The sequence below is a fragment of the Thamnophis elegans genome, chromosome 4, assembly GCF_009769535.1.
Source record: "Thamnophis elegans isolate rThaEle1 chromosome 4, rThaEle1.pri, whole genome shotgun sequence".
In the NCBI taxonomy this organism is placed as follows: Eukaryota; Metazoa; Chordata; class Lepidosauria; order Squamata; family Colubridae; genus Thamnophis; species Thamnophis elegans.
Window position 1 is genome coordinate 34,476,451 of NC_045544.1, and position 134,859 is coordinate 34,611,309.

A 134,859-nucleotide genomic window follows, 5' to 3' on the forward strand; every position below is an offset into this window, starting at 1 on the left:
AAGATCTGGTTTAATTCTCCAGTGAAAGAAATCAGGAGGGTGGGATATCTTACTGTCGAGGGGAAATGAAAACTCTGCTTGCTCTTAGAAACAGATAAAACAGGACTAAATAACTTTTGGTTGCCTTTTCTTAGGCAGCTTTCTCCATCACTATCAAGCAGCAAGGAATACACAGAATTGTATTTAATTCTTCCCTTGGATTTAGGTGTAATATCAAGAGGTTACACAGATTTAATTTCTCTTCAGTTACACATAACACCATCAACACTTGGAAATCCAGAAGAGCATATTTTCTGTTGTGGTGTATACCATTTTGAAATGCCCTTTATTTCAGAAATAAAGCCTGTGCCAATTTGGTTTTCCATTTCAGTGCATGGAGGAAAGTTTGTTTTTTTTAAAAAAACTGTTGAAGAAGTGCTTGGTTTATGATAATGCTCTTGTACCTGTCATTTATATTTATATCATCCCGTTTTATTGTTACTCACCACCTGGATGGCTAGTACATGATAGGTAGAGAACTATTTCTAAATAAATAAATAAATGCATGATTTGCAACTCCTAACTCCATTTAATTTAGCCTTCCCTTATCCTAGCATCCTCCAGATATGTGGACCATTGGCTGGCAAAGGCCAGTAAAGTCACTTCCATGTGAAGGATGATTCTCAGTGACTTTATCAAATACAGCTCATCTGCCTGGAATCCACACTGTATATCGGATATTAATATGATTGAGCAAGTCCAAAGAGAAGAGTACTTCATTCCTCTGCTCACAATAGAATTTCCTATGCCATCAGGCTCAAAATTTTGGCCTTGGACAATCTGGAACTGCAGCACCTGTGGTATGGTCTAAGTACAGTACACAAAATTGTCTGTTACAATGTCTTACCTGTCAAGGACTACTTCAGCTTCAACCTCAATTAAACATAAGCAAACAATAGATAAAAACTCAAAGTAAACTGTTCCAAATGCAATTGCAGAAAATACAACAGAGTGGTCAACACCTGGAATGCTCTACCTGACCTGTAGGACCTCTAATCCTCACAGCTTCAACCTTAAACTGCCTACCATGGACCTCACCTGATTCCTAAGAGGTCTGTAAGGGGGCGTGCTTAAGTGCACCAGTGTACCTACCCTCCCTGTCCTACTACCCTCATTTATTTGTATTCATTTCTTTCATTCATGTCTATGTTTATATTTATACCTGCTCTCTTGTACATGTTTGACAAACTAATAAATACAAATACTTTGTAACTGCATCCATCCAGATGTCTTCCACCAATGTGGAAGGCGAAGGCCTTCTTTTAGGTTAGCTTCTGAATTTTCCATCCTGCTCTACATCCAAGAATCTCCTCATAATCTCCCATTCAAGCATTCCCCAAGGTCCATCCTGACTAATTTCCAAGCCCAGAGAAAGTATTCTTACATGTAATTTTCAAACACCTGTAGGATACGAATTAGGTCAGATTTCTCAGCACAGAGCTTTTGTGAAGAGTAGTCCAAACTTCTCTGGAAAATACCAGTTTGGGAACGCTCAACTATATCCTTCCTAATTAAACTAAATTAAACTAAATTAAACTAAAACCAAACATTCTCCATTATTAAAATAATTCACATGTGCAGCAACGATCATAGTCAAAAATTAAAGCTATATTATAATTGGAGAAAAAAGATTGCACTAATATTGAACTTATGTGGAGTCAGACATCAAACTTTTATTTCCCTCTGCTGTAATTGTTGGTTTTAATCAGCTGGATCCAGGAACATGTGGACCCGAATATCAATTTATATCATTCCAGTAATTTGTTATTCTAATCTTGGCTTAAAGAGTTCTGGTCGGTATGTCATGGTGTCGTGTGGTATGTTTGGATTGCAGATATACTATACTCTGAGCTCTCCCGATGCCTGCAAAGGGAACATTTGTAGGAATGATGGACCACAGTATAAGTCAACAGAGGAAATCGAAAGGTTCAGTTTACAATAGCTCTCTGCAGCTCCCTGACTGAAGGCCTTCTTTTTTTTTATTCAGGTCAGGCCTTACTGCAGTCTCAACACACATGGGAGAACAGAAGCTGTACCGAGTGGATATCAAGCATGAGAATTCTGCACAGATAATCGATTGCAGCTAAGCACAAGGGGATGGAGGGGAGAAACACGGCAATATGAATTGGAGGCTAAATTGTTTAAGCATTTTACTAACAAAGCAAGCAGACTTTCCAAATTAATGCATGAGGTAGCACGCCCATATTATTATTTTCACACGTTTCTGAACACAGTTGTCCGATTATACGAATTATGCAAAAATGTGTAGATCTGCCGAAACTATATACATGCCTGCATACACTATGCCATATAAACCGTGTGTGTTTTAGTTAAACTTTCCTATAAAACACATTTAAATATTGAGGATAATCACTTTGTTTCCCACAAAACTTGATAAACCCTAAATGAAAAGGCCCAGGATCATTAACTGAACTATGAGCACTTACCAAACTTTGCTTTGCTACAAGTGTAAATTCCCTAAAGAGAGGGACAAGCTTTCTGCAACCTCTATTTTTTCTCTCATGTTACTCAACTCAGGGTCTTCTCCAAGTGCTTTGCTCTGCTTCTCTGGGTAATAGAAAGAGAAAGATACTCAATCCATGGAGGAGAGCCGTAATGGTGAAACTATGGCAGACAAGCCACAGGTGGCACACAGAGCCCTCTCTATGGGCACGTGAGCCATCGGCCCAGCTAAGCTCCACCACACATGTGTGCGCTCCTCCTGCTGCACAGTTGGTTCTTGGGTCTCTGCCGCACATGTGCAGGGGTGGTCCCTTGTTAACGCACAAGTTAATAATTGGATAAACAAGAGGCTGAGAGGGATAGCCCATGTCTAGACAACACTGCCCTTTAAGAATATTACAGATAGTGTTCGACTTAATCACAATTGGGACTGCATCTTCAATCCCTAAGCAATGTGGTCATTAAGTGAGTCATGTTTGGTTTGATTACATTTTGGCTGCAGTTGTTAACCAAATTACTATGGTCGTTAAGTGAATCCAGCTTCCCCCATTGACTTTTGCTTGTTGGAAGACCCATGGAAAGGTTATAAATTGTGATCACATAATCTCTCGATGCCGCAACTATTGTAAATACATGCTGGATACCTAAATTTTGAGCATATGACCTTGGGGGTACTATGACAGTCTAAGTGGAGGACCAGTCATAAGTCACTTTTTCAGCACTGTCATAATTTTGAATGACTGTTAGATGAATGGTTGTAAATCAAGGATTACAAATATATCTAATGCTAAGCATCACTACTTTGTGATCTTAGATTTATTGGAACATTCCACTCCCTCACCAAGCATTCAGGTGACAATGGTGTTCTTTTTCCCTTAAATGGTAGTCAAAAATAAATTTGGCTATCATTTCACTGGTTTGAAAGAGCTATTCAGAGTTTTTCCGTGTTTTATGGCTCCAGTGGATAAGCCAAGTTAGAGACTTAACTAGCCTTTGGAAACCCATGTTGTGTGTTTGCGCATGTAGCTATTCCATGATTCACCTGGCTCTGCCCTAAAATGAGCAAAATTAATTTCCTAACTTAAAATGAGAATGCCCATAGATTAAATTGTTTCAATAAATTATTGTTTAATAATTGTTATTAATAACAATTAACATTACTGAAAGAATAAACCGGCTTTGGGATTTTAATCTCTTAAGAGGTCACAATCCATTTCTACCATCAAGAGGTAAAGGGAGAGGCAAAGAGAAAAGGAGATGATGATGTGTAATAATATATAAATAAACTTTATAGTGAAGCAAATTGTGCACTAAAGGAAGATGATACTTCAGTTCCAAAGTACTTAAAATATTGCACTCAAATATCTGAAATCCACTTCAAATGCTTATTGGTGTGTATATTTGTGGGAGGGGGGTAGATGTTGTTCAGCTCTCTTTCTCCTCCCCAGAGAATCATTTTAGTACAAAACATCTGTTTTGCATTTAGCTTTCTCTCCCCATCCTACCTTCAGTGGCCTCCACCATCTCTGAAGATGAAGGTTAATATTAAACATGGTCTTAATGGTTGTCCAATCAATCATGATTTTTTCTCTGAGTTAACGCCAGGCAGAGCAACACACTTTATAAGAAATCAGAGACAGGAGTGGATGAGATAATGTAAAATCACTTATGTCGGCACTCTAGAGACAGTGCCCGTTAAATATTTAATAAAGTCATTAACCTGATAGAGAGAGGAGGAGGGTAATGGATGGCCTTTGCTTATAGGGCAAGGCTCAAAAAGTGCACCATTTTCCCCAGGGCAAGTACTGCAATGCCCCAATTCTATAAAGACAGTCACAGATAAAAAGACTTAAAACAGTCTTAAAATCCTTAGTTTGGCTCATTGCAAAACTGCAGAATTGTTTGGGATGACACAGTAAAGATGCTGTGTAGCATACACAAACCTTCCCAAAGCAACCCAAAGGCTTACTCAGGGTCTTTCTCCATCCACACTTCACTGTGGCGTAACACATATTTTTTGCCCGGTCTCCATGAAATTGTCTTTATTTTATTCTCACCCATAATGGGATTGGCTTAAGTCACCCTTGTAGCTGCATTAGTGTTAAATAGCATTTGCCCCTTTAAGCCAATGGCATCTAAGGTCAGCCGCAAAGTGTGTCAAAGCTGTGAGGTTTTCTCACCCGTTTCCTTAGAGTCAGGACTTGAAGGAGATGAGAGACAAGAAAAGAATCAGGAGCGGGACAGGAAGTTTCATGCTCCTATATGGTTTTCTGCCTATTGAAAGATGGATGAAGAGAACCAGCTCAGCAGTTCTGAAAGATCTTTAATGTAATAAGGCAACAGCACGTGTGTACATAATGAAACGCTGAACATATTTGGAGAAACAATCCCAAATAAACATTCCCCAAAATAAATGTGAATCCTGCCTCTCACCCCTTCCATATCTTCAAGGATTTGTTGGTTTTCAGTTTGGCAAGGAAAACGCATGTTTAATTGTTACTGTATTGTTTCTGCTTTCTTTACACATAGCAGACTCCAGCAAAATAGACCACTGATACAATCTAACACAACAAAACAATGATGTCTTACAATCCAAGAAGTAGTAAATAGAATAGAATAACAGAGTTGGCAGGGACCTTGGAGGTCTTCTAGTCCAACACCCCTGCTTAGGCAGGAAACCCTACACCACTTCGAACAAATGGTTATCCAACATCTTCTTTAAAACTTCCAGTGTTGGAACATTCACAACTTCTGGAGGCAAGTTGTTCCACTGATAATTGTTCTAACTGTCAGGAAATTTCTCCTTAGTTCTAATTTGCTTCTTTCCTTGATTAGTTTCCACCCATTGCTTCTTGTTCTACCCTCAGGTGTCTTGGAGAATAGTTTGGCTCCCTCTTCTTTGTGGCAACTCCTGAGATATTGGAACACTGCTATCATGTCTCCCCTAGTCCTTTTTTTTCATTAAACTAGACATACCCAGTTCCTGCAACCGTTCTTCATATGTTTTAGTCTCCAGTCCCCTAATCATCTTTGTTGCTCTTCTCTGCAGTCTTTCTAGAGTCTCCACATCTTTTTCACATCATGACAACAAAAACTGAATGCAGTATTCCAAGTGTGGCTTTACCAAGGAATTATAAAGTGGTATTAACACTTCACGTGATCTTGATTCTATCCCTCTGTTTATGTAGCCTAGAACTGTGTTGGCTTTTTTGGCAGCTGCTGCACACTGCTGGCTCACATTTAGATAGTTGTCCACTAGGATGCCAAGATCCCTCTCACAGTTACTACTATTGAGCAAGGTACCAAATATACTTTACCTGTACATTTTGGTTTTCTTGCCTAAATGACACACACAGGATTCTTTCTCCCTTCCCTTTACCATGTCACAAATACACATTAAAATTTTCCTTTTAAAGTCACATTCTGAGGCAGTTTAAAGTTATCTGTAAGCAATCCAGTTTCAAAGTAGTATTTTCCCTTTCCCTCTCTTATCCTAGCACAAATTTTGGGACAGATATGATCTAGCACACTTCACAACAGGAGCTGTGTAAGAAGATAATTCAGATGAGTGCAAATGCACTTCAGCAGCAACCCAGAACACCAGAAAAAAGAAACAGATCATCTATACAATGCTTTCTTACAAAATGGATAACTACACAACTTTATCAAAATGTGCCTGACCACTTAACCCACTATAGTACAACCCACACAAGCTATGACAAAGATGACACTACCATACATCTAAAATATATTAGAAACAACCAACAGACTATTATAATCACATGACACCCTGCCCCACCCGCTTTGCTGGTCGGGCAAAGAGGGTATGTTACAAACCCCATCTGTTAAAGAATTCCAGCTGGCAAGGTCTAGGAAGAAAGCCATTGCCATTGCCCCTGCCCTATGAAACTTCTTGTTCTCCGCTGGCAAGGTTGGCACAAGTGGTGGGATTCAATTTTTTTTACTACCAGTACTATGGGCATGGCTTGGTGGGCATGGCTTGGTAGATATGGCTGCAGGGAAAGGTTACTGCAAAATCCCCATTCCCTCCTGATCAGCTGGGACTCAGGAGACATAGAATAGATGGGGCGGGGCCAGTCAGAGGTGATATTTACCAGTTCTCCAAACTACACAAAATTTCCGCTACCGGTTCTCCAGAACTGGTCAGAACCTGCTGAATACAGCCTCTAGTTGGCACCCACTTTTCCAGCCTTCCAGCAGAACAATTGGCATGGGGTTGAAGAGAACGTCCAATCTTGATGGTAGTTGGTGATCTGAGAATACTTGCTCCACCTTTTCACTTATCTTTTAGCCTTGTTTTTTACTGGTTTGTCATTTGGTTTTAATTCTATTTTAACTGTATCTTTTATTTGATTTTATTTTTTTTTTTAAATCTCCAAACCACCCAGACTCAGATAGAGATGGGCAGTGCCTAATTTGGTGCCTAAATCAGCAAATATTTAATGTCGTTAAAGACTGACAGCACTCGAGAGATTCTTCCAGGCAAGTTTAGCATTTCTCGCCCAATCTTATGGTTAGCATTGGAGACATTAAAATGAAATACTAAACTCTCTAAAGAGGTTAGAAAGGGAGCAAGGGCAAAACAATATTTGTAAGCACAGCAAATCCTGTGGTTTGTTTTATATGCTTTTCAAGTTATACTTGAAATTGATAGCAACTTCAGTGCTGATAAAGCAGCATTGCTTTTTAGCTTGCTATGCTTTTCCTGTCTTTCAGAAATTATGGCTTGCTAAAGTCTAAATGATGCTATGAGCCATTTATAAAATGCAATTCAGTGACAAGAAGTTTTATTATTGTTGCTTGTTTGTTTTGGAGATAACGGCATAAATACTCAGAAAGAAATTCAAAGTACTTCATTTTTAACTTCAGTTCCCCCCAAGAATAACATCTCAAAATGTCTTTGGGAGTTATCATGCAGTGCATCTTCCAAATGCAGTGGGGGGGGGGGGAATTGCCCTGTTAATTTCCTTATAAACAGATTGCATTAAATCTCAGCCAATGGCAGGGCTGCCAAAGAGCTTGGCTATTATAGATTTCAGACATGATTTCAAATAACGGTTGACTGTTATTTGTGTATCTTCAAAACAAATTATTTCCTGGGAAGCAGCTTTATCTTTGGGGTATTATTGCTCTAATCTGTCCAGACAAGTTGAGAAATTATTTTTAAGAACGTGTGAGAATTTTATTTTTCATAAGAACTTCCTAAAGTTGCCAAGAACTTGGAAAGAACTTGGAAAGGTTTTTTAAAAAAACAAACCCATTTTTCATTATTTTTCTGTCAGATTTCCCAGCTTTGCCCTCTTTCCTGTTCCATTATTAGTGATGCTTCTTCTAATGTATCTAAGCATAAGGCAGATAGTGGTCAATCGTTGGTGTACAATTAAGATATATCAGAGCTGAAAATGGCATCAGGAGGAAATGCAAGCAGGTGTTGATAGCCTGCTGAGTTAAAATGGTACAAAATTACATCAACATAAAAGAAACAACATAAAACAACAGGACAGCAAGAACTAAAAATGGCATAGAATATAACAACACAGGGTCAAACCAATTCTGAATATCCATGAAGCTTTTCAATTGTGCCAACAAGCGAGGGATCTAAATAGATCCCAATTAGATTCTCTGTTATTCCATGAAATCCTGTGTACAGCACCAATGGATTATGAGTTGTTGATTTATCCAATCTGAAGGTCCTCCAATTTATAAATTATTAGCATTGTGTCATTCTTTTTAACACTTCATATTCTTTCAATCTTCAAAGTACATTCACAGCATACTTAAAATAGATCTAATTACAGATCGTCCTTAACTTGTAATCACAACTGGAACCAGAAATTCTATTGGGAGTCAATGTGGTTGTAAGCTGAGTCAGGCCCAATTCTATAACAATTTTTACAGCAGTCATTAAGCAAATCACATGGTCATGGCAAATCCAGCTTCTCCAATGGGCATTTTTTGAGTGTCCATTGGGGAAAAAGGGTTGCAAATCACAATTACGTAATTCAAGTCTGCTGCAACTGATTGCAAATGTAAGCCAGTTGCCAAGCACCCAGCTCAGAGATGGGTTCCTACCGGTTCGGACCAGTTCAGCCAAACCAGTAATGGTTTGATGGCCTGGGTCGCTGGAACTGGCAGCAACCCAGGCCTGCCATGCCCCTAAACCAATTCTCCTATGGGTCTGCCATCTTGATTTTTGGTTCTGTGCATGTGCAGAACAATTGTAATTGCATATTTTTTCTTTTTTTAACGTTTTGTGCATGTGCAGACCTATTTTTGCGCATGCACGCACGAACCGGCAGTAATGCTGTGACCAACCCACCCGACCCAGATCCTTAGCATGTGAACACGAGGGGCTGCCTGCAACAGTCGTAAGTTGATACTTACAAGTCATAGGCTGTTGGAACCATTGCTAAATGGAAGATAGTATGTCAGTGTGCAATCAAGTTAGTGGTGATTTTTAGTGATAATATAAATTTTCTCCAGAGTGATGAGCCTCCAAAATGGTCTTTCAGATTTTCCAACTATGTAACTGTTCACCACTGCTATTGAGTCTTATGATTTCTTCTTCTCTTTCTTTCTACCTTACCCAGTATTATAGACTTCTTCAGAGAGTATCAGAGAGAAGTATTTTCATAATGTCTCCAAAGTGTGGCAATTTGACCCTGATCATTTGTGCTTCAAGTCAGATCCCTCTGTTTGTTTTCTTGGTTATCAATGGCATTCTAAGGAGTGTTCTCCAACACTGAAGTTGAAAAAGTATCGTATTCAAAAGCATCAGTACTGTTTCTATCCTGCTTCTTCAAACATTCCCAAAGAGCAGTGATTGCTAACCTTTTTATTGTTGGATGCCAAAAAAATGTGAGGGTACATGTGTGATAGCGCATCTGTGTGCCAGCACCCATAATGCAAAGCACGCCCCCACATGTGCATGCACGCACAATCCCCCCCCCACACTCCATTCCCTCGTGCACCGCACTGCTCACCTCCAAGCTGAGCTTGGTATTTCCCCTTGGCGGACCGGGGGAGGCTGTTTTTGCCCTCTCCAGGCTCCGGTTCATTTGCCGGCAGATATAGCTCCACATGCCACTTGTGCCATAGATTCAGATATGGCTCCGCATGCCATATGTCTGCCATCACGACCATAGAGGGTTGAAGAGAAAACCTTCCCCCAAATGTATTAGTTTTATCATACAATAATGAAGGATGACTGTACCTTTGAATGTATGCTAACTATACCACTGAATGAATAGTTGCAGCAAATATTCTGTGCAAAGGTGTTAAGGTAAGTACCTTAACAACTGGCTCGCACGTGCGCACTGGCTTCCCTCATATGTGCCACTTCGGGGCTGAAACGGAGCATCAAACATGCAGCTAATCAAGTCAGCCAGCTCTGGGGAGTACAGCAGACGTGGTGTGGAACTCAGCTGGGCAGTTTGGGTGGGGGGAATGACCCAGAAAGTTAGTTATAAATGGAAAGGATAGCGCAGGGGTGGGTGGGCATTCCCATTCAGTGATCACAACAACTGGTTTCCCTGAACCAGTCCAACCAGGCACCAGCCCACCACTGATTCTGTGTCATAGATGACAAAGACCAGTTTTTAAGGTGAATCTTTAGGCCAGGCTGCATATGTTGCTATGTGATTCGGCCCAACAGGATAGATAAACTTCCACTAACTCTTATGACACTTTCTCTGGCAGACCCTGCTTCATTTAACCCAATGTCACATCACATCACTTTCAGGGCATAAGAATTTTAACTAACTCCAGTATGTTTGGAGAGCCTAAGCAGAAAATGCCCTTTCATTTCCTAGTATTTAAAGCAGCATCTTATCTCTTACCGACATATTTCAAAGGGGTTGTTTTAATTTTTTTCCAGCCTTTTTATGGTTTAAATTGGTTAGTTACATTCTCAAATCTGAAATCATTCCTTGTTGCACTGGATTCCTATTCTCTTTCTAAAGACCATCCCATGTTAATAGCATTGACACAGGAAATAGGTTCATCCTGTTGCTATTACATTTTTTGCAAAGTACTCACAGCTCAGTGATTTAAAAATAGAGAGGGATTTGAATTTTTAATTTTCACCCATACTTGAAGGGCCCAAGCAAGGGAGGAGCACATGATACCAAGTACCAAAAAATTAATGAATCACCTTGACATTTTCTCCTAATGATATTCAGAGCAACTCTTCAGACCTTTAGATAAAACTTTTGAAAGAGAGTTTCAGTGCAATTTCAGAAGGAAGGAAGGAAGGGAAGGAGGAAGGAAGGAAGGAAGGAAGGAAGGAAGGAAGGAAGGTAGGTAGGAAGGAAAGTAGGTAGGTAAGAAGGAGGGAGGGAGGCAGAGAGAGGGGGAGGGAGGGAAGTTAGCTCTATATATTCCAAGCCACAAAGTTTAATTTTAAAGATAAGTGTAGTTAAAAACAAGTTAAAAACTGACAAAATAGGAAAACAAAAGCATTTATGCTTCCAACAATAATCTTAAACCTTGACTTATATACTCTTCAAACATTTGCTTTGTAGCTGAAAAAGAAACATAATCCCAAATCAATGGTATACACTGCTTTGACTGCTCTGCAACACATTCAAATTTGCTGTTTGTTTTTAATTACATTAAAAAAGACTTACAAATTTCCATTTCATCTAGTATCATCTTTTGTTCTAGAAGTTAATAAAAGCAGAGAAAAATAAAGTGGTAGTCCAAAGAAATAATTACTCTTAATCCTTTGAAATAATATAATTAGTATGTTATAATAAAGATAATATCCTATGGAAGCAGTTCAATTTTTGTGCATTAAATAACTCTTTATGCAGAAAACATGAAATGATGTTTACCATTTTTTGAAAAAATGCATACCATACTCAGTAGAGCAGACAAAAAAATGAATAATATGCATTCCCAATCCATGAAATATATTCATACATGAATAAATGGATGGATGGAGGAATGAATACATCTTAGGAACAAAATATTATGGTAAAGTGTTTGAATAATTTAAGGTGTTTATTTATTTAGATTTTTTATTTCAATGAATAGCCCACTTCAAGTTCAGTTAAAATAATAATGGCTACAAAAATTCAGCCAATGCTGATGTAACCCCATTCTACAAAACTGTTCCAATTGAAAAATATAACTTACAATTGACATCATTTTGAGTAGCACAGTAATTCTGTTAGTTGAATAAATAGGACACGGGGAATGCTTTTCTGTAATGTTTTCATGACAAGATTATTTAGCAACATTTTCATTTCATTTTTTTTCCTTTTAATCAAATAGCAAATCAATCACTACGAATCTTTGGTTATTTTTTTTAAACTCACATTCCTCTCCAGCAAGCATGAGAAGCATTGGATTGACGTACATATTTCCAAGAGAAAATGAAAGCTAAAGAAACCAAATGCAGCCCACATCTTGAAATGGACTATAAGTGATCCTCGACTTACAACAGTTCACTTAGTGACCATTTAAAGTTATGACACTGAAAAAAGTGACGTACAGCCATTTTTCACATGTATGACTGTTGCAGCATCCCCATGATCATGTGATCAAAATTCAAATGCTTGGCAACTGACTCATATTTATGACCATTGCAGTGCTCCAGGATCCTATGATCCCCTTTTGTGACCTTTTTATAAGCAAAGTCAATAGGGCAGTGTTTCTCAACCTTGGTAATTTGAAGATGTCCGGACTTCAACTCCCAGAATTCCCCAGCCAGCGAATCCTGGCTGGGGAATTCTGGGAGTTGAAGTCCGGACATCTTCAAGTTGCCAAGGTTGAGAAACACTGCAATAGGGAAACCAGATACACAACTGGGTTATTAACTTAACAACTGCAGGGATTCACTTAACAACTGTGGGAAGAAAAGTCGTAAAATGGGGCAAATTCACTTAACCAATGTTTCACTTAACAACAAAAATGTTGGGCTCAATTATGGTCATAAGACAAGGACTACCTGTATTTGCTCCGCTGTTTCCAGCTCTCCTCTCTTTTCCCTATTGAAATTTAAGAAGGTAAGAATGCATTCACCTGAAATGCATTGGGGATTCTGGCATTGTGGAGAAATAAGCTTCCACATAGCATTCTCTCAGACAATGTACCAAGAGAATTCAGGCATAGCTGGAGGCTCCTGGAGGAAAGTATGGTTGATGACATACTTGGGCAGAAACAGGCAGTCAGACAAAAAAATCTATCCCACAGGGGTGGGCTTCCAAAATTTCAGCAACAGGTTCTCTGCCTGGTTGCTGGCTGACCCTGTCCTTCACCATGACAGGGGGCCCATTTTCGCCTTCCCCAGGATGTGGAGTCTTTCCTCGAGCCTCTGAGAGCACAAACTGCCTCCCCTGGCTCCAGAGGCCCCCCAGAGGATGGAAAGGGGCCCATTTCTAGCATTCCAGAACTTCTAGGAGGAGTATTTTCCCCCTCTCCAAGCCTCCACATGGGCCCTGCACTTACCTCACATGCATAATGGGTCACGCGGAGATTCCTGGGAGGGGAGGGAGGGAGTGGGGGGAGTGGGGCAGGGCAGGGCAGGGTGAGAGGAGCCAGCCAGAGGTGGGATTTTGAGCTTCTCTGAAGAAGCCTTAATGTTGGCTATAGGTTCTTCCAAACCCATGCAAACCCATGGCAGACTATCCCTGCTATCCCGAGAACGTCTTATCCAGGATATATGCTGTAGATGGAGAAGTTGAGACAATCTTAGCAAGCAGGATAATGTAAAACAGAAAGAGGAGACTGCAATACTTACGGAAGTTCATTTAGTGATTGCTCAAAGTTACAACACTGGAAAAAAGTGACAGGACCATTTTTCACACTTACAATACAATACAATAGCAGAGCTGGAAGGTATCTTGGAGGTCTTCTAGTCCAATCCCCTGCCTAGGTGAAACAATCCCAAATAAACATTCTCCAAAATAAATGTGAATTCTGCCTCTCACCCCTTCCATATCTTGTTGGTTTTCAGTTTGGCAAGGAAAACCCATGTTTAATTGTTACTGTATTGTTTCTTCTAGCAGACCCCAGCAAAATAGACCACTGATACAATCTAACACAACAAAATAAAGCATTACAATGATGTCTTACAATCCAAGAAGTAGTAAATAGAATAGAATAACAGAGTTGGCAGGGACCTTGGAGGTCTTCTAGTCCAACCCCCCGCTTAGGCAGGAAACCCTACACCACTTCGGACAAATGGTTATCCAACATCTTCTTAAAAACTTCCAGTGTTGGAGCATTCACAACTTCTGGAGGCAAGTTATTCCAATGATTAATTGTTCTAACTGTCAGGAAATTTCTCTTCAGTTCTAAGTTGCTTCTCTCCTTGATTAGTTTCCATCCATTGCTTGGAGAATAGTTTGACTCCCTCTTCTTTGTGGCAACCCCTGAGATATTGGAACACTGCTATCATGTCTCTCCTAGTCCTTCTTTTTCATTAAACTAGACATACCCAGTTCCTGCAATGTTTATGACAATTGCAACAACCCCACGGCCACATGATCAACATTCAGGTATTTGGCAACTTATTCCTATTTATGATGGTTGCAGTATTATCCCAGACTCATGTGATCACCTTTTGTGCCCTTCTGATAAGCAGAGCCAATGGAGAAATTCACTTAACAACCCTGTTACTAACTTAACAACTGCAGTGATTCACTTAACAACAGTGACAAAGAAGGTTGTGAAATGGGGCAAAAATCACTAAACAAATCTCTCTCTTAGCAACATAAATTTTGGGCTTATTATGGTCATAAGTTGAGGACTACCTGTACTTGCCTCCAAGACCCCCATAATCGGACTCAATAGGGCTAGGGAGAAAAAAAATTAGAAGCAAGCTTCATCTTCCTCTCTGGTCCTTTAAGAAGGAATTGCTGAAATCTCCATCTACAAACTAATTTTCTTCTAATTTGATTCTCATGCCACTCATGGAAAATATCGAAAATGCTTTTAAAGTGCCTTGAAAACAGCTTTGTTCTTCTACCTATTATGAAAATTTAAGCTGTCTAGATGAGAGTTACCTCATTTCAAGGCACACATTTCCATCTTTTAAAATAGTCTGTCAGCTGTTCCTCCTTTGGGCCATAGCACTGCTAGCAGGAATGAAATCTCTTTTCTCTTAACACTAAACCTGGCAGGAGATTACAGATGGAGTGATAATTTCACCTTTTCAATTTGCAAAGTCGGGGCCACCCTCAAGGTGTCGAACGTTGGTGTAAAGTTTCAGAGACAGATAGAAAGCAGCTTCATGGGTTTTAGGCGTTGCAATACACAATAACCACATATGTTCACTTCTTGATAAGAACAGCATGGACTACTGTACGTGATTCATGATAGTCCCAATTTAATCATCCTTATTATCCTACATAATGGTGTTTGATATATGGCTAGTCCTTTGTTTGACCTTATTTTTATTTCTTCTTGACTGATGACTTTGAAAATTGGAATGGGGCTTTGGGCTTGAAATACAGGCATTCTGAAAAAAATATCAAAATTCCATTTCTATATTGAACAGTGTGTTTTCTACGGGTCCAATGGTGTTAAAATATAAACATCATCATAATCATTATAATCATGTACATATAGACATATATGCAATATCAATCGTTATTGAAAACTATATTATCTTCCATCAATTATATAACCATCAAAATGTTTACTAATCATTTGTTTCTTTCTCATGTAGTCCATATCTCGCATAAATCCACTCATCTAATCCCTGTATCTGTCAGCTAACCATTTGTAGAAAAGTTCCCATGTCACAAAATATTCCAAATCTTCTTTTTCTTTGATTTTTAAATTTAAGCCATCTTTCTTTCTTTCTTTCTTTCTTTCTTTCTTTCTTTCTTTCTTTCTTTCTTTCGTTCCTTGCTTTCTTTCTTTCTTTCTTTCTTTCTTAATTTTTTCATATACATTTAAAGAATGCCATGTAGGCTAAAAATATAAGACTTAGGCTACAAATGCATAGACCAGGCCAATCTATAAAACAGATCCTAATCAACCTGTAACTCTGCTATTGCCTGTGGCTATTTTCTTCTGTGTCTTCACCTGTGTCTGAGTTGGAGTGTTTTTCTTAACTGGCTGGTGTCAGCCCAAAAGGAGGAATTTTCTTCCCCTGTGATGGAAAACAAAACAATAAAGTTAAAATGGATGTGACCCCCTTTCCCCTTTTAAAAACTCACTAGAGGGGGGTGGGGTGGAAATCTTCCCAATCTAAGATGACAAGTTACAGTTTTTTTGTTTTTTTGTTTTTTGAATAGACACAAACAAACAAGTCACAACAAACACCATAAAAACATATTTCATTACAAATTATAAAAAGTGTGTCAATTGGTTACAAAGAACTTTCATGCATCCCTTCCACAGTCATCACCTATAATCCACATCAAATTATATATTTTACATCAAATAGATAGATAGATAGATAGATAGATAGATAGATAGATAGATAGATAGATAGACAGACAGACAGACAGACAGACAGACAGACAGACAGACAGACAGACAGACAGATATATTACTGTTCTGTCCCCCCTTCTCCGTTCGTTAAACAGATGACAGGCAAACAAACTTAAAAGGAACTCTCTGAGTTCTCGGCTCAGACTGGCTGTGAGCCCAAAAATAACATAATTACAGTCTCTGCCTGAAGATTACGGAATGAAAAACAAATCTTTCTTATAGCAACACAAGTTGAACAAAACGAAAGCAAAGCACTTCTTCCAAAGTCTCTACGAATCAGGGTTACAGAAAAACAAAGCACTTATCCAAGTGTATCTTACATAAACCACGACCGATGATCAAACCATGTTGAACGAACCAAGGAACACTGACTCCTGCAACTAGGGCGTGGCACCATCTGTCCTTTTATCCCCAGAATATGCCCCTAACGAGCCCCAGCTGCATAATTAATCTTGCATCCTGAAAAGACTCACAGAAGACTGCTGCTGAGTCACAACATATTACTATCATCATACCTCATCCTTCATATGACTATAGTTGTTTTAACATCCCTTTATAACAAATATTCCAAAATTTAAAGCAAAACCACATAATGGCATTCCATTGTCTATTTTCTATATCATCCAACAACATTCTATCTTTGTGAAACGTTCTAAATAAAAATTAATTATGTTTGCTAACAAAGTTTCTAAATCTCCTTTCTTAATCACTGTTTACAATTTATATCCAATTTCAACATTATAGGCTTTCATACATAACTAAGTTTCGAAACTTCCTTTCATGGTCTCCATTTAAAATTTATACCAAATTTCCTCTTGTTGAACCAATAGATATGTATACATTATATCATTATCAATTATCTATCTAGCTATATCCATTATCACTTCATTTTTAACATAATGTTCTAATTTTAACTATTTAGCTAGTATTTTGCTAATAGGTTTCATGTCTCAACCTGTGTCTTTCCAGTAGTAGTACAGTCTTATTTCTTTTGCCTTATGTGTTGACTTCTCTTTGCACCTTGTTGCTTGTTGCATGTCTTATAAATTCTCGAAACCCTCCATCAGCTTTTTTAATCAGCTTATCTTTGGTTATCAGTAGTGCTTTTGCCAAAGTTCCTCTCCTTAAATCCATCAATTCTTCTCTTTTTTCTCCTTCTATACCTTCAAATCTGGGGTAGAGATCCTTTCCATCTCTCTTCCTTTCCATGTTCCATTCTTTCCATTTCCAACCATGCACAGATCATTGTCAATATCCACACTTATCTTGCCTCTTTGTTCATTTTTCCCTTGGGTTTTTGAGACTCTAACCTCCACTTTTTCCATTAGCTGGCTATCTTCAATTTCATCAAATTTTGCTATATTACCGTCTATATTTTCCAATTTCTTCTCAATTCTCTCCAATGTTTCTAATAATTTTTGAATTTCAAACATAATCTGTTGTAATGTTATAGTTTCTTCTTGGTATTATGTCATTGTCCAATTTATAAACACTGCCACTCTAGTTGGAAAACAAAGCTGGGTTTTTCACTTCTCTCTCGCTACCAAAAAGACATCCAAAGGGCGCCTGCATAAACAACCCATCTTATCTCTTTGCAAGCTAAAACCTTTGAAGTTCTAGGTCAAAATGATCAAAGAAAAGAGAGAGAAAAATATTTCCAGAACTCAGCCTCCAACCTCCAAGTGGCAGTGTAACTTCTTTTCCCTCTGATGTTACTGCTCTCTTTATATTCCTTTTTTATCCTCTTTATATTCCAAGCTTAAAAGAAACAAGACTCTTAAATAAAACAAAATAAAAAGAAAAAAACCCATCCAATGCAGTATTGTGGAAAAAAAGATTTAATCCATAGGTAAAAAAGAAAAAGTAGTAGAAGAAAAGCCAATACTTTCACTTTAAAAAGTAGGAAGTGTTTGCAAAACTTCCATCCATAGAAGACATTTATTTAAAAAAAAAGGATAACACACTGTCCAAAATAGCTTAAATTAACTGCTTATTTTCTTTTCTTTACAAGTTTGATTTGGTTTTAATCTTTTTTGGGCAGTCTCTTTTGTAAAAATAAAATTTCCTCACCAGATGGACACACTTTCTCTTTCTGCTTTCCTCCGGTTGTGGAGCTTTCCCCGACTTCAGCAACTTGGGGCTGCGCTTCTATCACTGGCTATAAGAGATTCTCTTGGATCAATCAGGGACTTTGCGGTGTCCCTGAGATCAGCAAGACGTACTCTTCCCTGTCACCATCTCTTCAGAACAGTTTAGGTCCAGATGGATCACCCAGTGGTAAAAGTATTGGCTGTGATCTCGGAGCTCCGAGATTGCACATCCGTATCGTTGCAATGTCAGCTCCTTTCTGACAAGTTACAGTTTGAGTTTGTCTGACTATGGTCACCTCTACCCACTCTCTAGATTGGCAGGTCTAACTTAAGTTTCCTTTATCTCTTTATTATTAGTATTATAATTATTATAGTTACAGTATAGTATAATTATTATATAGTTACAGTATATTATACTATACTACACTTTATTTGTATAGTATACTTAGTATTAATAATTAGTATTAATGGAGATTGGAATTTCACCCCTTTGCTACATAGCATAGACTATGTAAACAACTCTTGAAAAGAAAATTAATTATAGTAGAATGGATATGTCCATAATTCTTCCTTCCCATTGTTTTGAGTGAAATCAGTTCTTTTCTTCAATATTTTGTAAAGCTGAAAAACAGTAACAGGGAACATTCTCAAATTATTTTTTAAATTTTTTAAAAACTTTAAAAAATACTTCAGCTTCTCTTGCTACTTTTTATTCTCCAAACTTCTTGTAGGGCAGGGAGGAAAGAAGAAATGGTAGGGATTAAACAGGACTTCTACTGAATAGGAGCTATTTGTTTATTTATTTCTCTTTTTTAAAAGTTGGCTATATTGGATCAAATATTAATGCCCAGCCTGTTTGTGATTGTTCCCATATCTATCATTTTCTGAATGTTCATTTGGAGACACAGACACAAACACAAACACACACAAGCATACACACTACTAGCACGTTCCTAAATAAATAGCTGGACTATTGAGAGTTTCCCCCTTAAGCATGATAAGCCTGTGTGAAAAAGATTCTCATGTGGGGCTTATCACAATAGCCATCAATGAGGCTGACAGAACACAAGCTCATTACCATCAACACAAGAGGCTATTCTTTGGAGATGTCATCTTGTTATGCTTTTGAGACCCTGACATCTGTTGTGCAAAACTAAACAAATGTTTGGGAACTAGCTGGCTCCATCAAGTGATTGTTGATGAACATTGCAAAGCAAAGACATTTTAAGGGTTTACTTTCCAAAAACCAACTTTAGACACAAGGTGGGTTTGTTTAACGAGGGTGTTTATTTTTAAAAGGGTTTTACATGGGTATGTTAATGATGAAACCCAATGTGAATTGATATACTTGCAAAGGAGACAACATGGACACTCTCCTCTTTTAATTATTTAGAAAAAAAGTGGGAGAAATTTGGATATGTATGTATATATGTATGTATGTATATGTATATGTATATGTATATGTATATGTATATGTATATGTATATGTATATGTATATGTATATGTATATGTATATGTATATGCATATGCATATGCATATGTATATGTATAATATGTATGTGTGTGTGTGTGTGTGTGTGTGTGTGTGTGTGTGTGTGTGTGTATGTATGTATGTATGTATGTATGTATGTATGTATGTATGTATGTATTTCCTATAAATTTATCTTAAGGGAGTTTCCACCCAGCTCTTCAACTGCCAAGATAGTAGTGCTAAGTGGGAGAAAGCAGAGATACAAGATCAGAATCAGGAATAAAATCCTGCCATCAAAGGCCATTTTCATGGACAATCAGATCACATTATTTATCTAGCAAGAATTCAAAAGAGGACTGGCAGCACAAATGGATCGGCTACAAAGAAAATAATTTCCAGGAGCTAGATTTATTTAAAAGCTTATATGAAAAATCTCATATTAATGCAATTAGAATCTCTAAATAAAGTTTTTTTTTTAAAAAAAATCATTTCTGATGAGAAGGGAATAAACGTTTTAAATGAGGAATCAGTAAACTAGGCAACATTACAACATATGCCATCTTTAATGAATCTTCCAGAAAAGTCACAATCATAATGTATGCGCCTACAACAGATGTGAGTGGCATTTCACTTTCTGACAGAACCCAGCTGAAAAGTTGACACCATCCATATATTACTCAAACTCTTCTGCCTACAAACTTTAACTGAGCAAAACAGTGCACCATAGGCAACAATTTTTAAACTCAGTTGGGCTAATCCAAAATCTAGGACCTATGACTATCATGGGATTAAAATTTGCAAATTTTGGATCATTTCACTGCTGTCTCCTGGAGGTTTGGTCCTGCCCTACGCCTCCAGAAGCCAGATAGACTGTCCCCTCCTTTGGCTGCTAGGAGACAGTCAATTGTGGTCAAGCTAGTAGAAAGTCAGAAGTTGCTCCCACTGCTTTTTTGTCCTTGGTCATTCCATTTCTCAATTTAGTTAAGAAATTGTCTCTGAAACAGTGACACAATGGTCACAGGTTGTCTAGTTTCTCTATTAAATTTTAGTGTGAAATTGATAATTCAGAATAGATTCCATATGCAAGAATTATATCTGGTTTGTAAGTTAAGATAATGCTAACATTAGGGGATGGAGGCTAAAACATATAAAGAACGGTTGTTGGAATTGGATATGTCTCGTTCAGTGAAAAAGAAGGACTTGGGGTGACATGATAGCAGTGTTCCAATATCTCAGGGGCTGATACAAAGAAGAGGAAGTAAAGTTATTCTCCAAAGTACTTGAAGGCTGGACAAGAAGTAATGGAAGGAAACGTATCAAGAAGAGAAGCAACCTAGAACTAAGGAGAACAGAACAATTGATTAGTGAAACAACTTGCATCTAGAAGTTGTGAATGCTCCAAGACTGGAAGTTTTTAAGAAGAGATTGGACAACCATTTGACTGAAATGGTATAGGGCTGTGATGGCAAATTTAGGGCACTCTGTGGGCACATGTGCCATTGCCAGCTGCTCTTCTGGTTTCTGGTGCATGCATGCGCACTGGTCAGCTGGTCTTCACGCATGCTGGAGCACTGGAAACCTGAAGACCAATTGAACAGTGCGCGTGCACTTGCCAGCCATCTGATCTTCAGGTTTCCGGCATTCCGGGGCACGCGAAGACTAGCTGGCCAATGCACATTCTGGTTTAGGCACTTGATGCAGAAAAGGTTCACCATCATTGGTATAGGGTTTCCTGTCTAAACGGGAAGCTGGACTAGAAGACCTCCAAGGTCAATTCCAACTCTGTTATTCGATTCAATAATTCTAAACAGGAAGTGTCCATTTTTAGGATTTGTTTATAAAGTATTGAAATCTGTGTCCTACATATTTAAAATCAAACTATGACAGGTAGTCCTTGACTTACAACAGTACATTTAGTGACTGTTCAAAGTTACAACAGCACTGAAAAAAGTGACTTATAGCCATTTTTCACATTACGACCTTCATGGTACACATGATCAAAATTCAGATGCTTGGCAACTGGTTCATATTCATGATGGTTCTGTGTCCCAAAGCCATGTGATCACCTTTTGCGACCTTCTCACAAGTAAAATTAATAGGAAAGCCAGATTCACTTACTAATTTATCAACTGCAGTGATTCACTTAAAATTGTGACAAGAACAGTTGTAAAATGGGGCAAAAATTCAATTAACAAATGTCTCACTTAACAACAGAAATTTTGGAGTCAATTGTGATCATAAGCTGAGGTCTACCCATATTTTATTCCTACAAGATTTTCTTCTATAGGTAGCCCTCCTTATTCTTACTTACACTTACAGAAGAGACCAGAAGATAATCTATAATTGCTATGTCAATGTAACATTGTTTTATACTTTTTCAACAAACTTCTTAAATATTCATCTCTCAAAATATAAACACTATGTACTATGCATGAAAAAAATGCCATTGGTTTTAAGCCTTAGTTCTTATGGGGATCCTGTGATCCAGCCCCGTAAATCAAATCCATGCACTTTAGAGTGTGCAGTAATTGGAGCACTAAGTGATTGGAATGATAGTAATTGGCATGTCATGCTTAACGTGAGTTGAAAGGAAAATAGGAACAATCTGGTATTATGCTATATAAATTTTGCATATGTAAGGCAACGTGGCTTCAGTTACCTTTACTATAATTCTGCCTGCCCCAGTTATTTAAGTTTCCCATTACTGGTGCTCCAATTTCAAGTTTTAACTCCAGATAACCTTTCGTGTGTGGAAATGTTCTGAGCTCTTAGCATTAGCAGGGCTTCATCTTTCTCACAGTGATCGAAGGGTAGAAGTCAATTGAGGTTTCAGGTTTTGTGGGTACATGAAAAGGTAGGATAGAAAGGAGTGAAGATCTGAAAAAGCCTAAATCCTGATAACCCCTGTGGTTATTTCTTGGACCCATGGGAAACCAACTAGTCCAAATAATTTCTCTTTCGGAACATGCTTTTAAAGAAGAGCCCTGGAAAAGATCAAGGAGATGCAATTGTTACTCTGAAGTTGATTTCAGCTTTAAAGAGCACCGTAAGGTCAGGCAAAGAGACTATCATGTTGGTTAGCCTATGTATTCCTCAAGCTTACCTGAATAAGCCTGTGATAAGTCAAGCATGTTTGCCTAATTTAATAGGGGGAAGATCCTTATATAAAAATATTAATATAAATTTAATAATAATAAGCATAATAAGAATAAGAATAAGAATACTAACTACAACTACAATAACAACAATAATAATAATAATAAGTGATTCCCATTGTCATCGGGGCACTTGGTACCATGTCCGAAAGTTTTACAAAACATATAAAGAAATTTCAGCTTCCTGCAATAACACCAGCGGAATTGCAAAAAACTGCGCTACTAGGAACATCATATATTTTAAGAAGATACCTGGCTGATACCTACGACTCTGGCAGCACCCTCTATTGACGATTAGCACCAGTCAATGGTATTTGTGACACATCTTTAAATGTTTGGTTGACTGAGTTTCATGTTTAAGGAATAAAAGAAATAATAATACTAATACACACACACACACACACACACACACAGACGGACACCACACACACACAGAGACACACAGAGACACACACAGAGACACAGACACACACACAGACACACACACACACAAAGACAAAGACACACACACACACACACACACACACACACACACACACACACACACACACACACACACACACATATATATATATATATATATATATATATATATATATATATATATATATATATATATATATATAAAGAGTGAAGAAGATCTTAAAGTCCAAACTCAGTGGAGGAAATGCCATCAAGGCAATTAACACCTGGACAATCCCAGTCTTTAGATACATAGCTGGAGTAGCGTACAGGGCTCAAGCTGAATGAAAAGTTCTGGATAGGAAGACCAGAAAAATCATGACAGTGAATCATGCCCTTCATCCTCATAGGGATGTTGACAGAGTCTACCTATCAAGGAAAATGACTAGGCATGGAATGTCTCAAAGTACATCAGATTGTTGAAGAAGAAAAAATAATATTTAAAAAATATCTGAAGGACAGCGAATAATATGCACTGAAGCTAGTATATCAGTACTGACCACTGGAGAGACCCAACTGGCTTCTACAAGGAAGACCAACTGAAGAATAGAAAAGAATAGAAAAGAGACATGGGAAGACTAAGTATTATATGGCCAGTACATTAAAAAAAAAATAGCGGGCAAAGCAGATAATAATAAAACCTGGGAAGTTAAGAGCAGGAAAGTTGAAGAAAGAGACAGGGGGCCAATTCTTGGTCTGCACAAGACAAAGCCTTAAGAAAATATGCATACAAAACCAGAATTAAGAAGACAGCAACAGATAGGCAAGTCCTGCCTCTGCAAAAAAAAAAGTCAAAGAAATAGTGGATCATCTGGTTAGCTGTTGCAAGATAGTACAGACTAACTACAATCACATGACAAAGTACAACAATGGTACACTGGAAGATCTGCAAGAAATACCATTTGCCTGCGAGCAAGAGCTGGTAGAACCATAAAATAATGAAAGAAGTAGAAGATGAAGAAGCTAAAGTGCTCTGGGACTTTAGAATTCAAACTGCCAGGCATCTATCACATAATAACAATCCAGATTTAACAACTGTTGATACGGAAAACAAAAAAAAGTATGGGATAGTGGATGTGGCAATATTTGGAGACAGCAGAAGAGAAGAGAAAGAACTGGAGAAGATAACAAAAGACTCACAAACTTAAATAGAATGATTATGGCAAAAGAAAGGAACGATAGTGTCAATAGTAAAAGGTGCCTTGGGTGCAATCCCAAAACAACTGGACATTTGAATACTATTGACATTGACAAATTCAGCACCAGTCAATTGCAAAGGGAAGCTTTACGTAAAGTGAGGCACAGAATATCAATATCGAACATAATTTAAGTATATAGTTTGGCAGATATCTGATAGCAGACATCTGGTAGAACGGAATAAGCAGAGGAATAAAAGATCTGTTCAATCTAAGTAGGTCCACATCTTCCCATAGTTGTTCCATTCATTCAGTGAGAAAATCAAGCATATGCTCAAATATTTCGCATTTAAATCAATGTTTTTTTTTTGAGAGACTAAACTTAAGGTCCCCCATGTTAGGGAACTTAAATGTGAATAAAACAGAACGAACAAATTAGGGTACCTGCATAGTGGATTGAAGCTAACAAGAAATGTGTCAGGTTCCAAATAATCCATCCATCACAAATTTGCATTGTGCAGATCATATAGAACATTATTTATAGCTGTGTACACTTAGAGAAGAGATCAAAAGTAAATTATGGCTATAATTACTAGTGGCCTGCATCTTTTTTATTACTGAACAGGCCTAAGTACTGGCCTACATCTTCCTCAGTAGGCCACCTAATGAGAAGGAAGGAGTCACTGGAGAAGAGCCTAATGCTGGGAAACATTGAGGGCAAAAGAAGAATAGGACGACAGAGAATGAGGTGGCTGGATGGAGTCACCAAAGCAGTAGGTGTGAGCTTAAATGGGTTCCAGAGATGATAGAGGATGGGAAGGCCTGGAGGAACGTTGTCCATGGGGTCGCAATGGGTCAGACATGACTTCGCAACTAACATCAACAACACATCTTCCTAGAAACACATGGTATACTCTCTATCCCTTGCTTCTTCCACTCTCAACTTATTTAATACTCTCTTCCTGCAAAATTGCTGGCAACATTGGACCAGCAACCAGATCACTGTAAAGACCAGTTTAGCAACGCCTCTTTAAATCTGTGGGAACCTCCATTCCTTTGCTCAATCTTTTTCTAAACACAGAAATGTCTAGAATGGGATGGAAGGAACAAATCCAGGATGGTGGCCTGTGACAATGTCTCAATCATTTTGCATGTGTCAATGTTGCATGACCATAACAAAAGGGGAGGGACTAAGATCATGGTACCATTGTGCCATCCATCTTCCTCCTTAAATATGCCCATGCTTGAATTCTATATTGCAAGCTTCCCAACTGAAGTTCAGTTCCTACAATTCCTGCCAGTTTGGAATTCCAAAAGTTGGAGTCCCAATATATCTCAATGGTACCTAGTTAGAAACTTTTGCTATAGTAGCATCATGACGATTATGAGCAAGGCAAACTCTTCCTCCAAACCATATACAAGCAATTTCTGGCAATCTGTAAATTGCTGACCTACAGCTCTGAGATTTCCCATGAAAAAAATGGCTCCTGGCTTAGGTTCCTAGAGTTTTATGGATCTAGCCATCTGGAAATGGATCTAGCCATCTGGAATGCTGCAGTATGTAGGGCTACCACATCTGGCTATAAACATACAGACGGCCACTAGAAGGCAGCAAAGAGAGGAGCAGGAGCTCCAACTACTGTATATACTCGAGTATAAGCCTAGTTTTTCAGCCCACTTTTTGGGCTGAAAAAAGCCGCCTCGGCTTATACTCGAGTCAGTGAAAAATTTGCCCGAAATGGAGGAGAAAAAGGGGCGGGGCCATGCCGCTGGGTGACACTCGTGAATGGCCCAGTGCCCCTGTGAGTTTCCCCTCCCTCTGTGTCAGTTTGCCGCGCAGCGCGCACCGCACCATCCCCCCTCCTCACGTTCTAATGTAATGCAGGGCTGTCTTACGATTCCCCTTCCTCCCCCTCCTGCCGCTCTGCAACGATGTCCCACCTCCTCCTTGTTATGGCAAGCAGCCACATAGCGATGTCCCACCTCCTCTGGTACAGTGATCCAATGATAGGAATCACTGTGCCGTGTGTCATAGGAGGCGGGACATCGCTCCCGCGGCTGCACGGGACATCATCATCACAGCGGGACATCAGCATCATGAGGTGAGTGAAGTATTTCATTGAATACACCGCTAGTTTACTGTTTTTCTTTGAAATAAATATTCAAAAACATTATTGGTATCTATTTTTATTTTTGAAATTTACCGGTAGCTGCTGCATTTCCCACCCTAGGCTTATACTCGAGTCAATAACTTTTCCAGTTTTTTTGTGGTAAAATTAGGTGCCTCGGCTTATATTCGGGTCAGCCTATACTCGAGTATATACGGTACCTCTAATAGTCTTCCAGATTTTTTTTTTCAGTTCATATCTTGTAGACCTGACATGTTGCTATTCTGGATGCAACAAAACCTGCTTCATCTGATGTGGCATCTGATGTGCAGCCTCAGGAAGTAGTATCCCTTGTTGACAAGTGGGAAGACCAGTTTCCATATCATAGAAAGCCATAGGCTACCTGGTTCAATCTGTTCAAAAAATGGTGCACAACCAGAGCATAGGGAGGAAATGAAACACCAAGTTTTACTATGATTTATGTTGCAAACTTCTCAGCAATTACTCCTAAAAACAGCGTGCAGGAAAGCATCAAGAAGAAGGGGAAGATTTTCCCTCGAGAAAACACTGACCTTGAGAAGGCAAACTAAACTTATTTGGATAAATATATCAAGTTAGAAAACTAATATCTGCATTAGATGAAAAGTTATTTATGTGTTGCAAAGACAAAACATCACTGAAGATTAGAAGAGTCAAGAGACGTCAATCTTTTTCAGTTTTGCTTCTTTATGCAGCCACCTACAATAAAGTGGATTAAAATGCAACTTGGAGCAAAATATTGCAATATTCCAAGCTTCCGTTTCTGCATAGAGTCGCATAATTTTTCCTTACATTGCATTCCACTGCCCTCCATTTTTTTTTCTTCTCCCCTGTGTACCAAACATTTTGACCCTTTCTTCAGATACCTCTGAATATACTGCAATTTATGGTCCTTAGCTGTCAACATTTCATGACCAATGAGCTGAGCCAGAAAAGTCAATAGCAGAAGACAGAAATATGTTGTCCAATGGAGGACTAATTGGAGGCAATCCTAGAGAGCAGTGGAAATCTCAAGAAATAATCACATATTATAGAAGTTCCACTTTTTCATATGAAGTTGCCAGAGATTTTGAGGCTACTTCATCTGATGAAATAGGATCACTTATAAGATCTTGGGTGATTCACAGGACATTCTATAACAAGATCATACAATAATATATTATGCTAGAAAAAAACTGTTCTCCTAACTCTTCTCTTTCATCCATCAGATCTTTTCTGAGACACATTCACAGATTTACGCACAGAAACATTGCTTTTCTTGGGCAGGAGTATAAACTGATTCTACTGGAAATAAAAGAATGGAGAAAAGAGTTGATTCCCTGAACTGTAACTTCCCAGTATTTCTAAGGGTTTTAGTTAATGCTGGTAGAAATCAGTCCAAGAATAATGCAGGTACAAATGTCCCACTTAATTCTTCTAGTTACATATGAATTATAAATTAACAAATTAATGAATGCATATGAGGTTTGGCAATGCAGAAAATTCTATTATCACCACATCAAATAGTTATAAGTATTTAGCTCTGCCAAAACACTGGAGCCAAGTTTTACCGTGTCCTATATTCTATTTTAATAACTCTTCCCGACGTAAATGAATAATTTATTTTTGTTTAAATCCATGGGGAAAAAAAATACTTGTAGTCTTCTAGTTCCCAGACAATAGAAACGTACTTCCTCGCAACAATTCCCAGACTCTTTTGTTTCCAAAAATCCACTTTAAAACTTTTAGTTGCAAGCAACTCATTGGGGACCAAGTCCAAAGAAACATTTGGACCTGGGTTTTACCATATGGAAGAAAAATGTTTGAAAGCAATTTAGAGGCAGCTGTTAGTTTCTCATACGTTTAATTGACATTTATTATAGCAATGGATGGTGCAAATCTAAGGTCAGAACTTAGCCCATTAGAACAAAATGGCTGTGGAAAGGAAGACATGCAATATGGGGAGACATCCTGTAGGTTTTCAAAGGGACAAATGAGCCTTTGTTTATTCTGTCCTTATAGTTTCCAAGAGCTTCATTTTTTTTAACAAGAGATTCCACCATTACGCTAATCGAAACATGTGTCCTTCCAGATACACCCCCCCCCACCCGGACAACTTGCTTCCTCCCACCCCCAGCATCCAAATCGGGCTTGGCAGGCAATTCCTGCCAAATCGGCCTGATTGGTAGCCATCTTCATGAGTCACAACACAGCAACTCCAGATGGAAGGCAAAGAAAACTGTTCCCTCCAGAGTTATTTCCAATTCAGTTCTATCAATCAACCAGCAGCTGGGATTGAAGAACCATTCAGTGCTTTTGCCAGCTCACTCATGCCAACAATTCTGCACATTATGGGCTTCCTAGGCTCATCTCTTCTGGGAAAGGAGAAGAGAAAAAGGTTTTATTTGTTCATGATTTCCCCAGGAGATTGTACAAGTATCAGGCTAATCTCAGGATGATGTCTGTTCGTGTCTGAATGTGAATATGCTCTGGTGAATCTAATCACGGTGGGTTTCATCATGCATTTGTTGTAAGCCTTGATTTATAAGATTTATGGTAAATCAGGAATTGGGATGTCTGTAGATATGTGCTATTTAAAAAAACAACTTGGCTCCTTCCAAAAGAAGAATATGTTTCTTTTAAAATGGAAAGTAATGAAAATGAAAGCATCGGAACATGGAACTATAGACAGCCATTAACGTTATAAACTTATTTTGCATATTATGTAATTGGCATTAATAGAGGAATTGGCTTGCTCTTTGCAAGCTTGGTTGAAACCTTATCTTTGGAGACAGAAGACATGGCAAGAAGTTAGTCCATTCATGAGCCAAGTGAATACATGAAAGAGGCAATCTCAAGGGTGCTTTTTTTCCCAAGAGGCAACTGGACTTTCCTATTTTTCTTTGAAAACATTTCATTTCTCATTCAACGAGCTTCTTCAGCTCTGACTGGCTGGTGGAGAATGGAAGGATTTATACTCCTTGCAGACAGCTGGTCATTTGCATTTTTTTAGCAAGCTGTTAAGGCCATTTGGAGGTTTATTTGTGTCATCAAGGTCACCTGAGTTGTGCAAATGGGTGTGGGGCTTTCTTAGAACTGTTGAAAGGCCTGTGTTGTAAACTTCAGATAGATGATGCCATATCCCACCCCCTGTGTTGAGATAGGGCTGTTCAATTTTGACATAGATGTTTCCTTTGACCCCTCTTTCAAACCAGTGGTTTAAAATGTGGACTTTGTGTCTTCAAAAGAGTGGCCTGTGTATTTTAAATGCAGATGGACTGCTGAATCTAGTCCTGGTGGGTTTGTTCTCCTACGTTGTGTCACGCGTTTATGAAGTGGTTGCTTTGTTTCCCCAATGTACACATCTGCACATGGCTCACTGCATTGTCCTGCTTATTCCACGTTGCTCAGTTTGTGCCTGGGTGTTTTATTCTTGAGGTGGACAAGCTTCTGCCTTAGTGTATTCTTGGGTTTGAAATGTGCACATATATTGTGTTGGCTGAAGATCCTCCTGAGCCTTTCCAATATTCCTGCTAAAAAGCTTCTTGGATGAGAAGCGAAACATCTTCAAAGAAAAACAAGAACGTCTAGTTGCCTCTTTGGGACAACCATGACTCAATGACTGAGAATCTCCATAGACACAAAAAAGGCAAGTTTAAAATCAGGGCTTTGGTGGTTCATAGCTTTATTTTATTTTTTTAGCTGCTAAATTGAAGTAAAATTGAGAAAATTCTATGAAAGACTCTGGAAAGTTTCTATTATTGCAAACATAACTACATTAGCTGAACTGATTGTTCAGATTTATGACAACATCATTTCAGCATACATTTGAAATTTCATCATGCTAAGTGTGTGGGATTGCCTTGAATATCCTGAATGAACAATAGTTTTGGTAGTTGTTTGACATTGACATGACATCTGTTCTAAATCTGTTGCCTGATGTCTTGCTCTTCATTACAATAGAAAATGCCCTCACTAGTTTATTTTAATGAAATCAGTTGGCATTCCTTAGCATTATTACTAATACTTCAGAAGAACCTTAGAAAACTATTTTTTTCCTCCTGCTGGAATAAAACTAGGGATAAACAGGTTAAAGATCAGGAAGTGGTTTATAGGACCATGACTATTCAACTTATGTCTCCTACAGGTAAAGTGTGTTAAGAATGGGTAAGATGCTGATGTCAACAGGCAAAATATGCTAGTGTGTGTTTTAATTATTCTCATCTTATTTTCCAGATCTGGGTCTCATGGAGGATGCTTTTCCATAGAGCAAAAAACATGATGGGAAAAGCATACTTCCTGGATCTGACTAGATACTGTATCATGGAAGGGGCCCAGAGCATGCTCACTCAGCCAGATGTGATGAGTTAGACTGAGGACAGATGGTCCCACAAAATAACCTGGCCCTGTGCCACTTAAGGCTTTGTAAGCGCCATCAATTCATTAATAATATCCTAGTATAGTAATATTTATGCACTGCCTCAGCTCAATAACTTTGGGCTCAGAGTTAGGAGAAATCCCTCATCTTCTATCAAGGTCCATTCATTTTTGGGACCTTTGCTCAACATAAAAAGAGAGGCTGAACTAGAACTTGAAATGGTGTGGGATCAAATACAGGAATAATCATGGCTTACTGCAATGTTTATTAGATAGCACTTGCTGGCAGGAATCCCTCCAAAGAATATTGAGAGAAAAACCCATCCAAAAATGGGGTGCATTCATATTGATATATCTCAGAAAAGCAGAACAGACTAATGTATAAGCTACAGTTGATATAAGCATACATATTCATTGGTAAAGGAATATAAGTATAATGGAGCTTAGGTTACTTCCTGCAGCTGTTTTTTCTTCAGAAACCAAAAGGAAGGAATCAAGCAATAAAACAGAGAGGGAAACTTCTTCCACAAATTAAGAGGAAGGGGCAGTTTAGGAATGCCAGGCACAGAAAGAAAAATATTTCTCCTTGCAAATCCATTGTATCATTGTTCTGTGGCCTTATATCTCTATATATCAACTTGATTTAATTGACTCCATTCATCCAAGAACTGATTTTTCCCAAAATGGAGAAGGGGTAGGTCTTGTGGAGAGAGGCTAGTCCAGTGGTGAAATTCAGTCGGTTCTATCAGGTTTGGGCGAACTGGTAGCTCTGGCAGCAGAAGACTCTGCCCACCCACCCAAATGTCATTACGTCCCATTTTTGACACTCTGCACATGCGCGCATGCACGCATTGACAAACCAGTAGCGAAGGTAAGTTCACCCTGGGCTAATCCCTTGTTTTCACAAGTTACAAGTGAGTCACATTCAGCTCAACGGCATCAGTTGGTAAACCCAGGTTACCTTAGGATATTTGAAGGTAAAAGTCACCCTTTTCCAAACCTCTAGATGGCGTAGTACCCTTGGTTTTACCACCAACTGAAAATGAAATGTAAAAGTATGAAATCTAGTAACAAAGGAATGTGTGGTGATATTTAGAAGACCTATTCAATCTTTAACTCCGCAGATCCCAATGGCAACAGAGTTCTTCGCCATTGCTCTAAGACTTTCTTCATGCTATATCCAATGTAATATTTGAGTTCTAAAAAGCCAGAATGTCATTAAATAGAATGACATTTGACATTGCCTTGAGCTGCCCTTGTGAAAAAAATGTGATTATTAGCCCAGGGAATTGGGCAAACCTGTATAGTCTAGTGAGGTTAAAAACCAGCCGTATCTTCCTTTACATTTCCTCTTTTCAGTGGCACCAGGGAAAATCAGTGATGGACGCAAATGAACCAGGCCTCCATCTTTTCAGTCAAAACTATTAAACACTGTTTAGGATGTTTTAATTCTGAAACAGGAAAGCCATCTCACCTTTCCAAAGGTGAGGAGTGGAAAATAGAAGACTGGCTCTGCCTCGGTTTTTAACAGCAGCGTGAAGCTGGACAAAAGTCACCCTTTAACTGACAAGAAAGGTGACCTGAATATTGTTTATATCCTTATTCCAAAATCAGTAAGGGACTTGTGTGGAAATAAGCACCCAGGGTATGTGTGTATGTTCACAGCCAAACACAATTCTCTGCCCACAGAGCTCAGCTCTCTTCACTCATCAGACATCTCCCAAACCACCTGTCACTACTTTGAATGTCATGTTAATGTTTTATGGTCAAACCACCTTTCTTGCTTCCAGAAATGGCAGCGCCACGTGAATAATTTACAGTGCTGTGTTTCTGCTCTACTTTCCCCCTCCAAGCTGCTTTAGACAGCAACAAACGGTGGGGTTCTAATGGGATGCTGGTGATTTGTTTGCTTGCACACTTTGCCCAGTGTTTTGCTGAAGGAATGAATTTTAAAAAATGTTCCCAAATGAAAAGAAATAGATGAGGGCAAAGAATTGTAGTAGGTCTATGAGTTTAGTTTCCATCAGGTGCAGGAAGGTTTAAATATAGAGAGGCCTCCAGCAGAAAATGCTTTCTCTAAGGCTCTCGCAGCTTCTGCTGCAAATTCCCAATGCCCAGCTGCCTCCGAGATCAGATTTGCCCTTTTGGCCAAACACCAAGCTTAAACAATACCTTTATTCTGCTTACTTTTGCATTCTTACATCATTCCACCATGTTGCAATAAAGGAGGTAGTTGTGCAAGAAGTGATTACACCTCTGTCCATAAAAAATCTTTTGCTAGTGCATCTTCATACTATCCCATTTCGTTTGGCAGCCCCACTGTTGTCCATATAGGCCCATGCAAACTCTTCAAAAATGCTGCTACCCATTATTGCTATCAGAATAATGGAGTTTGAAGGGACCTTGGAAGCCTTATAGTCCAAGCCCCTGCTTAGGCAGGAAGCTCTATACTATTTCAGACAAATGGTTGTCCAATCGCTTCTTAAAAACATCCATTGTTGGAGCATTCACAACTTCTGAAGGAAGGTTGTTCCATCCACACTGAAGTTACTACATCAAGTTATTCAACCCCATTGAAGTTGCTGCTATGTTTCCAGCAGCTGATCCTACATCTCACCATGTCTGGTGGAATGTCTGTCCTTCAAATTCTTTTTTAGTATCCAAAAAAAGCAAAAGATTGTCTCTCCTTACCTCTATTTGAGCCGATCGGGGCATTTGCCCATGCACATGGAGCGTACGGCACCTGCGCAATGCTCCACCGAGCAGCTGGAGTATCACGGGCAGTGAGTACGTGTGTGTGCACTGCGCATGTGCACATGGTGGACGCCTGTCCCCGTTGCAGCATACCGGTTGCAACGGGATCCAGAACCCACCACTGATATACATATGTATGTGTGTGTGTGTATATGTATATGTATATGTATATGTATATGTATATGTATATGTATATGTATATGTATATGTATATATATGTGTGTGTGTGTGTTTGTGTACGTACGTACGTATGTATGTATATACACACACATACATACACACACACATCTATATGCACACATGTATATATATACATGAATACACACACACACACACACACACACACACACACACTTATAGATATAGATATAGATATACATACATCTCAGACCATTTAGAATACAGCGGAAGCAGCTGCAGCCAAGCAAGGCACCTCCATTTTAAGTATTTTGTTATAGGAAGTCCTCGATTTATAACTGTTTGCTTACCCATAGTTCAAAGTTAAGGCAACCACAGAAAAAGTGACATGATCTGCACTCACACTTACAATGATGGCACAGACTCCTATAGGCATGTAATTATTATAAAGGCACTTGGCAACTAGCTCACATATATGACCAGTTGCAGTATCTTGTAATTTTGTGATTACAATTTGTAATCTTTTATGCTGATTTCCAGAATTGGAATGGTGGCCTAGTGGTGAAAATACTCACCTCCTACTTGGAAGGTTAAGAGTTTGATCCTAGTTTCTCTCCTAGAATGCAAAAAAAAAAAAATTGCTGTGAACTCTGTGTGGTGTCAGGAAGGGCATCAGGCCAGTAAATGCTCAGCTCCATCCAGTCGTCCTGGATGTAGGACTTACAGGATTGTAAAAAGGGAATTTGTTATGCCAATTTCCAGAAGACCCATTGGGGAAGCTAGATTCACTTTACAACCAACAATTCACTGAACAGCTGGCTTAAGATTGTTTTAAAATTGGGTCTGATTTGAACTTGCAATCACAACAACCTACTTCAGAAATCCCAGATCCCTTAAGTCAAAGACTACCCTTGATACGACAACCACTTAATCTGATAGATACATTAGCACTGCAACTTTGGCCATTATAGCTGGCCACTGAGGAAACTGCAATGTCAACACATCTATAGCACAGTGAGGCTTACTGCTTAAGGAAATAATGACTGCATGTGACACAAAATACCTCTGGAGAGAGAACCTGAAAACTTTTCTAAATTCAGGAAAGGAAAACATCAATAGCCAGTGGAAGGAAAGGTTTTAATATATATATTTTTTCAGCGGGGAGAAATGCATTTCTAATCACAGGGTATAACTACACACCGCAATTCTGGGGCTGCAGTTTAATTTTACTTATAAAATATAAAAAACAATAAAGTATAGAGGTCAACACTGCTTAGCTTTAGGAAATATTATCATTAGGTTTTAGACCCCAGTCATAAGTTAACTCAAAATCAATATTTGATGCTTGCACTTTATTTAAATTACCACACTGAAAGGTGTATTAAAATTTTAATGTTTTTTTTTTCTTAAAAATCCTTGGCTTCTCATATAAAGCCAAGAAAGGGCCAGGCAATAAACAATTTATATTTCTTTAACACATTTTTTTCCAATTCCATTGTGCCCTGTGGGTTTCTATTTCATAGCCTAGCAGATTACTTAAGATATCTCTCATTTTCCATTCTTTGTAGAATTTATAAGGTTTAGTGGTCTTGAATTAGATCCAAATTGTGTGCTTGCAACTAGTTACCCTCGATGGGAAGCATTTTCCCTACTGCTTTAGAAGCCACATCCAGCCATTCCTATGGGACATTGTCATTCAGACACAACTAAACATCTGGATGTAGGTTACAATTACATATCAGGTTGCAGTTGCCTTTTCTGCTGACTTTTGGACAAAAGGTTCTACCAGGTTTGTGTGTGTGTGTGTGTGTGTGTGTGTGTTTGTGTGTGTGTGTGTGTGAGAGAGAGAGAGAGAGATTTGTAATTTTCCTTTGACATCCATACATATTTTGAAGACAGTGTATTGCCTGGGTCAATATATTTTTTACACAATATTACCAATAATAAGACAATTAGGTACACATAATCCTAGTCTTCTGACCTTAATCTGCACATTGTATTTATCAGATTCAATAAAACTTCTTCATGCAGTATTTTTGTTAAATAACTAGTATTCTAATATTTTAGAAATTACTCAATATTCCATCATAAATCTAATATCCCAACAGCCATAAGACCAATCATTAACCAATTTTAATCAAAGTTAGTTTATATCTCAAAACCCCTAAAATTATCAGTTTCAATATATTTTTACACATTGATGATGATGATGATAATGATAGTAGTAGTAGTAGAAGTAGAAGTAGTAGTAGTAGTAGTAGTAGTAGTAGTAGTAGTAGTAGTAGTTGTAGTTGTAGTTGTAGTTGTAGTAGTATGGGAACTATCAAGAAAGAAACAGAAGGTTTAATACTGGCTGCTCAAGAACAAGTACTACAAAATTCTAAATTTACCTGACTTGAACATTCCTACTTGGAACAACTTATATCCTCCGACGTTACCTTAACAGTTCCTAGGTCCTTGGTTAAGACTCAAGCTGTTGAGCTACCAACCAGCCCCAAAGGCTGTGAATCTCACCAAAGATTAACCACATAATAATAATAATAATAATAATAATAATAATAATAATAATAATAATAATAAAACATGCACTGGCTGATTATTTAAAAGAAAGTCAAGAACATCTATTAATCGAAGTAAAGAACAAAAATCTACTGAAGGCCCAACAGACGAAACAAGAATACAGAAAAGATGTGATAAAATCAAAAATGAAGAGTTGGCAGAACAAAGCACTGCATGGCTAATTTCTGGAAAAAATAAAAGATAAAGTGGACAGTGAACAAACTTGGTTATGGTTAACAACAGGTACATTAAAGAAAGAAACAGAGTCACTAATCCTGGCTGCACAAGAACAAGCTATCCGCACAAATTCCATTAAGGCCAAAATCGAAAAATCCTCTGATGATGCCAAATGCAGACTTTGCAAAGAAGCTGATGAAACTGTTGATCACATACTCAGCTGCTGTAAAAAAAATGCGCAGACTGATTATAAATTGCGGCACAATTCAGTAGCACAAATGATCCATTGGAATTTGTGCAAAAATTATAATATTAAAACAGCAACAAACTGGTGGGAACATCAGCCTGAAAAAGTCACAGAAAATCAGATGGTCAAGATCTTGTGGGATTTCCGTATACAAACCGACAAAATACTGGTGCATAATACACCAGACATCACACTGGTGGAGAAAAATAAGGTCACAATCATAGACATCGCAATACCAGGTGATAGCAGGGTCGCTGAGAAGGAACATGAAAAAATCGCAAAATACCAGGACTTAAAAATTGAAATTCAATGACTATGGCACAAACCAACAGTGGTAATTCCAGTGGTAATTGGCACACTGGGTGCTATTCCAAAAGCACTGGAATTACATTTAAAACAGTTAAAAATTGACAAAATCACCATCAGTCAAATGCAAAAAGCCGCACTGCTTGGATCTGCACGCATATTACGAAAATACGTTACGACGTCCTAGGCCCCTGGGTGGGCCCGATTAGTAACCAATGCCAAATCCGGCGGAACAACTGGCTGCTGTGATACAATTGTATAATGATAATAAGCATAATAATGATAATAATGATAATAAGCATAATAATGATAATAATGATAACAATGATAACAATGATAACAATGATAATAATGATAATAATGATAATAATGATACAGTTAGGCTACCACATCACAGTTTTTCATCTTCTAACCTTAATTTGCTTATGATTATAGTAAATTCTATTATCAATCTATGTATGTTCTACTGTTTTTCCAATTTGTATTTTCTACTTCTTTTAATTTCTAATACATTCACTATATTGAGAGGTGTTTTATCTCTATCCATCATCTCTTACTCTTTTTGAGACTTCATCATTTATTGACTTTTTGATCCCTCTTTTATATTTCTCTCTTGGGATCTTATTTCTCTTTCTACCATTTTTATATCAACTAAATATTCCCTCTGGCTTACGCTTTGTCTCCTTCTGCCGCATCATTTGAGCACCCATCCATTGTCCTTTCATTATTTTCGGGAGACTTCCCTTTCCTTCCATGTTCTATTATAAACTCTTAAAGAATTATCTATTTGATTCATACTTATTATTCTTGTCCCTTCCAATGTCTTCATCTTCTTGCAATTTGTTTTGTCTCCTCCCGCATTCCCTCTGGTTTCTCATCTGTTTTCTGAGTATTAGGTTCATCTCCCCCCACTTTGTTGAGGGTCTTCAACACTCATTCTCTTTCGACAATCCCATTATCTCCTTATGATTCCTTGTCACAGTTTCATATAAACTTTTAAGCATCGATAACATTTCTTCATATACCTCTGTTGTTCCCTGTTGAGTCATTTTGCAATAATTTACTATATTAAAATTTACTCTGTACACTCCTGGGGCTCCAATGTCCCAATATCTGAAAACTCCAAAATTGCTAAAATTTAATCAATTCCAGAATTGTATCTCCAAGTCCCCTAAGTTTATGGTCCTTAAAAGTTATTTGGTGATTTACAATCTTTGTAATTTTCCAATTTGCTTCTTCCCAATTGTCCAAATTTTAAAGTCTTATTTAGTTTATTTAGTTTCTTTGTAAGATTTTTTTTTTAAAAAAAACCCAAACTTTAGCCCAAACAAGCCTTGTCCCTTGCATTTTGGTATTCTTTTTATAAGGATGTTGGATAAGTCGAAGTAGTCTTCAACTTATGACCGCAATCAAACCCAATATTTATGTTGCTAAGTGAGACATTTATTAAGTGAGGTTTTGTCCCAATTTACCACTTTTCTTGCCACCTTTATTAGATGAATCACTGCGGTTGTTAAATTAGTAACATGGTTGTTAAGCTTCCCCTTTTGACTTTGTTTGTGAAAAGTTTTCAAAAGGGGATCACATGACCTTGGATCACTCATAAATATGAGTCATTTGTTGAGCATATGAATCTAAATCACATGATCATAGGGATGCTGCAATGGTCATAAGTGTGAAAAATAGTCACTTTTATCAGTGCCCTTGTAATGTTAAAAGTGAACTGTTGTAAATTGAGGACTACCTGTATTACAGTAGATTTTTTGAGGGGCTGGTCTTGAGCTGAGTTTGAATTGGAATTGGAATTGGAACTGGAACTGGAATGGAATTGAATTTAATTGGGTTGGATTAAATTGAATTTGCCCAGATATGATTACATACACAAGGAATTTGTCTCCACAACAGAAGCACTCAGTGTGTATGCACAGCAACTGAATCATCTGCAGCAGCAGTCGAGATGGCACAGTGGTTAGAGTGCAGTACTGCAGGCTACTTCAGCTGACTGCTAGCTGCAGTTTCAGTCTCACCAGCTCAAGGTCGACTCAGCCTTCCATGGTGGGTAAAATGAGGGCCCAGATTGTTGGGGGCAATATGCCGAGTAAACTGCTTAGGGAGGGCTGAAAAAGCACTATGAAGTGATATATAAGTTTAAGTGCTATGGCTATTGCTATCATCATTTTCATCACCCCAATTAAAAGGTAAGTATAAGTATAATCTTTATCGTCTTTGTACTTAAATACAATGAAATTGGTTGTATTTAAAAGGAAGATAATAAGAAGGATAAATAATAATACTACAACCACAATTAATGAGTAAATATGCGTAGACATTATATCAGGAGTGTCAAACTCAATTTCATTGAGGGCTGTATCAGGATTGTATTTGACCTTGGGGGGCCAGGGGGGCATGGATGGGGAGGGGGCATGACCAGCTTGATGTCATTCATCAAGGTTCCGCTTTCAGCTGTGATGGCCTCCTGACGCTCTCTGCCAGCAAAAACAGAGCCAGGGAGGCTGCATACAGCTCTCCTAAGGTCTGTTTTCCCTGGCAAAGGCACTGCGGGCTGGTCCTTCATTGTTTCCAGGGTGGCCCCATGAGTCAGATCTAAGTAACCCTTAGATTACTTGAGTTTAATACCCGCGCATTAGACAATTGAAGCAGGTTTAGAAACTGTAGTTGGAATGGCGAGTGTCATCTCCAAAATTAGGGCTATGCAATCCTTCACATTCAAGGCAAAACTTTAAGCTTTGGCATATGCAGTGGCTGCATTAACCACACATTCAGGAATTAACAGCAGAGGCCTCACAGTTGTTTTATTGTAGTCTAGAAAACAGTCACAGATACAAAGAATCTCTGCCTACTATGCAGTGACCTCCATGGGGAGGGAGTGTCACAATGTATTGTTGCCCCACTGTGATGAAATCTCTCATCCATTGGAATGTCTCTTGTAATATTGTATGTATGCACGAAAGGAGTGGAGTTTGCACTGGAACAGAAGAACACTGTTTTCGTAGTTTGATAAAATTACCACATCTCACAGATACTATCTGTACAGAATGCAGAAATCAAGGCATTGTGTGTGTGTGTGTGTGTGTGTGTGTGTCTGTCTGTCTGTCTGTCTGTGCTTGAACATGCTTTTTCCAGCTTTAAAATTGGATCACACCCATTCAGTTTTTATATAATAGTTCTCAATGGCCTGAGTAGCACTACTCACCAACTTCAACCTTTGTACAAAATGCTGACAGGTAATTACCGGAGTTGAAGTCTGATATAACTAAAGAACATTGGTTTGGGAAATGCTGGTCCATTGTGCCTCAGTTACATGGGTTGATTATTAGTCTCTGGACTTACCATCAGCCAGTTTGCTTACTGAAGCAAAGAATAATTGTGATTATTTAGTTTTTATTTATTTTAGCTGTAGTGGCACAGTGGTTAGAATGCAGTATTGCAGGCTAATTCTGCCGACTGCCAGCAGTTCAATCGTGCCTGACTCAAGGTTGACCCAGCCTTCCATCCAGAGGTGGGTTCCTACCAGTTTGGACCGGTTCAGCCAAGTAGGTAGTAACTCGGCTAGCCAAGCCACCAAACTGGTTCTATCAGCGGCGCTGTAGGCACTCCATCTTGTTTTTTACTTACCATACATGCGCGAATAGCACGCATCAAGCGTGCACATGCCCAAAGCAAGTCCCTGAGTGCACCAGCAGAAGAAGAAGCCAAACCTTCCAGGTTGGTAAAATGAGGACTCAAATTGTTGGTGGTGATATGCAGACTCTGTAAACTACTTAGAGAGAGTTGTAAAGCACTGTGAAGTGGTATATAAGTCTAATGTTATTGCTATTTTGAACCAATAGATGGGCACCTTTACTTTTTGTTGTCCTTCTTCCCTTCTGAGCCTCACAATAACTACACATCTAGGTTCTTGAAAAGGACTTGCAAAAACTGTTGGGGGCAATATTCTGACATTTGTAAACAGCTTAGAGAGGGCTGTAAAACACTATTAAGCATTATATAAGTCTAAGTGCTATTGCTATTATTTATCTACGTAGCACATTTACACCACCATATTTCATAGGACTCTAACCGGCTTTACAGGTCTGTGAAACCAAAAAAACATCTGTCTTCGACAGCATAACAAATAACAATAATAAAGCTTTTAAAATATATCAAAAATCATATCTCAGATCCCAAATGCCCTTTGAAAGAACTCCATTTTCACCTGCCTCCCGAGGCAGAAAAAGTCAGCCATAGCTTCAGCTCCAGGGGAAGGTTATTCCAGAGGAAAAGCAGCATAACTCAACCTCAGTCTCCTGTATCCCTCAAAAAATAGAGAACCAGCAACTGCTTCTCCCAGAAAAACTGAATGTAACATGGCATAGATTTTATGTCATTTAACACCCGTCTCAAGGAAGAGTAAACAAGAATAACAATACTTAGATACAAAATATTGTCAGAATAAAGAACAGGACTCTTAATTTTCTTTGCACCTCTGCCTCTCACTTCTGCACAAACCTGTCACTTCCCCAATCATTTGCATCTGGCCTGACCTTGCCAAATATCTAATTATACATCAACATGATTGTAATGCATAGGAGTTGTTACATATTTTCCTTTGAAAATTGAATAGCAGGTAAATTTCAACTGGAACCTCATCTACATTACCCATTTTGCTTGTGATTTGATTTTTATATCATATAATTTTGAATTGGAGAGGAAATGCAGGTCACTGAGTCTTACTCCTTGTTCCTTGCAGGAATACAAATTAAATCAAGACAGATTGTTTAGCTTCTTGTTGAGCCCATCTAGTGAACCTATTCAGTGAAGGCTTCTGATAAAGTTTGTTTGTTTGCTTTTGAGGAGGTATGCTTCAAATCAGTTTTGGACTGAACAAGTCCCTGAATGTTCCCTAGAAAATTTTTTGGGAAGTATGTTACCATTGCATGCTTCCTTGGGCTGAATTCAGGGGTGAGCTTCAATTTTTTTTGCAAGGGGTTCTCTGCCCGGTTGTGGGTGGGTGTGGGCATGGCCATGGTGGCCGTGGCCTAGTCAGCCTCCTGTGCAATGGGGGTGGTGGGAGTGTTTTTGCCCTCTCTGGGCTCCGGAGGCTTTCCTCGAGCCTCTGGGAGGGCAAAAACTGCTTCCCCAGGCTCTGGAGGCCAGAAACAGGAACGTTTCCAGCCTTCCTGATCTTCTGGTAGGCCTGTTTTTCACCCTCCCAGAGCCTCCTTAGGCGCCCTGCATTTACCTGTATCCAAAATGGGCTGCGTGGGGACTCCTGGCGGGCTTGGGTGAAGTGGGCAGGGCCAGCCAGGAGTGAGATTTGGGGGTTTTCCTAACTGCACAGAATCTTAGTTAGAGGTTCTCCCAAACCCCTGTGAACCCCAAGCAGCCCACCTCTTGCTGAATTGGTCCATGGTCATTCAGCTGATACCTAAAATGGAATTGGAACTCATAGACGCCTAGGCTTCTAGCTTGGTATCTTAATCATTCCACCAAGCTGGCTCTCTGTACAATCTGAGATACTTGGAATACAACAATTATCAGAATGCATTGTTTCTATGGACCAACTACTATTGGTCTGAAAGATATAACAAGCTATTTCCTGAATTCTTTGTTTTTATCCAAATTAGTCTTTCTTCAGAAAAGTCGTCTGCATTCAACTATTATATTCAAGGTTTATGGAGATTCTCAGTCATCCAGGTTATGGTAGTCCCAAAGGTGAGCCGAGGTGGTGCAGTGGTTAGGGTGCAGTACTGCAGGCCACTTCAGCTGACTGTTATCTGCAGTTCAGCAGTTCTAATCTCACCGGCTCAAGGTTGACTCAGCCTTCCATCCTTCCGAGGTGGGTGAAATGAGGACCCAGACTGTGGGGGCGATATGCTGACTCTGTAAACCACTTAGAGAGGGCTGAAAGCCCTATGAAGCGGTATATAAGTCTAACTGCTATTGCTATTGCTATAAAGGTGCTTTTTCAAGAGGGAACTGGACTTTCTTGAGGTTTTGGTTTTTTTTGAAGACGTTTTGTTTCTCATCCAAGAGGTTTCTTCAGCTCTATTATGTTCAACTGTGACTACTTTGCTTCCACCATTCTTAGTAAGGGACCAACGATTCCTTCATCTCTTTCTCCTCCTAGCCTATGATCTTATGCATGGCAAGATGTGGGGTCCATTTTTCTCAGTCAGCAGGGGATATGTGGTGGCAAGTCTCTCTCTCTCTCTCTCTCTCTCTCTCTCTGCCTCTCTCTCTCTCTCCCTCCCCTCCTCCCTCCCTCTCCCCTCTCTCAGAAAAGTCAGTTCTAACCAAAATAGAACTAATGCTGCAGTGGAACGGTATCTCCGTTGTTATGTGCATTACCATTACCTGTAAATACTTTACAGTATTTAGTAGTTTGGAAGGGATAGCCATTTACAAAAGCATCGTGGGTGAGGTCATCTGAGGTGCATGCACCATGCCTGATCACCCGTTCCATCATCAATACCCTGATAAACTTATAAAGGATACTGCTAATAACGTTTTTTGTCTTCCAGAATCCTCTCCACTGGTAGGGGGGCGCGGCATGTCAGCCCTCAGGCTGCCATCCAGGGGGAACCTATCCATCACCATGCCTGCTCAGCCATGCTTACACGCCACTAACGCTGTCACATTGATGTTGCCTCTCTGATGTTGATTGAGCCTGTAGCTGCATGTAACTGTTCTACTCAGGTGCAACTGCCTACTCTGATGTAACTCTTTTGCTCGGATTCGACTAACAGGAAAGAGGCTATTATGACACTGAGTGGGGATGTGGCTGAGGTTGTGGGTCATGGTGATTGGTGATGGTGGGTGGCTGTCATCTGGGTGGAGTTGTGGGTGAGCTGGGTGGGGTAATGGTATATATATGGGTGCTGGTGTTAACTTGGTTAGAACTGACTTGGATTTGATTACCTTTGTATCATTGTCATTTAGTGCTGGTTATCACATGGTTTCTTAGATAGAGATAAAAGTTTTTCACCAAACAAACTGAATCTCTGTTTGTATGCAACGTGAACGTCGGAATGTGACATCTCCTTTCTCATTATCCTACTCCAAGCAAGGCACTTGAGAGGGACACTTGCTTTCCTAAATCAACTGCCATTTTTTCCAGATTCCTGTTTGCATTATATTTGACTTTTAACTTTCATTCTAAGTCAAGGAATAAAAGATGAGGCTGCCTTTTCAAAGATAACTTATATGGGATTTTTTTTTTAGAAAAGAAAAAAGAAAAAAAAACCACTTCACCTGCTTTTCAGAGAAATGTTTCTGTCTTTTCTCTTCCTCTCCACCATCTTTTAAAGCCCAAACTTTGATTTCTGTGATTGGATGAAACCTTTATACTTCTATGAACTTTCTGAACATGAAGATTCAACTGGAGCTCCTATTGGCTGGCTTTTTGGCCAATAGATTCCTGAGCTTGACAACATAAGGACAGGGCATTTTAGTTCTTGAACCCACAAGTACAAGGACTCAAGATGGCTTTAGCAATGCTAGTGTGAAGAACCCTTCAGAATGCATGCTTATATTTAGCCCCTATCCCCGTTTGTTTTGAGGGTTGCAGTTTTGTTGTTTTCTCTGAACTGATATATTTTCATGTTTTTCAGAGTCCTGTAAGTTGATGGGGATAGAATAGAATAGAATAGAATTCTTTATTGGCCAAGTGTGATTAGACACACAAGGAATTTGTCTTTGGTGCGTATTCTCTCAATGTACATAAAAAGACAATATACATTTGTCAAGAATCATAAGGTATAACACTTAATGATAGTCATAGGATACAAATAAACAATCAAGAAACAATATCAGTCATAGGATACAAATAAACAATCAAGAAACAATATCAGATAAATCGTAAGGATATAGGCAATAAAGTTACAGTCCTGCAGTCATAAGTGGGAGGAGATGGGTGATAGGAACAATGAGAAGACTAATAGCAATAGTAATGCAGCCTTAGTGAAAGGTTTGACAGTGGTGAGGTAATTATTTGTTTAGCAGAGTGATGGTGTTTGGGGAAAATATTTTTTCTTGCAAGGCAAATACATATTTTCACTCAATAATTAATGAATAAATAAACTCCAGCAAAACAACATATCACATCTATCCATCCATCCATCCATCCATCCATTCGTCCATCCATCCATCCATCCATCCATCCTAGATATTTAGTCTCCACATATTGAAATATGTAGTGATTTATACCTTTTATATACATAACCTTTTATATACATAACCTTAGGATGAAACCCAAAAATGGGCAGAGTGAGTCTTTAAAGCTTTCATAAGCAATGTTGAATCTGATGGTAATTGTACTGATTTGCTTAATTGCAAGTCTGGTATCTGTATCTGGATTTGCCTGGGTAGTCTATGAAAAAATGTTTTATCTGCTACATTTTATATACAGTGTCATAACACTAGAAATCTATGTAAGCTCTCTAATGCGACTGCTTTCAGGTTCACCATAAAATCTGCAAGCTATAACAGACCTATCAATAGGGTGCCTACAAAGGGTGTAAGTATATTTCCTTTAGTTATATTTGAAGGTATGTTAAGATGAAAATCTTTACCTCCATCTACTGGGGATTTTTAAAATTGTTTAAGAAATGTCAATGGTACTTCACATTATGCTTTGTATAATTGAATTAAAGGTAATGTTGAGGAATAAAACAACCAACTGCATTGTTATTCTTCTTTCTAGAGCAATTGTTCATATTATTAGGTTTTTGAGTGACACTTTATGTTGTTATGTTGAATCTATTAAAGGTACTTTATTTTAATGGAAAAACAAAATCAATGTCATTTGGTATTTTATGTTATTTTTATTTTATTTATGAGATTTAGAGCCTGCCCAAATTCAGAAGAAATCTAAGTGGCTTACATTAAAAAGATACATTTTAAAAAGCAATAAAAAGAAAAGTCTATGCGTCTAGACAAACCACACTCCCTAAAACATAAAACACAATCAGGCACAGCTCCAAAATTACATAATTCTAAGGTCTGGGGAAATTATTCTTTCCTGCTCTCTCAGTCCAAAAACGTTGCTATTGGGGAAGATAGAATAAAGATGGATACCCAGGTAAACCTTGAATTCTTCAAGAAAAAATATAACTCTAACCAAGCATTGAACCCAGTCTCAGTCAATCAGTTGCTCAGTTGCAAAATTATTTGGAAGATGACCACTTGCTCAAGTGACCTAATGCTATTCTTTCCACCTGCCATAAACATGCCCTTCAAGGTAAAATAGAAAAGTATGTTTCATTTGTTTCCAACAATATGTCAAACACTTGGGGTAAAAACTAATAATTACATTTCAGCTTGTATATGAAATGGCAGGCCAGGGAAGTGGTATTGGCTCTAACATGTATCAGCTCAGATAAGTGTTTCCTCAACTTTGGCAACTTTAAGATGTATGGACTTCAATTCCCAAAATTCCCCAGCAAGTCATATTGTTAGAATTTCTTAAATTGAAATGTTGGCTGTTTGATTAGCCATTAACCAAACAATCCTTCTCAAACTTTTCAAAATCACTTATGATTTTTACATTGTGAATCATTTCCTACTATCTACCAGTTCACTGCTTAAGAGTCAACATCAGTTTTTAATAACTTAAAAAGCAGTGTTTGCAGCATGTCTTCCTGAAGGACTCTATTTTGTTTTCTCCAGTCCTAGTTTTAGCTTTATGTTTTTGAATCCATTAGTAATCCATTAAAGAGCGTGTCCTCTTGTTCCATGACTGATGCATTTACTCAGGAGCTTTTAATGAGGGATTTTGCCAAAGGCTTTTTGAAAACTCCAAGTAGAGAAGATCACATGAGCATCTCCTTTCACACTCCTGCATGATACGCTCAAAGTTGGTTAATAAGACAGGATTTGTCTATGGAAACTCTATGCAGATTTTCCTTTAACAAGACCTGTACTACTATTTTTTTCCTTTTGATTATTGTTTGCAACAATTAATAGGAAACATTTATAAAGCTCATGGATACATTGGCCCTTTTCTTAGTTTGACTATTTACCAGCCTGCCATGGATGAGAGACACAGGTGTTTGCTATTTTTAGAAATTTTCCTACATTTGGAAGCTGCATTTCATGGAAGCTAAGAAAGCCTACCTCTACCCTCAAAAGAGAAGTGATGAATCAGATTTGATGTGAGAAAGTATTCCAGCCTTTTCAGTGCTTCTCCAAGAAATGCTGACAGACTGTTAGAACAAAACATCTTGAAAAGGTTTGAAACTGGCCTCGTGCATGCTTCTGCATGTACTGTTCTACATGCACTGTTCTACAAATTGAACAGATATCTTTGGGGGTCTCCCATAATCCTCCCACAATACTGTATCTTTAGAAGTCCACTACATTAGCATTAGCAGCATTGTGGACAAAACAAAAGAGGGAACACACAAATGTATGCCCTTTTATTCATTTATCCAGCCCTTCCCAAGGTCCTGGGATAGGCAGCTGTTGTTGTTTGGTGGAGATGAAGGTATTTTTACAGGATGGAAGCTGTTCTGAATAAAGCTGCATTGTGCAATTGACTGGTGGAGATTTTGTCAATTGCACCCAAGGTGCCTATCACAATTGGTATCATCTTTGGGATTTTTTGCCAGTTTTTCTACTTCTATTTGCAAATCTCTGTATTTTGTTTCTCCCCCCCCCCCCCCTCCCCAGTTCTTTCTCTTTTATTCCGCTGCCTCCCAGTATTACAAAGTCCACTATCCAGACTATTTTTTTCTTATCAAGAGTTGTTAAGTCTGGCAGGTTGTGTGGCCGGTGCATTGTCACACTAATATTCCAGATGTCAACTTCAAACCTGGCTGCAGCCATCTCCCTATTCTCAGTTACCACACAGGGGGGAAGGGGGGGAAGGAGGTTGGAATGCATTATTAGACACAACAAAGAAGTTTCTCATGAGAACCAAGGTCATCTCCAGTGATAACAGATAAGATTGGGAAAGGAGTGCCAGAAGAGCCTGCCAGCTACCTCAATTGGCCAACATGATCTGTGACATTTGGAGATGGGGTTATTTCCTAGTTTAATTATACTGAACCCACAGGAAAGATTTAGATTTGGTTTTCCACTGAAGCTGTGCCAATATGATGTACTCATTAAAGAAGACCTTTGAGAAGAAGCCAAGTCTCAGGATTCTGATTTGCTGGAGTTCGTTAGTCAGAGCCTTGGCATCAGATTTATTCAGGGGTGGGATTCAGCCAGTTCAGGCAAACCAGTAGCTCCGACGATCAGCTGGAAGTGAACTGGTTCGCTCTGATGATCAAGTGGGCCCACCCACCTGCTACTGCACTTTACTTACCTATATCCTCTCAGCTGATTTGCGTGGCAGAGCAGATTGCCATGCTTCAGCTGTGTTACTCCCCAGAAGTAATGTGGAAGGTAAGTTTTATTAAAACTGTGCATGTGCATAGAGCGCCGTCAGGCACACACAGAGTTCGCGTGTGTGCACGCAAAACATGTGATCACCGAAACAGTTGTTAAACCGTCAGGATCCCACCAATGGATTTATTACTATTACTTTGGATCTCTTACATCTTACCTTACTTCAGTGGTTCCCAAACTTGGCAACTTTAAGCTCTGCTGGCTGGAGAATTCTGGGAGTTGAAGTCCACAAGTCTTAAAGTTGCCAAGTTTGGGAACCACTGCCTTACTTCAACTTTATTTCTTAATGAAATGTTAATGTAGTTTCATTTTACTTTCTTTCAGTTTCAGTTTCAGTTTTGATTTATTTGTATGCCGCCCTTCTCCAGGGGGACTCAGGGCGGCGAACAACTCAAAGGGGAAAGGGAACATAAACAACAGTACACATAATTAAAATACACGAAAATCACACAGCCATACCAGTCGAGAGGGGAGGGGAACTCATCAACCCCAGGGCTGCCGGCACAGCCAGGTTTTGACAGCTTTCCGGAAGGCCTGGAGAGAGGTGAGGGTCCGGATCTCTGCGGGGAGTTCATTCCAAAGGGCCGGAGCTGCTACAGAGAAGGCCCTCCCCCGGGTAGTAGCCAGATGGCATTGGCTGGCAGACGGAACCCGGAGGAGGCCAACCCTGTGTGATCTGACGGGTCTTTGGGAGGTAATTGGCAGCAGGCGGTCTCTCAAGTACCCAGGTCCAATACCAAGAAGGGCTTTATAAGGGCTTTATCTTTATTAAGCTAGCTGAGTGACTAACCTAAATGTTATGGATAACTTAAATACTGGGTATGTTTTAGCTACTCGAGATAATTTGCAACAACAACAAAAAACCATTTATTTATTTATTTATTTATTTATTTATTTTTTATTTATTTATTTATTTATTTATTTATTTATTTATTTGTCTTGTATGCCGCCCACTCCCGAAGGACTCCATACTCAAACATTCTGTGTTGTGAGTTTCATAGGGTATTTGAGAACAGATCATTGTAATGGATATTAGCCATTATTTATTAGGTGTATGCATCAATACTAGAGTATTCTCTTTAATTCATTATGGTATATATTGGATGGGTTGTTTGTGGACTGTGGACTTTGCTTTCACAGCAAAGAAGGGAAGAATTTTCTTTAGAAGCATTAGGAACTGCAGTAAACTGCATGTTTACTTTGTGTTGTAGTAGTTTTGACTTGTGATTGATCCTCTACTTGTGACCAAAATCATTTCCATCATCTCTGGCCAGTTCTATTGCCAATTAAGATTCTGTGTCCCAGGGTGCTGTATCAGACAGGGATTTATATTCTATGTGTGTAAAACAATAATGTTTTTTCTTTATATGGTAATGCTAAAATGTGCTTCAGGAGAACCATGGGAGGTCACAACATAAACCTTTGTTGTTTATGCATCCTATTATTTACTTGTTTATATTAATTAGCCACTGAACTACACTGGACTCATATGCTGAATAAATCCTCAGGAAATGAGCACATTCTTCACAATTTGCACACATGGTAGCAGGAAGGCTCCTGTCTAGACAGTCATATGATCTGTAAATATGAATGTGAAAGAACTGTATAAAATCAAGTTAAAAGTTAATTAAAGCTGAGCCAATGTATTTCAACTGTTTTTTCTATTCTTGCATAAATCAGACAAATGTAATTTGCCATTACAGGTATAAAATAGCAATGTGGAATTTTTGATGAAACCAAATCCATCAACCAATCTAGGAGTAGGGTTGAAATATACATTAACTGAGCACATGATGAAGTGAATTGCTCCTATATGTCCCTCTTTCTTCTCGTGCATCTCAAAGAAAAAGAAGACTACACCCGTAGAACCAAGTACATTAGAGGATTAGCTATATGAGAAACACATGCAGGTGTCCATTCACAACAGCAGTTAAAAGCAGTCATAGTGACATAATTTCTTTTCTTTCTAAGATTTGTTAGGTTTTAGTTTTGTAGATAGCAGCTGCAAGTTGGGTTTGTGGAATGCCCCTGCCCCCTCCTAGAAGAAGGAAATATTTTGAGGAATATTGAAAAGGCAAAATATTATATTTCTCCAAAGGGAGAAAAGGAGAAACATGTTTTTTGGAGGAAGAAAGCAGCTCCCACTTTTTCTTAATAGCCCACAGCATATGTCAGCACTTAAGAGATAAAAAGCTTATTGAAAGAAGGAGCCAACTATCAAGATGGATCTATTCATAAGCAAAGTAAATACTGCAAGCAGAAATCCATTAAAGGCAGGATATTTCAAAACTGCAGCAAAGTTTTACAACTAACAAAAGTAGGGTGATAGGATTAGAAGCAGCTTCTCACCCAAGATCCAACACAGGACAAAAGTCCTTAGCCACAATAGGAATTGCCCAACACCCTTTCAGAACACAGGGCGCTTCATTGCATCTCCAGAGCAGTCCAAACTTCAAGTCACAGAAATCTTGGAACTGGTAAACAATATGCCAGAGGTTGACCAGATTAGCTCAGACAAACACCTAGGATTTGCATTTCCTCTTTTGCCAATAGAGCCAGCTATGACCCCATAGGAATCTGACAACAGCCAATAGAAGACTTGCACAGGAACAGGAAGTTCAAATGCAAAGTCCAAAGAAGTTTTTTTTTTTTTTTTAAAGAAAACCACTCTCAACTCCATTTTACCAGCTGCACCAGAACCATAAACCCTGGTGGCTCTGTTCATCATTAAACCAACTTTCCAATCAGCCTCCATGTTTCCACTGTCTTTCTCCCAGTTTGGAACTGAATCAGATGGATATTTCTTCCAACAGGATCATACGCCTCATTAGGATTAAATCATAATGTGGGTTATTCAGTTATGCTTTAGCATGTTATACAGGGGTGGGTTCTGGCCGGCTTTACTGCCAGTTCGCTTGTGCGTGCTGAATGTGGGTTGCACGCACATGTGCAGTTCAATTAAAATTGTTCTGCGCATGCACAGAACTTAAAAACAAGATGGTGGCACCGACTGCGCTGATGGCGCCGACTGGAAAACCATTTTGGGGGCGTGGCAGGCCTGGGTCGCTGCCGGTTCCAGCGACCCACGCCACCCTACCACTAACGATTCGACTGAACAGGCCAAATCAGTAGGAACCCATTTTCAATCAACCAAGGTTAAAGAAAACCCCATAGCTTAGAATGGTCAAAGAGCCAGGTCATTTTGTTGACAGCCTGGCCATTCAAATTCATTTAATGCTAGAAATTTAGCTTCATTCCAGGACCATTTGTGTAGGAAGTACAAAACTGAGAGAGGATATTTGGAGAAAAATCTGGAAAGCTTTTTTCTCTAACAGGAAATATATAATAAAAGTCTCATTTTGTTATATTTTTTTAGAAACGTCAACTCATCTTTAGATTTTTATTAGAATCCCTCTACCTCTCCTGCATCATTCATTCACCATCCATTACACAATTTTGTTGGTTAATGGTGCTTACATCTTTTCATTTACATATGTTCTAGCCTATCAAGGACAGAAACAAAGTGTTTTGTTTACTCCTGGAATAAAATATAGTACGAGTACATGCAACAATTTATGTCAGTAAGGCTACATTTTTACAAGCAGTTCCTCACTGCCAAATAAATACATCTCTTTGATACAATATTGAGAATGGATGACAATTATTTTTTTCTTAGAATGGAGTAAATCTGAATATGCAGTTGCAGATAGTGGTACCTTTCCTTTGTCCCAGCTTCTGCCAGCCAAGCAGTTCGAAAGCGTATAACAATGCAAGTAGAAAAATGAACCACTTTGGTGGGAAGGTAACAGTGTTCTGCCCGCCTTTGGTGTTTAGTCATGCCGGCCACATGACCACGGAGATGTCTTCGGACAGCGTGGCTCTTTGGCTTAGAAACGGAGAGGAGCACTGCCCCCTAGAGTTGGGAATGACGGGGAACCTTATTGCAAAAATAAATGTAACTAATTTGAGAGGAAGATTTCAGTCTATACTTTATTTTTACTGCAAGTGACTATTCTTTTTAACCATATCAAAGGATGATGCTTTCAAAATGCAAGTCTGATCATTGATAATATCTGCAGAAATTAAACACGATCTCTTTGTGTAGTATGCTATGTGCAGTATAATATGCTTTCTTTTTTGTGTGTGTCAAATAGTAGTTTCATGGTCACACTGGATACCATTTATAGAAGATGATTTACCAAAGATAACTGGCATTGTGGTTCTCAATAAAACAAACTAAAAGAATGCATAATGGAGAAAAAAAATAAGCTAGACGTCTAACCAAATAGTAAATCTATCTGGAGTTTTATTTAACATGCCAATGTTTTACATTAGATTCTTTCCACATTCTTAAAAGTACAATCGAACAACTTCAAGTATGCATTTCATAAAAGAATGAGTGGCCCCAATACAATCAGTACTGTGGTCCATGATCAGACAGATAAAAACAAAAATCCACATCAGAAAATTGCTTGACAGAATTATTTGAAATCTCTGCTTGGAAGCAGCTGATCTCTATTCAGAGCCTGTTAAAAGAAGTAGAGACTGGCACTCTATTGCGGTGCGCAATAGTCTGGTTCTCATATATAACTGTGTATTATTTGGTTGTTATAAAATTACAAAGGCTATATTTATGAACTAAAGCTCATCACTTGACTGCAAAACAGATACTGTTTGAAGAAGCCCATTATTTTGATAGATTGTGTTTCCCCAAAGTATATTCTCTCTCATTTTTTTCAAAAGTAAATATACATCTATTGCATGGGCGCAATCCCAACTTCTAATTCAGCGTGGCCAGAATTGTAGCTGTAGAATATGTATAGAAAAAAAAAGGGGGGGCGGAATACAGGTGACAAAAGTATTTTTATGGAGAGGCTCTCTGTAAGCACAATCACATGCTTTCATAAAAACAAATCAATGCGATTTAACAGATTACTTGTGGAATCTGGAGAATAACGCATAATCATTCTGAAGTATTAAAAGTAGTGTTGCAATGTCTTTTGTGAGGCAGCTGTTTATGATTTGTGTTCTTTACTATTTCTTGCTTAAATAATAAATAGAAGAATAACTTCATTGTGCAGCAAAGGGGGGTGAGATCCTGTCTATTTCAGTTTTCTTAATCTTACAGTATAAATGACTGCCATAAAGACTGTGGCATAATGTCACAGATTTTAATAAACAGACATTCCTTGGCATTCGCCACTATTTTAAGATCCCCATTTATCTGCTCTGAGGTTAGATTGATCTCACGGTTACTTTGGTGAAAATAGCAGCTTTTGTTTGATGTAGCATGTAATAGCCTAACAAATGCATTACTCTTACAGAAAAGGCTTTCTTTCTTCCAGTCCCATTGCAGAGAGTAGGCCCCTATGAGTATCTGTGTATGTATGTGTGTTGTATGTGTGTTTATATATAGATCTGTCTACACACACACACACACACACACACACAGAGACAGACACAGACACACACGTACACAGGTAGATTTATCTTCATTGTACAACATTGACTTGAAATGATTTTTAAAAAAAATTCCTAAAGGAAAGTTGTTTTTGAGCAGTAGCAACATGTATTCATTCAATGTACAAAAGTATTTGCATCTGCATAAGATGTGGAATCCATGTCATAATAATCTTCCAATCTCCAATGCAATGTTTCAAAGGTTGGCCGTTCTTTGGGTTCGACGTTCCAACACTGAAGCATAATGTTGTACAACTCTAGAGGACAATTAGCTGGTTGAGGCATTCTGTACCCTTGATCCAGTCTCTGGAGCACTTGAAAACCCATCAGACCTATGATGTAGTTTTAGAAGATTAGCAATTTATGCATAATAAACATGCTAACTTGAAATACATTGGGAAGATGAGGCATTCTCAAGGATGCATTATTTTGCACAAGACTCTCTGCTTTCTAGCATCTCTGCAAGTTAGTATCTTTAATGCAAGAAATAATTCTACCCATTTAAATTTAATTTTTAGTTTGGCAAATGGCTAAAAGCTCACACTGAGAGTTTGGGGCTTCCCAAAACAGGATCATATAATTGACTCGAGAGATATCGCTGTCTTTGCTGAAATGATAGAAACTCTCCCTCTTTATTGTAAGGATGCCAAGAAAATTATCCAGAAGCTCCTGAAGTGATCAGTTTGCCAAATGGTAGAACCAGCATTGCTTCTATGAACCAAATATTTCTGGACTCAGACAGAGCATGACACTAATGTTTTCCTTTTACTGTATTTTTCAGAGTATAAGATGCACCTTTTTCCCTCAAAAAAGAGGCTGAAAATCTGGATGCATTATAAACACTGAATACAGTATTTTTAGCCTACTGAAACCCCTCCCCCTTTTCAAAAATGGATGTGCAGAGGGTTTGGGAGCCTTGCAAGGTGCTCCTGAAGATTGGGGAGGACCATTTTTGTTAATTTTTGCCCCCCCAGCCCCCAAGAGTACTCTGAGACCCTCCCAAAGCTCTGCATGCCGCCATTTTTAAAAAGAAAACAATATAGTCCTAGTATCCTTACCTGACCTTTATAGCCTTCAGTGCTTTTGCGCATGAGCATGGCACGTACAGCACCTGTGAGACGCTCCACCGAGCAACTGGAGCATCACGGAGGCTTAAGGAGGCATCGCTGGCAGGTACGATGCACTGCATGCACCACGCACGTGTGCGCATGCATTGCATGCATCTATGTGGGTTACCTCGGGTAACCCACCACTGATTAACAACCGTAGCAGAAGATATAAGGCAAGGCTTAGAACATGAATCATTTTAGGTGGTGGGATGACTCAACAACTGTGCACACTAGTCAGGGGATTCCATAATGAAAATTATGTTTATTTATATATCTATAGGGTATTTTGCTGATTAACAAAAAAGTAAATACAGTAAGTATAAAAATATATCAGATTCCAGATCTCACATAAGAAGAAAGGTATCCTGTAAAACCTGACTCAACTCAGTGGAACTATTTAGATGCTATCTCCTAGACAGCAGGGTCTAGGGGAATTTTCTACAATTTAGTCAGCAGCTTTTGTTGGGTGCATAGATAATCTTTGGAATTCAGAGGCAACACAGGCATTTGCAGGATTGCTCTTGAGCCACCCTCCCCAGATGTCAATCAAAGGCTGTTCTTTGTAGAAGAAATGCTACAACAGATGGTTTGAGTGACACTGTGCAAAACAAGGAGTGAATATTGTTATGTTTAAGTCAAGTTTGGAACCTACACCATAGCAATAAGGCCAGTGAAGTTTTGCATGGGCAAGGGACAGAAAGAACATTGATTGTTATTAAAGATGACCTATTAAAGAAGGACCCCTCCTTCTTCTGTAATTCTCAGCAGATTCTGATACTAGCAAACATGCATCAGTCAGCCTCAAGATATAAATCAGATCAAGAAATGAACTCCACGTTAGGATGAAAACTATTTTATCTTTGATAACTAAAACCTGATAAATTCTCAAAGGTGTATAAAGTCGTTGAAATGTATGTTGGAAATGTAATCCTGAAGAAGGTGCTTTTTAATCATCTTTCGTGGACTTGTGATAAAGCAAAGAAATATTGGGGTCAGAATCCATGTTACAATGTAGAAGATTGTTAAAATTGAAAACTGAAGCTTTTCTTTTAGGTTTACTGGAAAAAGGATCTGGGGGTAGGGGGAATGGAGCTTTGTGGTTGTATATGCTGACTGCGGTAAGAATTCTTTGTGCAATAGAGTTTGAATCTCAGAAAAGGCAATTTAATCCAGATTGCAAAAGATCTTGGGGAGAAATGCATCAAAGAAACTCTACTTCAGTTACCTCATTATAACTGAGGCTGGGGAATTACTATTAGAGTTTTCAAGGTTCTTCATTTGCCCCAGGCCAGTGTTAAGATACCTTCCTGAAATATGTGTTGTTCTTCTGTAGTATTTCCTTTCTGGCTACATGGAATTTGACAAACTGGTGCAGAAGGCAGGTGCTAATTTGCTGACGGATGAAAGCTGATACAATGTAGCTTCTAAATTGTAGATGCTACATTGGTCCCCATAGGTTTTCAGGTCCAATTTTAGGTGCTAGTTGCTAGTTCACCTGCTCCACTAAAATCTGCCCAAATATGCTCACTTAGAGCACATTCATTCATCTCTCTTGTTTCAGGTATCAAGGGGACACAAAGACTAGCCTTCTCAGTTGCAGCCCCATGCTCTTTAATAGCTCATACCTCTAGTTGAGGCCAGACTCTCACCTATTTATCTTTCAGCAAAGGTATAAAACATGATTTTTCTCAAAAAAGAAATTGGCAGAGGATGTCATATAAATGATAGCAGCAGTTTTGGGTAATAATAAACTATTTTAGCTGAAGATCTTGTTTACAGGTGTATGGTTTAATTATTTTAATGATGTAAGCTGCTTAGAAACTTTGGAAAAGGCAGCAGATAAATAGATGTAAAATAAATCTGGCAAGATTTTAATTGTTTGAAATTAGTAGTGCTATTTAGTTTAGTAGATGGTACAACATTTATAATTGCTACATAGATTATCCAAGCGTTTCTATTCCATACGGAAAATTGTAAGGTTTTATTAAGCTTTCCTATCAGTTGAAAAAAAGTAAGATCTCATTTTTTAAAAAAAAAGTTGAAAGCATGATTTTCAAACAAAGCACTCACCTGCATAGGGCATTTTTCCATAAGTGATTATTTCAAAAAGGAGTATTCCAAAAGACCAGACATCAGATTTAATGCTAAATCTATTAGAGCGAATTGCTTCAGGAGCTGTCCATTTCACTGGGAGCTTTGTTTCGTGTTTGGCTTCATAGACATTTTCATTTTCTACCTATTTTATGCAAACAAGAAACAATGTGATAAATCTCCAGATCTATCCAATTCCACTATTGTGACATTCAAATCAACTTAAAACTGCTTTTTTCCCAACATTTACATAATCCCAATAATCATTACACTGAAACCTGCTTGTTGAATGATAGCTGATGTTCCGTGACAACCTGAACCAGCCAGGTAGAACTTTTGTTCCTTAATTCCTAGCCCTGTTTTGTCAAGCATCCATGCAACATCAATTTGGCCATGATTAATTGGGGCTTACTACTGTGAGTCCTGAATCTATCAGTGACAGCAGTGCAAGCTACCTATTGGCAGTAGGGCACGGGACTCATGTGAAGCCTTTAGCAAGACGAGAAGGTGACAGCAAGAACTAATGCATTCAGAATCTTTGTCCTGTGATTAATTACAGGCCCCAACAAAACACTGACTTCTATCATCATCCCTTAAACAGTTCCAGGATTTGAAAAGCAGATTCCAAGAACTGCAAATTAATATATTTGTTCATAGTGGCACCAATTAATTTAGGTGAAGTGAGCTGACATACTATGAAGAATAAATGGAACATTATTTACTTATATATATTTGATCTTTTTCCCCCTGAGATCATCCTGCTTCCTTTCTCACAAGCATGCATATTGCTCCTAGTTTCAGAAGTAGTAATGCTATATATTCTTTTTTTTTTCTTATCAGGCAATACAGATCACTATGAAGATCTCCGTATTAAAGTGTACCTTTTAAAATTATGACTGCATTTGTACATCATGTTAAGGTGAATAGGTTGATCCTGATTTGGTCTCTCTACTTTCTAGGGTACATAAACATTTCACAGAAACAAATGTGGTGCAAATATTCAACTTAAATTTTTAATGTGAAGGCAGTTTGATAGAATCCTTCCTCTGAATCCAATATTATAATGAAATATAGTGACATCATCAGATCAATCTAATGGGTAAAACCAAATCAGACCTCTCCAAATTTTAATTCAAAAAAGAAGCAAACCTACTTTTATACAAATCAGCTTAAAAGTATGAATCCATCCAATTGAAAATCCAGATTCATTTCACTTAAAAATGAATCAATTTGGAAGACCAAATTGAATCAATTTTTATCCTTGGGAAACTCCTGTGATTTGTTTGCCATGATCAAAACTCTGATTCTCCCCCCCCCAATTAAAATAAACATAATTGGAACCAGCTGTTCCAAATGTAACATGGAGACATTCACTTATAATTATAAGCTATTGTTAAAGTTGTTGATTCTTTGTAATCAAAATAAGACCAAAAAGATAAATAGGGGAGGGAGCAATTACGGTGTCCAAGGCAGCCTGGACAAATGTAAACATTATTTCGCTGAATATGTACCAGTATATCTTTATCTCTGAAAGGTCTCACTCAGATCGCATCATAAATGCTGCCAATGCTGCCGCTTGAACCTACAGTAATCCACCTACAGGTTTTCTGTAGTATATTGTCTTGATTTGCTGGTTCCAGACAGCACCTAATCCCAACAAGCCTGAAGCAAAAAGCCAATCTACGGAAATCAACTCACAACCTCATGCCCTTTCACAAGTCAGCATATCAGCAGGAGGTGCAGCAGATCAAGGAATGAGCAGTCAGTGCTCTAAAAGTGCACGCTAAACAATTCACAGAAGGAGTTTTTATTTATCCATTGCTGCTGTCAGGAAAATCCAGCTAAGAGAAACTGAGCAAGGTAAAACACTACATTTCATGGTAAATTAGAATTGTGTCTCACTGTGACTTCCAAACATAGCCTTTGTCTCTAGCTACAGCCAAACAGCTGGTTCCTATGCTAGAAACTCCACTACAATTATTATGGTTCTTTGTCCCCCAAATTAGTCACCCTGTATAGATGCTGCCTCTGCGTAAAGCAATTCCATTCTTAAATACCAAATTTGCGGATGCTGTATAATTTAGGATGGTGTTTCTTAAAGTGTATCTGAGGACGATGGAAGGGAGGTTCCTCTAAGACAGTGATGGCTAACCCCTTTGGCACGTCGCACCCCCCGTGTATGCATGTACAACCCCAGTGTGTGCACCCCACCCTTACGCACATGAGTGCATGTCTCCCTCATGTGCCCTGTGCATGTGTGACAGAGATCCCAAAATCAGATGGATGGCAGGAGGTGCATGCGCATACACAGCAGCACTCAGCTGGACCAACAGCTCAGGTGCCCACAGAGAGGGCTCTGCGTGCCACCTGTGGCACAGGTGCCATAGGTTTGCCATCATGGCTCTAAGATTTTCTCATGTGTCCTTGAAATCAAAATTATTTGCCAGATGTGGAAGATATTTGCCAAAAGTTTGCCAAAAGTTAAAACAAAGTCATTCTTCTTGCTGCTATCTTTTCTTTCTTAAAAAAAATTTTTTTTCAGGAAAAAAATATTTATATTAACATCTAATGAGTTTAATTTTATTATTTTTATAATGATTCTATAAATGGATCAATTTCAATTTTTAATATGGTGACTATTGATAAATATAACCATAAATATAAAAATATAAATATAACCCATAAAAGCTACTTTGGTGTTCTTCATAATATTTAGAAGTGAGAAGGGTTCAGGGAATCAAAAGTTTAATAAGGACCAATCTAGGGCATGAATTCTTAAATTATAGCAATAGCAGTTAGAGTTATATACAGCTTCAGAGTGCTTTACAGCCATCTCTAAGTGATTTACAGAGTTAGCATACTGCCCCAAACAAACTGGTTCCTCATTATATCACTCTCACCACCCTGAGTCCGGAAGCAGTTCCATAGGTAGAAGGAGTAGACATTTTGGTGAGGTACTGACCTTTAGTATTGTAAAGAGCCCAGATTGCTCCTGAGTGAAGGAGTAGAACATCTGCCAGTTTGAACTGAAGTAACGGAATGTGAAGCAACTGACAGTTGAAACAGAGTTCTTTTCAGGTGGGAAGGGGGACTAGAATATCTAACTCCTTAGCATCAGAGTGTGTTAATATAAGGCAACTGGCAGTTGGAACAAAGTTCATTTCAGGTGGGGAGGGGGAGTAGAACTCCTTAGCATCAGAGCGTGTTAATTACTGTATAAGAAATACTAATGATCTGACGGTCATTTCAAAAAATCCTTTCTTAGTGAGCACCTAGAAGTCAAGAGAAAAATATGTGCCAAATTTCAAGTTCAATGGTTCTGGAGATTTCGTGATGAGTGAGTGGTATTTGCTTTTTATACAATATATATACATTTATGTATATTATATATTGGCTTTTAAATGTAATATAGCTACATCTAGCTAAGTATCCAAATATCTGAGGCATCAAATTAAAAATTATACCTTAAAAACCCGTGCAAGTCCAAAATCTGCCACTTTGTAAACATTGTGATCACCAACCAGGACATTCCTTGCTGCCAAATCTCGGTGGATGAAATTTTGGGATTCCAGGTAGGCCATTCCAGAGGCCACTTGAGCTGCCATATCTACCTGTTCTGGCAAATGGATTCTGGAACCTGCATCATCTGCAAGGAAGTAATATTTGGAGAAGGTTGGGAAAAATAAGTCTTCTTGACCTGATTTTCAACAAGCCCTCTCTACAGGTTGGGCCTTGGACAGACAGATTCTACTTGGAATAAGCAGCCTTGCAGATAAACAGGCCCCAAGCTACAGTATGTAGGACCTGACTTGTATGTGGAAGCCAACTGGCAGCCAATTCTGCTCTTGCGGTATATGGCTATATTGAATGGTGCCAGTCAGCATGCTGACTATAGCATTCTGCATTACAAGCATAATTGCTTCTTCAGTGTGGAGATGAGGGTAAGAGTGACAATTACCAGGATGTTATGTTCTTGAATGGTAGACAATTGGCATAGTTAGACACAACTGCTCCAACAGGAATTTACCCTTTGTAGCTTTGTAGCCACTTTCTCAATATCTTCTCTAGAAAGGAAAAGGGAGTAACTGGACTGTAATTATGTAATAGAACTGGGTCTAATTCTCAAACTTGTTCAATTAATTTATTGGGAGGGGGGTATTTATTTTATTTAAAACACCTATATGGTTGTCCATCCTATCTCCTACTCTAGGCAGTTCCCAATCGACAATTAAAACGCTAATAAAACAAAATAATACATATATGTAGAAAAACCAAAAACATTAAAAACTGGCATCAGAGTTAAGGTTCCACATGCAATCCCTTGCTTAATCTTCTCATCCAGCTCACCTTATCCCAACACTTGGATGAAAAAGCAGATCTTAAGGTCCCAAAGGTGCTTTTTCAAAAGGCAACTGGATTTTGTTTTTCTTTGAAGATGTTTCACTCCCTGATCCAAGAAGCTTCTTCAGAATTGAGCTGAGCTGAGCTGAACTGAACTGAACTGAACTTCTTGTATAAGAAGTCTGTCTTGTATTATTGAGTCTGCACCTCCACAGCTGTCTGGTTTGGTTCTGCAACCCAACAAGACAGACACAGACTTCAGAGGATAAACAGAACTGCAGAAAACACAATTACTGCCAACCTGCCTGCCATTGAGGACCTGTATACTGCATGAGTCAAAAAGAGGACCATGTAAATATTTACCTACCCCTCTCATCCTGGACATAAATTGTTTCAACTCCTACCCTCAAAACAATGCTATAGGGCTCTGCATACCAAGACAACTAGACACAAGAACAGGTTTTCCCCAAACGCCATCACTCTACTAAACAAATAATTCCCTCACCACTGTCAAAGCATTCTCTAAGGTTGCATTACTATTACCATTAGTCTTCTCCTCAGTCCTATCACCCATCTCCTCCCACTTATGACTGCAGGACTGTAACTTTGTTGCTTGTATCCTTACGATTTATGTTGATTGTTTTCTGATTGCTTATTTGTACGCTATGACTATCATTAAGTTTTGCACCTTATGATTCTTGATGAATGTATCTTATCTTTTTATGTACACTGAAAGCATATGCACCAAAGACAAATTCCTTGTGTGTCCAATCATACTTGGCCAATAAAGAATTCTATTCTATTCTTCTACAAAATGTCTTCAAGGAAAAACAAAGTCCAGTTTCCTTTTGGAAAAGCACTTTTGGAACAAACCATGACTTGGATGACTGAGAATCTCCATAGATATCTCAGTCTTAAAGGCTTTTCAGAAGGCTTAGAAGGGTGGAAACTTCAATAGAAAGGGCTTTCCATAGAGCAGGGTCTGCCATGCAAAAAGCACCCTTCCTAGATCCCACAAGATGGTAATGTTTTGATCTACAAGGCTGTCGTTAAGGGGTTTATTGCTTCTTTTATTTTCCTTCTTCACCTAGCCAGATTAAAGTTGCAACAGGATGACTGTCCTTTATTGTGTTTTGTTTTTTTAACTGCTGTGGGAAAGTAGAACAGCTGGGAGACAAGAATAGAAATGAGTGACAAGCACTATAAGTGTTTCAGCAGATATCAAAGGCTAAGTAGCAGAAAGAAGGCATTGTAATCACCGACTGCTACTGTTCCTTGAGCTATGTGTACTTGCTTTTTCCCCTGATCTTTTTTTTTTCTGCTGCAGTAGAATTTGTTTCTTTCATTAGTTCTCTTTAGTGAAAGCATTGCAGCATTGGCTTCAGCTTCACTCAATTCGCTGAATAACCAGCTGCAGTCATCATGTTAATACTACAGTTTGGGAGGTGAGAAGGAAGGTGGATGAGGATTTGTGGTTTTAAGAATCAGGTATTATATCAAGTAGTGCATCATGTTACATTATACAGTACTGAAGATGAACTACTGAGAGGATCTTACAACAGTCCTATTCTAATATGCCATTGGGAGGGAATATTTTGAGATAAAGCAACTGATGAGCATTGTACAAACTATCCCACTGTTAATATTGCAAGTCAAAATGGGATTGAATCTTCCCTGCTATTAAAAGTTGCATTTCTATCTACAGAGAGAATGTTATTTGCATCCCATTTCCCCCCCTATTTTTTTATGGTATAGATCCCCATGGATATGGGGGCAAATGGAACAACTTTCCTCCAGAAGTTGTGAATGCTCCAACACTCAAGGTTTTTAAGAAGATGTTAGATAACCATTTGTCTGACGTGGTGTGGGGTTTCCTGCCTAAGCAGGGGGTTGGACTACAAGACCTCCAAGATCCCTTCCACCTATGTTATTCTATATTCTATATAACATGTTATTTTCATATTGTACTTGTAAAGTCCCACTATGCTTCTTTTAATAGATGATATGAAGACTAGAGCTGGCAAGGAGGAAATGAGAAGCTTGAGACTCATCATGGCTGCTTTGTAAACATTGCCCATTTACAGCCAAGCTATAGTGAAAAATGGTAAACAAATAATCTCTTTCCCAAAAGCACACACATACACAAATTCTGGCTTTAAACCTCAGAGAGGTGGTGTGTGAGTGTGTGTGCCTGCACATGTGTAATACTTCTCCTGGGGAGAGAGCCAGTTTAGTGTAATGGTTGGAACAGTGTTTCTCAACCTTGGCGACTTTAAGTCCTGTGGACTTCAACTCCCAGAATCCCCCAGCCAGCTGTGCTGGCTGGGGGATTCTGGGAGTTGAAGTCCACAGGACTTAAAGTCGCCAAGGTTGAGAAACACTGGGTTGGAAACCCAGAATGAATTCCAACAGGAAACTAGGCTGGAAACTAGTAGACTGTGAGTTTTAGTACTGCCTAGGCACAAAGCCTTCCAGATGACCAGTTATTTTCCCTCAGCCTTAGGAGGAAGAAAAGGGAAAACAACTTCTAGTATCTGGTGAAGAAAAATGCAAGAACATGTCCAGACAGTTGCCAGAAGTCAACACTGAGGCAAAGACGCAAATAACTGTCCATCTATCATCCAGCGCCGCATAACAGAGTGAGCTCCCGTTATTTGTCCCAGCTTCTGCCAATCTATCAGTTTGAAAGCACGTGAAAAATGCAAGTAGAAAAATAGGGACCACCTTTGGTGGGAAGGTAACAGCATTCCATGCACCTTTGGTGTTTAGTCATGCCAGCCAGATGACCACAGAGACTTCTTGGGACAGCGCTGGCTCTTCAGCTTTGAAATGGAGATGAGCACTGCCATCTAGAGTCAGGAACAACTAGGACATATATGCGAGGGGAACTTTTACCTTTACCTTATCATCTAACTATTTGTCTGTCTGTCTGTCTGTGTATTTATCTATCTCTCATTCTGAAATGATATATCAGGTGAGGAAGAATTCAAGAACACAGTATGGACCAGAAAAGCCTGGGTCAGGGCCTTTTCCCAGTCATGCAGTTTTCTGGAGAATTTTGAAGGAGACAGTTTCATACACTGAGGATCCAAAGCAAAGATTGCTGTGAGGATAGTCTACCAGTGGTAGGATTCAATTTTTTTTACTACCGGTTCTCTGGGCATAGCTTGGTGAGCATTGTGTGGCTTGGTGAACGTGGCTTGGTGGGCGTGGCAGGGAGAGGATACTGCAAAATCCCCATTTCCTCCCTATCAGAGGGGACTTGGGAGGCAGAGAATAGATGGGGGAGGGGCCAGTCAGAGGTGATATTTGCCAGTTCTCTGAACTACTCAAAATTTCTGCTACCAGTTCTCCAGAACTGGTCAGAACCTGCTGAATATCACCTCTGTGGCCCACCTTTTAATATACTTCTAATATATTATGCAGTTTTGATTGTTATCAGAAACAGAGGCAAACAGATATGCATCTTTTTTCTAGAAATCCTTTCTCATAAATCTTTACATTTACACATCATTTTTCAAGCTTCCTGTGACAGCACATCTATGTAGTAGAAAGAACAAGAAATATATCTTCTTCAGGTTGTATGGGAATTTCCCTGGGATATGCATACACGAAGAAAGACAGTTTTTATTATGTAGAAATAACAATGACCTATTTTTGTTTGTTTGGGAGAGTATTAAGTGATGCCTCTGAGTAGCTATGAAGGCTCCAATAGAGGGTTCACATACCTTCCCCAAAGCTTTGAGGGGGACTTTGCCATACCATTCCAATATTCCCACTAAATTAGAATGTTAAATGAGACTGAAGGGGCAGAAGGAACAACCATACCGACTATTTCATTTCACTTTGTTAAGATTACATCTACTTTAGCTTTTGTCTGCCCCATCATTTCTTAGTATATATCCCCACCATGCCATTCAAAGTGAAAGTAGTTTGGGACACACACACACACCATGTCAATCCCTGCCAGTCATTACTGGCTTCATATCCAATCACACTAAATTGATCTGCTCATCTCTTTCTTCACCCCCACCCCCCCTTTTTTAATACCAGTGTGTTTGCTTTACTGCTGACTGCCACAGTCTATCTAAATGAAATGTTTTCTACTCACTTTGGAGGTATTCTAGCAGACTCCCATGTCTCATCAGCTCTGTAACAATATAAATTGGATCCTGTAAAGTGCAAACAGCATAGAGCTGTATAAGCTTCGGGTGTCTCAAATTCTTCATTATCTGTGCCTCCCTGAGGAAGTCTTTTGGATCCATTGAACCTGAAATGAGAACAGCGGTGAAAGAAAATTAGTGTGTGTTATTAAGGGCTATTCTGGTTTGCCCCACAGTCTTGTGGAAAGAACCAAGGATATTGTCTGCGTCTCTGCTAATCAGCACAGATAACAATGCAAACACATTACTTTTAGCCCCCAAAAAATGAATTCTAAAATAAAATATTCAGCAATAATAGCAATAATTGTAGTTCTGGTTCTCCAACTTCCCTCAATCCCCACATAAATGCTATTAGTTATTATCAAAGATGAAATCAGAATAGTATTATTGGTTTCACTGTTCATCTGCATCCTCAGAATGGAAGCATGATCAGAAAATGTGTGGTAATTTTCATCTTACCTATCCAACCTCTAGCCACAGATTTAATCCATAACAAAGATCTCACTTTCTTCAAGATATATTGTTATAGCTCATTGTATTTTGGAATTATTCTACTAGATGTTATAATAAATAAGTAATGCAAGTTTTGGTATCAAGAAATTAAACAGTATGTTCTGCTGCTGCCTCATGCAGTAAATCCATGCCAGGGAAAAATCAGATTTCACAACAATTTAGACAAGTAGTCTACATTAGTGTTGCGTTGAATTTTTTTTCTACCTGTCTGTTGTCAATATAGTTTATTTAAGTGAATATGAAATTCCTTTGTTGTTGTTACTGTTGCGGAGGTGGGTCAGGGGTTGGAAAGAAATGTGAATAGCTCCATTCTCTTACATCGCTTTCACAGTCTGAAGGTGATTCCATGAAGCCAAAAGTACCAATTGATGAAAATAACCATTTCAAACAATCCACATGCAGATTTGTTGGTATTTTCAGGGATTGTTTTCTAATGTACACATAGTCCAAATATTTGCATTTTTTGCAAATAATACACCTTTAGTATTTCTTTTTCTTCAATAAATCTTTTTAGCAGTATTTCCATATCTCCAGCATGCATATGTCTTGCATTTTAGATTTCATCTGGCTGAGAACTCTGAGGTTCTAACATTTCTGGGGCTACAAAAAGTGAGGAAAATTATTCTATAGGTTCAGTTGGGACAAAAATAATAAATAAATATTTAAATAGAATGTGTTTTGCTATTCTGGTGGAAAGCCTTATTTAACTACTATAATCTTCTCCAGGCCATTTATCTTGGAAAATCAGTGTTTTAATCACTTACTGCATAGTCTTCTCATCTCATATGGAAACCTCACATACTTTTAAAATGCATGAAGAAGACTACTGAGAATTTTATGGGAAACATTTTATATGGAACCTTAGAAAATATATGGGGTATGTACAGGAGTGGGTTCCTGCCGGTTCTAACTGGTTCGGTAGAAGAGGTTCCACAAATCTACCATGCCGTTTAAAACTGGTTGGAACACTTGGCTCACTCTCCCCACCCGACGCGATCTCCTTTCATTCTCCGTCTGCCTCATTCACTTGTTTGGGCAGCAGAGAACGAAAGGAGATTGCATAGCTGAGGGCCAAAGAGCCTGTAGCCTCCTTCATTCAAACGTTCAGGCAGTGGGGGGGGGCTTTCTCGCACGCCTTCTTTCTTTTTCCAAAGGCGTGCAAGAGAGCCCCCCCCCATTGCCCTAACGTGCCCTGGAACTGCACTGTGAGGTAAGGGAAGCAGGTCTTGGGAGAGACCTTCCATCCCCCTCCAGAGAGCCCACGCCGAAAGAGAGGAGGTGGGCTGGTTTGAATGTGGGCAAGCGGGCAGTTTAGTGGCCCGCCTTCTTTGCTAGTTCAGGCGAGTGGAGAAAGAAGGCATGCAATAGTCGAGGGTGAAGACGCTCCACTTCACCCTTGGAAGCAGAAGTGCTTTATCCGAAACCTTTTTTCTTCTTCTGCCTACCCGAATTAGCAAAGAAGGTACTGGCCCCAAACTGCCCGCTCATCTGCATTCAAACCAACTCGTCCCCTTTTGTCTCCTGGCATGGGCTCTCTGGAGGGGGAGGTTCTTTCCAAAGACCAGTTTCTTTCCGGCACGCCGATGGCCAGCGAAGCTGTTAGCAAAGGCAAGAATCCCACCGCTGCGCCAGATTCAGCAAACCATGAGGCTGTCAGAGAGAAGAGGGCAGTGTGTGGCCATGGGTTTGTGCAACAGCTGAATCCTCCTCTCCTATTCTTTAGCTGCTGCACAAGCCCATGTGGCGTGCACTGAACTCTTTTCTCTTGACAGCAGCCTGGTTAAAAAGAAGGACAAGGCCCTGCTGGTCCAAAGCCCATCCACAGGGGGAGGGGTCTCCCTCACATTCCTCGTCTTCCTGGATGGGCTCCGGAATCATCGCCAGCCACACAGAGCCTCGCCGCAGCTCCATGCCATAGAAATCATAGGCACGTGTGCACACCCCATAAAGTACAGCCTTGGAGACTTTGTAACAGCAGGAAACAGTTGGGAAAGGGGCTTTGGTCCTGCTCCGGGCTGTAATTGTGTGGGGCGTGCGTGCACCTATATTTTCCATGGCATGGAGCTGCAGCCAGAAGACGAGGAATGGGAGGGCGATCAGAGGGGCCTCATCCTTTTGAAGAGGACCTGCTCCCAAAGAGAAAAACGCTACTGCCAGGTACTTTTAACTTGTGATTGGAACACAAGGTGACCACAGTATATGTGTCTGTATGTGTGTGTGAGAGAGAAAGAGGGAGAGAGACAGACAGACAGTCAGACAGACAGACAGACAGAGATACAGAGAGAGAGATACAGAGAGAGAGAGAGGGAGGGAGGAGGGAATCAGAGAGAGACAGACAGACACACAGAGAGAGACAGAGAGGGGGAGGGAGGGAGGGAGAGACAGAAAGAGAGAGACACACACAGAGTGAGTGATTGAGTGAGTGAGTGAGTGAGTGAGAGGCAGACAGACACACACACACATATACACACAGAGTGACAGAGAGGAAGGAAGGGGGAGAGACAGAGAGACACAAAGAGAGATAGAGAAAGAGGGGGGGAGGGAGACAGACAGACAGAGAGACACCTACACACACAGTGACAGATGGGGGAGGGAGGAGAGATAGACAGAGAGATAGAGAGAGAGACAGACAGACAGACAGACACACAGAGAGAATGACAGACAGACAGACACAGAGAGAGAGACAGAGAAAGACAGAGATTGAAAGAGAAAGGAAGAAAGAGAGAGAGAGAGAGAGAAATTAAGAAAGAAAGAAAGAAAGAAAGAAAGAAAGAAAGAAAGAAAGAAAGAAAGAAAGAAAGAGAATTTATGACCACAATTGTGCCCAAAATTTTGGTTGCTAAGCAAGAGCGTTGTTAAGTGAGTTTCACCACATTTTCCAAGTTGCCCATGCCCACCTGGTCACATGACCACCAAGCCACTCCCACAAAATAGGCCACACCTACAGAATAGGTTCTAAAAAAATTTGAAACCCACCACTGGGTATGTATGGCTTTTGGATATTGTTGAACTTCAAATCCCAGCATTCCTCAACATAGGCCTTGCTGGCAAGAACAGAAGGGATTTGGGTTCAGCAAAACTAGAGGCTCCTTTTAATCTTCTGCATTAGAGCCAAACTAAGCTTTACAGAGGGGTGTAATCTGCCTTGTAGTCCTCCTAAAGCAGGGGTGTCAAACTCAAGGCCCAGGGGCCGAATCCACCCCACAAGGTGCTTAGATCTGGTCTGCAGGGCCGCCCTGGAAACAGTGAAGGACCAGCCCGCGGGGCCTCTGCCAACAAAAATAGAGCTTGGGAGCCTGTTTTCGCTGGCAGAGTGCTTGGGCCACCAAATCTGGCCACACCCACCCGGCCATACCCCCCAGCCCCCCCCCCCCCCCCAAGGTCAAACATAACCTTGATGCAGTCCTCAATGAAATCGTGTTTGACACCCTGTCTTAAAGTATTATTGCATGAGCAAATGTAATCTGGCAGTTTTTAAATTGGCTCCTTAAACCCCCGTGCTAAGATCTATTGTATTTAAATTTTAAAACTATGTTGGCACAATATGGTTAGCATCTATCCTATCTGTCAGGCATTCTTACCAAATAATGACTAAAATCTCATTGCCAGATATCTTCTATTCTTCTTTCCTTTACTACCCCTCCCTTCCTTTTAAAAGGCATCAGGAAAATACATCAGCAGCAAAAAAAATTCAAAGTCAAACCTAGTATTGGAATGCATTAAAAATGTAAAATGATGAAAGCACATAATGAGTTAGTAGACTTACAAATGCAGTTCGCGTGGTTTTAAAAAATATTCCAATGCTGATATATGACTCAAAGATCTCGCAAGTGCTTCATGGGACCACTTTGTTTCTATGAAGATTGGGGCCAGTTTAATAAGTATGGTGTGTGTGTATGCATGTGTGTTAGGTTAATTGAAGGCCTTTCTATTTGTAAAAGCTGCAGTTTAATCATTTGTCCTTTTATATAACATTGGAAGGATCAAAGATCAATTTTTAAGCAAATGGATAAAATGGCTCAAATAGTTTTATCGTGTGAAACTTTTCAACTGTGTAGCATTCAATAATCTTAGACATTATTATCCCTATGTTCTTTCTTAAATAAATACTTCAGTTGCTCTCTATGTTATAATAGCTCTCTATCCTACAATAATTATTTAACTATGCCGATAAAATAGTGCAAGTCTTTCGTTCATTAGTATAAGAGGGTTTTTTAAAAAAAATCAAAACAAAACTTATTCATGCTATCCATTGCTTGAACAAAAATGACTCACATTCAAACTCACTATTCAATGTATAATGCTATGAGATTTCTTAAAATTAATAGAAATAGAAAGAGCAACATGTTCAAAATCCATATAGACAGTGTGTTGTCTGGTTACAATTCTTTTGATATTCATCATGGTAATAATAATAGTATTCTCTAATAGTAATCTCATAATGACAGTGTTTTTCCCTCATAATATTAATGCATATTAATTGTTAATACAAATAAAAACTAATCAAAATTAATAAGTTACAGTAATCAACCCTAATAATAAAATTAATCTTTCTTTTGTAATTTTAGGAGTTCTAACTCCTGTTTCTCTCATTTAACCATCAATAAAACAGATCCCATACCTCAAAATATTCAGTGTCTTTCTTTTCTTTAATTTCAAATGTTAGTTTATTCATCCCTTCAGAGGTGGGTTACTCCTGGTTCGGACTGGTTCGGGCGAACTGGTAGTGGTAATTGGGAGTGGGTCGCCAAATCAGTATTGACAGATGGCTGGCCATGCCCATGAACCAGCCCACTCCGACGCTCGCCCTGCCTACCTTCGCCACAAGCATTCACAGAACTGCCTCATCCTGCCTATACACAGGTAAGCATTTGTGCTAGCCTAGCCCCTCCCCTCCTCACAGCCAGCGTCTCCCAAAGCCACCACCATTGCAACCACAGCAAAGATAGGGGCAGCATGCTGGAGAGAGCAGCGGTGCAGGAGAGGGCAGTGGGGGTGGGAAATGTCCAGGTTATTTTGGATCTGGGCCCACCAAGGAGCCACTTGGCTTCATCAAATTGCTGCAGTGGCTAAACTGAGCAATGGGAGGTGCCCAGCTAATCAGGGCCCGAGCAGGTTGCAGAGCACAGAGCCAGGAAAAGCCATAAGTTTCCTAGAAGGAATTGAAGCATTCAACTTTGCAGCCCACAGGGCATGCCTGTGTTTAATAAATGTGGCGAGCAAGAGGGGGGGAGAGAACAATGGGAAGGAAAGGATGGGAGAGAGGAAAAAATGCAGGCGGAACCGCTGGACTGTCCAAGCAGGGAAGGAGGGAGGAAAGTTCACCCAATTCTGGCTTGGGACAAGAGGGGGAAGCAGGAACCAGCTGCAACCCCTCAAAACACCCCCAGGCACAGCAGGGGCCATGGGAAATCGCAGAGCTCAGATTGCACATGTGTGATTGTGCTCTGCAATCGCAATACTGTGACCCAAAGGACAATAGAAAGACAATTCTGGATTGTATCAACAGATTCTGCACCAATCTTAACAACCCTTTAGTATTAAATGTTGTTTGTTTGTTACATTTATTTTATGTCTTTCCTCCGTTCAAGGTGGCCTCCACTATGCCCCAGCCAATTCAACCACCGCCTCTCCTTTTTGGGCAGGTACCTCTGCCTCTTGAAAGTTCGCCTTGGCTGGGCTGAGTTCTTCCTCACTTTTGTTGCTGTTCATTATCTCAGCCACCAGCCCGAAATACCCTCTTTGCTTCGCCTTGCTGCTCCGTGGTGCATCTATGCTGAGGGGTAACAAACGGGCAGATGTGGCGAGATGAGACATGGCAAGGTGAAGCAGTGGGGTTCACACTCTGGCTACCACCAGCTGCCCTCAGCAGCATCAGAGGGTTCTGGTGCCCACACTCCCACCCTGGGTTCCTCCTATTGCAGCTTAGGTGCAATATTAGAGGGGATTCCTAAAATATCTGGACTAAGTAACAGCCCGACAAAGCAATGCAAGTGACTCCATGCAGCTCTCTCTATAAAGTTGCACATGTGTGTCCATTATATTCACACATACGGATGGCACACGCATGCATACAAAACCTCCATAAAAACCCCTAGGCACGCAAACCATAGTGAAAAAAAGATCAGCTTTGGGGTTGGAGATGGAGAGGCCTTCAGCTGACCCCTCCTCTCCGCACCCCACCCCTCCCCAGCCAGATCTGTTTCACCATAGTTTGCACGTGGAGAGGATTTCCGGCTGGGTCCGGCCTGCCCCTTTGACCCACCTGCCCAAGAAAGCAGCTGCTTTTGATTTCTGCAGCTGCTTCTTGATAGAAACAGCAAGGGAGACCCACCCAGCCCCACCGGAAGACCCCCAAGTCCAGAAAGCTTGGGAAAAAGACTGCAGCTTGGAGGGGGGAAAGCATTGCCCCCTCTCCCCCATTACCCCCTTTGCAAAGGAAATCAGTGGATCACCTGCCAGCTCTCTTTGCTCCTCCTGCACTCCCTTCACTGCTCTTATCAAGAAGCAGCGGCAGAAATCAAAAGCAGCTGCTTTCTCAGCTAGGTGAGGGGGATCACCTAGAAGCTAGAAGAGCCGAGGTGGCACAGTGGTTAGAGTGCAGTACTGCAGGCCACTTCAGCTGACTGCTATCTGCAGTTCGGCGGTTCAAATCTCACCGGCTCAAGGTTGACTCAGCCTTCCATCCTTCTGAGGTGGGTGAAATGAGGACCCAGACTGTGGGGGCGATATGCTGACTCTGTAAACCGCTTAGAGAGGGCTGAAAGTCCTATTAAGCGGTATATAAGTCTAACTGCTATTGCTGTTGCTATTGCTATGTGACTGAGTGTGTGTGAGTGACATCACTTAGCCACGCTTACAGAACTGGTAGTAAACAATTTTGAAACCCACCCCTGTGCATATTCTAAAAGTTTTGTTATTATCTTTTCTTCTGTGAGGATCTTCTTACCCTTCCAATGTTGTATGAACATGATTCTGTCTGATGTTAACCATTGTATTATTAAATATGCATTCCTTTTACTGCATTTGTTTATTATGATGCCCAGCAGAAATATTTCCAGTTTTAAATCTAGATGTTCCTTTATCATTTTTTCTATCCAGGTTTTTTTTTTAATTTGCTTTTGGGCATATCTGCCAGTGGTGGGTTCCTACCAGTTCGGATTACCGGTTCCAAATCTGAACTGCCTGCAAAACTGCCAATTGCAGGCAGTCAGCAGAAGTAGCCTGCAGTACTGAATTCTAAGCACTGCACCACTGTGGCTCTTTAAATGAGAACATAGATCTTCTCATCTACTAGTTCCACAATGGAGAGCAACACAGGGCAGTGACCTGCTGCTGGAGAAGATGGAGCATGCAAGGCACTATAGTGAATCAGAGCTAGAGCCATAGCTACATTAGAAGGAAGATCATCAACCTAAGACTTAGGATGGTTTAGCAGAATGTAGGATGAGATCATATCTTTCCACACTCAAGAAATAGTGGGCAACCTGTACTGATTGATGTTGGGAAGACATATGTATGCATTGCACATAGTCCCTTCAGGCTGCTGAGTCAGAAGTTCATAACAAAGCAACCCATGTTAAGTAGTTAGTGTATATTAATATTATTATATTTTCTCACTTGTAAGGAAACTACCTGAGAAGTCAAAGCCTTGGGGATAAGGAGCCTTGAGGGGTGGGGAAGAACAGGTGAAGAGTGAACTGTATACTGTTCTGCCTTATGTCCAACGCAGTCAAATGCCTTGGTCTGAATCTTAATTATTATTTTTACAAAAGGATATAATATAAAATGTCAACCAAAAGTATTGCTACCTTAAGCAAAACTGAAAATTGGCAACATTTATATTACACATTTCTCTTTGATAAGTAAATGAGGAAAATGCACAGGAGAATTTTTATAACAGCTAGTACTAAAACACAGCTGTATAGTACAGCCAAGGTTTATTTATTTATTCATTCATTCATCTAATTTATATGGGTGCATATTTATCCAAGGAATGCTGGGTAGTGAATAAAATAAAGAGAATTTCATTAAAAGCAAAAACTAAACATTAAAACTGCATCAAAGTTCAATAGAAATATGAAACCATTAGACTCAGAGATCTATGCCGGTGCTCCCATGCTGGTATTCTCACCCCAATGTCTGTGGAAAAATCTAGTTTTCACAGCCTTGAAAAGCCAATAGAGCCCATATTTCTTTAATTTAAATAATTAAAACATCCCCAGATAATACCAGCTTTAATTTTAAATGATTGCTATTTATTTTTATTTTTAGAGAAGTGAATGCATTTGGGGAAAACCCACTTGCAAATATAAGTTAGTCTAAGGGAACTTCCACAGAATTATCAATTTTATCTTCCTAAACTCAAAAGTACACCACGCTCTCTTCAGCCTTGCCATCCTCACATTTTTCAATGCTTCTATCAGTCAACCAGAACCAGCGCTTTCTTCAACCACTTCACGGGGTAGCACAAAAATTAGCATCTGGCTAGCACCCTGTGCACCCTTGTTCTTTGCCTTGACACTGTTGTTTGTGCAAAAGAAAACATCTCATGCTCTTCTCTGTTTCAAAAACCTGTTGGATTGGTGTTAAAGCACCAGAGCACTCTAATTTCACCAGGGATAGGAGAGAGCTGTACAGCTGGGATGCTGTCTGAGTTTTCTTCATTGGGGGAAAAACTGACCAACCTGTAGGTCAGGAACTGAAACTGCAAAATTATCTTTGTAGCCTAAACACTAGAACTGAATTGGATGTTTAAAGGATTTAGCTGCAGAAGTGCTTATAATGTTGACAAACTCAGGATTGTGTGATTGACTAAGAAAATTACCAAAGTGTTCAACTTACCTGGTTTTAATGTTTTAACTGCCACTGGTGTTCTGTTATTCCATAATCCTTCCCAGACCTCACCAAATTGCCCGGAACCCAATTTGTTTAAAAGTTGTAGAGAATTGCGGTCAATCTCCCAGTGATCTACAGTTTGATATGATAAATCATATGGAGTTGGGACTTCTGTCTGGATAGAAATAAAACAGCATACATAAACATCCATTTTTTGCTTTGCCTAAAAATGCTAAAATGGCAAACTTTGCAAGTTTTCATCAATAATCAGTCCTCCAAACAAAAAATGCTTTGGACAACAAATAAAGTCATGCTTTTAACAAAATAGATGCCTATTCTTACCAAATACTTTCTATAGTAAAGACAGCATGTTGCCTTGATGAAAGTCTCATTCCACTAAAGCAGCATGAAACATTTGCTTTGAGCACTAACTTCCAGCAGGGAATTCTATGTTCTTATTGTCACACATTCATTGTATGATTTTTATTTTAGATGTGTTTCCATTTCAAAGCCAGAAAACATTATTTCAATGTTTTCAAATTCAAAAATACCTAGGATGAGCCATGTGTGTTGGGGTGCTTTCAGACAGATGGCTCCTAACATCCTCCTTTCTCCCCATTGTGGTTTTACTAGTGAGATGTTCCATATTTATTTCCATAGCAAAATTGTTTTCCTATCAAGAAACAAATGGAAATGGTGGAGAAACTGAGATGGCTCCAGATAGAGGATCATGTCTGAATGCTCTATAAAATTTGGGAAAGGGAACAGGATGATGATTTGACTGGATGATTTAAATTCATCCAAAGGCAACCTTATTTTACGTAGTTTTCTCTCTGGTAACGCTATGCTGCTAACTAGAGCATAAAAAACCTTTGCCAGACCTATCCTTGAATACTTCTCACTTTCCTGGAACCCACATTGCATCTCAGATATTAAAACATTAGAGAGGGTCCAGAGATATTTTACAAGAAGAATACTCAATTTCTCTGCTCGTAATAACACTCCTTATACCACCAGGTTTGAAATTTTAGGCCTGGATAATCTTGAACTATGCCATCTACGTTCCGACCTGAGCTTAGTTTGCAAGATTATCTGCCATAACATCCTGCCTGTTAATGACTACTTTTACTTCAACTCAGTGGTAGGTTTCAAAAATTGTTCGAACCTACTCTGTGGGTGTGGCCTCCTTTGTGGGAGTGGCTTGCCACCCATGTGACCGGATGGGAGTGGCTTGCCACCCATATGACTGGATATAAAGATGCCGACAACACTTGTCAGAACCACCTTAAATTACCTCACACACAGCACTGGCATGCATAAGAATATGATGTGAACTTCTTTTTTAAAAGGCATCTTTGGATTGCGTTAAAACAACTTCAAAACATACAATGTTTTGATTGCACCACAAACGCAGTAGTCATCCTTACCTTTCACAGAGGCACTGAGTTTTATAAATATAAGCATGATAGTGTAGAATAATCATATCCAAGGACCAGTGGTGGGTTTCAAAAAAATTTGGAACCTCTTCTGTAGGTGTGACCTGCTTTCCAGGTCCACTGGTGGAACCCCTTCTACCTCTTCGGTAGATTTGACGAACCGGTTCTACCGAATAGGTGTGAACTGGCAGGAACCCACCTCTGCTTCAACTACAATAATACAAGGGCTATCAATAGATACAAACTAAATGCAATCTGTTCTAATCTTGATTGCAGGAAAAACAATTTCAGCAATAGAGTAGTAAATGTGTGGAACACCCTATCTGATCCTGTTGTTAGTTCCTCTAACCCCATACCTTTTTCCTTAAGCTGTCTATGGAGGGCCTTATGCATTTCTTAAGAGGTCTCTGACGGGGCGTGCATAAGCGCACCAGTGTGCCTGCCATCCCTGTCCTACTGTTCCCATTTATATGTACTCTTTTTATGTGTTTACAGCTATATTTTGCTTATTTATATTCATTTATTTGTGCCATTTTTTCGTGTGTTTTCATACTTGTTTCCTTGTACTTGTTGACAAATAAATAAAATAAATAAGTAAAGGCTTTCTTGACACCCTTCATAATATGGGACTAGCAGGTGAGAGATGAGTATTCTATTGTTTATGGCAGAAGATTATATTAGGTTCTTCAGTTGCCATGACAACATTGAAGCCATCATTTCATCATTCATTCCTGAGCTTCTGAAGTCCTCTCAGGGCTTCCTTCACCTAATGGCATTGACACTAGTGTGGAGAAGCAGCAAAATTCCTACAAGTCTGAAGAGTTTGTTGTATTAAGCCTTGAAGTATGTGTGAGAACAGTGCAATTGCTCTTTCCTTTGAAACAAGAGAAGAAGAACTTGGTCAAGATAATCAATAACTTGGTGTAGAAACCAATGATCTCCAGGAAAAAAAACATCACACCTATCTCTAATCCACAGAGTATAAAGTCTGAATTAATTATTTCTACTTAATAAATCATGGAGAAAAATCTATCTATGTGCTTGCTAGGGCTCGAAAACGACTTGATGGCAGATAATCAATCAAACAATTAATCACTTGATAAAACCCTGATATTTCTCAACTGATTTTCCTCCTTTCTGGAGACTAATTAAAAGTTGTACAAGCAATGAAAACAAACTTTCCAGACTACTTTTTTTTAATGTAAAAGGTTAGGTTAAGTTTATTTAGGTTAAGTTTATTTTAAGTTAAGTTTATTTATAGGCCGCCCTTTTCCCTGAGGGGACTCAGGGCGGCTTACAACTTATATAGGAAGGGGAAACATACAATGACATGTAAGACTATACATAATTAAAAGAGTAAAGCAACATTCATTCAACATTCGGGCGGGGGTGGATTATAATCTTTAACCCCAGGCCTGACGGGATAGCCAGGTCTTGAGGGCTGTGCGGAAGGTCTGGAGGGTGGTGAGGGTACGAATCACCACGGGGAGATCGTTCCAAAGGGTCGGAGCTGCTACTGAAAAGGCTCTCCTCCGCGTAGTTGCCAGTCGACACTGACTGGCAGATGGAACTCGGAGGAGGCCCAATCTATGCGATCTAATGGGTCGTGAGGAGGTGATTGGAAGGTACAAAGGTACTTACCTATTGGAAGGTAAAAAGGTACTTACCTATGCCTCCACACACAACCTTTCTGTGCTACAATTTTATTAGAGGCACACACAGAATATTAGTAGTAGTACTTTTTTGCATTTGCGTAAAGAATGAAGACAAGGGTATCAGATTCAGAGATGGCAACAAAGGTGACCAGCATTATTTTTTTTTTAAAAGGTTCATGGGGAAAGTTTGAAGAAACTAGAACTGCTCAGCATGAAGAAAAGGTTGCCAAGAAGATATGAAAAATTACTTACAGATAAACCGTGGAAGGGTTTATATCTGGATATGCATTAAGATGTTACCAACAGCAATCTCTAGACTGCAGTGTTTCTCAACCTTGGCCACTTGAAGCGAATGCTGGCTGGGGAATTCTGGGAGTTGAAGTCCAGACATCTTCAAGTGGCCAAGGTTGAGAAACACTGCTCTAGAGCCATGGTGGTGAATCTATGGCATGTGTGCCAGAAATGGCATGCAAAGCCATCCCGTGCAGGACACATGGCCTCACTGGCTCACCTTCCCCATTCCTGTGCACACACATGCACTGGCCAGCTAGCCTTTGCACACGTAGGAGCGCCATAATCTGTTTGCAGCTCTCTGAAAAAGCTTAGCCATCACTGCTCTAGGGCATTTTCCCAATGCAGAGTTTTAGCACTATCCATCCATACTTGAGTCAATAGAATGCTATACAGATTGTCCTTGACTTACAACAGTTCATTTAGGGACTGTTCAAAGCTGGAATGGCACCGAAAAAGGTGACTTACAGCCATTTTTCATACTTATGACCATCGCAGCTTCCCATTGGTCATGTGATTTACATTCAAATGCTTAACAACTGATTCGTATTTACGACGGTTACAGGGTCCCGAAATCATGTGATCCCATTTTGTAATCTTCTGCAAAGTCAACAGGGGAAGCCAGATTCACTTAACAACCATGTTACTAATTTAACAACTTCAGTTAACAAACAATGGAAAGAAAAATTGTAAAATGGGGCAAACTTCACTTAACAGATTTCTCAGCATCATAAATTTTGGGCTCATTTGTCGCCATAAGTCGAGGTACTAGCCTGAAACATCCTGTCCCAGCTGCCTACCCCTATCTCTCACTTCTGTTTCTGATCAATGACAGAAATCCAACCTTTCTCCAGAGTAACAGTAATAAAGCCTAACTGATCTTATACACATTAAGACTGCCCTGGGATGAAGGTAATATCATAGAAACATGGCAGAATAAAAAGGATACCTTCAGAGCATGTTTGTGCCATGTTTAGATGTATTGGGGGTGGGAGTAAAGTCCAAAGGTTTTTTTAATCTAACTAAAGTAAGGCAATTGAAATCGAATCAGTCTTACTATACTAAAATTGAATGTCAATAATTGTCCATCCAATCAAGAATAGAACTTGGAAATATCAAACAGATTGCCCTCTCTTTCAATCACCATCTGCATTGCACAGAGATGTTCTTGGATTTATCATTCACTAGAGGTGCACGGAGCTCTGCTGTTCAGTCACTTTTCATCACTTATGACTAATGCAGATCATGTTATTTCCGAGACATAAGTAATCCTCTGGTAATTACTTCTACTTTGATCATTGCATACATTGCTTATTGCATTGTGCTTATTGCAACATACTTATGGCAAAGCCCATTATGCACTGAAAATGGTTTACAATCGTCACTTATTCTGTAGCCAGAGTCCACTCAGTGCAATTACAGTGTGACACTTACACTAATCCATCTCTTAGATCAATTCAGAACACTGGTGCTAAACTTTACATCCCTAAACAATTGGCATCATGTTACCTTTTGAGACCAGACTGTCTGAAGGAATCCCTCTTTCACTTTTTAGCTTTGTTATCATTCATGTGGGCCTTCAGAAAGCAAGCAGTGCTATATCCCTTCTGTGAAATATCCCCTTCAAATAGGTTTGTTTGATACCTACATTGTGATATTTCCAATAGTTCCTTCTTGTGCCAAAGGTGTTTTTCAAGAGGCAACTGAGCTTTCTGCTTTTTTTCTTTGAAGATGTTTCACTTCTCATCCAAGAAGCTTCTTCAGTTCTTCCCACCATCCATCTAGAGCTGAAAAAGCTTCTTGGATGAGAAGCAAAACATCTTCGAAGAAAAAAACAGAAAGTCCAGTTGCCTTTTGAAAAAGCACCTTTGGGACAACCATGACCTGGATGACTGAGAATCTCCATAGGCCTTGTTGTGCTTTATTTTTCCAGGCTACACACAGGCTATGGTATTATATGTACCTTATTGCTGGCTTCACCTTAATTTTATCATAGCCTGTTTTATTCATGAAATGATAGATGGCCTTCAACAGGGAGATAGACAGGTTATTTACATTCAGTGGAAAAACAATAATAGAGCATACCTACAAGATGAAGAATTTGTGGCTATATCAGAGCAGGCATAGATGCAGTCACTAACAACAAGCTGTCAACAGTGTGAAATAGTTTTAAAACACAGTTCTGGGATGCTTCAGGAAGAAATACTGTGTCAAAGGCACAAGAAATTCTGCCCTGGCAAAATTACTAGAGTACAGTATGTGATTCCATAAGAATATTGAAAGCGAGAAGGTGTGGACAACAAAGGTGATGCAGAAACTTAAGTCATATCCTATTAAGGACAGGTTGGCTGAGGGGCTGAAAAAACTTGGATGTTCAGCCTGGGGAAAGGGAGACAAAAACTAGGACTGGAAGTAATGGGTAATAAAATGAGCTATCTAGATTTCTTCCTTATTTAAATATAAGGAAGAACATACTGATTATGAATCTATACAGCAATGGAATAATGTGCTAACAAAGGATTTTCCATCTCTGGAGGGTTTTAGGAAGATGTCCAGAAAATATGAATTAATAACTTAATTAATTACAGGTAGGTCAAAGCATAACTTATTTAATTAACCTGATAAATAACAAAAAAGGAGGAGGCATGGCAAGAATCATCTGGAAATCTTGGGCTTTGCGTATCCTGCATGAGGACAGGGTATGTTTTGAATTCAACAATCCTCAACTTGGACAGATTTATATTTTAATGTGAATATAGGGTTCCTTGGAGGAAGCAAACTACCTAGACCCCTTCCAGTCAGGCTTCAGGCCCGGTTACAGCACAGAAACCGCTTTGGTCGCATTGATGGATGATCTCTGGAGAGCCAGAGATGAAGGACGTTCCTCCATCCTGGTCCTCCTTGACCTCTCAGCGGCTTTCGATACCATCGACCATGGTATCCTTCTGCGACGACTGCGGGAGGTGGGAGTGGGAGGCACCGTGCTACGGTGGTTCTCCTCCTACCTCTCGGACAGGTCACAGTCGGTGTTAGTGGGGGGGCAGAGATCGTCCCCTAGGCCCCTAAATTATGGGGTGCCTCAGGGCTCGGTCTTATCCCCCCTACTATTCAACATCTACATGAAACTGCTGGGAGAGATCATCCGCAGGCACGGGATTAGATACCATCAATATGCGGACGATACTCAATTGTATCTGTCCGCCCCGTGCCAACTCAATGAAGCGGTAGACGTGATGAGCCGGGGCCTTGAGGCCGTTATGGACTGGATGAGGGTTAACAAGCTTGTGCTCAACCCAGAAAAGACCGAGTGGCTGTTGTGTTTCCCTCCCAAAGATTTGGCTACTATTCCACCACTCAGGCTGGGGGGTCAAATTTTATACCCCTCAGAGAGGGTTCGCAACTTGGGAGTCCTCCTGGATCCACAGCTGTCATTTGACCACCACTTGACGGCTGTGACCAGGGGGGCATTCGCCCAGGTTCGCCTGGTGCGCCAGTTGCGACCCTACCTGAATCGGGAGGCTCTCACAACAGTCACTCGGGCCCTTGTGACCTCTAGGCTGGAATACTGCAATGTGCTCTACATGGGGCTGCCCTTGAGGAGCATCCGGCGACTTCAGCTAGTGCAGAATGCAGCCGCGCGAGTGATCGCGGGTGCACCCCGATTCACCCGCATTACACCTATCCTCCGCGAGCTGCGCTGGCTACCTGTTGATCTCCGGATGCGCTTCAAGGTGCTATTAATCACCCATAAAGCCCTACATGGCAGTGGATCTGGATACTTGAGAGACCGCCTTCTGCCAATTACATCCCTGCGACCGATAAGATCCCATAGATTAGGCCTCCTCCGTATTCCATCGGCCAGCCAATGTCGGCTGGCAACTACAAGGAGGAGGGCCTTCTCAGCAGTAGCCCCGACCCTTTGGAACGAGCTCCCCGTGGAGATTCGTACCCTCTCCACCGTCCAAGCCTTCCGCATAGCCTTGAAGAACTGGCTCGCCCGTCAGGCCTGGGGATAGGATAGTTACCCCTCCCGAATGATGAATGTATGTTGCTTGCTATTTTATTACTTGTTTGTCCTAATGTCTGTATTTCCCCTTCCCAGTTTTTGTGTGAGCCGCCCTGAGTCCCCTCAGGGAAAAGGGCGGCCTACAAATTCTAATAAATTCTAATTCTAATTCTAATTCTAATTCTAACTAATCTAATTTATATTTACATCCAACTGAGCATTATAGAACAATATGTTTTTAAAAATGTGAGTCTCAGAAGAAATGTATATAAAAGGGCAGATTTGTTTTCACCAAAATAAATATCAGAAGTGGATGAAGAAATAGATTGTTTAAAAAAAAAACATGTTTGCTTATTCATTGGGCAACTTTGCAAAATGCAAGGAGTTAATCTTCACGTTGTCTCCATTGCATAACAATTCTTTTGATTCAGTGAATCAAAAGAATAAATGTGAACACATTCACATCCTGATGCAATTGCTTTTGAAATGATCTATAATATAGGGAAAGCTTCAGGTATTCAACTAATAGATGATTTTGTTCAAGTGTTTCTTTTAGTATCTCGGAGATTAAAATATCCCTAGATGGAAGCAGGAGAAAACCAGCAAGTTTTAAAGTATATTTAAGTACCATCTCTACTACCCTGATCGGATCTGTGGCTTCTGTTTTTAGGCACCACTTAGAGACAGGAAGAGTTATGAGCTTAGCGATTTCATCTCAATATAAGCTTATACTGTGACTTCATAAATCACACAGTGACATGCGTCTTTTCCACCTCAATTGCACATTTATTTGCCCGAAATGATACGATGTTGAAATGCCTGAGGAATGGAATGATATAGTTAAGTGCATTTCTTAGAGCAATGATCACATGCAGGTAGGGGAATCATACCTGTATTAACTCGATAATCAAATACTAATTTCTGTATTTTCAGAGGGAGAGGAGAAATATTCAGACTTTATACTCTACCTTCATGCAAGGCCTTCCAAGCCTTACACACAGTCCATCACTGGATTTTCTGTAGTGCATGACAAAAGCATTCAAAGTGTGAAATGTTGCCCTCCGTGTCACATAAAAATCACCATTGTCCATTTGTTTGATTCGGTAGTGCTTCACGGTTGCTCCATCCCGAACTAAGAAAATAAAAGGATACAAAAATACCATCTCTTGTTTTTCCAACACCTATAAGGAAATCAGAGAAGGCTGTCGTGTAGTCCTCCTCCACAATGGTTTATAAAAACTGAGTCCTTCAAGTGTGCTTCTACACGATCATGCCTCTACAGCAAACATGGATCTCCTACAGCTTGTAGATTCCCCAGGTTCTACTGTCAGCCACCAGGCCCACCCTCTCCAAATTCTACCTTTGATATTCAGCCATGTAGTGCCTTTTTTCAGAATACGGGGAGTCCTTGACTTACAACAGTTCATTTAGTGACAGTTCAAAATTATAACGAGATTGAGAAAAGTGACTTATGGCCATTTTTCACACTTATAACCACTGCAGCATCCCCATGGACATGTGATTTATAGTCATATGCTTGACAACAGACTCATATTTATGACGGTGGCAGTGTTCTAAGGTCATATGTTCTTCTCATAAGCAAAGTCAATGGGAAAGCCTGAGTCATTTAACAATGGTCTTGCTAACAGAACAATTTCAATGATTCGCTTAACAACTGTGGCAAGAAAAGTCATAAAATGGGGCAAAACTCACTTAACAAATGTTTCATTTAACAACAGGAATGTTGGGCTTCATTGTGGTCATAAGTCGAGGACTACCTGTACGGGTAACGTTGGAGTATTACCTGTATTGGTAATTAGAGTTCAATAGCTCTAATGCTCTAAATTTAGGTAGCCAGATAGAAAAACCAGGTATACAAGTAATAAATATAACTAAATAAAATAAATAAGTACAAATGTGTTTACCTTTTTAAAAGCCTACCCAAAAGTTGGTGAAAGGGTTAAAATTGCATGCTCTTCTCTGTAGAGCACAATGCTGAGTTGTTCTACTTAAGCACGCTATTCTTCTATGGGTCTTCTTATATACCTTGTTTCAGGTTGGTCATTAACCAGAATAAAGTGATCCCTCACTGCATAACTGCCTTGATCCTCAGAAGATTGAAAGGAAAGAAGCCAAATGTTGTATCATGACCCAGAGAAAAGGAAGAGATCAGTACTATGCTAATGTGTATACATAATTTTATTCATATAGGTTATTATTCACAGATATAAATATAAATGTATCAATCCCTGCACATCATCCTTCCAATTTTCACTGACCAATGTGGAGAACAGCCAGACTTGTATATTTAATATATGCAGGGTTTCATTGATAATAATTCTATGTTAATAATTCTATGCTTCTTGACCTGTCAGCGGCCTTCAATACCATCAACCATGGTATCCTTCTGCGACGACTGGGAGAGGTGGGAGTGGGAGGCACCGTGTTACGGTGGTTCTCCTCTTACCTCTCAGATAGGTCACAGTCGGTGTTGGTTGGAGGACAGAGGTCGACCCCTAGGCCCCTGAAATATGGGGTGCCTCAGGGCTCGGTCCTGTCCCCCATCCTATTTAACATCTACATGAAGCCACTGGGTGAGATCATTCGCCGGCACGGGATCAAATATAATCAATATGCGGATGATACTCAATTGTATCTGTCCGCTCCGTGCCAACTCAGCGAAGCGGTAGAAGTGATGTGCCAGTGCCTGGAGGCTGTTAGGGTCTGGATGGGAGTAAACAAGCTGGCACTCAATCCCGACAAGACCGAGTGGCTGTTGATGTTGCCCCCCAAGAACAGACCAGATATTCCATCTCTTAGCCTGGGGGACGAAACCCTTCATCCCTCAGAGAGGGTCCGCAACTTGGGTGTCCTCCTGGATCCTCAGCTGACATTAGAATACAATCTGTCAGCTATGACCAGGGGGGCTTTTGCCCAGGTTCGCCTGGTGCACCAGTTGCGACCCTACCTGGACCGGGAGCCACTTCAAATGGTCACTCATGCTCTCGTCACCTCTAGGCTTGATTACTATAATGCGCTTTACTTGGGGCTGCCCCTGAAGAGTGTTCGGAGACTACAATTGGTCCAGAATGCAGCCGCGTGAGCGATATCGGGTGTCCCTAGGTACACCCATGTTACACCTATCCTCCGCAAGCTGCACTGGCTTCCCATCGGTCTCCGAATGCGCTTCAAGGTGCTGGTCATTACCTTTAAAGCCCTACATGGCTTAGGACCTGGATACCTACGGGACCGCCTCCTGCCACAAACCTCCCAACGACCTATAAGATCTCATAGATTGGGCCTCCTTTGGGTACCATCAACCGGGCAATGCCGGTTGGCGACTACTTGGGGGAGGTCTTTCTCTGTAGCTGCTCCGGCCCTGTGGAATGATCTCCCCGCAGAGATCCGGACCCTTCCCACACTCTCGGCCTTCCGTAAGGCCACTAAAACCTGGCTGTTCCAGCAGGCCTGGGCTGTTGACCCCAAAATATGGTCCAGCCCCACTTGGAATTGAGTGCATGGTGTGTTTTTATGTCTATTTTTTCTTTCTTCTATTCCTTTTGATTTATTTCTATTGTTAGCCGCCCGGAGTCCTACGGGATTGGGCGGCATACAAATGTTATTAAACTTTGAAACTTTGAAACTAATTGAATTCTTAACTCTGCTTTCTTTAAACTGATTGTTTTATCAGGGAGCCTTGATTATCTACTATTGTTTCTAATATCTCTATATCTGTTTTAAAAGAAAGTCAGGATTTATTTCTTCGTATTTCTTTTTCTTTTCTTTCTGCACATTTGGCTTTGTTTTCTCTTTAATTCCTTACTTTTTTCTCTTTTCTATCTTAATTATTACTTTTTGTTAGTTTTTGTCTTTCTAGTTTCAAAAATCTAATGAATTCATTCCCTTTTTGTTTTAAAGGGAAGATATGCCTTGAACCTGCAACTTCCATCAGCTGCCACAAGAGGGTGTGTGTCATGGAAAGCTACTGCTGTACTTTTAAAGTTTATTTCCAGTTTTCAAGTGCGCATTCTACATCAATAAAGCAGGGCTAGCGAAAAGCATTGAATTATAGTGTCTTTTATTGCATATCACACTTACATATACTTCATGCTACTTGGATGAGGATAAGCAATGTTGTACTAAGCAGAGAAAAAGAGTAAGACATAGTAAGCCAAAGAAATTAAAGATATGATGTCAGAAAACAAAAGAAAATATGCATAAACTGAATGTTTATTGTTTACTATTTCTCTCCAAAGAGCCAGTTAAGGTGTTGGTTAAGACATTAGGCTAGAAAGCAAGAATCTGTACAGTCTAATCTCATGAAACCAACTAGGAGTGGAGCCAGTCATTCTTTCTAAAACCCTAGGAAGCAGGTAAGGGCAAACCACCTCCAAAATAACCTTGCTAAAGAAAATTGCCAGGAATTGTCCAGGAAGTCTCCAAGAGTCAACAATGATTTGAAGGTATCCCCACCAAAGATCTTCCTAACCATGCAAACCATTCTTGTCTCCATACACTTATTATCTATTTGTTTCTTAAACTTGTTACTTCTGTTGTTTGTCATTTTACTCACACCAAGCCCAATATTCTATGCAAACTAGGATCTCTAATCTATAGGCTGTCTTGCAAGCCAACATAAGTGACCTGCATCCCATTAGAAAGTATAGCCCCGTGATGGCGAACCTATGGCATGTGCACCAGAGGTGGCATGCAAAGTACTTTCTGTGGCCATGCTTGCCATTGCCAGCTGCTCTTCTGGGTTTCGTTGCAGCATGCATGCTGGTCAGCTGGTCTTCACACAAAGACATCTGGATAGTGCACATGCACACGCCAGAACCAGAAAGAGCAGCTGGCTCTCTTCCAGGTTCCGGTGCTCCGGCACTCCAGCGCTTTGGTGAGCATGCGCTCCAGTTTCAGCACTCAGTGATCAAAAGGTTAACCATCAATGGTATAGGCAATAAACTAACAAAAACTCATGGTCCGTATTCCTTACACTCTATAGGTTTGGGGCAGTGGTGGGTTTCAAACTTTTTTTAAACCCTCTTCTGTAGGTGTGGCCTGCTTTGTGGGAGTGGCTTGCCAGCCATGTGACTTGCCAGCCATGTAACAACGCTCTTGCTTAGCAACCAAAATGTGGGCTCAGAAACTGGCATTTGAAGCACGCAAGTCTTAAAGCTGTCAAGTTACAAGACTCTTGCACCCCTAACTGTTTAGAAAAAAAACCCAGTGGTGTTCAAACTTGACAGCTTTAAGACTTGTGGACTTCAACTTCCAGAATTCCTCCTCTCGCTCTTCATCTTGATGATGTTCAGACGGGCGGGGGGAGGGAGCTGGAACCGGTTCTAAACGGCCCTGTAAATTTGTGGAACCTCTTCTATAGAAGAGGTTAGAACTGGCAGGAACCCACGCCTGGTTTGGGGGAAAACCATAAACATTTTAAATATATCTGATTATATTCAGAGTAATTTCAAAGCAACCATTGTTAGTATTTTATGGTGAGGCTCATATAAAAGTATCAAATTTGCCAATAAAAATATATCTCTTCCTTATTTTTTACATTTTTATGGTACTGATTATTTATTAAAGTCTTGAGTCAAGATTGATTCCTGGTGGACACATATAGACACATCTGTTATTTTCTTTCTGATTTGTTTTTTCTGCTGGTGTGGAAATAGTTTACCATTGTCTTCTTCATAGATTTAAAAAAAACAATCTAACATTCAGCAACAATTACATGTAGATTAAAAGGTTCATGAGATTTTATAAAAATTTCTCTTGCAGGGGTGTCAAAAAAAAGTCAAAAGAGAAGTCTTGCTGAAATGGAAATATTTTTATCAAGAAATATCTGGGCTGTAATCTTATGGATGACCACTAGATGTCAGCAAATATAAACAACATTCTTAACCCTCTGCTGCCATATAATGGTCGTCTGGATTTTGGCAACCAAGATTCCACAAGTATCCTTGTAGAAAGAAAAGGAAAATGGTTGGGATATATTTTGGGATAATATTTTGGGTTAAGGTTGGAATAAACAAAATTTTCTATAAATGGGCTTCTCTGTCCCAAATGATTCAAGGAAGGATCACAAAGCTTATGAGGTAATCTTTTTTTTTCTTTAAAAGAACCCCAAAACACTTCTGCTAAAAGCATGCTCTGCTAAAAACCTAAGGAATAACAAAGCTTTCAAATGTTTCTCAAAAGTATTCATTCATAGAAATTCAAATCTGCATGCATCAGTTGTGGGTTCTTTTACTACTTTTACTACTTTCTTTTCTGTGCCTGGGCATCAGGGCGGAGCCTCTTACCTCTGCCACTACCGATCCGGGATGAACCAGCAGAAACCCACCGCTGGTATGCATGTTTACTTCTAAACAATGACCCACTGACCAGATAAAAAGTATATGTGATCATCAACAACAGCTGCCAGTTTATCTAAACCAAACTAAGGAAAATTAAATTAAATTTAACAACATTTCTATGATTGAAAAAGTGGAGGGTACCTGAAAGGGAAAATTCACCCTTTTGACTTTCACTCTCTCGGATTAGAAAAGCTCCTGACTCATTCTCACAATAAAGGAGTTGTTTCTCAGCATCTGCTCGATTAATAGATCCAAAAAACCACCTAAAAGAGAAAGAAGTTGGTACAACTAATTAGTACTCAGAACTAGGTTTACACAAATAATCATATGTTAAAGCAAAGGACCAGTTCTAACCAAATTATTTATCTATGAAGTATAATCTTAATAAGTAATAATACAGACAGGAGGTCCTTCCTCATACATGTTGGGAACAGCACAAATGAATATACAACTGTTATATATTGAGCAATGGTGGGATTTAAATAATTTAACAACTGGTTCTCTGCCCTTATCACCAGCTAGTTGGGCATGGCTTAGTGGTCATGTGACTGGATGGGCGGGGCCAACTCAATGTCACTCACATCAATGGGCACTTCACCTTAGCTATTACAATGTAATAAGGGTTAACCAGAGAGTTAACCATTCCCCTGTAAGCACGGCAATAAAGATTAGGCTAGAAATAACACCAGAATGTTTCCTTACTGCCTTCCTTACAGGATTAGCCCTGCAAAGTGGAAAAAACCAAAAAGAGATTTCTTCCAACAACCGGTTCTCCAAACTGCTTAGAAAGTTAACAACCAGTTCTCCTGAATAGGTGCGAACTGGCTGAATCCCACCGCTGATATTGAGACTGGAGCAATAGGCTCCACCAAGGTCCTCCATTCCGGCAGGAAAATACTCAAAGCCGATTGGCTGAGCCGCCTGACAGCTCCCTATAAAAGGGCTAGCTGTCAGACAGGCCAGTGCTGGATCTGGACATAGTTATCGAATAAAGAGCTGTTTGTTGTCACTGAAACCTGAGTCCTGTCTCATTCGTTCATCCTATCTAAGAACAACAGTATTTAGAAACACATCCGATCCCAATGTTTTTCAGCCTCAGCAAGTTTAAGATAAGTGGACTTCATTTCCCAGAATTCCCCAGCCAGACTTGAGTTGTTGAAGTGCATACATCTTAATGTTGCTGAGGTTGAGAAACACTGTGGAACACTGTCTTATCCTATGTGCATCAGTGTCACATCAGCTATATAACCAATTACTCTTTCCCCCAAAATACAAATTAACTAAAAGAGCCTAGAAGTAGACACTCGTGCCCTGTGTCATGCATAGGGTGACCAGACGTCCCGCTTTTGGCGGGACAGGCACGATTTTTCATCATTTTTCCCGCGTCCCGCCCGCTTCTCAAAAAACCCCGCTTTATTTCGGCGCTCGCTGGCTCTCCCGCCCATCATCAGCTGCCGCTAGCTCGCTCATTCCTTTCCCCCATCTATTCTATTCTACACTAAAAATCTAAGCCAGCCCAGCCTGCCGCTCACTGATTGGCCTGGACTCCAGCCAATCAATGAGCTGGCTGGGATGGAAAACTTTAAGCACACGGCATCCTAGCCAGCTCACTGATTGGCTGGAGTCCGCTTAAGCATGCCGCGCGAGTCTCCATTTCATTTCGCCTTCACTGTTTGCTTTTGCTGCTTCACTGGTGAGTAACCGGTGGGAATCGGGTGGCTTTGCCGCTTAGAGTGGGCAGCGGCAGCCTTTAGCAAGGGAAGGCCTTCCCTAGGGAGTCTGGATTCCCCCCCCCGCCCCGCCTCCTCCACTAGCCTTTGTCCCTCCACAGGGCGGCTGGGGGGAGGAGACGGCCCTCCTCTCCTTCTCCCCCTTTGCAGAGTTGGGCAGGCGGGCCGTCTCCTCCCCCCAGCCACCCTACTGTGGAGGGACAAAGGCTAGTGGAGGAGGCGAGGTGAGGCGGGGCGGGGCGGGGGGGAAAGCCAGACCACGGCGGCTACTGCCAGCCCGCGGCCTCCCTACCCTGAGAGAGAAACCTGGGAGAAGATGCGGGGGGAATTTGCATGGGGCAGGCTGCAAGAGGGAGGGAGGGAGTCTGGGGCGGGCGGATAGCAGTGGGATCGCTGCCCGGGAGCCGCCAGAAGCCTTCCCCCCCCTTTCCTTCCCTCGGCTGCGAAAAGGATGAGTGGGGGGCGGAGCCATGGAGGGACTGGACCGAGGCAGGCCGCGCTGAGGTGGGGAGACAGATAAGGCAGAGCTCCGAGCCGTGAGTTTCCTTCTGCGGCCTCCGCCTCCATACCACCCAACAATAGCAGGCCCCGAGTTGGGCTGCATCGCGGGAGGATGCACCAAAGGTACCAGGGAGGGACGGCCTTCGTGGCGTAGGTTAGCTCAGGATCGGTCCCCAGCCCCACCGCTTTTAGGGGCTGGAGGAGCGGGCAGTGGTGGGGACGAAATTGAAGAGTGCTGGCGGAGAGCCTGAGGAAGGGGTTACTTGGGGGGGGACTTAAAAGGAGACGGCTGGGTGGGAAGAGGGCGAGCACTTTGGAAAATCTCTGAAAACGGAGCGCTTGGGAGCCGTGTAGTTTGAAAGAGAAGCAGCAGCTGCGCATTTCCAAAAAGCTCTCCCGGAGCCGGCAAGGGACGTGTGGACTGAGGAGCGTCGGGCGCGTGTAGGATTTGCTGGAGAGGAGGACTTGGTGCTGGGTAGGCTTGGAAGGGCTGTAGAGAGCTTTGCGGGGCGGGGGGAGGGAATGGCGGGGAAATACAGTCTTCGGGGTGGGGAGAAGAAGCAGTTAGTCTCTCAACGGGTCACCCCGAAACTGGGTTTGGGGCTGTGAAGTTCCGCTGTTGGGACGCGATGCATCTGTAGTGGAGGAGCGGGATCCCGAGGGAGGCTGTTGCAGAAGGGTGAAATCTGAGATTTCTTCGCTTCTGCGGCAGGATAACGTTTGTTCTTTAGAGGAAGGGGGAGAGAGACCACTGCAGTTGCATTTCTTTTCTTGCTGGGGATTTAGAAGTCTTATGTTCACTTTTATTCCCGGGAAAAAAAACAAACCCGAGCCTCCGCCGTTGTCCAACCCTCGCGTTTCCTGGCAAGAAATCCATCCCCCATTATGACGAGGTACGCCGGCTTTCGATTGGTTAAGGCATCCTCAGCACCCCCCGGGTGATCTCCGGGCCCCCGGCTTCCCCATCTCCTCTCCTATAGGGAGACGTGCATCATAATGTTGTAAGCCGCCCGGAATTACCTGTGTGTGAGGTGGGCTGCCCTATGCATTTGCGTTTGTGTGCTGGAGAGAGAGTGAAAAAGAGAGGGAGAAATAATTATATTAATTAGAAGCGGCGGTGGCGGACGTCGGCAGCGACTGTAACGACTGCTCGGGTGAGGTGCGGAGGAATAACGGAAGGTCCCGCCCACCCGCGACGACGGCTCCAGCCATGGACAAGCAGGCTGGCCCCAACAACAACAACGCACTGCTCTTTCCGCCACCTCCGGATGGGAAGCAACCACGCCTGTGCGGCCCCTGTGCTGTGGTGGGAAGCGAGTCTGCAAGGCGTGGTTGCTTCCCACCCGGAGGTGGCGGCAAGAGCAGCGCGTTGTTGTTGTTGTTGAAGAAGACGCCGGGGCCAGCCTGCTCGTCCATGGCTGGAGCCGTCATCACGGGCGGGAGGGACCTTCCGTTCTTCCTCCGCACCTCGCCCACGTGGTCGTTACAGTCGCTGCTGACGTCCGCCACCGCCGCTTCCCTCGTCCATCTTGATTGCTGGAAGCAGTAACAAACGGCGCGTCTGCTCCGCTGTCAGTGCCTTGACAGCCACCTCAGCCGGCAGCTATCGGGCCTCGCTGGAGTCAATTGCAAAACCACGTTCAGCGCTTTGAGGACCTGAGGCATCTTGGGAAATGCAGTTCCCTATCGGAAAGAATGGAGTAGCTGCGAATTTGTAACAACAACAGAAGATAATAACTTGGTGCTTCGCAGGTTATGAAAATCTCAAGTTTGATTTGCACACTGTTTTTTAAAAGTTAGATAAAGAAATTATGCTGTGAAAGCGACTAAAAAGCCTCCCCTCCCCTTCCTGTGTGTGAGAAAGGGAAGGAGAGGAAGGAAGGAGGGAGGGGGGAAGAAAAAGAAGAAGGGAGGGGGGAGAAGATGGAAGGAGAAAAGATGGATGGAAGGAGAAAAGATGGATGGAAGGAGAAAGAATGGGAGGAGAAGGAGGAAGATGGAAGAAGAAAAGAAGAAAAAGAAGAAGGGAGGGAGAAAAGAGGGAAGGAGGTAGGAAGAAAAGGGGAAGAGAGGAAAGAGCAGAAAGACAAAGAGGATGAAGTTGATAGGAAAGAGGAAGGAAGGAAAAAAGAAAAAGGGAGGGAGAGAGGAAAGAAGAAAAGATGGAACTAGAAAGGAAAGAAGGGAGGGAGGGAGGAAAGGGGAAGACAGGGAAAGAGCAGAAAGACAGAGAAGGTGAAGGTAGATAGGCAGAAGGAAGGAAGAAGGAAGAAATAGGAAAGGAGGGAAGGAGGAAGGAACAGAAGCGAAGAGGAAGAGAGAAATGGAAAGAGCAGAAAGACAGAGAAGGTAGATAGGCAAAAGAAATGAAGCTGAAAGAATGGAAGGAGGAAGGAAGAGAAAAGGAGGAAGGGAGTGAGTGAGGAAAGAAGAGAGGATGGAAGGAGAAAGGAAGGAAGAGAGGGAAAGAGCAGAAGACAGATAAGGTGAAGGTAGATAAGCAAGAGGAATGAAGGAAGAAGTGAGGTGTCTCAGGGAGGGGGAAAACATTTAGTGACCAAAGTTACAATGGCATTGAAAAAAGTGACTGATGACCATTTTTCACACTTAGTGACTGTTGCAGCATCCTCATGGTCACGTGATCAAAATTTTGTTTGGCAACAGATTCGTATTTATGCTGGTTTCAGTGTCCTGGGGTGACCTTTTGACAAAACATAAAATTTTTAATCAAGCCCCCCCCCCCCCCCCCCCCCGGTCAATGGTGTCCCTCTTTACCAATCTGAAAATCTGGTCACCTTAGTCATGCAAGAGCCTTTGTCTGATTTCAAAAACTCGTGGAAGGTATCTTATCAGACCACCCAAAAAAATCTTTCCTTTCACAGCATTTTGGACAGTTTGTAAACAATTTCTGAGGTCAAGATGTTATTAAAAAGGCCTACTAGCTCTTGCTTTAATAATCCATGTTGTTCTGCTGTTTTCCCAGTTCATGGATGCTAGCTAAACTATAAGTAGGTTAATGAAAAGTCTCTTGGAAAGTAAATCACTGCAATAAAGCTGATAAAATGATCAATCCCTCTGTAACTGCAAGAGATCAGGAAAGCTAGTTACGTTGTTGAAAGATAATACAATGCTTTAAATTAAAATAAGGAATTAACGGTGGAAAAGAAAACAACTTAACTCTGCATTATCCTAGCCTGGTTATAGAACAATGCATGCCTAAACAGAATTACATTTAATTAAAAGAAATGAGTAGAAAGGATTATGAGAAGATTTTAAATTGTTTTAGGTAAATATATTTAGCTTTGCACAAGTTTTTTTTTAATGAGTTTTCTCACCAAGCTACGTTAATATTTAACACTTTATGATTGACTTTTTTCATAAAGGAACATTGAGATTTCCAACGGTATCTAACCTTTCTAATTTTGTAAAGTACAATTTCCTTTGCTATGTTAAATAGCAATCCAATGAAATAGCAGCACTAGTCTTTTGTCATAATACTGTAATATTTTCATTTTTTTTATTTTTAAAGCCGAAGTTTTAAAGCTCCAATGAATAGGAAAAATACCAATGAAAATTAAACAGAGTGGAGAAGGGGGGTTGACTGGAAGGAAAAAATGATGGACTAATTTATGGCTTTTGGTTATTGGAATGGAATGATGGGTAAGATGGAACAATCAAGGAAGGATAGAGCGTAAAGGAATTATGATTTATTGTTCCAGTTGTTAATGAAGATGGTGTCAATTTTGAGAGAAACTGATCCAATTCACAAACAGCAACTGAATAGATTACCAGCATATTTTGGCAAGTCGCTAGGTATAATGGGGTCTTTATGTGAGATATTGCTTCATAATAATAATTTGACTCTTAACAATAGTCTTTGTTGTTGGATTTTAGTTTCTGGCATCTCAAGATGGAGAGGCAGACAATTTTATTTTTGAAGTATCTTGACTAATTATTTTGTCCTGTGCTACAACTTTCCTTCTCCTCTGACCTCCTTAAAAATAAATTCTTTCTGTGCTGATCTTTTCCATTTTTCGTAGGGCTATTGCTTGGGGAACTTTTTAATTCTTTTAGACACTTTCCGTGTGTTTTAATAATGATCTCAGAAGACTGAATTTTTCATTGGAATTTTTCATGGAACATTAATTTTAATACATTTTAAATTGGATTTCCTTATTGTGTGGTTCTGGTTTAATGATCACTTTCCATAAATTATGAGAAAAAAATAAGAATTTTAAGTTCTCTTTTCAGTTAATAAGGAATCAGAGGGAGGAGGGGAGCGGGAAGTGGGGAGAGAGAGAGGAGAGAAACAGAAAACAAGTGTTGATATCAATTTCTGGATTTTTCTCATATTATTTTAGTCCTGCCTATCTTGAAATCCTAATGTACTAACCTTGTGAGACTGAAGACCTATCAAAAAAGTAATTGGCCACCCCAGCCTAGAGAAAACAAATGATGATTAGCTTTAAAAAAAATTAACACAAACTAGCTGGAGCTAATCTAGTTTTATGTATTCATTGTTCCCTTATGCACCTCATTATAGAATTGTGTGTATTATATATGCTTCTCTTTCAATACACACACACACAATCACACACACATTTTTTTATGTTCACTCATAAAACTGTATCTCCCCTGCTCCGATGTAGACAAAATATGCATAAAGAAGAAACAATTCCTCAGGACTTTGAGTCTTTATATTGTCTGCATGACAAAGAAGGAATTTAGCATCAAGAATAATAGAAGTAAGTATTCAAGGATATGATATTCATTATATTGTTGTAAAGTGGCTGCCTTTAGAATGAGAGGGGATATAGAGAGCCTTATGTTGAAGCATACTGCTATGCTTTGGATTAACTTCAGGAAACCAGCAGCTGATTATTTTGATTGAAACGAGTGTGTAGGAATTCAGGTATTGGAAAAACAGTTCCAGGTTCTAGTCCTCCCCCACAGATGCTCACAGGATGACTTTGGGCTAGTCAGTCTCTCTTAGCTGAGCCGCCCATCTCACAGGCATACAAATGCAGAACAAAATAGAAGTTGGGAATGTTTTGTATATTTCTTGAGGTCCTGAACAAAAGAAAGGCAGAATATAAATCTAATACATAAACAAATCCGTCAACAACAAAAACATGTAGATGGAAGTGAACTGAATCAAATTAAATCCAGACAAGATAGAGGTGTTATTGGAAAAAGAAAAACTGACAAATGGGAATTGCAGTTCCATCTGACTTGGTTACTGTGTAGTGTGTTCTTAAGGAATGTTCAGAAATGTTAGCTCCTATAAAACCAATTGAAGATGTCAAATGGTGAATGATACAGAGAATATTTTATTCTATTGATGAAACAGTTGTCCTGGTTGCCAATTTTTTTCTAGACGTTTTTGATTTCTCCTCTTACCAAACTAAACAGCCCATGGTCTAGTGGTTGTCTGAGGGACTTCCTATCTTGATATGAACCAGCCTGTACGTTAAAGTGAGCAAAAAAGTCTCTTTATATATAGTCTCACTTTCTCAAGTCCATTTGTTATGATCAAGCTTTCCAACTATGCTTTTTTCCCCTTTTAGTGAAGAAATCCAGACTTTCCTCATCAACTAGGTTGTTATGATTTGAGGGAATTAGTACGATGCTTGCTGAAAACAACCTATGTTTTGCCTAAATATTCACCGCTGAATTGACACAGGGCAGGTCAGAATAGAAGAATGTTGAAAACAAACAGTTAGGCAGGAGGTGCAAATGACTGTAGACTTCATTGCTGATAAGCATGGATGCCTTTGAGGACAAGTTGAACCTTAGCAGATGTTTGCCTACTGAATGTCAACCCATTTTGTAATACCTAAAATATCATTTTCTTTTTCTCTTTCCTTTCTCTACTGTGCAGCAGCTACCCCTTTCTCTTACCACGAAACTTCTAATTCCTTCTTCTTGATTTCTTCTTCTTTGTGGTTGAAGAAGAGAAAGGGACATATTTGTGTAATATATTTTCATGCTTTTATTCTTTGGATATGGTTGGTATATGGGAATCAGTTCACTTTATAAATTAAGTTTGTATAGGCAACTCATTTTAATCAATTTGGACTTCATAGTATTAAATATTTTGGAGTGTTATTTCCTTTCAGTAACTTATACATGTACATAAATGAATAGATACACTGGCATTTATTGGGTAGAATTATTTTCAGATGGAATTTGCAATGCTAGATTGGCAAGGTTGGAATGCTGGGAATTACAAATGACTTTTTCTGTCTTCTTTCTTCATGCTCGTCTTAAATCCAAGGTTGCTTTCCTCCATTGTTGTTTTATTACATTGCAATGTAACTGTTTATGTTTAAGTTTTTCTAGTTAGCTCCCTTAAGTGTCCTCTGAAGAGGAAAATGGGCTACAAATCTGATCAAATTAATAAAATAGTTAATCAATAAAATTCCATATAGTGGAGTGCACTAAATATGTCTTCAATCCAAGTCATGAGGTAATTCATGTTTCGCAAATAGGAATAATGAGGTCAAAATGTTAATCCTATGAGTCAAACCTTCCTGAGAGTAACCTGTGAAAAAGTCAAAGGGGCATCAACAAATTTAGATTGCAGCAGAAACATGAACCCAAAACTGATTCCAAGGTGAAGCCCTAGCAATAACAATGATAAGACCTTGCAATAACAATGATTTGTTTCTTTAATCAAGCTGTTGAGTGAGTACTGTTGCCAGAATGAGGTGAGGAATGGGGAAATGCTAAAGGATTAAATGAAGTTAGAGGATCATTGGTTTCATCCTCAATGCAGTAAGTGGTTTCTAACAACTTCCCGTCATCTTATGATTTAAAGATACACTTTGTGGTGAACAAACTGCCACACACCTTTTTGTTTTATTTATAATATTATAAAGCTGACCTTTAGAAAGGGGAAGATGCATCATAATCTTGACAGTTCCTGAGCTTTAATTGTACTGTTTAGGATTCTTTGGCTTAGAAAAAAGAAACCTTGGAGGGTCAGGGAGCAGCTTTTCTACTTCTCTCAAAATCCTAACACTTGAAGTCATCCAGTGAAGCTGACAGAAAGGAGAAGTCTTTCTTCATACAACACATAGCTAGCCTGTTGAATTCATTCTCATGACTGCCACAAACCTGGATAGTTGTAATACCAGGCTAGATGTATTCAAGGACAATAGGTCTATCAAGAATAATTAGACCATATTGACCTCTGGTTGGCCAGTTACAGGAAAACTACAAAAAGAAAGGATGTCCTACATGGAAGGATCCCAGAGACATCTGGTGGGCCACTGTGAGAAACAAAAGGCTGGAGTATAAATGGACCTGGACTTGCTTGCAGTGCAACTTTTATGTTCTCATCACAATCCAGTCCCATTCTACACAATAATTGGAATAATACCATAGGTAGATTATGCTGGTCTATGACCATAATGCATATTTGATTTGGCTTGATTTAAGATCAAAAGAGAGAAGTTGGGTAGTGAAACACCTGCAAACTCAGAGGCACCAAGGACTTCACAGTTCAACCCTGAGCTACAAATATTCTCTTCTATTGGTAGAAAACAATGGTGGGTTGCAGGCGGTACGCCCTGGTACTGTTCCGGTACAGTGCTCCAGAGGGCCCGCCCACCCTCCTTACCTATATTTGTGCTCTTTGGCACTTCCACGCATGCGCATGGAGCATACGGTGCCTGCGCAATGCTCTGCCGAGCAGCTGGAGCATCGCAGAGGCATCGCAGAACGTTGCAGGAGATAAGGATGCATGCGCACAATGTGTGCATATGCGTGCATGCTATGCATATTCATGTGGTGGATGCCGGGCCCCATTGCACCGTATTGGTTGCAACAGGATCCAGAACCCACCACTGGTAGAAAAGTCTAAATAGTTGCATTGTAATAAAATGAATGGCAGAGCTATTTAGAAGACCAAGGGGATGTCTGCATTTATACTGAACACTGCAACTGTTTTCAACAGCTTGGTAACAGAAAAATATAAGAATCAAATCATATATTTCATTTATTTTTGAGCAAGACAGAAATCTGTTTCAAAGAGTCTGCCACCAAAATATATTCTCTCTGAACATTGTAGGATTATTTTGTTTTCATTATTCATAAAAGTAATGAAAAGGGAGTTCTTTTTAAATCTTTAAGACCAATTCAAAAGCTGTTATATAGTAACCAAACTTTAAAAAAAATTAGAAAGGAGAAAACCTTATCTCAGAACTCAGCAGAACTATCTCTTCCTCTAGCCAGTTACAGATTGAAATAATGCTCTGTAGGAAGTTATCACCCAGCCCTCCCCCAGAAAAACATGAAATATCCTAGGAAATATTGAAAAGGCAGAATATTTCCCTGGATGTGAAAAGGAAGAAACATATTTTAAATGACAGAATAGCTGCCTGCAGCTTTCTGCCCATCCCCCTTTGTTAATGAGCCATTAAAGCCTAAGATAGTCCACTTTACATTGTGGGAAGTTATCATCCAGCCCTCTCCCAGAAAAATGAAATATCCTAGGAAATACTGAAAAGGCAGAATATTTCCCTGGATGTGAAAAGGAAGAAACATATTTTAAATGACAGAATAGCTGCCTGCAGCTTTCTGCCCATCCCCCTTTGTCAATGAGCCATTAAAGCCTGAGATAGTCCACTTTACATTGTGGTAAGTTATCATCCAGCCCTCCCCCAGAAAAACATGAAATATCCTAGGAAATATTGAAAAGGCAGAATATTTCCCTGGATGTGAAAAGGAAGAAACATATTTTAAATGACAGAATAGCTGCCTGCAGCTTTCTGCCCATCCCCCTTTGTTAATGAGCCATTAAAGCCTAAGATAGTCCACTTTACATTGTGGGAAGTTATCATCCAGCCCTCTCCCAGAAAAATGAAATATCTTAGGAAATATTGAAAAGGCAGAATATTTCTCTGAATGTGAAAAGAAAGAAACATGTTTTAAAAGACAGAATAGTTGCCTGTAGCTTCCTGCCCATCCCCACTGTTAATGGGCCATTGAGAAGGCCAGGCTACTCCCTTTTACATAATAAAGACTTCTCCACTGCAGCCCCAGGGGGAGATGGGAGTAAAGGCATGATAATATTGGCCCTTTACTCAACTGACCACATGGCATCTGAGAACTCATCCATACCTGGATTCAAAACACAGCCTAGAGAGTAGCTCCTGCATGGCCCCATGGGAGTCTGACAACCAATCAGAATACATTTCTTACACAGGAACAGGAAACAGAGGTGGGACTGAACAGGTTATAAAAAGCTTAGCAAGCCCCTTCCTCAGCCCTTCTCTTCTTCTCCACCAACATTGAAGCATGTGATCACCTTTTCTATTCAGGGCTCAAGCCATGTGGCCCTGTCCAACAATAAACCATCTTTCGAAGCAGCCTCCATGTCTCCAGTGTCTTTTTCCCCACATGGAGCCGAACCCAGAAGGACATTTCTTTCATCAACATAATAAAGAGTTCTCACCTTCAGCTCCAGAGTGATGGGATTAAGGCATGATAATATTGGCCCTTTACCCAACTCGCCACATAGCATCTGAGAACTCAACCAAACCTGGATTCAAAACGCAGCCTAGAGAGTTGCCCCTGCATGAGCCTATGGGACTCTGACAACCAATCAGAATACAAGCTCAAGATCAAAGGCCAGAGAGGGCATAAAACCAGGGACTCAGCTTTTCTTCCTCCCTTCCCTTCTCTTCTCCACCAACACTGAAGCATGTGATCACCTTTTCTGTTCAGGACTCAAGCCATGTGGTCCTGTCCACCATTAAAACCATCTTTCCAAGCAGCCTCCATGTCTCTTCCCCACTTGGAGCCGAACCCAGAAGGACATTTCTTCCAACAGCTCAGTGTAAACATTTCCAGGTTATGAAAGAACAGGTTGTAATTGTATTATTCATTTTCCTCTTCTCATCAGCTCTGTTAATATGTAAACACCACATAAATATTTCCCTCAATAAATCTTTGAATAAGACTCCACCAAAGAATTGCATTTTTAATGCTACGCTCTTTTTTTCTTTTTAGCTGACTCCATTCTTCTGACTTATCTTTTGTGTTTCTTTCAGATAAATATTTAACCAATTAATAGCCTGTATACGCAACTATTTGCCTCCTAAATAGTCAGGGATGCCAAGTAAAATGAGATGAGGTTTTGGCATCCAGAAACTGACAGAAATAGGCAAATTTCTGTCAGCAGCTCCATCTGCTTTTGCTAAAATGATTAAAACTATATGATACTGTAATCTCAGTCCAGTTGGGGTGTGTAATGATGCACAAAAAAAGGCAGTGGTTGCATCACAGTGGCATGACATTGCTTTTGTAATGGCATTTTGGTATTACCCTGACTGGCAAAGATTGCTGTGTGTCAAACAAGCCAATATTTTTCATTGGTAAAACAGTCTTTTTGAACAACTACCGTATTTTTCATAGTATAAGACGCACCTTTTTCCCTCATAAAAGAGGCTGAAAATCTGGATATGTCTTATACACTGATTACAGCATTATTTTGCCTCCCAAAACCCTGCCCCTTCACCAAAATGGCCATGCAGAGCCTGTAGAAGGCTTTCGGAGAGCTCCTGGAGACTGGGGAAGGCAGAAATGAGTAAAAAAAAGGGTCATTTTTTTGCTCATTTGGGGGGCACCCCCCAGGTGCACACTACAAGCCCCCTAAAGGCTATACATGCCTTTTTGGGGGGCAAATGGGCCAGTTTTTGCAAAAAATGGGCCATTTTGGGAAAGTTTGCAGAGTGCAAAAACTTTTTTTTTAATTTGTCTCTTCAAAACCTTGATGCGTCTTATACTCCAGTGCATCTTATACTCTGAAAAATACAGTACTCTTTCAGTGACTGTTCAAGTTACGATGATGCTGAATGAGGGGGCCTTATGATAGAGCCTCATAGTTGTGACTATCACAATATCCACAATCACACCAGAGTGGGTTGCTGTCAGTTCGGCCCAGATCAGCTGAACTGGTAGTAGCGGCAGCGGGAGGCTCCACCCACCCGCACGGACACTTCTGTGCATGATGAAGCATGCCTGAACCGGTAGTAAAAAGATTAGCAACCCACTTCTGAATCATACAATCATGATTCAGGTGCTTGGCAGCCAGCTCACAATTGTGACGGTTGTAACATTCACACAATCACCATTTGCAACCTTCACTGCCAGCTTCTGAGAAGCAAAGTCAATGAAGACAGCTGAAGATCACAAATAGCAATCAAGTGATAGTGGTATATATTCTGTGATCGTGCAATTCATATAACGATAGCAATTGGGAGTACCATAACTTTCTTAAGTCAGTGCATTCATCTGACAACAATCATGTTGCTTAGCAATATAGTTGCTTGTCCAGTTGCCATTATGAAGCGAGGTCTGCCTGTACATAGAACAAGTAAGGAAAGTATGCAGCATTTCTCCACTTCCTTAAGAGCAGCTTTGTCACTTGACAAAGGAGCAAGAAAGGAGGAGGAGGTTTGGAATGGAGCAGTCAGCAGTATTCTAGGTCAATGATCCATTGATATCTTTTTCTGGATCTTTTTCCTCCACCATCCCAAGCTGAATGGCCTACATTTTTAATCCCTGTTTTTCTTTTTCTTGTTTCTCCTTTCTCACCAAATTTAATCCCTTGCTGTTCTCTTTCTGAGTTATCTTGATGATCGATATATGGATGGACAGACAAGAGTCCAAAACTTTAATACAAGTTTGCTTAACCATCCCGTGGAATGAACATAACTACTAAATTAAATGATGTTAAATGTGGAAAGGACATGGACCAATGATATCCTTATTTATATCTCTAACTCATCTCATATTTGTTGAGAGAGACAGATGTCTCCATGGTTACAGGCTTGGTACTGCAAGATCCTTTTCTGGAATTACAGTTTGCACTTTGAATGGCTGAAATTTTCAGATAGGCTACTGACTCCTTGCTTGGAAGTTTGTTTGTTTGTTCGTTCAATCGTTCATTTATTCACTCACTCACTCACTCACGCACTCATTCATTCACTTTTTTATAGCCACTTGTCTCAGTCCAATTGATTTGGGCTACAAGCAATATTACAATGTGCTATACGCCTTCCCAATTAGAACAGAGTTTGTTTGGGTTTTCGTACTTGTATGGTATCTGGACACTGAAGCTTTCCAGCTTACAATCCTGCACCTGCATTCAGGCCATACAGCTGCTGACCTTCCCGTTCCAACTTAGTACAACAGTTTGGACTTCCATCCTGGGCTTCATTCCTCTCTGCCATTTGCCCTTGACCTTCAAATTGCATCCTTGAGCTATTTCTAAGCTGCCTATTTTGGCACACCCAATTGTGACTTGATGATAATGCATTCCATTGAGATTGTGCCTTCTGAAAATAGCCATGCCTGCTATCTATTCTGCAAAATGTAAAGGAGCAGACAAACCTTCATTCAAAAAGTTCTATAGATGCAGCATATGTCAGATCGTTATGAGAGTTCAGAACATGCCATGATGGATGTGGCCGATTACAAAATATCTATGAACAAAATATTAGCCACAGCTATCCAAAGTTCTATTGTCTAAGAATGCCTCTTGAATATCTCAAGGTCCCAGAGACATTGCTGAAAATATAGTTTGGACTGAATGGTGGGTCTTTGCTTTGTATCATGCTGTTTCCTTTTTTTAATGCAACGTATCTTTAAAAATTAGCTAGAACAGGGGTGTCAAACTCAAGGCCTGCAGCTGGATCCGGCTCGCGGGATGCTTAGATGTGGCCCATGAGGCCAGCCTGGAAATAGCAAAGGATCAGCCTGCAGTGCCTCTGCAAGCAAAAGCGGAGTGCAGGGGAACTGCGTGCAGGCCCCATTTTTGGCCTGGACAGCCTCCTCCAACACTCTGCGACATGTGCAAGGGGCCACATGCAGCCCCCTTATGTCCTATTTTGGCTGGTAAGGTGCTGCAGGAGGCATCCATACTGTTTCCGCTCCCATCAGCCAACCCACAGAGGACAACTACAATGCTGATCCAGCCCTTGAAGAAATCCAGTTTGACACTCCTGAGTTAGAGGAAGGATCAAGATAGGCAGCAAAGAACGTATTGCCCCATGTTCTGCATGCTTTCCGTATGTTCTTCTGTGGACATCATCAAAAGTATAGGCATCATTCTCATTCTTATTTTTGTCAGATATCAACATCTGGTCTAGTTTCAATCAGCATTTCTTAACAATTTGGAAGCAAACTATACTGGATATATGAGATACTGCATATAGTTATATTCAGCTGAAAGAATCATAAAAGATAAGAGTCAGAAGAACGTAAATTGCTAAAACAAAACCAAGGGCACTACATACAACTTTTTAGGTGGATTCATGCTGTGTTCACAGGCTATATATGCGAATTGATTCTGTATAGAAGTTAGAATTAGAATATAATGGAATAGCAGAGTTGGAAGGGACCTTGGAGGTCTTCTAGTCCAACCCACTGCTTAGGCAGGAAACCCTATACCATTTCAGACAAATGCTGTTCAATCTCTTCTTTAAAACTTCCAGCGTTGCAACATTCACAACTTCTGGAGGCAAGTTGTTCCATTGATTAATTGTTCTAAATGTCAGGAATTTATCTTCAATTCTAAGTTGCTTCTGTCCTTGATTAGTTTCCACCCATTGCTTCTTGTCCTATCCTGAAGTGCTTTGGAGAACAGCTTGACTTCCTCTTCTTGTGAGATATTGGAACACTGCTATAATGTCTCCACTAGTCCTTCTTTTCATTAAACTAGACATAGCCAGTTCCTGCAACTGTTCTTCATATGTTTTAGCCTCCAGTCCCCTAATCATCTTTATTGCTCTTCTCTGAACTCTTTCTAGAGTCTCCACAACTTTTTTTACATTGTGGCGACCAAAACTGGATGCAGTATTCCAAGTGTGGCCTTACCAAGGCATTATAAAGTGATGAATAATGTTACTGGGAATATGGCAAATAGTACAATTCCAACAGTCAGTGCACATTTATATTTTTATTGGCAATGGATTCTGGCTAATATTGCGATGTTTTATCTGTAATCACTGAATCTAAGTTTATTGGTAATATCTAACATTTAAATTTCATTTATTATATGCCCATGCCAAAAAAATATTGGCTTATCATCCAAAATGTGATAAAGATTTGAGACAAAAGATCATCTGCATAAATTGACTAATATGTGAGCTTAGTGTCATTTTATGCCTCTGGTTTTATGCATTTCTGATTTCTGGATAATGTTACCCAGAAGGCATTTTGAGTGAATCTGGTAGATGAACAAGGCAATCTAAATAGCAGTGATCCTACAGTCTATATGGCTCAGACTTGAGCCAGGGGTGGTATTCAACCGGTTCCAGTTTGGGCGAACCGATAGCAGCAGGGGTGGGAGGCTCTGCCCACCTGACCTGACATAATGCCCGACCTTCAAAGGGAAGGTTATTTCCCCCCAAATTGTGATCTCAACCATTTCTCCTGTATTTCCTAGATTGGAGTGGTCCTCATTCTCAAGATAAATTTATCAATTTATGATAAATGATGATAATGTGAATGATTGTATGGAGAAATAAAATAAATAATAAAATGCTCATAAAAACTTTACTCCTTTTCCCATCGTTTATGCCATTATTCTTATCTGTATCTTTGACAGTATCTTAATTTATCAATGGCTAACCTGCAGCTAATGTCCTTTGATTTATGGACTTCGTTCTTTTGTGGCCTGTTGCGTCATCACTGATAACAAGAAAAGACCAGAGAAGCCCAGATAAGTGTGTTTCAAGTGCGTGACGAAGACTCATTGTTTAAGAACTGGTTAAGGAGGTCAGAGTGGAAAACAACTGATACCTCAACAAAATTAACTAAGCCTTTTGCAAGAAAAGCATAAAGAGCCCTTAAAGGAAGAAACGCCTTTAAAGCTCACAAATGAATCATTTTGATTATTTAAACGCATATGCAAAGCAGAAATTTTGATATTAAAAAATGCAAGTCATGACTTCACCTTTTCCATAGCTGGTGCACTACCTAGATTCATAAAACTATGAACCATAGATGGTCATGACTCATTCAGTTGAAGCAGCCAAATAAAAACTATTTAAAAAATATTGTGCTTCTCAAGCATGTGACCTAGAGAAAATTAATCATTACCACCTTGCCAAGCTTCTTACTAAAGGAGAGCTATTTTTTATCACAAAGTGGGTGAAGGCAGAAAGCATAAGGAAGAGAGTGGGAAGAGAAACAGTGAGAAATTCCAAAAAAGAAACAAGAAGAAAACCAACATTTCTATTATTTCATCTCCCATTCTGTGTACTGAAGGTTTAATTCCTCTCTAAAACACCAGTAAAAACAGATTGGATAGAAAGTCAATTCAAGATGTAAATGAGAGGGTTTCATCTCAGAGCAAAAGTATTGACTGCACTTGGGGAAAAGTTACAATTATCTTAGATCACACAGAAGTTGCAGAAGAGATTAAACCTAATAGATTCTTTGTCCTGTTATCCTATGTCATTTCCCTAGTGAATAGGAAGCACAGAGACTCACGTGGTTAGGATGCTGGGCTTGAGATTAGCAAACCCACATTTGAGACCCGGATGCTGCCATGGGGTGGGGTGAGCTCCCATCCTTCTTTCCAGTTCCTTCTGGGAACCTGAAAGGAGCCCCCAACTCAGCATCTCCCAGGCAACAGTGATGTCATCAACTAATTCTTTCAACCCTGAAGCACAAGTTGACCACAAACAAGCGCCCTAGGAAATACACATGGAATTACAGCCTGACAGTGCTATGCAAACTTTATTCTTTATATTCAAACAGTATTAACTAGAGTTTACAGAGCCATGGTTTACTGACTCAGAATTCCATACCGGATTCCCTGTTTTTTTCCCTCTCCTCTGGCTGTGAACCACTGAAATTCTTTATGGGCACCTTTGTGGTAGCGGGGGGGGGGAGAACATGTAGGTGAGGAAATTGGGGGGGGGGGGAAATGGGGATGTGGATTCCTGGATGGTGCAGATTTCAGTCGTTGCTGGTTGGAAAGGAAAAAGAGAGAGATCACCAAGCATGCTTAAGAAAACCTAAATTACAACTGAAGAAAACCGTTTTTCTGGGCTTAACGTAATTGTTAAAGTATTTTGAAAGTAGAGTTCTAGAGTTTGCATCATTCAAAGTATCAAGATTCTCGGCACTCAGCTAACACATGCAAATATCTTCACACAACAGCTTAGTTTAATCAGCAAGACAAAACCATACATAACAAATGTTAAAAGCAAGGTTAGTACTCAATCTTAGGCCTGCAGTATGGATACCAAAAATGGCTTGAAATTTAAAAATCAATCTGACAACCAGACTCTTTCAATCACTGTATCCAATACCCTATTTTCTACTCTCTCAACCATAGTCTTTTCCCTACAATTCTGCTGCAACTGGAATTTCTTTGCCACCTTCTGTAAAGCCCTGGAGAAACAGACTCCAAGAACTGGAATGGAATGAGCTTGGCTTGTCTGTTTTATCCCAGGAAAATGGAAAATGGTTCTGACAATCAATACAACGCTTACTGAAAAGAATGCATTCCTCTGACTTTCAATGATCCTGAGGAAGGCATTCCTGCTTTTGATGGATAGGGCAAGGAAAGCAGAATTAAAATGGTGCAATCTCCATTAAATTGCTCCTCCGTGTTCTTGATCCCTGTTCTTGATAAAAGGCACACAGTGAACTTGTCTGATGAGGAAGAATAATGCTCAGCAGAAAACCTTTGCCATTTCCACCAAGAAAGGAGTGCGGATAGAGGTGCTCTGTTGGTTTGTAAATGGTCATGTGTAGCATTAAGCATTCCTAATGACCTTGGAAAAGATAGACAAACAGCAATAGCACTTAGACTGATATACTGCTTCACAGTGCTTTACAGCCTTCTCTAAGCAGTTTAGAGAATCAGCATATGCCATGATGTGTGTGTACCTACAAAGATCAGAAATGTGTAAGGCATGGTGCTCCATGTGATCCTCTATGGAAGCAAAAGTTGAAATTTGAAGAAGCAGAATACTGTAAGCAGTGCCTTTGAACTTTAGTTGGAGAAGACGCCTGAGAATACTGTGGACAGCCAAGAAAAGAAATAACTCATCAAGCAAATAAACCCAAAGTTCCCATTTGAGCCACAAATGATGAGGTTCAAATTATCCTTCACGTATTATGTGAAGACCTAGATCTGTGGAGAAGTCTCTAAAGCTGGGAAAAGTAGAAGGAAAGACAAAAAGACGACCAATCAGAAAGTGGATGGACTCACTTACAGTAGTAATGGAGGTATTGTTGGAAGAGCTGAAGGTACATATCATCATGGAGGGGGGAAAACCCCAATGTAGTCAGTAAGAGAGTCAACCATTCTTCATGGCACATAATCAATAGCATTTAAGTAAACTTGTAGAAAACCTCCCATGGCTTTCTGAGTGGAATCAATCATGGGATGGAACCAGAGGTGGGTTGCTGCCATTTTGGGCCGGTTCGGTCGAACTGGTAGTGGAATTCAGACCTGGGTCACAAAACGGCAGAGACCCAGGCCTACCACGCCCCCAAGTTGTTTCCCTTGCTGCCGTTTGGCCACCACCATTTTGGATTTTACTGACTGCGAATGCGCAGTCCACTGTAAATTGTTCTGTGCATGCGGGAAAAACAATTTACATTGAATAGCGCACATGTGCGCAGCACACACATTGCACGTGCGTTGAGAACTGGCAGTAACCACAGCAGCAACCCACCCCTGGATGGAACTGAATATAAGTGAGCATTTCAGTGCTCATTCTTTCTTCAGAGTAATAGACACATGTACAGATTTACTGCAAATTAAGTAGCATTATCTTATGGGGCCTCCTAACCTCTCTGTTGTAATCAGTGGTGTAATTCTGTGGAGTTTGCTTAATCATAATGAAGTCATGATTCCACCGTGAGTCATTATCTTAATCTGAATTCACATGTTGCTCATTTTAATCAGTCAATTACATTCTTAATGCCTCGCTTACAATAATCAGATTTAGCTTCTTAAATTTTTTTCAAAGAGTCATCTCTCCTGTTATTTCATTTGATATAAAAGCTTTTAGGCTCCTTTAAAAAACCCCATTTGCAATGTGAGGTAAAGTACTCTGGGATAAATTACTGATATCACTTAAAGTAAAAGCTGACACTGTTTGCTATTGAAGAATTTAAACCAACTTCTTTATGATGTAACCGCACCTATGTTTGCATTCATGAGACATATACACACAAAAAAAAAATCTGCCCAGCATGATTAGCAAATTAAAGATCATAGAATATTATTAATTAATATGTATGTTTGATTATACCACTAATTAACCAACTCACCTGTTTAATAAGAGGCAAAAATTTACTACTATCTTCCATTATCTGTTCTTTAGCCATAGCTATCCATTTGAATATTCTATTTTCAATTGCTCAAGTTTTTAGAATCTTTACTTTTCTCCAGCCAAGGCACAGAGAATTTAGCAGTAATTATACAGCTGAACAACTCTTGACACTATCTAGTTTTTGTATGTCACAACATATTGAATGGAAAAGTATTTCCCAGTAAGTCAGATTAATATTAAACCACAAAGTTTAGTTCTTCTTTTAGAACTTAAGTTTGAACTGACATATTCAGTCTGATTCCAGTGGAACCCATGGACTCCCTCTTTCCATTATCAATTGACATTTATAAACAGAACAGAACATGGGATGTTAGCATGCTGTAAAGTAATTTTCAAAGGATTACTTTTATTACGAAGACTAATTCTGGGCCTTTCTTGGTACAATGGGCATCTTTGGAAATTAAAAGCAGGGTTTTTGGTTACCCAACCTAGGTAAAAATCATACAAAGGAAACAAACTGCAGCATAAGATGTATCCATGGGAATTACTGGGACCTGATCAGTGGTGGGTTTCAATTTATTTTACTACCAGTTCACTCATGCCCCCGATGCTTCTGCACAGAAGCGTCTGGGTGGGTGGATGGGTGGGCTATATTAAATGCTATATCCAGGCAACCATGATACTTTTACCCCTGCTGTTTTGTGATGATGTTTCAGAAATATTTTATCATCTTTAAAAAAAAAATCTGTCTATATCTATACATTTTTCAGCCACCTTTCTTTCTGAAATTGAATTATGAATTCAATTCTGATATTCCAGATACTCATACAAGAATAATTTTTCACTTCCTGTATCATGACTAAAATCTTCATAAGAACTTAACTGATTCAAATAAGGTAAAATTGCTTATTCAAGTTGAAAGCATTGCTCGACAGATAAAATATACACTAGAAATCCAGCTACCGGTAGTTTTCATTTGTCATTTAAAAACTATCTGAGAAGCAGATTTCCATTTACTGGTATTTGTTTCAAATTCAAATTAAACTTTTATTGTTTTATAGTGTTTGTTCAGTAGATTGTTATATTGATTCTGTTGAGGTCATCATCCTGAGCCACTTTGGGAAAATGTGAAAGTAAGTTTGCATTAAAAACTTATGTAATTATGCAAAATTAAAATAGCTAGAATTTTATTTCACAAATGAAAAAAACCAGAACTTAAAAAGTACCTCTGAAAATATGCAGAATGTTATTATTGTTATTGTTATCATCAATTTGTATAGCTCTCCATCTCAAATAAAAGTGACTTCTGGCGATATACAACAAAAGAATGCTTTTCCTTTCCTCAAAAGCATTCTCATTCATATATGTGATTACATATCTCTGAAGTTACAAGTTTAGGCATTTCTTTTGTAAGAATCTGCCTGGGACAACAATCCCATGACTTCTTAAATTAATTTCAAATTTACTATTCCTTGTTTCCCATCTGCAGGTAGCCCTCACTTAATAACCATTCGTTCAGCCACCATTTGAAATTACAATGGTACTGAATGAATGGTATTTATGATCAGTCCTCAAAGTTACCCAGTTACACTGCCCCGTGGTCACATGATTAAAACCTGGTTGTTTGGTAGCCTACCCACACGACCACAGGGTACAATTCAACTCCACCCATTCACTTGTCTTTCTGCATCTCTGCCATTTTGTCTGCTCTGCCTTTGACTACCCCAGCTACTCTGTACTCTGCCCCCGCTTTGCCACCCCACACAACAGTGTTCTCAGCAGCAGGAGGAAGAAGACCCCCTGCTCTCCACCATCCCTGCCACCGCTCCATTGCTCCAGATGACCTTTTCTGTCTTCTTCCTCCTCCTGGCTGACAACACTGTTGTGTGGGATGGCAGAGTAGTGGGGTACAGGGTGGCTGAAAAGAGGAGAGGAGGGGGGAGTTGAAGCAGAGATGAGTGCAGCAAGACAGAAGAAATGTGAAATCCTGGTCTAATGACAACAATCTACTGAAACTGGATCAATCAATTAGAATAGAGCTAGAAGAGACCTTGGAGGTCTTCTAGTCCAACCCCCTGCTCAAACAGGAAACCCTACACCATTTCAGTCAGGTGGCTGTCCAGTCTTTCCATAAAAATGTCCAGTGATGAGGCACCTACAACTTCTGTAGTCAAGTTGTTCCATTGATTAATTGTTCTCACTATTAGGAAGTTTCTCCTTAATTCCAAGTTACTTCTCTCCTTGATTAGTTTCCATCCATTGTTTCTTATCTATACCTGTACCTTTGTTTTTTTCCTGCCTAGGTATAAAACCTTGCTTTTCTCCACATTAAATTTCATGTTGCTGGATAGGGCTGTCAAGATGTTTTTGGATCCTTAGCTTGTCTTCTGGGGTGTTGGCTATTCCTGCCAGCTTAGTGTCATCTGTAAATTTGATGAGTTTTCCTTCTATTCCCTCATCTGTCATTTATGAAGAAATGAAGAGTACTCAGCCTAAGTCAGCACCCTGTGGTAACCCACTGCTTATTTCCCTCCATGTAGATGAAACTACCAACACAAAGCAGTGAAATCATGTGGATGTTTTGCTTAATGATTACATCACTTAACAATGGAAATTCTGGTCCCAATTAGCACTGTTAATTGAGAACTACCTGTACAAACTGATAATTGATGTAATTTTGATTTGTGCAGCCTGTTGTTAATTTTTTGAGTTTGTGCAAAACATACACTACTAGAATACTGTCAAGCATGAAAGATCAGGACCACAAGCAAAGTGTCAATTATACTGATTTATTATTACTCATGCCTGGCACAAGAAACTACTCAACTAACAGATAGCACTATTTTATGCTAGATAAGGATCAACAGAATTCAAGAAAGATTGGGCTTAGTCTGTTTGTGGCTATATAGTGACTCTAAGCTGATTCCTCCTTTGACTCCACCTCAGATTCTGCCACTACTTCTTCTAAATCTCCTATATAACCATTTCTGTACCTCATGCCTTTTATTTATAATTATAATTATATTTTGTACAACCATGCTCTTCAAACAATTAATATCCCCTTTAATAACTCCAATCCTCTCTTCCCTTTTCCCCTAAGCAGTCTACTTCCAAGTCTCAAAATTCTCCCCAGATAATAACCCTTATAGCATTGCAATGTTCTTTTCAACATGATAGTTTTTTCCATGGGTAGAAAAACAATCATGATTGTGGTTTTTCTTTTTCCTCCAGAAAGGAAAGGAAAGGAGGCACATCTTGCTACAGAAATGGAAGTCTTATTTTTGCCTCACTAAAGTGTCCTTGCAATATATTTAATTTCTTAAGAATGCTTACTTTCATAGATACCCCTTGTCACAATATAACATCAGTTTACTTTCAAACCAACAACTCAGATGTATTTGCAAAAAAACCAAATACCCACAGTATGCATGGAGGGTGGAGGGAAGGAAGGCTAGCAAATATGTAAGAAAAGATACTAAGCTTTCTTTTTCTACTTCATCTTTGAGAAAACAAAGGAGGATTTGTTGTGAACCAGCAATCCCTACCTGGACTTGGTTATTACCGCAGTCCAGCTGGACAGCATTTGTTGTCTATAATACCAGTGGCAGAAGGTTATTATTATGTTTAGGTAAAACAATGGAAGTGGTTTATTATTTTCTCTAATACTTGTTTTGCAGTGCAGAATATTATAAAAAGAAATGAAAGATGAAAAAGCAGGATTGAAGTTTTAATTAGGGCACTTTGATACCCCAAAGTGCTAATTTATATGCATTGTTAAAATATATCTACCGCTAGAAATTTCAGGCTTTCCTTCCTTTCTGAGGACTTCCAATAGTTAGGATACTTAAAGTAAATATTACTGGTGGGATTTAAATAATATATGCATTAACTATATCCTCATTTAGGTCATTAAAAATAAGCCACATCACACAACAAAAACTTATCTCTAGATATTTTCATTAAAATCTGAAATATTAGCTGAGGGTGGGAGGGAGGGAGGGAGGGAGAGAAGTTAGTTAGTTAGTTAGTTAGTTAGTTAGTTAGTTAGTTAGTTAGTTAGTTAGTTAGTTAGTTGCTGGAAAAAGAAACAACCCATCTATTTCAGAAAGCTGAGATCATGAGGACATGATCTTGTTTTTTAATCAACTGTATTAAATTTCAGAGAATGACAATACAAAATAACAACAAAGGGGTGTTAGGAAGGAAGGGAGAAATCAAGAGGAAAGATGTTAAAAAGTGACAAAAATAGAATAAGAGGATATTTTACTATATAATTGTAGAGCTGTTTTGATTGTTATATTTGTATATTTTATATTATATTTTTGTGCTTTTGTTTTACTGTAGCAATAACAATAGCACTTAGACTTATATACCGCTTCATAGTGCTTTACAGCCCTCTCTAAGCGGTTTACAGAGTCAGCATATTGCCCCCAACAATCTGGGTCCTCATTTTACCCACTTCGGAAGAATGGAAGGCTCAGTCAACATTGAGCCTAGTGAGATTCCAATACCAAACTGCTGGCAGCTGGCAGGCAGCTGAAGTAGCCTGCAGTGCTGCATTCTAACCACTGTGCTATCACAGTTCTGTAGAATAATTGATTATATTATTATATACATATTTATATATTTACTGAAAAAATATTATATGATCTTGATGAACCAGGTTGTATAAAATAATCTTCACTGAAAAACAATTCATTCAGACACATTTTAAAAGAATTTAAAATACTTTAGAAAAATATGTCCTTTGTGTTACTTTAAATTTGTAGATAAGTAATTCTTACTTAAGAATATCCTGCTTTGTGCTTCAACTGGTTAAGTACTTTAGAAGGCAATTCTCCTTTTGACTGTACAATAAAACTTTAGTTTTATAATAAGCTGAATTAAAACTGTAAAATCATCATATTCTTTGAAAACTCTTATTAGTTATAATAATATTTCATGGTTCCAGTATGTCATTTTGAAAATTGCATATAATAAATTATTTAAGTTAGTAAAATCTTCAATCTCTGAATTGGCTAATATAGACAAAGGTCTCCAAATCCCCAATAACCTGTCACTCATTCAATCCTTGGAAAAAATGGCATTCTTCACCCTTTCTGTATTTTGGTACATGTTTCTACCTACAATAAAAACAATAGAAGTTATTACTAGGTTTCTAAGGCAGCACTGTGGAAATTGCTTTTGTCTTGATGAAATGGCTGGATACACCTGGATCCCCAGTTTACCCACATGAGATAATATGCGGAGCTAATATATAAATGCTAAACAAAGGTGAAACAATCCCTGAAAGATCATCTCTTTTTTTCAACTTTTCAAGCCTGGCCAAGGTTTGTTTTCCAGTTGCAAAATAATAAAAGATAATGGCATCAATAGCAGGATGCAAATACAGATGGTAATAGAGCTTTCTCGAGATTGGTCCTTGTCAATATACTGAATAAAGTTCACATATCCTCAGCTACTGAGGTCATCGTCCTCAGCTACTGATATATTCAACACATGGCTAATAAAGCATTTCTCTCTGTGAAATAAAGATCAGGGATACTTAGAAGGAAGTGTTCCTTTTTTGGAGAAGCTTTTTTTGTACATGCACAGATCCCTTTCACGTCGATTAAATGAATGAGAATCTGAGACCCAAGAATGAGAGAGGAAGTGTAGGAGCAAAGAACTCCTTCCACACAGAAACACTTTGAAATTACTGATTTATTGCTCAAGCCTATGCACTGATTAAACAAATGGTTTACACCTGTGCAAAACTTAGGTTCAACAGCATTCTAGACATGTTGGAACTTAGTTCTCTTGTGACAGTGTAGAGAGTCTAAGCTGATTCCCCTTTGGACTCCTTCACCTGGCCCTGCCAATCTCTCTCCTACAGGGAAAGACAGAAGATATACTGTAGTGGTAGATCCTACATAGAGTGCTCATGGATGGCAAAGTTTAATCAATTTCTTAGGCACGGCTTCTCTCTTTCCTACATTTTATATCGCACCGAGTGATTCCTCAGCCAAGTAGCTGATTCTACATAGCTCTCTTGTTAGGAACATGTATAAATAATCCACAACTTGCAATCATGCATTTAGTAACCATTCAAAGTTACAACAGCACTGAAAAAGGTGGCTTATGACTGTTTTTCACACCTTCAATGATTATACCTTCCCCATGGTCACGTGATTAAAATTCAGGTGCTTGGCAACTGGCATGTACTTATGACAGTTGCAGTATCCTGGATCATGTGGCCATCACTTGTAACCTTGCCAGCTGGCTTCCAACAAGCAAAGTCAATGGTGGAAACCAGATTGGCTTAACAATTGCATAATTTACTTTACAACTGCAGTGATTTGCTTAACTATGGCAAAAAAGGTCATAAAATGGGGTGCAACTCACTTAACAATCTTGCTTAGCAAGAGAAATGTTGGTCTCAATTGTGAGTGTAAGTTGAGAACTATCTGCAGTAATGTGGGTACTGGTCTATAATTAGAATATTAGAATATTCTTTATTGGCCAAGTATGATTAGACACACAAGGAATTTGTCTTCAGTGCATAAGCTTTCAGTGTACACACAAACAACAAAGTGGTAAGGCATAGATCATAAATCATAAGGAACAATAATAAATCATAAGATACAAACAACAAGTTATAAATCATGATACCTATAGGAGAAGATAGTAGGAAAGATGAGAAGATGAAAAGATGAGAAGGATAATAGCAATACAAGCCTGAGTAAATATCTTTACGCATAAAACACTGCTGTGGAAGTTAGTTGTTTAGCACAGTTGTTTAGCATGAGTTCTAGTGTCACCTTAGGTATGAAAATTGGCTGGTGACTTTGGGCCAGTCATTCTCTCTCAGCCCAACCCACCTCACAGGTTATTGTGGAGAAAACACAATATTTATATTACTTATAAAGTAATAAAGATGGGATAAAAATCTAATAAATAAATCTGTTTGGGCTCTTGGCAGAAATTGCCTTGCTTAAGAGAGAAACAACACTGCACATATATTATTTCATAATATTGTACAGATATTATAAGTTAAGAAAAGATACAACAGCTGTCCTTAAACAACATGATTTATTTTGTAGCTTAATCATCAACATGTCAAACAGTAGGTTTTGTTGTTTTAATTGCTGAGAACTACTAAATCTCTGGGGCATTAGAAAACATTTCTTTGGGTATGAAACTCATCCATAAATCCATCCCATCCCACATAAACCCATGTGAATTGCATGTCTTCATTAACAGCTCTGAACAGCACTCATGAAATTGTGTGATTCCCCAGGTTTGCCCCTCAAGTTTAGATAAAGACAATTAGAAAGGAACTGTGTAAATAGGACATTATGAGCTGTCTCGGCTATACAAGGGAATGAAAATCCTGATGTTAGTAAAAATATAACACAACTAGTTCTGTAGCATTTTGTGGAAAATAAGCATTTTATTGTTTAGCTGCCCTGATGTGTGAAAAGATTAAGATAGATAATAATGTAGCCTTCCCCAGCTAGGCACTTGAGGGGCATGTTGCATTACAACTCCTATAAAACCAAATTTCTTTTTTTTTTTACATTCACATTGTGCTCCTCACAATGCTCCTCACCAAAAGATGACTGAGCCTCAGATATACCTTCATGACATATTTATTATGCTGTAATTTCCTTGTCATGGATCAATTGCAATCGGTGATAAGTTTTAATGGGTGATTTCTGAGGTACATATGTCCTTGCATCAAACTCAAATCCTGATGGGTGCATGGAGACCTCCAGTCCTTTATCTAATCAAAAATAACAAAGAGGTTTGCCATTGCCTTTGCTCAGGATTTTTTTTAATCTTTCCAGTCTCACCTAAACTAAGACCCAGGAAATTATCTGGCCCAATCCTGCTTAACCTCTGAACTGAAATGAGATTAGCCTGATAAGCCCATATCTGAGAGCTGGCAGCATGCAGAAATGGTCATTATGTAAAGAGTATTACTTCTTTTCCAGGAATAAAAGGCTGTGCTAAGAATAAGAAGTCATTATAAGCATTTTTTTTCCTAATGCATTCATCTGCAGATGCTTCCATTGGCAGCAAGCATTCCTGGAACAGCCGAGCAACACACACCTGGTATGTTTCTGATAACAGCAAGAATACCTAGCAGACTACTGATATCAACAAAATTTTGTTTATGGGAGGCACAGAACAGGTGTGTTGAATTAACTTCAGCCAAGCAGTTAAGCAAGAAGACATTGTTTCCTTTGTTTTATCGAACAATAATAATTAAAACACATTTATTTCTCAATAATTTATTTTTAAAATGTACTATATTTGAACATACTTCCAAACAAATATTTTCCCAGGGAATCTTACAAAATCCTTTGCAACCAACATGTGGAGAACAAAAGAAGAACTGGAGAAGAAGAGGAGGAAGAAAAAGAGCAAGAAACATAGCGTGTATAAAAAGCAGTAAGTAATCTTTTGAACAACATTCAAAAATATGCCAAATATGCCAACCACACTATTCATTAAAAATACAATTGTAGCATAGACAAAAAGTTGGCATGAAAAACACTCAGAGATAGAATGTCTTTTCCTCAGAGAATCAATTCTCAAAGTCCATTCCAAGCAATTTCTCTAAGACAGAAATGTGTATCTCAATCTTGGCTGGCAACGTTAAGGTGTATGGACTTCAACTCCCAGAATTCTGAGATTCGACGTCTACACACCATATAGTTGCCAAGGTTCAGGAATGCTGTTCTAGAAAAGAATTCCAGAAACAGGAGAGCAACTCTGAGAAAGCTCATGCCTGGCTTTCCATGAATTATAACTTATGTAACAGAAAGACATAATAATCACATGGTGCTGAAAATCGAGGTATGTACCAATGAGCAGGATTTATGAAGTCTTAAAGCTCAGTTCTGCATTTGGCTGAGGGCTCACACACAGTATTGAAACTTGTATAATGGCAACAAATTATTTATTTCCTTCAGATTTCATTCCACCCATCTTTTTCTTTAGATGGTAACTTACACTCAAGTACTGAACAGTGTCATATGTTTGTTCCAATGAAAATAGTAGAAACTCATAACTTCTAGTAGCTGGGTTTTTTTTAACTAATTTTAACTATACTAATTTTAATCCCAATTAAATATTGGGGAGTTACTGTATATGCTGCTCAAAATTGGCAGATTGGAAAGATCTACAGATAGTTCTTGACTGCTCATGAATTTTAAAGCAAAAAGTTCATCTATTTCATATCTGTAATTCTATTAAAGAAAATTGGAAATTACTTTTCCCCTTTCTCTGTGATTTTTTCTTTCCGTTCTTATGCCATGACTTATGCCACAATGTATTATCTTTAATAATAACAAAACACATTTGTTTTTATTTTAGTGTATAAAGTTGAGTACACCGACATGCACAGCACCTAAATCCTCAAGTGCCCTTAAAATCAGAGCAGACGTGCACCAATGAATCATATCCACTTCTTAAAACTCCCTGTAGTAAAACAATTTCTTTCAGCAAATATTTCTTCATTCAATAATGAATGCAAATTGCAGTAAGGAACGGCCCTGGTTTATCTATTCATGCAAATAAAACCTCAAACTTTCTGGACTAAGGTAAACAAGGAGCAATAAAAAAAAAATAATTAAAAAATCTGCTATAAACAAGGAGCAATCAAGCTGCAATTTAGTCTCGCGGGTCTTCATTGCCAAACTAGTTTTTTAAATATTTGAATAATTAAAATAGCAATCCTAAAACTCCCGAGATCTGGAATTCTTCACTTTCTAATGGGCATAGACATTGTATTTCCAGTTCAAAAGCCATTCAGTTTCAGCTGTAGGCCTCCAAGTCACAGCTTAATAGAAAGTTGCTCTCTTCATGCCTTTGGGGGATCCCAGGGTGACAATTAACCTTTTCAAGTTATGATGGCAGAGAAAAAACCCAAAGACTTTTGCAGCCCAGAAAGCCTGTTCAATGAATGAAAAGTCCACACCTTCCAAGAGGGGTTCACTTTATTGCTATCTAGTTACCTCAATGGTTACTGTTATGTGAGGTGTGGGAGAAATTCCATTTGTCCTGTTTACTCTGTACTTCATCCCTAAAGCAGGAAAAAGTACATCTGCACACACCTATCCACACATAGTAATTCATTAAGAAACAAATAAATTCATTCTGAGAAAGGGAAACATAATATTTGTTGTAAAAAAATCCATTTGTATGGGCAACTAGTATAATACCAGTCCCAATCTCTTTTAAAAATAATGGATAAATTAGGTCAGGGGTCAAATTCAAAGTCTGGGGGCCAGATCAGGCCCATGGGCTGCTTAGATCTGGCCCGCCGGCCTCCCTGGAAACAGTGAAGGCTGGCCTGCAGTGCTTCTGCCAGCAAAAACTGGCTCCTGAGCTCTGTTTTAGGCTGACACGGCCTCCTGCAACCCTCTACCAGTGAAAACAGAGCTCGCAGCCCTCCCAAATTCCATTTTCACTGGCAGAGGTTTGCATGAAGCCCTGGCAGCCAAAAACAAAGCTCGGAGCCAGTTTTCGCTGGCAGAGTGCTCGGGCCACCACAGGTGCTCCTGACAGAAGTGATGTCATGCTGGCCACACCTACCCTGGCCCCCCAAGCTCAAACACAACCCTGATGCAGCCCTCAATGAAATCGCGTTTGACACCCCCAAATTAAGTCTGTGCAAATGTTAGGATAGACAAAAGACCCACCACAATATGTGGTTGCTTCTGGGTTCTCAAAAGGGCATTCTCCATATATTTGACCATTTCCCCAAGACTATTTTTGAGTGATTGCAATATACAGTAGTACATTATCTAGAAATCTACAGGTAGTCCTTGGCTTACAACAGTTCGCTTAGTGACAGTTCAAAGTTACAACGGCATTGAAAAAGGGACTTATGACCATTTTTCACACTTATAGGGATTCCAGCATCCCTATATTTATGTGATCAAAATTCAGACCCTTGGCAACCGACTCATGTTTATGACGGTTGCAGTATCTCGGAGTCACATGATCCCCTTTTGCAACCTTCTGACAAGCAAAGCCAATGGGGAAGCCAGATGCCCTCAACAACCATGTTATTAATTTAACAACTGAAGGGATTCACTTAAGGAATGTGGGAAGAAAAGTTGTAAAATGGGGCAAACCTCCCTTAACAATTTTCTTACTTAGCAACATAAATTTTGGGCTCAATTGTGGTTGTAAGCTGAGGACTGCCTGTATTTTCTTTAGCTCTAGCTCTACATCTGTATCAGAACTTACGGTTCAGCTTCAATACTCTGGTCGGGAGCAACATAGTTAGCTGGGATATAGCCTTGCAGTTTTTGTCCTGGTCTGGCAAGACCATTCTCCACAAGTAGGTTTGCAAGCCACCAGCCCTCCTGGGAGGTATCCAGCACTTCAAGCTTATCTCCAGGTTGAAAACTCAGATCATCCTCAGTCCGGGCTTGGTAAGGAAACAAGGCAACAAATCTGCAGCTCTGGTCTACCGTTCTGATTGGAGGTGATATTGATGGTCCTACTGGAGGGCCATTTGTATCGTCGCTTGTCACCGTCTTACCTCCTGACCTGCAGTCACAAACTTTGAAAAGCCAGAGCACGTAGGCATCCAGACTTGTACAGTTCTTCTGGCAGCAGTTCCCCATGCTGTGGCTCCTCTTACTTGCTAGTTTCAATTTCTTCAGCTTTCCCCCACCTTCTCTCCTGTCGTCCCCCGTCCCCCCGTGTTACGCATTCACAAATCCTTGAAAGCTATTTCTTTCATTATCCGTCATTTCCAAACTCATCCTTCAAGCCCTTTGAACAAGATAAAAGCCAAGGGACTTTGCTGGGATTGGGGAAGATCTTTTTACTTGGATTTTCTTTCCTCTCAATTTCTAAAAATGAAAAGTCTTCCCCAAGAGTTTCTCCCCTCGTCTTGCGGCTACTTGCTCAGGACTGAAACCTGAGCAATGAAAAGCAAATCTTCCTGTCAGGGGAATTTTTCACTTCCTCTTCTGATCATTCAGAAAGACCTGAGCCATTCTCCTGGGAGCCACCAAAAAAAAAAAAGATTAAATAAGCAAACAGAAGCAGAACAGATTTCTTTTCCAGCCAAATCTCCCTACCTTTCTTCCTCCTAATACTCTTTAGTCTCACAAAGATATACTGTGACTACTGCAGAGTGACCAAAACCGTGCCACTGTTGCTAATGAATAACCAATCAGACTGACCTTTTGTGTTAATAAGCTGAAATGTGGACAAACCTCTTTTGTATGAACTTCCTGGTTTCTCCTCTTTCTGCCTCTCTTTTATTACACAGAGAGTGGCGCATTTTCCCTTCTGTTCTGCATGCCACAAGTAAAACAACCTGCAAAATCATTGTACTGTATAAATAAATGTGTTGTTATTACCCTGTTTGGCATGAATTCTCTTTTATATGATTTCATTCAATGTTTTTGAAAACAAAATAAAAATGAATGCAAACTAATATACAGAATAAGAAAAAGAAATAAAAAAGAATGTTAAAGGTAGGAAAAATTAAAAGAAAAGAAAAAAGATACAAAGAAATAGCTTTCGATTTTCTTTGCAATAGGCGTAAGTACAGTTATAAGATTACTTCTTACTCTCTGGTTACAGCATATCCTTCTTCTTTCTATTCTAATTATCAAAATCATAAATCATATAGTATGTTCATTTTATAACAGGCTTCCAGTCAGCAATAAATGTTATTTATTGTTTTTTTTCCTGATCAAATAAGTCAGTGTAGGCATCTCAGCAAGATCCAGCTCACATTTTAACTAACCATTCCGCCATTGTGGGCAATGCCCAATTTTTCTATCCAGGTGCCAGAGGTGTTCAGCGGATCCTGAGAACCAGTAGTGAAATTTTGAGTAGTTCGGAAAACCGGTAAATACCACCTCTGACTGGCCCTGCCCCATCTATTCTCTGCCTCCCGTGTCCCAGCTGATCAGGAGGAAATGGGGATTCTGCAGTAACCTTTCCCTGGAGTGGGGTGGGAATGGAGATTTAACAGTACCCTTCCCCTGCCACATCCACCAAGCCATGTCCACCAAGCCACACTCCATGTGTGCCACATGGCACCAAGCCACGCCCACAGAACTGGTAGTAATAAAATTTGAATCGCACCACTGCCAGGTGCTTAGGGTAATCTCACTACAGTTATGTACAAAAACAAAGTTCCATGACATACTTGCAATTGTTTGTCAATCACAAAAGAAAAACCTCTCGTTTTCAATGCTATAGTAATCTTTAAAGTCCTCTGAATCAGTATATGTACTTAAAACCATAATTTTCTAACTTTTTTACAAGTCCACCAAACATGGCAAAACATGTATCTGGTTCACATTTCCAAAATAAATTTGAAGCACCTTTATATATTCTAGTCAATTTCTCTGGTAATGTGTCATATTTCATTTTATAAAAATTCTCTTTATGATGATAAATTTGTAAATTCCGTAAATTTCAGTTCTTTCTGTCACATATTTTTCCATTGTTTCATCTGTATATTTTAACCAAAATTTTAGCTCACTTTATCAGACATTCATTCGCATACTTCTGTTTCAAATTTCATTATCCCCTGCCACCAGTTCTTCTCTTGATTTTATTTTACATTCTCCTTGACAAATTTCTAGTTCATAAATAGTCAGTTGTATTTGCCAACATACGCTGGATCATGGAGAAAGCTAGGGAGTTCCAGAAAAACATCTACTTCTGCTTCATTGATTATTCTAAAGCCTTTGATTGTGTGGATCACAACACATTGTGGCAAGTTCTTAAAGAGATGGGAGTATGAGACCATCTTATTTGTCTTTTGAGAAACCTATATGTGGGTCAAGAAGCAACAATGAGAAATGGACACGGAACGACTGATTGGTTCAAAATTGGGAAAGGAGTTCGGCAAGGCTGTATACTGTCACCATGCCTATTTAACTTACAGTATATGCAGAGCACATCATGAGAAAGGCGAGGCTAGATGAATCACAAGTTGGAATTAAGATTGCCAGAAGAAATATCAGCAACCTCGGGCATGCAGATGATATCACTCTCATGGCAGAAAGTGAAGAGGAACGTAAGAGCCTCTTGATGCGGATGAAGAATAATGCAAAAGTGGGCTTGAAACTCAACATTAAGAAAACTAAGATCATGGCATCCGGCCCTCTCAATTCCTGGAAAATAGACGGGGAAGAAATGGAGGTAGTGACAGGTTTTACTTTCCTGGGTTCCAAGATCACCACAGATGGAGACTGCAGTCAAGAAATTAAAAGATGCTTGCTCCTGGGGAGGAAAGCTATGGCAAATCTAGACAGCATACTAAAAAGCAGACATCATCCTGCCAACAAAGTGTGTATAGTCAAAACTATGGTTTTCCCATTTGGCTGTGAAAGTTGGACCATAAGAAAGGCTGAGCGCCAAAAAATTGAGTCCTTTGAACTATGGTGCTGGAGAAGACTCCTGCGAGTCCCTTGGACTGCAAGACTATCAAACCGGTCAGTCCTAGAGGAGATCAACCCTGACTGCTCTTTAGAAGGCCAGATCCTGAAGATGAAACTCAAATACTTTGGCCACCAAATGAGAAGGAAGGACTCACTGGAGAAGAGCCTGATGCTGGGAAAGATTGAGGGCAAAAGAAGAATGGGACGACAGAGAATGAGGTGGCTGGATAGAGTCACTGAAGCAGCTGGTGTGAGTTTAAATGGATTCCAGAGGGTGGTAGAGAACAGGAAGGCATGGAGGAATGTTGTCAATGGGGTCACAACTTCTCAACTAACAATATTTGTCTGTTATTTCTCATGTACAGTTAGCATTTTGTGCTGAGAAGCACAAAGGTGTTTTCAAGCACAAACTGGAGTTATATCTATTCCATATCCACAATATGGCATGCCTAACATAATGATTTTTTTAAAGCAAACATTGACTTTGATTTTGTTGTACCACAAATATCCATGCCTCCCAAATCTTGGATCATGTCTTTCTAACTATAGAAGTCTTCTGTTTCTCAGCAACACTCACTGTTTCATCCAAATCAACAGCAAACTGCAAAACACAAATTCAAATCTGGTGAATCCAATCCCTCTCTTTCCTTTGCTTCTTGTAGCATGTTATATTTAACTCATGCTTTTTTCCCCCGCCACACAACTTTAGATATACCCTTATGCCACTCGTTAAATGGTGCACCAGTTATCAAAGCAGTACTTTTTAAAATAAAAAGTCATACTATTCAAGACATTCATTTTTTAATTAAAAAATTCTCCCCAGCAACGAAAATTGTAGTTCCTCCCATATTAACATATTAACATATGTTTTTAACTTCATTCCATGTCTTAACATAATTATTTTAAAATAGCATACAATTTATATTTGTCCTAAGGATAGCCTCATATTTTACTTTGTTTTCAATCTTAAAACTTAATTTGCTTATCAATTCTGTTTGATAGTCTATTTTCATATTTTTGTTAGCATCTTCGTCTTCTGTTTATTAATCTTGAATCTTGCTAAACCACCATATCCCTTTAATGTATACATTCATATTTCAATTCGCTTTAAGGAATCTTCTAGAACCAACACCAAGTCATCTGCAAAGTTTCTTTTTTAACCTTTTCTCCTCAATTTTCTCATCTGTCCCATATCTGTGTTCAATATAAACAAGAAAAAGACAGTCAGTATTCCCGTCTTGTTCCTTTTTGTATTTCAAAAGCTTTGTTAGATCTCTGTTGTGGCCCAGCAGGAGCCGTTGGAGCTGCCAATGGACTCCGATAGTGAGGAACCCTATGAGTCGGCTATGAAGGATGTGGAGGACCCTGGGCAGAATTCAGACTCCAAGCAGGGACCAGGGAGGCTGGTTGGCCACCAGGAGGTGCCTGAGGCATGGAGCAGTGGGGAAGATCAAAGGGAGTTTGTCCTTGACGTCAGGCACTGGAACAGTGGTGAAGATCAAAGGCAGTTTGTCCCTGATGCCAGGCAACGGAGGGCGGAGAAACAGAGGCAGCAGTTACGGAGACAGACTCATAAGACATAATCAAGCTTAGGTGGTTGTGGCTTGGCTCCTCCCAAGAGAGTATATAAGAAGAGACTTTGGGAGGAGTCCTTTTGCAGGACACAACTGTTCATACCTAGCTGGAGAAGTTCTTGTGTGTATTGTATCTCTTATCTGTGGGAGTCTGGGTTGCTGCCAACGTCTTGCCTGTGGGTAATTGCTTGAATAAAGCGTGGCTAACAGTAAGCCTGTGTTGGTGTTAATCACCGGATGGAGGGGGGTCAGAACAGATCTTCATTAACAATTGTGTGCTTTTTGTAATGTATAGATCAATCTCATCCATTTTATGAAGTGCTTCCAAAATTCGTATCTTTCAAAACCTTAAACAAGAAATCCCAGTTCAAATTGTCAAGGGCTTTTTTTGCATCTAAGAAGATCAATACAGGTTTTTTTTATTATGTACCAGAAGTGCTTGCATGATAATCTTATTGATATTTCTCTCAGAATGATATTTGGAGGCTACATTCAGCATCTCATGACATATCTTTTCCAAAGTCACAGAGCCACTGTGAAGCTCATGGAAATCTCTTGCAAAGCTTAATTTAGGATGACCTTCTTAAACTTTCTGCCACCAGATACATAGTTCCAGGATAGCAATAGCACTTAGACTTATATACTGCTTCACAGTGCTTTCTCTAAGGGGTTTACAGAGCCAGCATATTGCCCCCAACAATTCCTTCCATACATTTCTGTTCTAAACAATGACAGATATGGCTAGCAATGTTAAAAGAAAGTCAGAAAACAAATTAATTGAAAACAGAATTCAAGACAACATTAGTATTCAAGCAGTAGAAAAAGCAGAAGAGGCAAGATAATTTCTGCATGCCCACAACTACATATATTATCTAGGAATCAGGGGTGGGTTCCTACCGGTTCGCACCGGTTCTTGCGATCCGGTTCGTCAGTGAACCCGGAAGTAATTAACTTCCGGGTTCCTAGCTCCTAGCCCCTGTCGCTGGGTGCCTACAGGGTTTTTCTTTTTAAAAAACGCCTCTCCGGAGAGGAAGCCCTGTCAAAGTGCACCTTTCCCGCCTCGGCGGCTGCAGGGACCACCCCACCGCTTTACCTTCCTCCTCCTCCTCCTCCCCTTCCGCCCGCAGCAGCAGCAATGGCAGCCGAGCCGGGAAAGGAGCGCTTTGGCAGGGCTGTCAAAGCGCACCTTTCCCGCGTCGGCGGCTGCAGGGACCATCTCGCCGCTTTATTTTCTTCCTCCTCCTCCTCTCCTTCCGCCCGCAGCAGCAGCAATGGCAGCCGAGCCGGGAAAGGAGCGCTTTGGCAGGGCTGTCAAAGCGCACTTTTCCCGCGTCGGCGGCTGCAGGGACCATCCCGCCGCTTTATTTTCTTCCTCCTCCTCCTCTCCTTCCGCCCGCAGCAGCAGCAATGGTAGCCGAGCCGGGAAAGGAGCGCTTTGGCAGCCCTGCCAAAGCGCACCTTTCCCGCGTCGGCGGCTGCAGGGACCATCCCGCCGCTTTATTTTCTTCCTCCTCCTCCTCTCCTTCCGCCCGCAGCAGCAGCAATGGCAGCCGAGCCGGGAAAGGAGCGCTTTGGCAGGGCTGTCAAAGCGCACCTTTCCCGCGTCGGCGGCTGCAGGGACCATCCCGCCGCTTTATTTTCTTCCTCCTCCTCCTCTCCTTCCGCCCGCAGCAGCAGCAATGGCAGCCGAGCCGGGAAAGGAGCGCTTTGGCAGGGCTGTCAAAGCGCACCTTTCCCGCGTCGGCGGCTGCAGGGACCATCCCGCCGCTTTATTTTCTTCCTCCTCCTCCTCTCCTTCCGCCTGCAGCAGCAGCAATGGTAGCCGAGCCGGGAAAGGAGCGCTTTGGCAGGGCTGTCAAAGCGCACCTTTCCCGCGTCGGCGGCTGCAGGGACCATCCCGCCGCTTTATTTTCTTCCTCCTCCTCCTCCTCTCCTTCCGCCCGCAGCAGCAGCAATGGCAGCCAAGCCGGGAAAGGAGCGCTTTGGCAGGGCTGTCAAAGTGCACCTTTCCCGCGTCGGCGGCTGCAGGGACCATCCCGCCGCTTTATTTTCTTCCTCCTCCTCCTCTCCTTCCGCCCGCAGCAGCAGCAATGGCAGCCGAGCCGGGAAAGGAGCGCTTTGGCAGGGCTGTCAAAGCGCACCTTTCCCGCGTCGGCGGCTGCAGGGACCATCCCGCCGCTTTATTTTCTTCCTCCTCCTCCTCTCCTTCCGCCCGCAGCAGCAGCAATGGCAGCCGAGCCGGGAAAGGAGCGCTTTGGCAGGGCTGTCAAAGCGCACCTTTCCCGCGTCGGCGGCTGCAGGGACCATCCCGCCGCTTTATTTTCTTCCTCCTCCTCCTCTCCTTCCGCCCGCAGCAGCAGCAATGGCAGCCGAGCCGGGAAAGGAGCGCTTTGGCAGGGCTGTCAAAGCGCACCTTTCCCGCGTCGGCGGCTGCAGGGACCATCCCGCCGCTTTATTTTCTTCCTCCTCCTCCTCTCCTTCCGCCCGCAGCAGCAGCAATGGTAGCCGAGCCGGGAAAGGAGCGCTTTGGCAGGGCTTCCGCCGCGCCCCCAAGGACCGCTGACCTCGCGCTGCCGTTTCTTCTTCTTCCCCGGCCTTCCCAGTTAGCTTGCTTGAAGCTCCGAGGAGGCGGGAGGAGGGTCGCAGGAGTGGAAGTGGGGGGAGGTCTTCCCGGCCGGGAAGAGCTGAGAGGCTGCTGGCCCCTTTCGCAGGAAAGTTAACTTTTCTTGGCGAAATCCTGCCCCCCCCCCCCCCGCGTGGGTGAGCTGTCCTCTTCCCGTAAGCCGCCCGGAGGTACCTGTGTGTGAGGTGGGCTGCCCTATGCATTTGCGTGTATGCGCTGGAAAGAGAGTGAAAAAGAGAGGGAGAAATAATTATATTAATTAGATAGATCAGTCTTTCTCCACCTTGGAGACTTGAAAGTGTGTGGACTTCAACTCCCAGAAAGGGAGTTGGGAGAAAGGGAGAAAGGAGGAGAGAATGAAAGGAAGATGGGGGAAAGAAGAAAGAGGTAAGGAGAGGAGGATGGAAAGGAGAGAAAGAGGGGGAGAGAGGGTAGAAAGGGGAAGAGGAAGAGCAGGAGTAGGAGAAAGGTAAGGGAAGAAGGAAGGGGAAGGAGAGGAAGAAGGAGGAAAGTAGAGAAGGGAGGGAGAAAAGAAAGGGAAAATAAGGTGGTGTTATAACAGGAGGAAGGGATGGTAAACAAAGCAACCCAAACTGTATATTATAACCTATTAAATGAAATAATAAATGTATAAGAATGATAAATGTTAAAACACTTGTAACCAAACGACATGCTATATGTGATGATGGGTTTTTTTCTTTTTGTTTTGTTTTGTTTTTATTGTTGTGGGTATGTGTCATCTATGTAACAAAAAAAATTAAAAAAAATATTTTTATAAAAAGGTGGAGAAACACTGAGATAGATGATAATGAGGGAGGGAGAGGGAGGGAGAGAGAGAGACCATAACTAGATAGACAGATAGGCAGGCAGATAGACGGATGGATAGAGAGAAAGAGAGAGAGATAGGTAGGCAAGCAGATAGATGGATGGAGAAAGAGAGGGGGAAAGAGGGAGAGGGATACCATAACTAGATAGGCAGGCAGTTAGACAGATGGATGGATGGATAGAGAGAGAGAGGATGTATATAATTAAGGTGACCAGACGTCCCTAGCGAGGTCGCGGGCTGGCAGTAACTGCCGCGGCCTAGCTCCCCCCCCCTCCGGTCAATGGTGTCCCTCTTTATCAACCTGAAAATCTGGTCACCTTACTTGTTTAGGTAATTCTGAGGTGGTTGATGGTTCTGTGAGTGCCTGTCCTTTATAATTTTCCACATTGCCTTGATGGTTTTTATTCCAGTGACTTTGTCTTTCCTGTTCTTAGGCTTAGGAAAAAAAAAACTGGTTTCATTGGCAGTCTTTTTTTGGGGGGGGGGGGATTTTTATTTTTTTGGTGTTTTCCTAGCACTGTCATAGTTTGTGGGTGTGGGTGGGTGTGTAATGTCCCACAGTTATCTATGCATTAATAATGATCTAGTAATATTAATAATATCTAGTAATTAGTAATATCTAGTAATAACATCGTCTTGGACACTCCCATCCGGTCACATGGGCGGCAAGCCACTCCCATCCGGTCACATGGGTGGCAAGCCACTCCCATCCGGTCACATGGGCGGCAAGCCACTCCCATCCGGTCACATGGGCGGCAAGCCACTCCCACAAAGGAGGCCACGCCCACAGAGGTGGTTCAAACAATTTTTGAAACCCACCCCTGCTAGGAATATAGATCTACTCAATGCTGAATACATGATGTAGTACACCTTAAGTAAGATCATAATATGGCTGTAATATCACAATTGTGAACTATTCATTTATGTCCATTTTCCTGCAAAAAAAAAACACTGTCCTGTTAAAATACATTTTAGCATATAACTTGTTTGTGGTCAAAGTTCCTCTACAGAATGATGGACCTTTGGACTGAAAACTAGCATTTTTAATAACGAGTTGTGTCCATATCAAAATGTCCCATATTTTGTACATAGTTGGTACTTAACAGAACTGGGATTTGTTCAATTTTCTCTGTAGTCCACCAAGCAATTCATACATATGTGGTTGAAAAGGCGAAACATATATTTAAATGAACATATGTGAGTTCCAAAATCTCCTCTACTGAATGCTGTTACAAACTGCCACACACAGCACAAGTAGGATGCTTACACATGGTGGCTTTAAAACAGTTTGAAATCTCCTCTGGACCTCCCTATTCTCCCGACATTGACAGAAATTGGAAGCTGAAGCTGAATTGTTTTATGATCAACTCCAGAGTTATGAACATAAACTCACTGCAAAACTAATCTTTTTTTCTTGAAATACTTCCACTCTGCAGAACCTCAGAATGGCCTCTTGCTTCTTTTCTGGAAACTTTGATCTCTGATCTTTCTGATACATTCTGCTTAGTCTTTCAGAATCATGTCAACATTAACGAATCAATTCTTTAAACAGTAGTTGACGTTTTAATGAGTTAGCAGGAAAGTGCTGTGTGCGTGCACGGTCCAAAGCATTTCTTTCAAATTATTTTGAAATTATATATACAACCATACTACATATGTTTTATTTATGAAAAAAGCAAGCATAGTAGACAGCAAAAGAAAAGGTCCTCTGTAGTCAAATCAACTGTAACTGCATAATATATTTAGGAAGAACCAGATTGAACTCTCTCTGAAAAGTTTTTCTATCCTCATCAATAAAAAGCAGAAATCTTATTTTCAAAGACTGGAGAAAGAGGAATTGCAAGCTTTAGGGAACATTATTCTTTGTTAGTTAATTTGCTAAGCAGACCTCTCATTAGTTCACTGGTGTACACAATCCTTTCATAGTAACTAGAGCATCCAAATTCATAGTGTTGTAAATACTCTTTCATTGTAGGGCATAAAAAAAATTGGAGCCTTTTTTTCACTCTGAAAAATTATTCCCCAAATCCTTATTAACATAATGAATAGATGTGATAAATCCTGTTTCCCGCTGCTTGCATTGTGAATATGTTTTGAGATCAGTGGCAAGGCTCAGTAACAATACACATGAACGCACTGATGACATTCCAGCTTATAATTGTTCAGAATCTTCAGACTCCAGCACTGGAGACAGGTTTTCTTCTCCTCTAAAATCAGATCATATTTTATACCTATTCTTTTATTCTAATGGCTTGATTGCCTAAGATGCTTACATTACAATAGCGTGTTTTCAACGCTATGAGGTTCATTTACAAGCTAATATAAATTAAAAAAAGGGATGTGGTGGCTCAGTGGTTAAGACACTGAGCTTGTCAGTCAGAAAGGTCGGCAGGTCAGCAGTTCGAATCCCTAGTGCCGAATAATGGAGTGAGCTCCCATTACTTGTCCCAGCTTCTGCCTACCTAGCAGTTTCAAAGCATGTAAAAATGCAAGTAGACAAAATAGGAACCATCTTTGGACGAAAGATAACAACGTTCTGTGTGTCTTTGGCATTTAGTCATGTGGCCACATGACCATGGAGACGTCTTCGCTGGCTATTCAGCTTTGAAACAGAGATGGGCACAGCCCCCTAGAGTCAGGAATGACTAGCACATATGTGCGAGGGGAACCTTTACCTTTACCTATAAATTAATGAAATCATAGCAATAACCTGGCTTTACAATACAATGAGATCTAGAACTGTTAACATGGTGTAAAACTTCAAAGCTATAGTTATACAGTACTAGCTGCCACACAGATGTGTTGCCTTAGTGGCTCAGCTACCCATTTGGTGATATTGCCAAAGTAGAGGCACTCCCACTAAAGTTCCTGCTGTTTACCCTCTTTTAGTGTTTATCTCAGCCATTGTCTAATGAGCTGCACCTTTTGTTTTTGACTTTTACTTGAAACCCCCCCCCGCTTCCCCCCCCCCCCAAAAAAAAAGAAAAATATGCCCTTGGCATATCTATATCTCCAGATGGCCTTTAGGAGAAGGAATATGAAGCCAGAATTTTTTTGTAAATTGGAGTACTATAGTTGTAATGTCTACGCAGATTATCAGTCATCCGGTCCATGGTTATCCCAAAGGGTTTTTTTTCCTTCAAAAGGCTACTTGACTTTCTTTGTTTTTCCTTGAAGACTTTCACTTCTCATCCAAGAAACTTCTTCAGTTCTGACTGAATGGTAAAGAATGGAAGGAATGTATTCCTTGCAGTCATCTGGTTGTTAGCACTCTCTCTGAGAATCATTGAGAACACTTAGAGCTTTATCTGTGCCCTCAGGGTCGCCTGAATAGCACAAATAGGTATGGAACCTTCTTGGAACTATTGAAATCGTTCTGACCTATTCTATTCTATTCTATTCTATTCTATTCTATGATATGATCCAATTCTATTTGATTCTAGCTAGCTAATACGGTTCCACCACAAAACCGCGGACGACAAAATCGCGGTCGACGAAAGCGCGCATTTGACGTCATCACAGCGCGACGAAAACACCGCGCTGTGATCGAAAAATGTAAAAATAAAGCGAAAACCTTACCCTAACCCCCCCAAACCTAACCCTAAACCTAACCCTTAACCTAACCCTAAATCTAACCCTAAACCTAACCGTTAACGTAACGCTAAACCTAACGCTAACCCTTAACCTAACGCTAAACGTAACCCTAACGCTCTAAACCTAACCCTAACTCTTAACCTAACCCTAACCCTAACCCTAACCCTTACCTTTATGTGAATCGGCTTGCTTTAATTTAATTTTTATTTCAATTTATAATTTTTTTCGTCGCGCTGTGATGATGTCAAATGCGCACTTTCGTCGATCACGCTTTTGTGGACCGCGGTTTTGACGGGTCACGAGCTAATACAGTTCTAAGGAGTAGTTCTACCTTTTGGGGGTGGGGCGGGGAGAGCACCAGTACTTACAAGGATGTTGAATTATGCCAGAATACATATTTATTTATTTAATTTTAGATGTTTAACTGCCTGTATTATTTTTATAAATAACTCAAGGCAGGGAACATATGTACTATTCCTTTTCTCTCCTATTTTCCCGATTGGGGGAGGTCCATACAACTTAAGAGTTGCCATGTTGATAAATACTGCTCTACTCATTTGAAACTCCTTGTACAAGTGTGTTATCTATTGTTTATACAGAAGGCTTTCCCATTTGACTTACGTGTTGACATGCAATTGTAGTTCTTTGATTATTTTTCCTGAACATAAGAGCTAGGTGGCCTGAACTGCTACATTAAATGAGATGTAATTAAATGGATTATGCAAAAATGTAATAACTGTTAGCAATTCAAGTGTTCGGTTTTCTACATAGTGCTGACTGCTGTTAACATTGTGCATATACTCTTCTGAAAATTATAGCATTTTAAGTTGTTTTAAATGCACAGTTTGTGGCCTATTGGTGTGCATTCCTTATAAACATTTTCCTGATAAAAGCCTGCCATTACCTCTAATTCCAATAAACCCTATTCCATTTAACATAATATCTGCTTAGGTTGTTTACTTATACAAAATAACTATAATGATTAACACAGCTCTAAAACACGCTTTTCTTGACTAAGCAAGAGACAATAATTCCATAAACAAATTAGAAGTTGGTTTAATGGAGGAAAAACCTTGAATGCATTTTTTAACGTGTTGTGTGTATGTGTGTGCATAATTAAATCACAGTTCTAATATAGCTGAAACAGTTGCATTTCAGGAATATATAACCCTTATTTGCACATTAATTGGTGCCATACTTTACAATGGTATTTGGGAAAGCAATAACAAAATGGCTTCCTTTGCTATGCGAGTCTTTTTTTAATTTGCATTTACTTTTTGAAATATCCTTGAACATGTAGGTTAAATATCTATTATTATCAGGTTTACTTATAGATGATGTTACGGAGAACACCGAACTGCATTTGCAAAAATAATAATGTCCAATGCTACCAATTACCTAAGCTGGTTTGCATTTTCTGCATTTAAACCATTTAGCCCACTGACACGATAATGTAGCTGCAGAGAAGAGGGAAAAAGCAGAAGCAAGGCTATTCCATCATTTCTGCCAGCTGCCTTGGGCGTTTTCCTATATCTGACTTTGCCAGCAGCCATTCCATCAGGAAACCCTTAAGTGTTTTTACCCCAGCTAAGCAGCATAAGAATCATAACATTAAGATCTGGCATTTCTTTTTCTTTCCTTCTTCCTCCATCATCCTGTCCTAGGTGGACCAAATATTTTAGTCTGCAAGCCTAGTGCAGAGATCATATTTTCAAAATGTGTTCACAGTGCTGATATGCAGTAGAAATGCTTTCAAATAACACATTAAAATTGCCTGATTTGAAGGGTTTCGTCTTATGCCTCATTACAAAATCATTTATTTTCTCCAAGGCCAGACAGGAACAAACCTGAATCTTCTTCTACTGGAATTGAGGGAGACTGCAGCTTTCAAGATATATAGAATTTGTCAAGGATAGGAAATCAACTTGGAAAAGATCTAGGATTAGCCATTCAAAGTTATGACAGAACGTTCCACCCACCCACACCCCCAAAAGTAATGCTTTCAAAGCAATGGCTACTGCAGTGCCCCCACCATTATTCATCTTTACATTCAACTACTGGGTGGTGTAGAGTTTCCTGACTAAGCAGGGGGTTGGACTAGAAGACCTTCAAGGACCCTTCCAACTCTGTTATTCTAGTTGTGTTAAGTATGTTTTGCCCCTTTTTGTGACCTTTCTTGCCACAGCTGTTAAGTGAATCACTGCAGTTGTCAAGTTAGTAACATGGTTGTTAGGTGAACCTGGCTTCCCCCTTGACTTTGCTTGTCATAAAGGGATTCTGAAATGATCCCCCACTTTCCCCATCCATTCTGCCATGGTGGTGCAGTGGTTAGAATACAGTACTGCAGGCTACTTCTACTGACTGCCAGCTGCCTGCAAATTGGCAGTTCAAAATCCACCAGGCTCAAGTTTAACTCAGCCTTCTGAGGTCGGTAAAACAAAGATCCAGATATAAGCCTAAGTTCTATTGCTATTATCCCAGGTCCTTGACTTGCTCCCAAGCTGGCCGCAGCAAGGCAAGGGATCCTAAAGTTGGGCAGCAGAAATGGAGGGCTGAGGACTACTTCCTATCTGGCCACCCAAGGACTTCCAAAGATTTGGTTTCCTCCTCACCCAGCAGCACCCAATTTGTCTGTTTGTTTTTGCAGAGGAAC

General features: G+C 40.1%; 1 protein-coding gene across 1 annotated transcript; it reads right to left on the reverse strand.

Moving 5' to 3' along the window:
* Positions 1–52,654: 52,654 nt before the first annotated feature.
* Positions 52,655–121,327, reverse strand: FRK (fyn related Src family tyrosine kinase). The gene is made up of 8 exons (XM_032215930.1): positions 120,417–121,327; positions 88,769–88,890; positions 83,237–83,400; positions 74,887–75,055; positions 65,478–65,636; positions 60,490–60,671; positions 57,005–57,170; positions 52,655–54,157 (listed from the first exon to the last, which is right to left on the reverse strand). The coding sequence occupies exons 1-8, from the start codon at positions 120,797–120,799 to the stop codon at positions 53,943–53,945; spliced, it is 1,560 nt and encodes a 519-aa protein (XP_032071821.1). The 5' UTR covers positions 120,800–121,327; the 3' UTR covers positions 52,655–53,942.
* Positions 121,328–134,859: the final 13,532 nt, after the last annotated feature.

Excerpts from the sequence above, each read along its gene's own strand:
- FRK (XM_032215930.1), bottom strand. The coding sequence starts at position 120,799 with ATGGGGAACTGCTGCCAGAAGAACTGTACAAGTCTGGATGCCTACGTG. Across the intron at positions 60,672-65,477 it reads TCTGCTAGAATACCTCCAAA|ATGATGCAGGTTCCAGAATC; the intron begins GTGAGTAGAAAA and ends ACTTCCTTGCAG. Across the intron at positions 54,158-57,004 it reads TGGAAAAATGCCCTATGCAG|GTCTGATGGGTTTTCAAGTG; the intron begins GTGAGTGCTTTG and ends ACTACATCATAG.